This window comes from Ambystoma mexicanum, chromosome 9 (genome assembly GCF_040938575.1).
Source record: "Ambystoma mexicanum isolate Mex_15411 chromosome 9, UKY_AmexF1_1, whole genome shotgun sequence".
Classification (NCBI taxonomy): Eukaryota; Metazoa; Chordata; class Amphibia; order Caudata; family Ambystomatidae; genus Ambystoma; species Ambystoma mexicanum.
This window is the reverse complement of record NC_090931.1, coordinates 1375773109-1375917287: the sequence shown is the minus strand read 5'-3', so window position 1 is coordinate 1375917287 and position 144179 is coordinate 1375773109.

Below are 144179 nucleotides of genomic sequence, written 5' to 3'. Positions count from 1 at the left end.
TGTTCTGGGGCAAAATGATGGGCAGCGACAGCTTAATCCCCACATTCACCCCGTCTAATGATTCCACATGGGTCAAAACCCTCCACAAACCCCCCCGCCCGACTGCGCTTTGACTTGAGTCGAGGGGGAGTCGGTTGCAAGGGAGGTTTTGAACCCTGGCGCTGGTATGTCCACATTATCTTCTTCCAATTCTGTAGATGGCACAGTTCAGCATCTTCCTCTCTATCCGGTCAGATCGATCAGTTCTCCTCGCCGGTCCTGATGGGAAGATTGGGCGGTACCCCGGGGCCGTTGCGTCTCTGCTCCCGGTCTCCGGATCGTCCTTCTTGGTCATCCTTCATGGTTTCATCTCTCCTAGGATGATAAAGCAAAAGCGGCAATATCTACTCATAGACGATTTTTTTCTCCCACTGTTGAGATAGTGGGGCAGCATATGCATTTCATCATAATGAAATATTACATTCTTATTTTGAAAAAGACAGTATCACTAGAGACAGTTTCATGTAAATCACAATATTTTAGAGACTAGATGTGGTATGTTTTATGATTGGAACTGAATTAGTCTGATACAGTACCCGCTAGGATTCCAGAGGATTCCTCCAGTTGTTGCAGAGTGTGCCTGGGATGGCAACATTTCAACTGGTTTATGTGGACCCACTTGTCTTCCCCCTCTGCCGAACCGCCTTTGGGGATGCGGATCTTGTAGGCCACAGGGGAGATCTTATCGACGATCTCAAAGGGTCCCTTCCATGTAGGCAAACATTTGCGCTGCTTGGCCTGGTTCCTTTGGAAGTTGTATAGATAGACCCGGTCTCCCACCTGATATTCCTTCCTGGAAGTTTTCAGGTCATAATGGGTCTTCATGCTATCAGCCGATCTTTCTAGATTCCGCTGAGCATAAGCAAAAGCATGTTGGAGGTGTTTCCTTAAATTCTCTACATACTCATGAGTAGTGGAGGCATTTATCAGTGTCTGCTCTTGGGTCCTATAGAGCAAATGCTGAGGAAGCACCATCTTGCGCCCAGTCATCAACTCAAATGGTGACATTTTGGTTGCAGATGCAGGGGTAGATCTGATGGCCATTAGGACCAGAGGTAATCGGATATCCCAACTTGGCCCAGAATCTGCCACAAACTTCTTTAATATGCTCACAATTGTCCGGTTATATCTCTCTACTGCCCCAGAAGAAGCTGGTCTATAAGCAATATGCAGCTTTCTCTTGACCCCCAGTATCTCCCACATCTTTGTCATTACTTCGCTGGTGAAGTGGCTACCTCTGTCTGACTCAATCCTTTGAGGTAGACCAAAACGGGAAAAGATGTGGTTAATCATCAAGGCAGCTGCAGTTTCTGCCTTGCAATTTGGGGCTGGGAGACATTCCACCCACTTGGTAAACAAGCATGTCACGGTCAACATGTACTTATTCCCCCTAGCCGAGCGAATCACAGGGCCTACAAAGTCGATTTGTAAATCTGACCATGGCAGTGTCATCCCCCGCTTTTGTAAAGGTGCCCGGTGTGTGAGGGATGATGGCTGAAATTGTGCACACACAAGGCAACCCTTCAGGTACTGGTCGAGGTCCTGCCCCATGTGTGGCCAGTATGCAACCTCTCTTAAGATTTCCAATGTTGTGTGAAACCCCCTATGACCGGCCGTGGCCGCATCATGGGCGTGACTTAACATCAGGCTTCGGAATGAGGTAGGAACCACCCACTGATCGTGGCCAGCTTTGGATTTCCTTACCAACAAACCGTCTTGGATCCGGAACATTTTTGGACATTTCATCAACACTCTTAGGTCCTCTTTCCCAATGTAATCGGTATCCGTCAGGGGAAAGTTCTCAGGGTCCTCAAGGTGCTGGTAAAATTTACCAATTATTAGATCCCCCTTCTGAGCAGTAATCAAATCAGCATCAGGGGTCTCCTTACTCCATTGTGCCATTGAGAGGTCGTTGTGAGCATTTGTCTGGGACCTAGTGATGGCAGTGACCTGGATTTCCCCCAACAGGGACTCAATCTCAATTAGATCCCCTTGGATGGCCCCGGTTTTGGCCAGCTGATCAGCTAAGTCATTTCCAGTTTTGTCTGGTCCCTCTACTTTGGAATGACCCTTGATCTTCTTCCAATAGATGGTCATCCCATTCGAGGTGACCAGATCATCAATGTTTTGGATCAACTTCCCATGTTTCAAGGGTTTGTTGTTAGCACATAACATGCCTCTGGTTTTCCAATTAACCAGGTGCTCCACGAACCCGTTCCGTACATAATCCGAATCTGTGATTATGACCAGTTCGTGGAGTTGATGCTGGACAGCAGTGAGGATGGCCTGATGCACAGCCATCAATTCTGCCACCTGACTACTTCGGGGACCAATTTTGTATCCAGCGGAGGGTTCTGGGGACTCATTCACCCATGCATTCCCTATGCCGGCCACCAGTTCTTTCTCCCCGTTGTTGTCAACATGGTAAGAGCATCCATCCACATACACAGTGGGCATTCCCTCACACTTGTCTTCTTCAAAGACTTTGTGGGGGGAATTAAGGTATGCCTCCATGTTGTCCTTTATTTTTAGACTTTCGTCCTCGAGACAGTTTTCTCTGGCACAATCATGCAGGTCAGCCAGACCTTGCGCGAGGGGACTCTTCTTGTTTTGGCCATATCTGACCTCCACAGGAAAGCCTTGCATTGACAGAATCCAGGAAGTAATTCGGGAATTACTCACATTTCCGGCCCGGATTCTGTCACTTTGGAGATATTGCAGAGGCTGGTGTGGAGTCTCCACTATGATGTGTTCCCCCTGGATAAACGGGCGGTAATTCTTCAATGCCCACACCGTTGCCAGGAGTGCCTTCTCACAATCGTTGAATTTTTCCTCCACAGAGGATAAAGTTTTGCTCGCATAGGAGATTACTTTATTGACCTTGTCATGCTTTTGATATAATACTGCAGTCAAGCACGTATTAGAGAACCCCGTCTCCAGGAAGAACTCCTTGTTTCTGACAGGGTAAGCTAGGCAAGGCGCTTGTGAGAGGCTTCTTTTGAGTTGTCTTACTGCCTCGGCTTGTTCTGGACCCCATTCCCACTTGACCCCCCCCTTCAGGAGATGAATCAGGGGTCTGGTGATCTCTGCGTAGCCCTCAATGAACTTTCTGCTGTAATTAGTCAGTCCAAGGAGGCTCCTTAGTTCCCGCAGAGTTGTGGGGTCTTTCAGTTTCTGAAGTGCTTCCACTTTCTTTTCCTGGGGACAGAGACCCTGAGGAGTAATCTCATGCCCCAAGAAATTAACACGGGTTCGACACCACTGTGCTTTCTGAAAGGAAAGTTTTGCTCCGGCGGCCCTCAACTGTGTCAGAACATAACGGATCTCCGCTATGTGTTCCTCCACAGATGAACTTTTGATGAGGACATCATCTACATAAGCCAGGTTACCCCTTGCACCCAAGTCGGGCATGGCCTTGTGTAGAAAAATGTTGAATTCATTGCCGGAGTTGAGGTATCCGAAGGGAGTCCGGGTCCATGTGTACTGCTGGCCCCCAAAGGTAAAAGCCAGTTTGTATTGGTCCTCCCTACTGACAGGCACGGTCCAGTATCCATTGGTCAGGTCTATTGCAGTGAATACCTGTGACCCCTGGATCTGGGCCAGCCCTTGGTCAATGTAGGGCAGAGGCCATCGGGAAGTATGGACCCGTTTGTTGAGCTCCCTAAGGTCGGCGCAGAGTCTCCACTGGCCGTTTGGCTTCAATATTCCCAGCACCGGATTATTGAAGGTGCTGTGGACTGGACGGATTATTCCCCGGGACTCAAGGTTCTTAATTATTTCAGTAAGGGACTCCATTGATGCGAGAGGCAAGCGATATTGCTTCACAAACACAGGAGTCATGCCAGGGTCCGTGGGGATTGTTGTGGTGTGGATGTCGGTGCGACCACAGTCATATGAGTCTACCGCAAAGAGATCTTGGAAATCCAAGAAAACTTGTTTCAACTTTTGCTTTTGTTCCAGAGTCACACAGGCGTCAGCTAGGTTGACTCTCTCTTCCACCATCTGCCTGAAGCCTGGAAAGACTTCTGGTTTGGCTATCTCAGCGGCCTCCTCCAGCTGGGTGGAGAAGTCCCTGGTCAGAGTGCTGATTTGGACCGGAGGCTTCAGGTGGGGAAGGCAGCCCTCATGGACCTGGAAAATCACCTCATCCCTCCTGAAGTCACACGTCACATCTTCCTTACCATAGGGGCAGGAAGTGTACACCAGGAAGTTCCCCCCATGCCGGGTGAAAATCCTGTCTGGTGTTGTATTGTCCTCACTGTCACTGTCAACACAGTCCTTGGGGATTGGTCCTAACAGTTCATTTACAAGATCAATGGAGAAGTGTCGGTCATCAACCGCCATTCCAATAATGGTGCCTGCGGCTAGAGTAATACTCTTTAAGTCGCTGTTATCCACCTCTATTGGAATGGTGTCATGTTCTAGGTTGACTAATGGAGTTGGGTTTACCCCCAACCCTTGCTGTTGGAGAGAAGCATTTAGATGTATGTAAGCATCAGGGTTTTTCAACTCTTGTCCCCTTTTAACTTTCACTTCCAGGGAGAATTGTCGGGTCCTTTCTGGGATGGTGACTTCCTCTTTAACCTGAATTTCAACTGCATAAGGTAGCAATTGAGCTGACCTAAATGCTTTTTCTGGATCATCAAAGCCCATGGGATTATCCGCTAATCGGGACCAAGCTTTGAAGTTTATTAGGTCCAAACTAATGGCAAAGCGATTGAGAATGTCACTGCCTAAGTAAAAGGCGGCAGGGACGTCTCGCACGACCCAACAATTATGGACTATGCTCTTGTTGCCAATGGAGATTTTGAGCATACACCTGCTTGGCAGGAGATGTTTTGAATTGAGTGCTTCCAGGTCCATTTCCCATTTGTCTATCAGTTTGAAGGTGGGAATGGCTGGATCTTTTGGGAGTTGGCGGAACATGGCTTCGCTGATGAAGCTCTTACCGTTGTTCACACACACTCGAGCTAGAACGGAGTCCTTCCCATCATTTAACTGAACAGGAATGAACAACTGCTCTCCAATTTGCTGAATATCAGCCAGGCTTTGAGCTGATTTCACATCTTTCTGGACTATAGGAGTGGGAGTTTCAGATTGTGGATTGGTATAGAATTTCAGAGTGTTTCCTTCCAGCGTGGAATACCACTTTAGACTGGAAGGAAGGTTGATTTTCAGAAATAGAGAGGACCCCCCATCACCAGTCTGTTGTCCTACTGCTATTACTGTCACGTCTGGAATTTGGTTGTTCTGGAAGTGAAATTCTACTTCGTCAGATTTTTGTTCAACCATGTGGCATGTGCCGTTTAAACTAACATGGTTGACACTCTGTTTTAATTTTATTGGTCGGCTAGTCTGGGTCCAGAGGACCTTGTTTACGCAGTCTATTAGGGGTGACAACCTTCTCAGGAGGTCATTCCCTAGTAAGCAAGGGGTGCCCTCTGGGGTCACAACTATGACCGGGTGTTTCAACTTATGTCGCCCGATCTTAATGTCCAAGTCTGCAGTCCCCTCAACGGGAATTTCCTTCCCGTCAAAGTTCTGCAGTTGTCCAGGAAGAGAGGTGAGAGGAATTTGGTAATTCTCTCCCCTTCCTGCATTCAGTTCGTCAAAGGCCCTTCTGGACAGAAGGGTAGCTTGAGATCCAGTGTCCACCAGTGCCGAGATTGTACCCTGCCCCTGTACTTGTACCGGGGCATAATATCTTCCCTCCTTCTCCTCAAGGGGGCACAGATAATGTACATTTTTGGACAACTGGTGGGCTAATTTTCTGGTTTTGGACATCGCTAGCGAAGAGATTTGGGCAGAATTCTGTGGAGAGTCTTGGGAATCTGAAAGAAAAAGTTGGCAACTGGAGATCAGAGCCATTGTGGGTTCCCCTGGCTCTGGTTCTGGGCCGCCCCCCCCTTTTTGGAGGCAGTCCCCAGGATGGGTTTGAACCAGGGGATTTTCTTGCTGTTGGTTCTGGGATGAGATGGTGGGCGGCGGTAGCTCAGTCTCCACATCTCCCCAGTCTGGATTTGCATCCCTAGGGACCCATTTTTCTTTGGGAGGAGTTCCCCCCTCTCTGAAGGAGAAGATCCTTTTCCCAGGATCCTCTGAGGATCCCTCTCCCTCAAATTGGAAGATCTGTACCTCCTCCTCAAACTGAGTCTGTTTGGGTCTTTTGTTTCTCCTACCCCCCCTCTGCTCCTTTGGGGGCAGACTTTCAGGGGCAAGAGATTTTGTTTCCGGTTCCTGGGTTTCCAGGGGCTGTTTACAAGTGAGGAAGGAAGCTTCCTCCAAGGCTTTACACCCCCCTTCCCCTTGTGCCTCCTCCCTGGGAACCGGTGAGTTATCGGGGTGCTGCCCCCGTCATTGTTCTGGAGCACCAGGTCCAGAGTTGGGTGCGTTCTGCGCCGGCATGCTGATCTGAGGGTTCTGCTGCGCCCTCAGTATATGACCCATATCCCGCGCCATGTTTTGAACCTGGCGCTCTAACTGGGAAACCCGCTCAGGCTGATACGGGGCCCTGTTTTCTCCCCTGGGCTGATCCCGGGAAGGGTAGCTGTCCCTCCTCTGGTAATACCCCTGGTTGGGAAGATTTGGGTACCCCTCCACCCTTGGCCTCCCCTCTCCCGGATTCAGTGGTCTGGGCTCAGGGAATTGAGGAAAGAAGGATGGATGATTTTGGGGTTGGAAGTCGGGTGGATATCTGGGGAAAAAGTTCTGCCCAGAGTTTGGTAAATTTCTGCCCTCCGGTGGGAAGTTTGGAGGGAAGTTCCCTGGGTTAGGTGCCTGGCTGGATCCCCCCCCTTGGGCTGGAGGAGTCCACACATAACCCAGGATGGGTCTGTTACCTTTGTAGCGAGGACTTACATAGTCAGGAGAGCGAGGGACCCCATTTGTGGGGCTGCCTCCCTGGCTCCCTGTCTGTGACTGGCCCGAGGACCTTCTGGGCCTAGCATTATTCGGTGCAGGTAGGTTTTTAGGCCCCCCCATCTCCAAATCCAAAACGGGGGTGACCTTTACCTCTGCCACCTTGGCAGCAGCAGGGGTGCTGTTGGCTTTGGGGTTTTTCTGGGCATTGCTTTTATTTTCTATGGGCTTCTGCACCTCATAGATGCGGGTAGCCTGTTCAATGACCCAGTCTAAAGATCTTTTCTCGTGAAAATCCCTCACGAGCTGGGTCATGATATATTTGGGCAAGGCATGGAAAAACGTGTTGATAAATTCACGGCTATCCGTGCGCACCCTTCTTGTGGTCTGTGCAAAAGCCCGCTTTAACTCCTGCACAAATTCTTGTGGGGCCTGATCCTCCCCACATTGCAAATTGTAGGCTGCCTTGCGAGCCTCTTGAGGATTTCTGTGAACAGAGAAATGTTTCAGGATGGCCGCCTTATAGGTGGACCATCTTAAATGATTTTGGTCCTCCAGCCCCGCAAAGAAACTGGAGTATTCCGGGGAGAAGGTCCACTTTACATATTGAATGCAGCTTTGGCTGTCCTTCAAATGGAAAGTCTCCATCATTTGTTCAAACAACTCTAAGTGCTCCCAAACAGAATACTTAGAGTTCTTATGGTAAGGCGTGATGACGCTCCTGATCGCCTTAATCTGCTTTAAGGGGTCCTTAAGCAAGGCTCTTTTTGCCTTATTGGCCTTTTTGGTTCGGGTAACCCTTGTCCATTCTTCGTCGGACTCAGAGGCACTGCTCCCAGAGGTTCCCGTCTGTTCTTCCAGGTTTTCCCGGATTCTGCGAGCCTGGGAATGGCTGGCAGAATGTGGGGACCTGGTCTCCTGTGTCCTGCGCAGTTCAGAGGAGTCTTCAGATTCCTCCTTGCTGCCAGGATTTGATGGGTACCCCCTCCACTGACCTAACTGGGCAGAGGTTTTCAGGATGCCCTTAATGGGCCTACTCTCCTGGGGTTCCCCATTGAACTGTACTGTACTTGGGTGCCCATACCCGGATGCCCACCCCTCCATTCCTGGGTGGTACTGGCCTATGAGCCCCATGCTTCTGGCTGGATAGTAATCTGCCGTCCCTGTGGCCCTGTGCTCATGTGCGCCAGGGGACATGGGGGTGGCAGAGTCCAGGGACTGAGAGGTATGGGGGCCTCTGGTACTAGGGCTCCTGGGGTTATGCTCCGGAGTTTCCATTTCCCAGCGAACCTCATCTCTATCCGCCCCTGCTCCCTGTTGCAATGCAAGAGCCTGCATTTGTGCTTTCAGTTCCTCTGTTAAGGCCTTACTCGACTCTATCAGTCTCTCCTGCATCGCTACCTGCTGTTGGAGCCTATCATTGTGCTGGCAGAGAGCTTCATTTTCCCTCTGTGCTTCCTGGTTGGTCCTGGAGAACTGGGCCAGTCTTTGCTGCAGGAGGGTTACCTCCTGAGCTGTGTCCCTATTGGCCTGCTCCTTTCTTGCTAGAGCATCCTCCACCCTCCTGGTGTGCTCTAGCAAGTTCTGGTTTTCTTTTTGGAGGTCACCCAGTCCCTGGTGGGCCAGGTGATTTTCTTCCATTTTTCTTTTTAAATGGCAGACTTCCTGGCCTATGGCGTCTCTTTCCTGACTAAGAGCCTGCATTTGTGCCGCCAGGTCGTCCCTTTGCCGTTGAAAGGCACCAGCTTTCTGGCGCTCCTCATCAAACTCCGCCTGGGTATCCAGGTCTTTCAGAATTAGTTTGTTGCTCTCTGCCTTCACTCTATCTAGGTGGCCTTGCAGGGTGACTACCTGCTCAGCACATGCCCTATTGAAGTCTAGCTGTTGCTCCAGCTTTTTCTGGCTTTGCAGTAGGGAGTCCAAACCTTCTTGGTGTTCCTTCTGCAAGGCCAGAAATCTGGTATCCTGTTCTGACTTTTCCTTTTGCAGCACATCCATATCCTCCTTTATTTTAGTGATGTACTGTCTGCTGTCATTTTCTGACTCCTGGCTCCTCTGCAGCCTCTGCTCAGAAGAGACCAGGTCAGATTGGACCTTCTGTAATGCCATCTGTTGCCTATTTGCCAGATTTTGGCTTTCAGCACATCTATCCTGCATGTCTCCCATATATAGGTACAGGTATGCTGCTATCCTGGCGATCTTATTGTGTTCCTCTTTGGCTTTAGGAGCCATATATAGTTCACTCAGGGCCACATGTAAGGGACCCTGATCTCTATATATATCTGACCCTGTTTCAGTGACCTGTTGTGTGATGGCCTGCAACCACACATCCTGGCCCTGTTCGGTCCATTCACCTCTCACAAATAGCTTATGCAAGAGGTGCTCTCTGGCTATTTTCATGTCTACTAAGGTCGTCATTCTAGAGATTGGTCTCTGTCCTGACTTACAGAAGTTAGTATTTTATTTTTACAGAACAGAACTTTTCTTGGAGTGTCCCTTTTGAGGAATGCTTCACAGCGTAACACAGCGTGGTGATCCGACTGGATGTATGTATCTGGTCAGCTGGCACGCTGTATTAATCTGCACAAATGGTAAATCTAACCCAAATCCCGGACGAGCCCCCACTTTGTAAGAGGATTCAATTCAGCACTACCACTAAGTTAACGCCTAGTCTAGAATACTGAATGAAAACCCGTATTGATATATCTTTAGGTCCAGTTCATGCGTTCTGGATGACTACCCTTGTATAACACCCCTCTCTTGGAATCCCCCTGACCCCACTGAGCCAAGAAGTAGTTCTGTTTTGCAAGTTTAAAAGGTTTATTTGATAAATTAAAATATAGATATCACACTTTATAATAAATTAATAATTGAATATCACACTTAATCTGATATGGTAAATATTAACAACGGAGAATCTGGCACTAGCACACTTCTTTATAATGAATAATGAGTTGACATGAAATGGATAAGGTAGCACACTGGTAAATAGGAACAAAAGTATAATGTGGTAGAGGATGCTTTATGTAAGCTCAGGTGGATGCAATATTCAATGAATGCAGTACAGAAAATACGCAATATGATTTCAACCAAACAATGTAATCACTTTTCTCTGACTATTCACTCCCCCCCTCTTTATGCAATGCAAGGAAATGGGAGGAACGCACACAGTTCTCAAAGATGCAATCAATGTAATCAGTTCAATCCAGCAAGCGTTAGACAACAGAAAACAGATAGGAGTTTTGAAATCACAGGCCCAATTTACTTTGATATGTGCTGGCAATGAATGAGAAATATGCTGGAAACGCTTTTAATTCCCTTTTAAAGGTTCAGGATGAGTGGTATCTAGTTAATATTAGTCCAGGCTCACACTAGCAATGATGCAGGAATGATTAGCAGGTTAAACGAATTTCTGGCAATGGAATTCAGGCAGCAGCAGTTTTTTTACATGTGAAGAAATTGCAAATCGCGGCAAAATTCGCGGATGCGCCGAGCGCTATTACAGAGGAACCGCACGGACTATCTCTACCGTTTTTGGGTCCTAGGAAAGCCTGGGATCTCAGCTTCCAAATGAAAGTTATTGCAAGTCTCTAGCCCAAACGGTTGCGGAGATATGAGCAATTTAGTAAAGGTCGTTTTTGGTTTTGTAAATTTTAAACGCACACTTTTTCAAAATGACAAGTGACAAATTTTTTCAGCTAAAATGACAGGTGACAGCTAGGAGGCAGTTCTACTTAGGTTAAATAGATTGAATTAGATGAATTTAACTAAGAGATGTGTTCTGAGTTTTGCTGAGTACTCACAAGAGATTTTGAACCGGAAAGCGGCTTGGTCACGATCTGGTCAACAGTCTGGTCAGGTCTTTCCGGGTTCTGCTCACAGCGCCTGGTCTGGTCTCTGCTAGGCACAGCACTGCTTTCTCTCTGGTCTGGTCTCTGCTAGGCACAGCACTGCTTTCTCTCTGGTCTGGTCTCTTAGTACTGGATAGATTGATGAATTTGAAGTCTCTAGTTTGGCTTTCAGGAGGTTGATGAATTTGAAGTCTGGATCTCTGGATGTTGTATGGTCCGGCAGAGTGCGTTGCTGCAAATGGAATTTTTGGTCCCCTATGTGTCCTGACTCTCTGCTTTTATCTGTTTCTTGAGAGTGGGTGTGTGTTGCATCACTAGACTTGCCCCTCTCACTCGTCATTGGTCAGGCTTCCATTCCTCCGCTTGATTGGCGAACTGAACTGTGAGTCAGATTGATGTCATTTTATGATCTCTTGAAACAACCTCCCTTATCATCTGTGCACCCAAATCTATATATGATCAAAATACATACTTCAGAGTTACACAGTTGTTTGACATTACATATACATGGTGTGGCTGAATTTAGCCATGTCTATGTCCAAATCTGCTCATTCTAAGAGCTTGCATTCAAAGAGTGTACATAATTGACTTTTTAACTGCTTTTTCAATTTCTGACATGGACCCAACTTTACATACATGTGTGCAGGGGGTAGGGACATTAACTGATGAAGTTTCAGATTTTTAACATGCACACATTTATAGTAATATCCACTTTTCCGCTAAAACCCCCCTGAACATACCACCGGTTCCTACCACGTCTTAAACTGTGGGCAGAAAAATCACAAGAATTATGGTATCATTTATAAAATGTTCACATGTCCGCACCATGAGTTATTAATCTTTTTATAAAACCATATCCTTGCTGCAGGGGTGTGTCTTTTCAGGTCACATGGTACAGAAACCAGTCTTTCCAGTTTCTGCCAAGCCAGCTTGCTTCTCACAGGCAGTGCCCCTCCCAGCTTTTTCAGGAGGAAGCCACTTTTTACGACGTCTGTAATAAAAACCTTTGCCTGAGTGGAGAGGGCTTTGTTCACTCTCTGGCAGAGCACAGGAAATTCACTTATCAGATAGATGGCATATCCTTAGTGTGGACAGCAAAAGGAACATTGGCCTGGGAACATAGTTGTGACTCAAGTTTCACTCCTGAAGGGGTTATTGCTAGGCAAAATCAAGTTCCTTAAGCCAGACCTTCAGCTAACTGGCAGGTTTTGTTGTTGCTTTTTAACTTAACTTGTAATTTTACACATGCAGCTAGAATGCTGATTCTAAGTGCAAAACTATGACATTTCAACAGTTACAAAGGCATGGGACACCAAACATAGGTCACTCATTTAATCTAAACATTTTCGATTTTGGTGTCTTTAAATCCAGTGCAACTTAAACTGCTGCAATCATTTAGAGCGGCACAGCTCAGCCAGTCTTGTTATACATTGTTTTGTGCTCTTCATTTCTCAGATTTTGTAGGCACACAAAACTCCATTCTGCCAAATGTCTGCTGGTGTTCATTAAATATTTTGCTCATGTTGCAATGTTTGAAAATAGGCATTTTGACTTGCCTTCAGAAAAACACACAGCGGTTTTAAAACGCCGGCTTTTGGATAGTGGTGAGTACTGGTACTGCACCCATTTTTGGGATTTTCTTGGATTAATGCATTCTAAACAGGAATGGTTCTTACATGGTAGTAAATCCTTGCTTAACATTGTTTTGATGTGGCTCCTTACAGTAAGATGGTTATGTGGAACCCCACAAAAAAGGTTGAATCTTTAAAGTGGTCCAATGAGTCACGATTTCAGCAACTTTTTGACATCAGTAACAGTGGATTTTGTTAACAAAGACCTTTCTTTACACTGGTGGGTGGCAAGTTAGGTAACCATTTTGGTGTGCGCACGACTGCGCAGCTCTCCTGGATTCTGGGATGAAATGATGGGCGGCGACAGCACATCCCCATCTTTACCCACTCCAATGATTTATTTTTGTTCTGGGGCAAAATGATGGGCAGCGACAGCTTAATCCCCACATTCACCCCGTCTAATGATTCCACATGGGTCAAAACCCTCCACAGTGTATTTATAGCCAGTACCTTAGAGGTATCCAAGGCTCGCCCGCGACGAGATAGTGATGGAGATACCCCCGGACAAGTGTTCGGGGATATAGCCAAGTCAGTAGTCCCCTTCTGGGGACAAATAGCAAATTCAGAAAATATTAGGGGATTAGCGAGGGTATTGGAGAAAACGATCAACCGGACCACGGACATACTCTACAATATGACCTTAGAGCAAAAGGCGATAAGATTGATAGCACTGCAAAATCGAATGGCATTAGATGTCATTTTAGCTGAACGAGGTGGAGTATGTAAATTAGTGGGGTCCGCTTGCTGTGTTTTCGTACCAGATTCTTCACCAACAATATTTAAAGCAATTCAGAACTTGCACACTCTCAGTTCTGAAGTCCATATCCCTGTAGGAGACTGGAGCCTTAGTACCTGGTTTTGGGATTCTCTGCGATCTTGGGGGTGGAAGGTGCTTTCTGTCATTTTAGGTATTTTAGGGACTCTATTATTTCTTTGTTGTTGTTTTCAATGCCTCCCAAGTATATGCGGAATGATGGGGGGATGTTGTGCTCAGGTAATGAGTGCAATAGGGCGTGAAATATACACTCCGAAGACAGCATCTAAAGAGTTCATGTTGCAAGAAGTTCTTATGAATGACCTTATGGCTATTGATATTTCAGACAATGATGCGGAACCTATGTATGATAATGCCTTCAAGTATTTTCAAAAGTACTAGAAAAATATGTTTTAGCACTTGGCATAGGCCAAAAGGAGGGTCTGTGGAAATCGATATAATATCGTGACCCCAATCGCATTGTTTAAATGTATGTTGGCCTACGCCAAGCTGTCTAAAGAACATTGTGAACATAGGTTCCGCGGCAAGGTCTTGACCTTAATGTATCGTGCAAGCCGCCATCTTGGATTTAGCCGCCATTTTAGGTATTCTTGCAGTGTGGAAGTCACCCCGAACCACAAAATGGAGGCCGAATGACATTGCGAGTAAGACTTCGGCCATGGTGACCTCCGCACACGTGAATGAACAATATGTCCGCAGGCTACCTGTTAGGGTCATGAACTAAGACCCTGTCCTCTGTTCAACCTCTTGTAAATCTGTAACTGTATCAGCGGAACTGATCTAATAAATGTAAATTGTATGTTCGACCTGGCTACGAACCCTAGCCATGGTTCTAGGAATGGTTAACCTGCAAGAGGGCTGGCCAATGTGGTACAAATTGTATAAAAACCCGAGCATCCAGATATTCGGTCTCTCCCACTTGCGGTACGAAACCTTATCGTTGGAGGTTCGTATGTGAGTCAGAGAGCCGAATAGCTATTCGCATGTCAATTGACTTTGATAACTTGGTAACTTTGTATCTTTGAAATAAAGCGCTTTATATGGTCCTTTGTAACCTGTGTTGGTGTGTTTCCATTTTGGGCTTCCCGGCCTCATGTCAATATTTCTGTTTCCACACCCACCAGTCAGGGAAAGAAGACTCTCCAGCAGGAGTTCTCCTCTGTCGTCGGGAAGTAGTGAGTCAGTTCAGCAGGGCTCCACCGGAGGTGTCATCGTTGCAGGTCGGCTCAGCGTTACCCTCGTCAGATTCTTAGGTCCTGTGGCGATTTCTGAAGATCCAGTCCCAAAAGCCCTGCTTTCATGCAGAAAACCCCCATTCATTCAGCCTAGCTGTCAATCAAACCACGCTAAGTGGTGAGCGGGGTGGCTCACCACTTGGGCCAATCACACCAGAGTGCGACTTGAGTTGGCAAGGCAACTCAGTCCAGGGTGCCTAAACCCCGTCCCCCACCCCCTGTGGTACCCAGACAGAATGGCACCACTTTTGAGGGCCTCTGTACAGAAGCCCACCAAAAGTGGAACAAAGGGCTCAACCTTTGGTTTAGGAGTCACAGAGACGAACACAGACGCCATTTTAAAAACCGAGTTCTGGCAGAAAATACCAACCGATAGATTTATTTAAGATAAATAAACCGGTGGTATGTTAGAGATTAACGAGAAAAAGTATTAACCTCCAACAATGGGAAGAATCCCATAGTGTTATATTCGGGGTCGAATATAACAAGTAGTTTCCACTGCCACCAGCCAAAACTCGACGAGGAGGGACGGGACTGTGCCCCCTCGAATAACAGACCCAGGAGTAATCGAATTACCCCTACTAGTACGTTCACAATAGGATGGTTTGTACTAGTTCTGTTAGTAAATTTAGGTCTAGTAAAGCCAATGGTGACTTTACATGCCCGGGGAGACAGTAGTCAGTCCCCGGGTATGGAGTCTATGGTGGGGATCCTCTAGGATGCCCCAGTGTTACGGCACGGAGGGTGCGGTGTAACACACATAGAAAAACATATGAGACCCTATAGAGTAAAAGACCCCATAGCCCATAGAACACATTGACATTCAAAGGAATTACACACATTCATGTCCAAGAGTGGGAGAAAAAAAGTCTCACTCTTGGCAGGATGGGAAAAAACAAACTCCAGAAATCCACCAAAGCTGCTAGGGGACTCACTAGGTTAGGACATTCAGCCTAAACAGAGAATTCTCCCTAACACCTTCCTTTATTTCCTATAGATTCTGGTTTAACCCGAATCTATTTCCTACCTCCACACATGCAATATCCTTTTTGGACATCTCGGCTGGAGCTACACTATTCTTTTTTATTATCTTAGTGTTTCTAACTTTTCCAACATTACCCTTACTTCTGGCCCCTTTTTTTGTAATTACGTTTGCAACATATCTGTCTTTTTGGACCCTGTGAGTTGGTATTTGACCCTTTCTGAATTGGTTCTATATTATCAATGCCTTCTACCACTAGTTACTGCTCATTTAACGCTGATACCTCTATATCCAAGGTGTTCACCATACCACATTCTTCATCCACAATCATACATCACTCACTCAAATCACCTATGTCCTCATCCATCATTCCTACTTTCCTATAGTGTGTTCTTTGGTTGTTTCACTTCCTATTATAATATTTTCACCTATTATTTTGATATTATCTTCCACTGTGACCACCAGGCTCTTAATCTCTTGCTGTTCATTCATGAACTTATGCGAAATACCCATTGAGATATCCACAGTAGTTGTAATAGAGTCTAGTTTTCTCCCATATTATTGAGATATCAATTACACTTTCCGGGTCATTCTATGTATAAGCCCCATCATCATTTATCATGTTTTCTTGGGCAGATTTCCCCAGATCAGGCATTCCAGACAGATTAGTACTTATCACGTTATCCATATTCTCCAAGTTGTCATTACTTTTTTCCACTTGTGAGAGACCCACCCCTGCCGGGAGCCCCATCGATTGACACCTAAAATCATGGCATTGATTTAAAGTGGGTTATTGTCTATAATGGAACTGTTTTCCGTTAGCAAGGTTATTTCCTCATTCACATGTCCTTCAACAGTACCCTTTTTAGTTAAAAAGCTGCTGGACATGTTGGGCTGTTCCATAATTGACCTGTACTTTGTCCAGTTCTTTTTCTTTCCCATTCTTGCACCATTTTTCCCTTTCTGGGGAGTTTTAGTGGCTGATACCGGGCTAATAGGTGGGATACTACTATTACTCTTTTTATTTTTGAGTTCTGTGAGCAAAGATTGGGTCCCATCCTGGCAATGCTTAGATATAATTCTCTCTTTAAAAAACTAAATGTGGATGTTCAATAAGACTGGAGTTTACCAAACTAAGTAATTTACCCACCCACCTGCTCCCACCCACTTCAAATGTGTACCTGGTATCGTTAAGTCAAGGCACCAATTCACTTTTTTTAAATAGACCGATGTTGTGACGTGTTGCAGTATTTAGACTTCTGGCTATATTGGTCGATGTTACAATACCTCTCTCATGGTAAACCACCTACCCATTTACCCCGCGTTCAGCAGATTCCCCTGATTATACTAATACACACATTTAGCTGTGATCCACCTGCACAACCTGCAGACAACTGTAAATGCACTGTTATACCAGCGTTTACCTAACTATGCAATTTACCCACCCGCCCACTTCACCACCCTTCAACTGTGTACCTGGTATTGTTAAGACAATGCACCCATTTTTTTGTTTTTTTTAATAGGGCCGATGCTGTGTTGTGTTACAGTGTTTTGCTTAAAAACTGTGTTTCTCAATGTTACAATATTGCTCTCATGCTTAACCACCAGCCCCTTTACACAGAATTCAACGGATTCACCAGATTATACAAAAACACGCATTTTAGCTGCAAACCCCTTCTTGGTTTTCAACACTCAGAGCCCAAACTTATGGGTTACTAAAAAGGCAACCTTAGTTTACTAATTGTAGCATTCCAGGGCCCGCTTTCATTCACTAGGGGGAAATAAGAACAGTTATCTAAAACCACAATAAAACCTTTTACCTCGCACCCAAGGTCCCAGAGCCCCCGAATAGCGAACAGCTACTTTAAAGCTACTGCAAAAGTGTGTGCGCTAAAGCACGCACCTCCTTGTTTAAGTATGCCTTGTGGGAAAGGGGAGGGGCCCAGATACACTGGTTCCTAAAAAAGAAGAATAATTATAATTAGTCCTTTTAAAAGTAGATCATTGTAATACCAGACCCTATTATTTCTCTGTCCATATTATATACAGCTATCAGTCCAATAGAGATTGTTCATACCACGATGATTGCACAATGTGTTTAGGGTTTCCTGAGTGTTCTAACGCAGCTTCTTACAGCGGTACCAGCAAACAGTTACTTTAAAGCTACTCCAAAAGAGCAGAATTATGGATTTTACAGTCTGCTTGTTATGTGCTTACAAATCCCTATTTGTTGACTCTTGGTTCTCTCAAATGATTACATGATTCATGGTTGATTTTTCACCTCAGATTTTATTTTGCACATTTAGTTGAATTACCTTCATTCAGCAAATGATGTTCTTATTTGAAACAATTGACGATAGCATTTGTATGAGTTCTTATATATAGTGTCTCTTTGATCCCTGTAATTACTGGTGCACCCCAAATATGCTGGTTTCGTGCTCCCCGATACGTGTTTCCCTGTCGCCCTTGAGACGGTTCATCAGGGGTTGCAGTTCGCACTAGAGTAATTAAATGTTTGAGATTTCAATAATACTATGGTTCTTAGAGTCGGATGGCTTTTTGTATTTTAAATTTTGCTGAGGCTATTTTATCTAAAAGACAAATCAAAACGGGTCATTGATTGCCAATGTGTTGAACACCTAATTATTTGCTTGCTTGAGTACACTTAGAGTCGTTTGACTGTCTTCGGCTACGGTGGTTGCTAATTGTGTTGTAGCTTGCGATACGGTCTGATAGCTGCTACATTTTTGGTTTGTTTTTGTTAATTGATACTTAATTTCAATCTGTAGATTTTTTCTCTCTCTTACTCCCTCTGAATGGAAGTGTATATGTATCTTTAGTATGGCATTAGAAACCCTTAATTCTTTCCATCTACTATGTCATATATATGATTCTCTTTACTGGAGAGATTTCTACTGCTTTTAAAAAAAATAGTTTTAGTGATGTCTTACCTTGTTGTCTTTATTTCTGCCACATTGTATTTACTCTCGGTCTGATTGCCGTTAACCCACTTTACAGAGTCGTTTGTTTTGTACTACGGAATGATGTTGTGTGATACAATGCAGCAGAAATAAGTCATGCCTGACGCTCGTATTTCCGCCATCTTGTGTTGGGATTCATATTGTGGCTGTGAAAATTGTTTAGATTCATAATCCTTCAAATTTGTTTCTATCTATATTTAACTGACCCGGTTGGTTTCTTAATGTTTATTGTGTATTTATTTGAATCCTATATTATTTATTGGTTAAACATTTTTTTCTGAGGAGAGATTTATATTAGGGCGGAGGCTTCTTAATGTTTATATTTGGTGTGGTTGTGAGTTTTTTGTATAAGGTTTACACAGATACATATTTTTAACAGATGCATTTTCCACTTACTGCTATACATACACTGGGTATACATACACAAATTATCAATTATGTACAGAAAGACAATGCTTAATTTTGAGTATACATTTATACATATCAGAGGAAATTATGCATCTCCTGATCCATGTTCAGACCGGAGTGACACGTGTCCATGGAGCATAAACAGTATGCCTCCCGTCTTATGAGTAATGTTTCCATGTTGCCTCCTCTTAGTGGGGACAACAGTATCTCAATTCCATATCATTTCAGTTTTGTTATTTCTTGCTGGGAATGTGTTTCTTGAAAATGTGTTGCTATAGGTGATCTTGGGTTTTTACTGGGTAAAAGCCCTTATGTGTTCTCTGATACGTGTTTTAAGTTTTCTAATGGTGCTGCCTATATACAGTTAATGGCAGACACATTTGATTCCATATATAACATGTTTGCTATTACAGTTGATGAAATCTTGGATGGGTTGTTGTATACCATTTGGTTTGGTGATGCTTTGTTTTGCATTGATTGAATATTTACATATGTGGCATTGTCCACACTTGTAATTGGTGGTTGTAGCCACATCAATAGTTTGTCCTGCTATTTGGAGTTCTTTTGGTGAAAGAAGGATGGACTCAATATTTGTTTTAAGTTTTTACTCTTACAAAAGGTGACACTTGGTTGATTTTCCAAGATCCTGTGCATGTCTTGGTTGGTTTTCCAAGATCCTGTGCATGTCTTTGTCTGCTCGCAATATGCCAATTTTTATTGAGAATTCTTTTGATAATATGATTGTCTGTGCTAAACGTTATAAATCCTACATTATTTGATTGTTGTAGTTGCTCTGATTTGTCCTTATTTTGTAATACATCCACTCTTGATCGTCTTTTGTTTTTCATATATATATTTTGAAGATGTTTGGAACTGTACCCTCTTCGTTTGAATATTTCAATTGCTCTGGTTGCTTGTTTGTTGAATTAATCTTCGGTAGTGCAGTTTCTTTTTTACTTGTAACAGTTCTCAATATGGTATATTTAGTATTGTATGGTGCGGATGACTACTTGATGCATGTAATATACTATTAACAGCTGTCGGTTTGGTGTATAATGTAGTGTTTATAGTGTGGTCTTTGATGTATAGATGGAGATCCAGAAAATCGATTTCAGTTTTACTGCATTGTATGGTTAATTACAAATTGTACGTGTTTTTGTTCCGATGGTTGTATAGTCTAAAAGTTCATCTTCTGTACCGTTCCAGATCACTATAATATCATCAATATATCTGCCCAAGAAGGCAACCTTGTTGTGTGTTGAGAATGCCGGATGTTGCCATGTAGAGATTAGCATAAGTTGCACAAACTCAGCACCCATAGCTGTTCCATGAGTTTGTTTGTATAATTAATCATTGAAACAGAAGACTTTGTTGGTTTAAGGGAAATTGAGCATCTCTAGTATCATCTGGTTTTGTTTCTGGAAGGATACTGATCTCATTTTGAGAAAGTGGTTTATGGTGAGGATGCCTTTCTCATGTATTATGCTTGTATATAATGGTGCAACATCTAAAGTAACAAACCAATAGTTAGGTTCCCAGTATATTGTTTCTAATTGTTGTACTGTGTGTCTGGTATCTTTGATAAATGAGGATAGTGCTGCAGCTAATGGTTGTAGATGATGGTCAATATATTCCGAGATTCTCTCTGCAAATTAACCTATGCTATTGATGATTGGTCGACATTGTCGCAGTTCAATGTAGGGGTTATGGATTTTTGGTGTGAAGTATATGGTTGATAATATCTGGGCTGACATACACATATATAGATGTTCTTCTTCCATAAGGAGTCCTTTGTCTTTCCAATATGTACTTATTAGGTGCCAGTCCTTCTGTAGTTTGGTATATGATTTAGGATGAGTTTTTCATAGCACTTGGCATTGCTATTTTTACATAGTCTTCGGTTCTTAGCAAAACAATGTCTCATCCTTTATCTGCAACTTTAACGATTATATCATCGTTATGTTTGAATTGGTTTAAAGCTCTCTGTTGTGATGGGCTCAAATTGTGCTTGATTTTGGTAGTTGTTCCTTTGAGATATATTTGTCTTAAATCCAGTTGGGTTGCCTTGAAGAACATATCTATTGTGTTTTCAGCTCCTAATATTGGAACAAATTTGGATCTTGGTTTGAGGGCGGCTTCTTCTGAGAGTCCCATTTGGATGCCTTGCTCTTCTGCTCAAGATTCCATGATATACGGGTCATCTAATTCTGGTAAATTCAGAAGATTGACTGTATTTCCCTCATGTGTGACAGATCATTTTGAACTTGCTGTTGTGCTGGCTGGTTTTAATTTTGGTTTTGTATTTAGAAAGTACTTTCTGAGTTTGAGTTTTGAAAGCTGGCCTTCCCCACTCACATAATGAAATAACCAATAATGAGACTCCAATGGGAATGAGACCAGGACCAATTGCGAGTGAGGTAAAAGACAAGCCTTTATATAAAGTTAAAATGGGGCATGCAGAGGACTCTGCTAATTCGAGAGCGCTCTGCTCACGATACAGAAAATACACGTTATATTACAACAACACGTAATTGATGACGTGTGCTATAGGGGATACAGTGAATATTGCTCATTGGTCAAAGGGGACAAGTCAGTACACATTGTGTTGCTCCAGGATTGGTCAGCGCTGATCTTGTAACTTCTTGAAGAACACAGGGCAGCTGGGCTCATCAGGGAGGGAAGGGGTGCGGGGTCAGACGATTTCCATGCAGTAATATTTCTTACTCTCTCTAATCTAGCACATCTCATCATTCTAATCATACGAGATTTAGTAGAATAGATAAAATTTAGGCATAGCATATATATATATATCACATAGGCCTTTGACCAGGGCCACAGGGAGAGCGAAGATACATGGGTCCAGGTGCCTTATCTAACACAGCATTTCAGAATGCATGGGTAAAGTGCCTCTTGGATCAAAAACAAGTGTTTTACTTTTTGTTAGTACAAGAAGAATATATGGCCTCACGGGATTAGCACTATGGGGTGATCTGGGGTAATACATGGGCAGGGGTCTTGCAACTGTTACATCAAAGAAATGTGGTGTTTGGGGGCTTCATTACTTCTCTAGGAGGGGTCTGTTGGTGCAGAGGCAGATTTCTGGAGACATATTTTCTTTTCCAGGACCAGGATCCGGCCCGGTAACACACAGGGCAGTGATCTCAGAGGAAGAAGAGAGATACAGTGTTAGTTTGCTACTGTTCGTGCCCAGGCTTCTGTGAGAACAGAGCAGCCATGGAGCCAACAGAGGGGAGGAGGTGGGGGGAGACAGGCTGGCTGTGCGCAGAGAGGAAAGGGGGAGAGGTGCAGGCTCGAGTTCAGTGTGTATTCACAGCCTAGTAGAAAATGAAGTATGCAGGTAACACAATGGAGTGTCGTGGCTCATAGGCCATGCACAGTTATGTATCATTCAACGGCCACCTCACACCTTGGCCAAAGGTGCGCTGGTGATCATGGAATGAGCATATCATGTGCGTCATCCGGAATGAAGTGGGGCCTGGAAGACCCTTCCTCCCTTACAGTTTCCTACAGAAACGGTATAAATCAACATTTGTTTCAAAATAGTCGAAGGTATTTGTTGGACTGCATGTTAACCCTTTTTTAAGGACTGAAGTCAAATGTGGCGAGAGAACTAGTTTTGTTCGATTGATCACTAGGTTTTCTTTGCAGATATTGTGTTTTTCGATCTTGTTTGAATTCCTGTGTTTGTGTTTATTTGGTGTCCGCTGTTTTTTATATTGCCCCCTTCTGCCCCTCCTGTTCCTCCTTTGTTTAGGATATGTGTCGAAGTATAACCCCATTTTTGACTTGGACCAAAATGTTGACGTGTTTTCTTGAAATGTTTGAATTCTTCTAAAAATGTTGACAAGGTGGATTTGGTGGAGGGTAATTGCTTGTCCAATTGATTTGCTTCTGCCAATGTCTTTTCTATTCTTTCCTGATCTAGGTCGCTCACTGAGTCTTTTTCCGAAGATTATGAGGGTGTTTGTTGAGGTTGTGAGCCAGTAGGTTGTCGTGGTGTTATTGTTTTATGTACTTTTCTGCCCCGCAATTTGTTGAATGCGTACAATCTTTTAAATTTGTAATCTAATTCATCTCTAATGAATTGTCTTTGTTTCTTGATTTTTATTTCTTAAGTATAATGGTCTATGACGTCATCCAATATTTGGTAATTATTTATGCTTTTTCAGGTATATTTAATGATTCAATACTTTCTTTATTTGTGGTGATGTCCTTGATTCATTTGTCATGTTCTTTTTTTAGGATATTTCAAAAAGTGTGTCTGCTGCATACCTCCTTTGTGTTATTTGAGCCAAGGTCAGACTATATTTTTCAGGAGGGATGTAAGGTGATCACAGCAGCAACCCAAACAACTTAAGTACAATAGTCCAAACTAAAAGAATGTCCAAACAAGGTTCTGAAAAATATAGATTTTAAATTAAACAATAAAAAAAACAACTAACTAAAATTACAATCAAACCCAGAAAACTAACAACACTCTAGGTAGATGAGCAGCAGTGTGCAGGCATTCAATTGGCACAACGTCAGTGTTGAAGAAAATACATTGTAATTAAAAGGCAGAGAATGGGTGCTTAAAATGTTCCTGTGGTCCCACAGACAGACCAGGGCGACAAGGCCTTTTCAGAGTACCTTATTGTTTGTCTTTGGTGCTCAAAAATCTTTAAGCCAGGCTTTTCAGCATCAAACAAGCAGTGCAGTGACTTTTTGCACTAGGCAGGGTCTGAATCGTGGAGTGGCAGGGAAAGGTCACAATGATGTGGTGATGTTGAGCAGCTTTGTTGGCCTGCGGGTTAAGGACACTTGTAATGGCAGAAAGTGTTGATTCTGGAAGAATCTGTGACCTCGTAGGCAGCGACACAGAGATTTGCCTTTGGCAGCAATCGTGGCTTGACTGACTCAAGACAGCATCAGGACCATGCATCTGTGCTCTCATGACGCTGGTGAGGAGGCAATGTGACTTGTTGGGGATGCTAAAAGACTTGGCCGGTATCTGATGGGGACATGGGGCCTTGGTCTCAGCATCATGCAAACACAGAGATAAAGAGCCACTTGAGCATCAAGGCTAAGGATGGTTCTGGCAGATCCTAATCAGCAGCTTTCACAGTGCCTAAACTATGTTTCAGTAGATTGAAGATATAAGGCGTGGGAGGAGACACATCCTTGGTTCTGCAGTTGCACTGATTCCCAATCCGGTAGCTCCAGAACAAGGTGAGTTAATATGTTGCACTTCCAATGCAGGGAGCATGGCTGGCACTCACAGGGCTTCCTTCACCTCCAACGGCAGGTTTCTGGTTCCAGTGCAGCCACAATGAAACCTTAGTCCAACAGCAGTCACCCCCACTGTTCCCAGGGGATGGCTAGGGGACATATCTTCCCTTTGCCTTGGATGGATTCTGAGGCATAGGACATTTTATTGGACTACACTCCTAACAGTTTACTATAAATGTCTCCTTACTGTTCTTTGCAGAGTTCAGGATAGTTCAAGTAATAGGAAATGTCCTTCTCATTTTCAAAGGAAACGGCCAAAGGGGATTATGCCAAATCAAACCTGCTGTCCAATACACATTGGTTTAACATCACACCCAGAGTGCCTTGCGTACAGAAAATGGAAGGGACAGGGACAATGAAGAGAGACCTAACTGAAAGCAAAATGGTGGAGCTCATCTCCAGGCCTACTTTCCCTCTCTGGCTACTCTAACTGAATTCCTTCTCATGCCTGTTTGCTGCAAAGGCATTCCAGCAATCAGCACCCTGTTTCTAGAGTGGCTTTGTTATGTCAGTGCTGAAAATAAAGCACCTTTCTCAGGAGGCCTCTTGCGGGACGTTTCTATGTTCTGGAGGAAAGGTGTGTTTTTCTCTACTGTAGAATTCTAGGACACTACATCCCATCTATTGGTCCACAAGACAGCTTTGGAGACATTCAGCCTAGATGGCAATAAATATTGGTTCTGTCTAGGTTGGGCCCTCCTCACAGTATTGATACTGGTGTTATATCAAATAGGTGTGGCCTCACACCTATGTCCTCTTATCAGTCATCATGTCACAACCAGTCTTATATTTAGAGATTTAGCAGCCACCAGAGTTATTAAGGCAGACACAAATTGATAATTTACATCAGAGATGCACAAGTTAAATACCCCTGTCTGCATGGTGTGACTGTGTGTCCCAGTAGCTGTCAGGGATGCACAGTTGACTTTTGTTACTGCAGAGCTGGTGTGGTTATTGTCAGTAGACCAGTTGCAGCAATGTACCTAAGAGAAGTATGGGTTTGGTGTGGAGCATTTTGGAAGTGGTTGGTGTGAGTAGTAGACATCCCGTTCAGAAACAGATTTACTTGCATCGTTTTTAAAAGACAACAAAGCTAAGTCATTCACACCTAAGCTATGGTGGCATTCCGTCAAAATATGCGCTCACATAGTGAGTGAAGCTGAAGAAGACTTCACTCGCCAAAAATAGATAAGCATTTCAGAAAGCACCCAAACATCTAAAAGATAGGAAAAAAGCCAAAGCTACTGCACATATCAATCCTTGGTTCACCCCTGAACTCAGAACTATGTGTGCAACTAAAAGATCTGCTGAAAACAACTGGTTAAAGTCACCAACACTGGCAAACAAAAGCCTGACCCAGTCACTAGCTAATAACTATAAAAAGGAAATCATTAAAGCAAAAAAGCGATGTCTATAAACAAAGAATCTCGAACGACCAGTCCAATACCAGAGAACTATTCACCATTCTCCGGGAAATGGAATCTCCAGCACCTACCCCAGACCATACTATCAAAGATGAACAATGGTGTTCCCACATTCAAAATTCCTTAGCAGACAAAATCTCACTATTAGAATGAAAAATAGAACTAAAAAAATCTAAACTTAATCTCAACCCAACTCTCTTAACGATACCTCCCTCAATGGATCACCCTAAAGACAATACATTTACATTCACGCCACTCTCCACCTGAGATACCATTAATATTATCAAAAGCCTAAAACCTTCTAGATGCAAAGGTGACACCTGCCCTGTAACCTTGGTAAAAGAATGTGCGGTTGAACTTGCACCCTTTGTTGCTAGCCCTATCAATAACTCACTTGCCACCAATACAGTCCCGAAAGATCTAAAAACAGTTTGGGATCTACCTTTGCTTAAAAGAACTACATTAGACCTCAATATCCCTACTAATTTCAGCCCCATCACCACAGTACCTTTGTTGCTAAAAATGCTTGACCTTGCTGCCTATCTGCAGATTCAAAAATATTTGGAAGGTAACAATCTCCTTGGTCTAATACAATCAGATTTCAGACCAGGCCATGGTACAGAAACAGTCCTACTAGACTTGAAAACACATAAGTACCAATATAAAGACAACATTGACCTGTGTTGTCTCATTCTGCTAGATCGCTCTGCAGCTTTTGATCTGGTCAATCATGACATTCTGTGCCAACACCTCTAGACCACTGCCCATTTCTCTCCAGAATCCATCAAATGGATCAAATCATTTCTCACTAATTGGACTAATCCCCCATACCTGTGACCTGTGGTGTACCGCAAAGCTCTTGCGTGTCACCCGCCTTGAACAATGCATTTACTATGGCTCTTATTTGACAAACTTGACAAAATACAAATCACGTATACAAATTCTGCGAATGATGCTCAAATATCATACCCATTACTGGATGCTATGACACTGACTCCAAAAACTCAACAAAATCTACCTTGCAATCATTCTTAGATGGCTCTTAACGAATTGTGTCTTAATGACGATAATACCGAGCTGATTCTTATTGAAAAGAAAACTAAACTAAGCAACCTCCCCCAAGTGTACAAATCATTTAACATCGACGGAACACCATCACAGTCGCTAACAAAATAAAAACTCTGGGGGTCTATATCGACTCACCTTAAACAGACAGGTCAACTCCATTGTCTCCTCTGGGGCCTATATGGCCAAACTGATAAGAGCAACCAGACCCTTCCTCTCTGCAGAAAACACTATCACCCTAGCTAGAGCCTTGATACTCTTATAATTGATTACTGTAATTCACTATTGGCAGGAACCAGTATAAGAAATATCAAAACATTACAAATAGTGCAAACAACGCCATCAGGGCGGCCTTAAACATTCCTAGTAATGAACACATCTCAACCATCAGAAGGAAAATCCACTGGTTCCCTGTCCACGACAGGATCACATTTAAAATCCTTACGCTAACTAATAAATGTATCTTGAATAAGGCGCCAATATACCTTAGTAACATGATCTGCAAAACTCCATTTTACAGACCGACCAAATCATTTTACTCCAACCTGCTTATCACCCCTAAGTATAGAAGACAGAAAGCAGACGGTTCAAGCTTTCCGCTGATAGCACCCAAATTGTGGAACGCTCTCCCTACCCGGTAATATAGCTCAGCGGGTTTAGCGCTCGCTGCTGCGATCTGAGCGTGATGTGCAGGTCGCAGGTTCGAATCCTGGCAAGGCCAACTCTGCCTTTCATCCTTTGAGGTCGATAAATGAGTACCAATTTCAGTTGGATGATATTGCACATAAATATGTGCTCTGTAAAGCGCTTTGGATTAAGGCGCTATATAAATAACACATCATTATCAACTTAGAAATGACACTTCATTTAGAAAAAACCTAAAACCCCCTCACAGCAGACACCGAGTCTCTTTCTTGCTGACTGTCCTGCTGCCACTAGGACAAATACTTAGCAGATATAGCCACTGTAACCGCTGCTACTATGTTCTACCAAGTCAGCCTGTAAATGTTTAAATGTGCAACGAATTTGATGTATTGTATAAATGTAAATGCGTAACGTACCTGTAACCTTTACTGTGATAAGACATTTCCTTGAAGCATTGTAAACCACGTTCTTAAGTCTCAGCACCTAGTTGCCTTTGGGCTTTGCATGCTTTATAAATAAATAAATAAATAAATAAATAAATAAATAAATAAATAAATAAATAATGGCTGGCAATACTGTGGATTTAAAGATTTTTAATAGGATTATTAGAGCGTAAAGACATATTGGTGATGGAAAGAGAGCCCGCCAACATGGAGTTTCTGTTTTAAGGGGGGGTTGTAGAAAACAAACATAGCAAAATATAGTATTGTTTTGAGAGATGTGAATGAATAGGGTGGGGGAGCTAGACATATTGCAGACTGGAGCAGTTGTCATCGAATTAAGAACTATGTTAAATGTAGAACAACAGTTCATATTTAAAGGAATATTAGAGAGCAACTTATATTTCAGATATTGAGGAAGTTGAACTTTACTGTACCTATAGTGAAGGTGATGAATTGGAGAGATATGATATTGCTGTCAAAGCGAGCCCCAAGGTTGAGAGCTTTGGAGGATGGAGTGACAATGTTGATGGGAATGGAAATGCTAATGGAAGGCAAGGTGAAAAAAGGAGGGAGGTAAGTGGCGTTGGTCTAAGAGGAATTCAGAAAAAGGCTGCCAAATACTGCCTAGCTGAGGATAGCAGAAAGGCATGATGTTCTGGGTATAATCCTTGAATAGGTGGTTGCAGAAGCTAAAGGAAAAGATGAGCTTTCCCACAGAGAATATGTAGCTGATGAAGTGGCATTTCTCCATGATAGGAATCTGAGGCACACATACTGGGAGGGGAGTGCAGTGCTAGTTCTTCAGGTTCCAGGAGATGGAGAAAGCTCAACATGAGTGGTGTGATGCAATGCAGGTAAGCACAGGCCTGGGATATGGAGGTCAGAGAGGATTTAGCAGGAGAGACTGCTGTTCGATAGTTTCACAGGCAGAAGAGAGGTCTAGAATGATGAGGATAGATGACAGCATGGTGTGGTGTCTTCTAGTTAGAGATTTAGACATATGGCTTGGGTGACAATCATGTCTGTTGAGTGACAATAGTGGATTGAAGAGCAACACAGACCTAAGCATCACAGCATACACGTATGGTTTATTGAGGACTGATACAAGATACTGGGACTCATTTATCTGTGTAGTACACACCTGGTGGTAGCTATATAACCCCATTTGTGTTACCATTGATATGGTTACTGCTAGATTTAAAATACAACTTAATCAGGAGAATGTATGTACCTCCACCGCGGTGCTAGAGGGAAATCCTTCACTGTAAGGGCAAACACTAGATGAATTATGCCAGGAAGAATGAGCACCGCGGGGAACTGTTGCATACTCCCCATGGAGCCAACGGACTCCATAATTTGGAAATCACATTTCAATACTGTCCTTTATAATTAGTAAGTACCTTCACTGGAGCATCTAGTGTTATCAGTATTCGAGTTTGGCAGTAATTCTATAAGTCAGAATGAGGCAGATTGTGTTCTAGTACCGCAGTTTAGTGGGAAAGGCGGGAGACAGATCAAATGTAATAAGGATTATTTATGATGGGTGAGACTGTGGCTGTTCTGTAGCATGAATGGATGATTCCTGAATGGCGAAGAATTTTAAGGTTTAGAAGAGGGAAAGCAAGTGTGAGTAGCCATCGCCTTAACAGTGTGTGGAGCAAAATTATCCATCAGGGCACACATTGGGTTGACTCTTAAGGGACATGATTAAAATCCATCTGTTGATGTAGGGGAGAGGGAGCAAAGGGATGAGAGAGACTTCATGATGGGCTGGGTGAGGAATGAGGTGAGATTTGGGAGAGAGGATAGTTAAAGTTTCCTAGTTTAGTATTTCTTGGAAGAAAAAGAGGGCAAAGGCATGGGCACAGAGTATCAATGATGGTGGCCTGCATTGATTTGGATGTTAGTTCATTGGCTGTGAGGGTGGGATTGGTGAGAGGTAATCACATTGATGAAGTTGTTGGATTTTTCTTCAAGGGCGATAGCAAGAACACAGTCTTATACGAGGCCAAGCGTAGGGAACAGTGAACCTTGCACCAATATTGTAGATGGAATGCATGTTTGGTTCAGAGATGGCAAATCTCGGGAGAGATCCAAGGCTGGGGAGTTTAAATACACCTGTGCTCTTCAGCGACTTGACTCACCCAGCAGCTGGGCAACGAGCACCTATGACCTCTGAACCTACTCTGTGCCACTGGGGAGCAGGTGCTGCAGAGTAGGAGACTGGTGCAGTAGGGCACAGGTGCCAGTATGCTTTTGGCTTAGTGTTTTAAGGAAAGGGGGGTTTCTGTTAGCAAACTGCTCTTTCTAAAAATGGAACGTTTTAAAAGTGCCCTTTATAAAAATAAAAAAAAGGCACTGTACACCTGGCCACCCTCTGTCCCCTGGGCCCAGGTACCTGCTCACACTGCCATCCTCCTGCACTGCCTCCTGGACACCCCTTGCACTAGGGACTGTATCTGTCTCCATATAGCCCCCAGCCCACCCCAAGTTCTTCTTTTTCTGCACTTATCAGACTTACCCAGTCTGCTGCCGTAAACACAGCACTTGCCACTTGCTGGCTGCACTACCAATGTTTATTGCCAACATTATCTATATGTTTTTATTTATTATTATTTATTTGTTCTCATCCGCTCCACACTTTCCACTCTACCCCTTCCATTCACCTCCCCACGTTTCCCATGCGAGTTCTTAATGTCACTGGGCCTAGTAAGATCGTTGTTTTGTTCTTCCCTGTTTCCCATCCTTTGGCTTGTCGCGCTCTGAAACACTTGTGTATGAGCGCAATACAAATACAATATCATATCATATCATAACCACCCGTATCAGTTTACATTTAATAACAATAAAAAAAGTCAGGGATTCTACTCCGTTGCTGGTTGGCAATTCCTCACAGCACCTACTGCAGGGATCTGTATACAATCTAAACATCAAACTTTGAACTGCAGGTATGTCACAATCAGCCTTTTTATTCTCCTGATATTGATGTATTGGCAGTTATTGATCTGATAATTATAAAACCACTTATGTATAACCTTATAAAATTATGATGGCAAGCAGTATGAACGTTTTTTTTTATTTTTTTTTTTACATCAGGCAAATATCTACATTATATGTATAATAAAATGCAAAACGTTCTCTTCCATTTCAAAATGGTTGCTCAAGGTTCAACCCCTTCACAACCTGCCCGAGGCACTGTGCTGGCCTATATTTTATTTAAAGTATAAATTGGATTTTACATTTGTGACATCTGCAATGTTGGAAAAGGTTGGTAAAAATCCATGAATGCATAAGACATGGATGGGTTTAAAGAGCAAATAAAACTATGCTGCTTCTGGCGGTTTAACGCCAGAGCCATCATTCGATTTTAGAGGAAAGAAATCAGGTCAAAGGAGTTTAAATGAAATATAAAATGCTAATAAAAGCACACTGTATGCTGTGATTGCCTCATCATTCGGAAGAGGGCTGAGAGGCGTTTAACTTTAAACCACTGCAGGTCAAAAGCTATTGAAGGTCAGAAGTAATCAAAAAGACATCAATTCAAGCTTATATTTATTTTTTGGCAGTGAAGCCAAAATCAGTCACATGGTCTCGACCGAAGGAATTCAAACATATATTGAAAGCAAAAGGCCATTGAAATGGAATGTTAGGCAAAACGTTTGTGTGTTTGAATAGTTGTATCATTCCCTCATTCTAATGCACATTCTGTACAGATGCAGATACAGAGAGAGAGTGGGAGACAGAGAGGGAGAGAGAAGCACACTTAGAGAGTGAAAGAGCTAGAGAAAAAGAGAGAGTGATAAGGAGCGAGAGAAAGAGAAAAAGAAATAGTAAGCGAAAGAGCGAGAAAAATGGAGGCAAAGCCGAGAAGAGAGAAAGGGAAATGAAGCGAGAGAGAGGGAGAGAGAGAGGGGCAGAGGGAGAGCGATTGAGATGGAGGGAGAGCAAGAGTGGCAGAGTAATACAGAGAGAGAGAGAGAGAGAGAGAGAGCAATTGAGAGAGATCCAAGCATGGGAGAGGCCAGTGAGAGGAGTGTGAGAGTGCCAAGAGTGGGGAGTCCGAAGCTGCAATAGCGAGGAGTAGATACAGGGATGTCAATCACTCTGCTCCTCTCTTGATGGCTTCGAGGTGACTATTCCCTCTGTTGAGCCCACTTCCCCGGTGCTTGCATCTTTTCAGTGGCTCTCTTTCAAATCCGCCTTCTTTTCAATTTCCTCCATCTTGTTTTGAAATGTCATCATGGCTTGACTCCCTCCTTATTTCTCTTTCTAGATTTCTTTATATTCACTCTCCCGCTCTCTTCATTCACAATATTTTTTTCTCCTTACTGTTCCTCGCCCGCCATGTGCCAAATCTCGCTTTCGCTCCCTCTCTCTATTGGCTCCTAAACATTGGAACACACTCCGCCTTTCTCTTTATTCTCTCTCTCTTCATTTCCTCCCTTCAGAATCCACCTAAAAACTAATTTGCGTTCCTGCTGATTTGGTTGTTCATCTATTTCTGCTCGATTTGGGTCATTTCTTTTACTTGTGAAGTGCTTTGGCATGTAGCGCTACAAAAAAATAAAATAAAATAGAACATGCAGAAATACAAATATTGATGCAACATTAACAATAAACAATTAGCCCCACATCCTAAGAGGCACCCTATTCCTCGACTCAAGCACCCTAGAAGCATGAATTGTCCAGCTATACACTTGAAATACAGAAAGTATCCAAACACACTCTAAACCCTCTTCTTAAACTTCACACCACACCCTGACCGAAATGTCAACCATCTTCCCAAGATTACACCCACACAAACTGACAATGGCCCTCATTCTGAGAATGGCAGTCTGGAAATAAGGGTGCTGGTAGCAAGGTACCGCCACCCTTTCTGGACCGCCATACTACAAAGATGCCTTTAGGGGCCACGGATCCACCAGGAGGCCTGGCCTGCGGGTTTTCGGGCAACCCCACATTGGGCTCCATCCAACATTGCAAAACAACTCAATCTCCCTGAGATTTCACCCTGAAACACACACATCATCACACATTGCTTACTATGAGTGCACTTTTCTGCACAAAGACAATATTGCGCTTCTCCTGCTACCTCTCAAAGCACCAAGATTCCATGCACATGTCAGAGAAGTCATATTATGCAACACACAGGGCCTGATTAATGGAATTTTTAGCGCAGTGCAAAGTGACATTACATTGCCAACAAGCACCCTGATTCACACAGCAGTGCAGCGTGTATTTTTGCAGTGTAAAGTGACTTTGTCAGTGCAAAGTCAGTGCAAAGTTGGCTGATTATCTTCCTTAATTCTAAAAACAATGTTTCCAATGTAGAGAAATAAGATAACATATTTACAGTGGAGCAGCTATATTGTAATGAAAGTGTGAGAAATTCATTGCCTTCAGAATTAGAAAAATAGGTAAACGTATTCGGCCATTCTGATAGTACTGGTATCCCCCAATTATTTTGCGGCTGAAGATCCTGTGGCCGAAAATGCCATATTCCGACCTGCTCATTTCAACGCATTTATATGTTTGGGTTGGGTTAGGGTCATACATATTGTAAGAGGAGTATGAGGGAGCTGAAGGGGTTCTCCCCCACATATACGTGTGTTGAAATGTGCGAAAAAGAAAAAGAAAATTGTTATTTTCGGTCGCAGGATTTTTTTGTTGTTGAAAAAATCACATAGATCCATTGCCCTTAAATGACAAGGGCTGTAACATGACGTTCACCAGTGCAAACATATTGGGATTCAGGGAGATAGGTTTTCACAATTGATTGACAATGTGTTCTGACAAATACCATGATAAAAAAAGACAATGCTACATTTTTCCCTTGGAACATGAAACTTTGTGCAGAGTATACTTTTTGCTTAATAGCAGCTGGTGTCCAAACACTGTACATTCCTCGCTAATGTGTTTCTCATGGTCCATAATTCTGTCCTCAAAAACAACTCTGAATGGCACACAGCAATGGCAGTTGTGCATGTTTTTTGTTGTTTTTTGTATTGTTTATTTTTTTATTTCAACGTTGTTTTTAGTTGTTATACAACTTTTTCAACATAAAATATATTCTTGGGTGTTAACAATATTGGTTATGCTACAAATCAGCCATACAACATACATCATCAACATAAAACATATTTTCAGTTAACAGTTCAAATTGGTAGAAGGTTAAACAGGAGAATAAGACTAGAACAATTAATAATATTGGCATATATCATAAACATAAAACATAGCTATACAAATCAGCGCACATCAAAGTAACAATCTTTGAGAAAAAACGTTGTTTAGACTTTAAGATGGTAAATATCAAGGTTTTATAAATGCATTTTTTTAAAAAACATTATGGATGTTTATTTTTATAACAGGCAGGCGTGGCTATCCTTTTCAATGTCACCCTATTTCCTTTAAAGCAGATTCCACAAGAACAGAAAGAGGTCTGGTCACATAAGGGACATTCTTTACACAGGTTCCCACAATAGCATCATGTGGCAATTTGACAGCTACATCCATTCCTCATCCTGCCAGTAAAGAAGCAGAGATTATCAGGCCTTTGTCTCAGCTGCGAGATTTGATGCATCCGCTATAGTGAACGGTGGTTTTACCTCAAGTTCACAGGTCCGAATCCCATTAGACCACTCACCCCGCCACTTTCCGAGGTTTATAAAAAATGAATGCCTTTGAGTTGCGAACAATGCACTTCTTTCTTTCCGGGGCAAAGTCTCCTGGAGGTTCACGTGTGCTTGACAAAAACAGTAGTTCTAACACCCAGCAAATAAGCCAGTGTTTATCTACTTTCAATCAAAACTATATCCTGAACCTCTTTTGTTGAAATAGTGAATTATTTATTTTTAAGGAACACGTTTCCATTACATGAATTAGAGCCCCAATGTCAGAAAGCTGTGGATGAAAATACTTGTAACAATAACAATGTATATAAAAAGTGCACAATCACGCGTAGGTAAACATTAAACCGAAATTAGGAGGGGCACCTAACTAATGAAATCAGACATCATTTTTCATCAGGGTACAGTCAATATTTCTATTGACTGTGTTATTCCTATAATATTTTCAAAAAGGTACCTTTTCAGAGACATATATTCATCATTAATTGTAAAATCTTTAAAATCTTTAACCTGCTCATCACACCAACAAAATCCTTGTAAAGAAGTTTTGAAACAGTAGACAGTGTTTTACCTCTCTGCATAACTGTAGATTCCAGGTTTACGAAATGCCCAGTGCATAGTTTACCACTGCAGGGCATATAGATGCATTTCCAATGTTATCAAATCATAATGAACAGGCTGTCAGTCAACATTTTGAGGCACACAGCATTGTTACATTGAAGTGAATTATTTTGTGGATATTGATTTCAATGTTATTACTTGATGGCAAAGCGTTTTATTTTGTTACTTATTCTTTATTAGCAAATTTGGTTTTGACAATTAAGTCGCAAATCCAGACAATCATCCACAGCAAGTAGTTCAAATATTGATGAGGGTTTGTGAGTCCTATATGGATGTATAGACTGTGGGCCTCATTACGAGTCCGGCGGTAACCGAGGCGGCAAAACCGCCTGGTTACCGCCGGACTCGTATTACCATTCCGCCTCCGTGATTCCCGGAATTACCGGGGCATTACAACCCCGGTTTCCCGGGAATCACAGAGGCGTAACGGTGTTAATCCCCATTCCCATTGAGTCCTATGGGACTCAATGGGAATGGGGATCATGGAAACACCGGCAGCATCTTGTAATGCTGCCGGTGTTTCCTCGTCCGTCTGCAGGCGGGCGGTGTTACACCCGCCAGGTCAGACCTGGTGGGAACATCACCTCCCACCTGCAGGAGTTGTGATCTCCAGGCATGGAAACAACGGGGGCGTCGGGTTTACCGCCACCGTTGTTTCCATACCAGGTGATTTGTAATGAGGCCCTGTGTCTAGTAGTTCCGGGGTGTACAATATACCAATGCTTATCTGACTCTTGTCACAGTTTTTCTGGCGGTCAAAACCATAGGGTGGAATATTGTGTGGCCATTCGTATGACATTTATGCTCTGGAGCTTTCAATCCTGCTTATATTTAATCAGTTTCTTGCTCAGGAGCATGGCACTATTTTTCAGTGTGGTCAATCAGGTTTTCTGATTTGCTAATCTTTAGTTTTAGAGCAACAAACCTTGACACATAACTTAACAAATGAAAAGAATACATGAACAAAATACCGGACAACTACTAGTGAGTCTTGGAAACTACTGGTGGGTCTTGGATGGGTATAGTGGATATCTATCCATTCAGTCGTAAGATTATTTTTAGGTCTTAGGTAACGGTGATGTGACAAAGTGTTCATTTTCATTGGATGTCTTCAATGTGGTTCCTACCATCCATGAAATTGCCCCAAATGTCTGGGAATGTATGGGCATCATCTCATAGTCAATATATGATGTGTTCATATGACGCTAACTTGGACATTATGTCTAACCATGACTGGTATGTTGACATATAGGTGTTTTTTTTTTGTGGATATTGGAGGTCTTTCCTGTAGATAGCAGTCATTTTTTATTTATTTTAATTACAATGTGATTAGTTTAAAATAAACCTTTCGCGTACATTTACATACATTTAATATTACCATGACATACAATATATGCACAACAATCACATAGATAAATGCTAAGATTGCATGAGTAAAACTCCATAGTTTAAATCAATAAACCTAAAACCATTATCTTTTAATCATTCAATGAATTCACACTAAAAATTCAATTGATACATAATAAAAACTTTACAAGTTCTCCATTACAAAATTAAAAGTCTTTTTAATTCTGTATGTTTTATAAACGTAAAAACCTTCATGATCATCAAAAAAATAAAATGAGCCAATCATTACATTTCAAAAGATAAAAATGTTAAAAAAAAACTTAAAATGAATTAATTTCAATACCCATCATTTCAACTAATCTATTATATCATAATAGATTTTAAACATGTTTTTATCAGAGCTCACTTTCAGTGTAAAGAAAAAATGGTTCATCCATAAATACAGAATAATGACACATTATACAATACATAGAAAATAAAATAAAAATTACTTTATATTCGATTGTAAGGAGTTAAAAAAAAAGCCAATTCATCATTCGGGTTTTCAGATTTTAAGCACCTAGACCCAAGATTATCATCATTTAACCACTCAATGCTCAGAAACAATTTGCCCAGAATTGCTATTCTCTGAACACTTAAAGCAGTACAATAAAAGATGTTTTAGACTCTCCTGTTCACTCTCAATTTTACAAAATCTGCAGCTTGCGTCAGACTGACTAATGTGCCCTCTTTTGAGGAGAATTTCTCTAGTAGGCAAGATATTAAGTCTACATTTTAACATAAGGATGCTGAGTTATCGATTTGGGAATCCATTTAAATACGGGAGTACATACCCACTTTTTTATGTTCCTGGGTTAGATAGCCATAGTTGGGTAAGCATGAAATGGTTCTACCATGCCCACCCAATCATAAAAATAGAGGGCTTTATTAACCCAACCAGGGTGAGGAACACATCTTCCTGTTCCAGATTCAGTTAGCTCAGAAGTCTTTCACAACAATTCCTTAAAAGAGATGGATACTTTAATTTCACACCTTCTGAGGGATCAGCCACCAGTCAATTTTTCACTATACTATAGATTGATCCTTCCAGGAGATTCATAATTACCATATACAGAGCAAGAATTCTCCAACTGACTCTTATTCTTAAAGAGAGTACGCACAACTCATACCTGATTGCTGGGAGTGGGACTGATTTGCGGAGAGTTAGAACGCATCTCAAAGTGGCAGCTTCCAGAAGATCCAAAGTTTTAAACAAACCCTCATTCCACAGTTCTGAACCATAGATTATCTTTGGAACAGTCTTCCCCTCATAGAAGGAAATAGCAGGCCTTATAGAGAATCGTCAAACATCCCGTTAAACTTCACTAACTGATTCATATGACAATTTGTTTTTTGAATTAAATAAGTGTTCAGGCCCATTCCTGAGGGTTGTGCACTAATATAGAAGCCCAAATAGACGACACTTAAGGACCTTTTAATTCTGACAGTGGCCAGAAACCAACTCTCAACAGATTTTTTCCCTTCCCTCGACAATCTAAGGATTTTGGTCTTATTTGGATTAATTACAAGGTGATTACTGTTGCTAAACATCTCAAAAGTCGACAGCAGTCTCTGCAGACCTAACTTTGTATTGTCGAGGAGAAGGAAATCATATGCATAGGACATGCATATGACCTTTTCCTTTCCAGTCTAGGAGAAACAAACAAGATAGGGAGTAGGGATTCCTATATGTCTGATACATACACATTGGAAAGGCATGGGGCCAACACACACCTCTGTCTTAAACGAGACTTAGATATAATCCTCCGCAACATGTCCCCAGCCCGATTCAAACTTACACGAATACCTGAATGTTCATGAAACTTCATAATCAATTTCAATTGTCCCCCCCCCCTCTCCCCCCCGGCAGCCCTCAGCAGTGTAATTTCCAAGATAATCTATTCTGATCAACATGGTCGAAGGCTACCGAGAGATCTATTGAGACCACATATGTATGGTTGGCCTTATCCAGGCACAGTTCTGGATTGACCCCAGCATACAACCATTGATGTTTGTTGAGTGCCCTGTTCGAAAGCCTGTCTGAAATGTAAACTGAGGTTGCCCACTGTTGCAGGTGGTCTAATACTTACTGTCAGTATCCAGCAAGGATATAGGGTGATAGTTCTTAGGTTCACACCTTGCACCTCTCATATGAATAGGGAGGACCCAAGCAGTGTGCCAAGATAAGGGGAAGCTGCCAAGTAGAGTCATGCTCCTAAATAAGACTGAATGGATATTGGCCCAGATAAAAGTGCCAGCCTTTAGAGTATTATTTATGAGGCCGTTGGGACCTGGAGCACGAGACTGTTTGCTTGATCTCATCACTTTCCTAATATCCTCCACCTCTATAGGTATATACCCACTTGAAAACTCACAGCCTACTCTAGGTGTGGTGTATTTTTCTTCAAGAGCAAAATCAGGAGAGTTCAGTCTTTCAAAGTACTGAACCCAGGCTGATTCTGTGACTGCATATATCTCTGCAGTAATAGACGGGATGTCCTGCCCATTTACGAGAGCCCAAAAGGAGGAGACATCTCTCCTGATAACAATATTTATCAAAGACTCTGCATCAACATGTAACAATTTAAATTAAAAAAATGTATGGACATTCTTGTAATGCTGTTGTACCAGCCTAGAGTCTTTCTTACTTATTAATCTAGAACGACTAGAAATGTTTATCTTCCTCAAACTTTACCCCATCTCACATGTTTTAATGCCAAACTGTTCATTGTGGATATGTAAGTAAGTTGTGCCTAAATCCCTCCCATGAACAGAACCAATGGTTCTAATCATATCCATAACCATCATCAGAGAAGAGTCAAAGCATTCCAAACTAAAAACTCCCTGTTTCCACTCGATATTCGAACTACTCATAATGTTTGACAGCATGCTGTTCAAACAGTTGACATTAGCATAGGTCCAGCTAATGAGGTTTCCCCTACAATTGATCTTTACATTACTGGGACCTCCACTAAACACATTACACGGGGCTACCCTAAATGAGGCTCTTAAGAGCGAGTGGTCACTGCAGTTATTATTGGAGATAGAAAAATGATTGCAGGTCTGAAGCAATCTGTGGCCCACATATAAATATTCCAAAATAGATTTATATTTACCATACTGCCATGTTGTTTGCGCCGGAATGTCCCCCCTCCATTCAACAACTGACGGACTACTGAAGATGATGCAGCAAACCACTTCCTTCCAGTAATTGATGTATATGGCAGGGACTTCAAATCCACATCATAGTCCCAGATCTCCCCTTCCTCATCTGGTATGATGCAATTGGAATGTAGGTCTCCAACTAAGATGATATATCATTTACTCTTGCTTTTCTGCCAATCTAAGATAAACTTGCACAATGACATTAATAAAAGATTCCAAATGATCCACCCAATTGTGGTAATAGACATTAATCAAGAACAATCTAAACACACTTCCAAGCCCAGATATCTATCTGCTAACATACCATGAGCAAGTTTGGAAATGCAGGACAGTAATGAGGCCACCAAGAAGGCCACCCCCATGTTTGGCTGCTTGGTAAAGATCTTATAGCCATCCATTTCAGGTTTATCCAAGAGCCAAGTTCTTGCAGAAATATACAATTCAATTCCTTCATGAGAACCTCAGGATTACTAAATAGATGACTATTTCCTCTTGAATTCCAGGAAACCAATTTAATTTAATCTATTCCAACAGTCAGCCTAGGCTTGAATACAATAGTTAGAATCCCTTAACTGCCGTAATGCTGAGGTGACCCCCACCCAATCGACTTTTCTTTCAATGTGGTTTTCCTTGCAGCCACTCACATTTTGCTTCCCGTATCCACCATAATTCACTGAGACTATCAACTGACCTGTGCCCATTTTATCTCTCAGATCCCAATTGTCTATATCACATTGTTCAAGGGAGAAACACAATTTCTCCAACTTGAATTGTTCAGCTAAGACCAAGTTCATCACCAATCGAGAAGAAACCGATAAAATGTGCCTATTCATCTTTTTTTCTGTCAGGGATTGCCACCCTGTGTAAATCAGCAGATGACAGAGTAGCCAATGTACGTACCTCAGAAAAATTCAGGATAACCAATTGCAACATATTGACTGTCTTTTACAACATGCTAGTATCACTTCTTTTGATTGCATTACCATTTTGTTTGCTTTTATTATCCACTTCCAGTGCATTTACGATCCTCTACGATCCTAGCAAACTTCAACAGAATAAGTGGTTTGTCCATCAGGTCGTTTTTATAGCAACCAGTCTTAAGTGGATCCCCCTCGTTCGCAACAGTTCATGTTATCCCCCCTTCTACTGTGGTTAATATTAGACTCTAGACAGGTCCTCTCATCAGTCCTTGTTGAAGCATTCCACCTTCCTGACATCAGAATGCTGCTCATTTTCTTTAAACTTCCTTTGAGGTTGAACCATTCAAGGTGAGTTATTATTACCCCGGTCTGTATGGGGTAGAGCTCTATCAGTACCAACATTAGGTTTAATACAATCTGTTTGCGTCCCCAAAGTTATTCGACTTCCCACTTGGTGGCCCTCTTTATTTAAATCTGAGTTCTTTCCATATTGAACAGTGCATGTTAAAGAGACCTGATTCCTTTGTGCAGTTCACCCCAATAGGTTTGAATATTGGAATTCAGACTGCTAGATATAGGAAGAGTACTTGCCAGGGCAAACGCCTTCATTAATATGGTCCTCATTTGTTGTACCACTAATGTATCTGTCTGTATACCTATAGTTGAGATCGGTTTAATTCCACTTGTTCCAATATTGCACACCTTCCTCTTATTAGCATGACCATTCGGCTCAACATTTACCCCAGCCTCCTGGACATCCAACTTTGGTCTTTCTTCACAAGAATAAACAATATCATCATCATTTCCCAGTCCAACTGGGTGATTCAAACCTTTCTTACTCGTTTGTTTTCCTATCTTGAATGCTTCAATAATGGTTAAGTACCTTAAATATTTACAAGAGGATACGATCTTTTTCCTGCCAAATTTTAGATTATTTAATTTCTTTTGTTACGTCTTATTTAAAGCTGGTGTTACACAATCCTTTGTGGCCATGTTTGAATCATCCTTTTTGGCCCTGTTTGAATCCTCTGGCTTCTCATGTTTCATGGCCTCTTTTAAGGTTCTTTTGGACGATGAGATCGCTCCAATATAAACCAATATAATGGATTTCTCCAAGTCAGGCGAGACGTGTAGCTGTTGCCAACATTCCCTATTATTCATTCAACAAACTACTGCATTGTCCCCACACTGGGAGATTGCATTGCCTGTAGTATTTTCCCCTTCTATCGAGTTATCAATAGAAATTACTGGTACATTATGTACTGTTCTGGGCCCCCGCCTCGTTATCTAATAACTTAGGTGTTATGAGGCCGTAGAAGGCAAAATGACTGAAAACATCTTCTAAGTCCTCCAACTTCACAAAAATGGAATGTAGCAGCATTGCGCGTAGCCTTACCTCCTCCCAAACATTATCATACAGTGTTTCAAACAAGCTCCGGACCACAGTCAATGCTGACACAGTGGGGGAAGTAAGTCGAATACGCTCATCAACCTCTTTCAGGCTAAGATGAAGGACCCCGTCACGGAGATCAAAATGAATCTAATCTCCAACCGAGTTGTCATTTATAGAATTTACCAACACATTAAGTGGCTTAGAAGGTGAACCTATACATGAATGGTCACAGGCTTCTTGTATTACATTTGGAAAATCAGGGTATTCAGCAATAGAGTCAACGTGTTCGATCAGACTCAGATAAGTCATTTTGTTCATATGTTAGCGCTCCAATAATGCTACTGCTTTGTGAACAGTTCTTATCCCAGTACTTGTTCCAGTGAATGTATACACACCTGCTAGTTTCCACCCTGCTCTATGGGGTTAAATTAGAGCTGCTGTATTACTGCCAACTGCAGAGCTTACAGTTTGTTTATTTTTCCCCCCATGGTGAGCATTATTATTGGGCTGCTGATTAAGTTCTTATTTGGGGCAATTCCATCTTCTCCCAAATTGTGCATGAGGGCAGCCACAAGTTCTTCCTCTTGACCGTCCAATGTTCCGCCTTCATGCCTATTGCTAGAACATTTCACTGAGACTATCACTAAGTCCATGCTCCAGCTCATAGCCCTTCATAGAATTACTTGGCTCCTCAGGCCGGTCCGAACGGGCAAGTCCTTTTTTAACACATAGGCAAATAGGTTAAATGGCTAAAATGGCTAACATACAATACCACCAATACAAATAACACTTTAAAAACTACGTAGGTTAGATAATAATGGATAATAATAGCTTACACGAAATAAATCCACTGAAATGTAATTATATATCGCTGAAGTCTAAAGATCGTGTTCATATGTGAACTTCAAAACACCCATAACACTGAAGTGAGAAAGGACGAAAAAAGACAAGGGGCCTCATTACACGGTAGGTGGTAAACCATGGTGCTATTAGCGCCATGGTTCATGCCGGTAATTTACCGGTACCGCCTTGGAGGAAAGGGGAATTACCGCCCTATTCCAAGGTTGGGAAGGCAGTAATTCCTCCTTCCTCCATTGCCCTTCCCCATTCCCATTTGCAGCAATATGAGAACACCGGAACAATTCCTGTACGTTTTTAGAGACCACCAGCCAAACTCTGTACAGAACCAAGTTCAGTGTCTTATTGTGGGTATTAATACAGAGATTCCAAAAGTCACTGCTTCTTATTGAATCATAGTCCCGGACAGAGCTTCTTAGCAGATGCATATATAATCACCCCATACATTTGACTTTCAGTAAGGGCATGTCTAGCTGTTTCCATAATATTTTCAATTTTACAGAGTCTACAGTATCTCTTCGACTATGGGAATTTCAATTGGGAACCAATATTTACCATTACCTGTAAATGGTCTATACGTAATAATAGAAGAAATCTAAATATGGTTGAGGGACCTTGTACCCGTGGACTACAAATATGTTATCCCGATAATATCTTAGGCTTGCCAAGTGCCCATGATTACAATTCAAGTCCCACAGTTCCAGTTTCTTAACTAACTTCTTTGTTAATTCATTAAAGTTACTATTTCAATCAGACTTCCATCCAATAGTATCAAACAGTCTCTCGGTGGCATCCCCATATTCATCACTGGCTTTCTGTGCCATGGTCTTGCCCAATAAATCAAGCATAGGGCATTAGTCATGGCACAACTATAGAATATTCCTTGTTTTTTTTAGAATCAGTGCACGCATTGATATACGCCCCAATTCCAACCTCTGTGTTTCAACAGGCGTGACTTGTGCTAACCCCAGTGTATTCCTCTAAAATGTTCCCTCCAATAGCTTTAGCCAATCTAAATGTTTTAGGGTCAAAGCCTCACCACCATACAGTATATTACTACAGAAACACAGTTTATACATTGTTAGAGCTCCCTAAAGGGAATAGCGCACTGTTTGTTTAGCAAACATGGTAGATAACGCAGCTAGGTTTATAGCTTTCATTTTCCTTGTACTAATCATATCATCATATGCCTTACACAAGCTTTTGTCCACCCCTAGGTACTTGTAATTTTCCATGCACTCCAATGGTGCCTTGGGAGGACTCAAATTCGGTAGCCTAGTAGATTTATTTGAAAATTGCATCATCTTTGTTTTGTCCAGGGGCCTCATTACACGGTAGGTGATAAACCATGGTGCTATTAGCGCCATGGTTCATGCCGGTAATTTACCGGTACCGCCTTGGAGGAAAGGGGAATTACCGCCCTATTCCAAGGTTGGGAAGGCAGTAATTCCTCCTTCCTCCATTGCCCTTTCCCATTCCCATTTGCAGCAATATGAGAACACCGGAACAATTCCTGTACGTTTTTAGAGACCACCAGCCAAACTCTGTACTCCAATGGTGCCTTGGGAGGACTCAAATTCGGTAGCCTAGTAGATTTATTTGAAAATTGCATCATCTTTGTTTTGTCCAGATTAATTATCAAGGAGTTTTCCTTAGCGTGTACCCATAGTTTGTTTACAGTCCTGGCCATCCCAGAGAAAGTATTGTTGAATACGACTAAGTCATCAGTATTAGGCATGCAGACTACTGTGTTTTCTCCAACCCTCAGTGGACAATTGCCATCTCCTTTCAGATGCTAGAAATATCTTCCAGATATAAGTTAAATAACACAGGGGCCAATACACACCCCTGCTTTCCACCCTTATTTGTGGTTATTAAAGGGGTGCCCCCCAACCCCCGGCATTCAACTTCATTTGTACGTAGGTGTGTTCATGCAATTGTGGCATCATCCACAGCAAATACTCAGGGTAGTCATGCAACTTCAATTTTCGTTCACAATCTGTCCCGATCAACTGAGTCTTAAGCTGCCCTGAAGTTGACAAAGACAGCATGCAAGGCTGATCTCTACTCTTTGCCTTTTAAATCAAGGAGTCCTTCAGTCGTAAATTATGTGTGGTGGTAGAACCTGCTTTAAAACCTGTCTGAAATTGGTCAAGTAGCCATACAGAATTTGCCCAACCATGTAACTTATTTAAAAATAGTGAGGCAATCATTTTCCAGGTGACGTTTTACATAGATAATAGCCTGTAATTAGTGGGTAGGGAACATAGATTTGTTTTATAAATCAGAACCAAACGTTCATGCTGCCACGCCCTCTGAATAGATCCCTCTTTGCACATTCTGTAAAATAGAATTTCCAAAATTTTGGCCAAGATCTTCGGGTTATTTTTCAAGACTATATTTGACAGATCATTAGGACTAGGAGCTCTTGATCCTTTCAATCCAAAGATCTTTATTCCAATAGTATTACTATTGTGGTCAAGATCAAATGTCACCCTGCAGTGCCTCTCGTCTATGTGCAGAGTAGCTGCCAGTGGTTAAAGTTTGCTTGATTTAATCTCCACATGATACCCCACCAATTGGGTTAATTGCATTGCTTGTTTTAGGGGCATTTCACTCTGCCCAACAGTTTCCTTAGACTTTGATTATCAACCTCAATAGCATCCAACTATACCGGCCTGTACCAACCTGGTGTGCAGGGTGTCTTGACCCAAGACTTTGTATAACCACGGGAATAGCAAGGTCCTGTTGTAATGTCGGATGATGGAGGTAGGAATCCATTAAGGGAAGATCAGGGCTACACCCCCTCTGGGCTGGTTGGGACCTGGGGGCAGAGAGGATCTTGTAGCCATCAGGGAGGAGAGTTTCAAAGCTTGTGACAGAGCTGGCTGTGAAAAGTGTCTGTAAGACTGAGGACATCAAGGTCAAGTTCTTCCAGGAGGTGGCAGATGTCAGAGGAGTGTTTGACAGCTGAGCGAGAGTTGAGAATGGCAAGATGAAGAAGGTTACCAGCCTTAAAGACCTTCTGTGGAGGGGTAAAAATCAGAGGTATGCCGTGCAGAGGTGTGGAGGAGGCTTGAGATGGGGCAGGGGAGGAAGGAGAAGAGGGCAGGGTAGCCAAAGGAGGAGAGTAAGGGACAGCTGGAGATGAGAGGACATTGATGAGGATTGGGAACTGCCTATCAAAGAGGAGGAGATTGGCCTGAGGGCCATGCACCATGACAGTGCCATTTAGGTAGACATTAATGATGACTCTGGAGGAGTCAAAGAAATCCATAAGGACTTCCCAGCGTGTGCCACCATTAACGGGAGAGGAGGAGACAGGACAGAGAACAAAAATCATATGAGGGGTCCAGAGATCTGGCGAACTAATGAACAAGAAAAAGAGGATGTCAGTGAGGGTTTGTCTGGCAGAGGCGCTAGAATAGGTATCAGCGATGGGGAGACCTGGGTTGAAGGCCAAGATATCCTTTTTGATTTTCTTCTTACTAGACTGAATGAGAAGGGAAGAGTAGTTGATAGAGAAGCAGTTGGAGTAGATAGGAGAAACAGATAGCGCTATGGGCAGGTAGAGAGTGGAGGCAGTGGGAGAAATATGCAAATTCAGCAGTATGCAACAGTCACTGGGCTAGCAGGTTACAGGTGAGGACCAACGTAAAATGAAAATCACACCCAAACATTTAACTTACAAAAACATATACCCAAATAAACACACCCAAATTTGACTTTCTAAAACACACCCAAATTTGACATTCTCCAGCATGGGGTCTGGCATGGATTCACATGCTCATGAATATTCCCCGTCGTCAGGCTTACAGGTAAGTAACTTGTTCGTTCTAAAACAAATCTGAATTGGACTTTAAAAAAAAAAAAAAAAAATTGTCTTTCTAAAACACACCCGAATTTGACTTTCTAAAACACGCCCGAATTTGACTTTCTAAAACACACCCAAATTTGACTTTCTAAAACATGCCCGAATTTGACTTTCAAAACACACCCGAATTTGACTTTCAAAACACACCCGAATTTGACTTTAAAGGGCAAATGCTAAGGCACCATAGGCATAAGAAATGAAGTATGAGTTAGAGGAGAGTTCTGAAATGAGAGCATTAGAGAGCATAACAGGGAGACCAGTTAGAACAGGAAGAGGGGAGACAGAAGGTCAATGAAGAGATAAGAAAGGGTAAACAGAAGGAGGGAACTAACCTCATGGAGAGGGAAGTAAGAGTCAATATAGTCCAGTTTCATTAGCTGAGTGGGCTGGCAGCCCCAGGGAGGGTCAGGTTGCGGTAGGAAAATCACATAGTGTCCTGGTAGTGGACAAGGAAGCAGATAGGGGCCTTAAAAGTGGGCCTTTGAACAATAGGCCAGCTCCCGCCTCTAGGTCCCAGTGATAGGTAGATCAAAGAGAGGTATCCAATGGACAAGTATCTAGGGCAGGCAACTCAGGCTGCAGTAAAATCAGGCAGCAATCTTAGAAAGAGTTCCAACCTCGAAGGAATAGTAGACAAAAGCACACAGGTTGTGCAAATCAGGAGCACACACAGCTAGATGCTGAGTGGAAAACACATGCTTCAAACACTCGCTTTCCAAAAAGGCAGCTACATCATACATGTGCTAAATTCAAGAAGTTGCACAGACTTGACATTTTTTTCCTGCAAAAACAAAAAAATCACTTTTTCACTGTAAACAAAACATCAGAGGGGCCTGTGCCAGAGAATGATGGACACAAAGGCTAGCCAAAAAAATGAGGCGTCAGTGCTGGAACAAAGCAAGAGATTCCAAGAGAACAGCTGATCTCACTTACAAGTTGGTCCTTGAATGGAGTGTGAGGTATGCAGGCAGACAGAAATTAATCCTGATAGATATGACAGATATAACAAATATGACAGATATAATCCAAGCATGTCAAGGATACAGCTACATGATAGTGGTTGTCTGCCCATTCTCTTGGTGGACCGAGGCAGGGCCCTGATCACATGCTGATGCCCTTAGAGTGGCCACATTTCTAGTCAGGGAAGTTTCTGCAAGATAGGGCGTGTGTGAGGTCCTATTGTCTCAATACAGCCCTCACTTTGCCCCAGAACTATTCCAACACATCACAACCCTGCTAGGCATTAAGCATAAATTTGCCTGTGCATACCACCTGCAAGGAAATGGGGTGTGTGAATGCCTGAATGGACTCCTAAAGGAGTGCATAGCCAAGACTCAGCAAACCACCTAGAAAAATGTTTGCACTGTTTACCTCTTGCCTTGTTTGAATTGTGCAATAAGCCAGGGTCCGACCACCATATAAAACGCCATGAGGTGGTGACAGGATGGCACATATATCTTTGCCTTGCTCCTCCCACAAGAGCATGGAAAGACTGTGAGAATAATGCAGATGTGTCAGTACAGGAGATGTATGATTACATTACTTCTCTCGTTGCTAGTGCCTCTGTTATCTCTCGCCAGATACAGCGGATCCAGGGAGCCCAGAAGACGGTGGAGAGATCAACTACGATGACATACCACAAGACTGTCAACAAAAGCACCCTGTGAAAGTGGGAGATACTGTTCACCTGCATAATTTTATAAGGCGCTGGAATTTGTCCAGGTTCACTCGACCTCACGTGGTCGAGCAAGTGGCAGACTGCTCAATTAAGTTAGTAGGAAAAACTGTATGGGATCACCTTCGGGACATCAAACCCTACAAAGCAGTTGTCTCACCTGACAACATAATATCCGTGACCGACAGGGCCAATGTTCAGAACCTAAATGAATTACAAGTGCGTGCACACCTTACCCATTTAGGGTGACACGGACACCCATGATCACACGATCGAGCAACAGAAGTAGCAACTGGAATACTTGTACAGATTGACTAACAATACACTCTCTGTTTGTTATTTTACTTTCCACACACACAAGGCCTACAGAATGCCGTGGGGATGGTATTGTTGTTTTACCCCTTCCACCTATCACCCAGATGCTTTCTCTAACCAATTTGTCCATGATGTGATAAGACCCAGATGATTTAGTGCACGATCCCCTGCAGTATATTATCAGGTCTTTGTAGAGTATTTGGCCCAAACATACCTTCAACTTGAGTACGGTGAGCCCCCAGTCTAGGCCATATTGAGAGACCCCTCAGTAAGAAAGATCGGTATCACCAGTTTGCAAGGATCGTCCAGTGTAAGTGGAGATGAGGGGAACCATAAATGATATTATCATTATGTTGTGTCTATTGATTCCTAGTGGCTTGATGGGATTCATATTTTGGCAATTATATGTTATTACTGATACCACTGTACCCTCTACTAACATTCCCCCAACCCAAACAGGCGGGACGACCATGTCAGTTGGACGAGTGGACACTGCTGATAAGGTAGGGAGAGGTAAGCGCAGTGTTGACACAGACATGAAGGAAGTAGACATGTATATCACGGACACTTTTAGAGTGTCTAACAACATGTGGTACAAACATTAGACAAAGGTAGGTAAGGAAACCACAGGGGAGAGCTTTTATGTCTGCTTTTAATCCCCTACGCCATTAGTGCCTCTAGACCGTTCAAAGCAACTGAAATACCAGCAGCAAGGAAACTGTGCCTGATGTATCTCGCAATGGTGCAAACGGCAAGAAAATTCCAAGGGAAGACAGCAACATTGAGATGGATGTCCAAAGGAACATTGCCATATGAAAATAATTACATAAAGACTTTAGACATGATGAACAACTATTGGCAGCTAGATGAAGCCATAAAGTACATAACTGACAAACCTGATAAGGGAGAAACAAAGACTATCACATTGAAGGTATTGCCATGTCTGTGGACAAGAGTGAAAGAAGTAAGAGGAGAGCCTGGCTACTGGGAAAGGCCACAGATACTAGTTCATGGACGAGTACACACTAACGTTGGATGGCAGGATGGAGCGGTGGGAAGCAAGGCACTGACACTAGCCCAATCCTCAGTGAACAAGGTGCAGGAAGAAACCGACAAGCGCCTGAAGGAATGGGATGCTAGCGCAACATTCCTGCCATGGGTAGAAAACGAAGCTGGACCAATGCCGTTAATGCCACTGAAGATGCCAGCCCTGTGCTTTCAGAACAATGGTGATGTTGAAGTTGGTGAGAACGTTGGATGCAAAACAATTGAACAACTTGAAGTAATGAGAACTGGAACGGCAGTGCTGATGGATCACTACTGGGCTTGTGGATCAAATGTTTCTGAAAAGCTGCCACTTAATGGGGAGGAGTTTGCTCATTGGTACACACAAACATGCCTTTGTTGGATTTACGCAAGAAGGATGTAATGCTCAATGAATTCCCAAAAATGAACAAGAATAAGAGAAGGAAGAGATTGGTTGGCTCGACACCAACACCTCAGGTGGAGAAGGTGGAGAAGTGGGAAGGATTGAGCAGAGTGAAAAGAGGTGGGATTTACTTTTTGGAGGCATCAGAAGTGGCACTGGACTAGATCCCAACAGAGCACAGGCTGTTTTGCTGGACACAGATGTTATTTTCATCAATAATACTGGGAATACAGACATATATGAACACCAAGTAGTTACAGATCACTCATTGGGAGCTGATGGTAATGATTAATGCTACGTAGAATGGGTTCAACGCCATAAAAAAAGAGCTCAGAGCAATAAGATTGGTGGCACTCCAGAATAAATATGTTCTGGATCTCCTCACAGCTATGGAAGGAGGAGTTTCAGAAAATATAGGGAGTTTCTGATGCACATTTATACCAGCTAACAACAAAGATAACAGAACTCTCTCAGATGCAGTAGCACAATTGGCACAGATGTATGCAAAAATGGAAGATGACACATGAGGAATAGGGAAGGATAAGAGCTGGCTAGCATACATCTGGCCATGGATGCCATCATGGCTGTCAGACTGACTGAATGTGATAGCAGGAGCACTCGTGCTGGGAGCAGCATCAGTGTGTGGGATCAAGATCTGCATAGAAAGATGCAAGAAAACAGCAGAAGAGGCTATCGGAATGCAGATCCTAATGGCTGTGAACATAGGAGGGACGAAGGACAAGATTGTTGCAGAGCGAGACAAGCTCAGATCAAAGATTTTGCAGTGTGACCTATTTCCAGCAGGATACCTGAAGCTGGATAATCCTCATGACCCAAACTACTATGAAGGGAAGTGGGTTTGGTGCAACCCCGAAGGAGTGTGCTGTTATATGCACTGGTTTTTGACGACCATACAAACTATTATGGACAGGTTGGAGGAATAACAAAGATATGGCAGCCCAGAGCAAAAGGACTGTGATATAAGGATGTGGTCGACAGGTCGACCAGAGGGGGGATTGAAGTTTTCTCCCTCCTTACCCACCTATAAGATACATGGCACAGAAGAAGGCCAGGAGACACCGTGATCACCCATACTATTTTGGACCGATTCTGGGTGGGCCAAGTATTGACAAGTATGTCGAGAGGTACCCCCTCGGCCAGCCCTATTGCCAGGTGCAGACCAAATCTACCCCAGAGTGAATGAGGAGCCCCAGGCTGCAACCAAAGACACCTCAATTGACAGTATCGATTAAAGCGCCAAGAAGCCATATTGCTGACGTTGTTAGAAACACCACGACATAGCAGCATTAGACATGAAGCACACGTGCCATTCGCAATTTGGGACATAAACACACACTCGAATACATGAAGAACATGAGCGTACAGTTCTGTAAATAGAGGACAGATACATATACATATTGTCATTGCTTTTGTTATTTTTGCCATTAGCTAAACGCAACCATGCAGAAATTACAAGAAGCAAGAGATCCTGAGTAAAGCTTGCAGATGCTTACACGCAAATAACCTTATGGAACAGCAGGAGCACCTATTGGACCTGACATAACCAGGTGTGACTAGCCTATGGAAATATAGTATAGCATGAACACTGTAGAAACCACATTATGGTTTAGGAAACTTACAGCAGGCCAAAGGCCTTTCAGCAAGAGCTGGGCTGAGCTGAATTCAGGCCGAACAGAGAGCAGAACGTGTGAGACAGTACCCGCTGCCAAGAACACAAGATATGGATGACATTTAATTCCCTAATGACGGTAGCAGCAGCTGCAATAAATACAAATAATTCCTTATAATTGAGAGCTGCACATGTCCATATCATGGTCTCCGAACACGTGACCCGGCTAAGACAATGGACAGCAACCAGCATTGGGAAAGGGAGCCGATCTCCTGCCGCCAGAAAGAAGACCGCAAAAAAGATGTTACAATGTGAGACAAGAATTGCACAGAGTGAACAAGCATTCTCATAGACTAAGGTGGTACACATAATTTACAATGCAGACACATAGTCATTCTTATTATCTTGAAACGGTACACCAAGAGCTGAGAACCTTTGCAGATCCCAGGCCTGGGGACGTCAGCTCTAGCCAATCACAGTTTTGTATCCTAGGGTTGGGAACCAATGGGAAAGAACCAATGGTAAGACCCTCACACCGCAACATTGTTATGGATAGTGATTTGAGGATGGACCAGGCCAGCCACCTGAAATGCGAGGGCCAGTAAACCAACATGTATAGTGTCCACTATAGGTAGTCTATTACTCAGTACCCAATCCAGTAGTCTGGTAGGTTCTCTGGAGAAGGGCCCATGTTGTAGCATCAATCTGATGTAATTCGGGTACACAACTCGCCTGGGAGCCAGGAGAAGTTGATATGTCCATGGGATTCTTCTGTCCCTGTACTGATCCCTGTTGGTTTTTGCTGTAATAAACCGCAGTTTGCACTTGCCGTTTGACTTAGTCCTCCATTTGTCCTGCGGAAGGTGTTGGACTTTCAGACAGTGTGCAAACTCCAAGTGGCCATTTGGCATACCTGGGAGTTTGTCCCAACAATAACACAACAGTGTATTTGTGTAAATGTGTTTTCACTGTCTAAATGTTTGATGAAATAAAAGTCTTTAGTCTCTAGAACTCTATTGTATTTGTTGTAACTGTCATGATGCCTACCCCCGGGGACCCAGACCAAGTCCAGCAACCCCGGAAGCAGGCATCAAGTTATTCTAAGCAAGCCCAACAACCCCTGCTAGGGGCTATTTGGGTGCAGTCCTGGCGCCTATGGCGCCAGGCTCATATGGAGAGTCCGTCCTGGCACCATAGGCGCCAGGCTCAAAGATTAAAACTTACCTGATGCAGACCATGCAGCAAACTCACCTGATGCAGACCATACTGCAAGAGCTCCAAGCCAAAAGAGGCTTGGAAGGGACTACTTTACATAGGGACTATTTTTTTACTCTGGTGGGGCTGGGGAGGAATACTTACCTGGAACTACTTTGGAGGCTATTTAAACCACGCCCGAAGAGCAGCACACACTTCGCGTTATTCTGCATCCAGCAGGGAATCTCAGAGTCAATATTGTTCTGGAACTCACCAATTCCTTCGAGCCAGTGAAGCAACTGGTTATCAACGCGCCCCTGCGCTCAATGCAGGATGGAGAGCTCACCTTTCCAAACCATCAGGTGAGACTATAAGAGGGGACATCAAAGGTGATCAGTGGGAAGAACAGCGGGAGTGGGGGAGGGTTAACGCTCAACTCCACGGGTGGTTAATTCCCTTTTTCCATTTGCAGAAGAATATTCCTACGGGCCAAGCAAGCGAAGCTAGGTGGGCCAGTCCAGTCCGTCATCTCGGCACTACGCGTCACATTGGTGGAGGCCGCAGCTGTCCAGTTCAGATCGATGCCCCTGTGGGATCCAGGTGAGCGTAACAGTAACACCCAGAAGAGGTCAGAACGATTCAAGAATGTCTTCCGATTTCCCATCCTCAAATGTCTGAGCTTAGTGATGTGCTCATAGAATTGTACTCTGGATTCTTGATTAACAAATTAGATGCAACCTTGCCTCCATCAACATCCTCAAAGCATTCCAGTAGACTTTCGTTTCGTTCTGGCGTGAAGAATCTCTCCCCAGCAACACAGTTACTCTCAGCTGTAGACTCTTCAGACACCATATTAATCCCTGTATCAGTTCGATTGGTAGGCGTCTGTATCTTCTATTTGAGTACCCAGATAGTCAATGTTCCCTTATTTTTAAATGACCTTTTTTTCCTGTGAGTCTGTGCCATCCTGAAGGCTTTATTTATAACTGAGATGTTGTCAGTACTCTACAAAGACTCAGACTTGTTCGTGTTTGCTTTCTTTTGCTCTTTAATCCTGTCCTTTTGTTAATTCAGTGGTTTTCATTTGTGTCGCTTCTTCCTTGTTAAAACAACTTTGAAGAGGTGCTTATACACAAGATATCTGTGTCCGTCTGTGCCAAATTGATGGTCTAAGTTCCTTCAGGATGTGTTAAATTATGTTGTACAAGTTATTAGTTTCTTATCCCCCAGGTCGTGAAGCAACCTTCTCCCTAGTACTCATAGCAATCTGGTGTTCTGCATTTACAGTGCTATTTCCCAATGCCTAGATATCCTCATTCATTTTCCCACAGAGTTTCAAAAGAATATTCACAGCAAATTGTAATGTAGACATGATTGTTCAAATCTCGGTAACAAATCACTTCAGTTGCCATAACTGTAATTCTGCTTGCTCTCTGAATAAAGGTTTGTTGATGGACAGAGTATTTGGTTGGGTCTAGGTGTAGGTAGTTTAGATGCATCTTCTGAAATGTGTACAGTTTTAGTAGTTCCCTCAAAGCATTCAATTGCCACCACTAAAGCTACAGTTCTTTGCAGCAGGTAGCACAACACGAGTAGCGAGTTGGTATCTACTATGGAGAATGTTGAATGCTCATGTTCCATGCTACTTGCGAGGGTAGGCTTCACATCATTGCTTTCCACTATGTTATTATGTGATGGTTTATCAAGAGTTAATGTCTGCACTTCAGCAGAAAGAAACGACGTGATAGTCCCCCAATGTTCTTTATCCTGAGGAGCCCCTGGTAGTGTTTGTGATGGGAGAAGGGTATATAACTTCTTGTCGTGCCTACCCTTTTCTTTAGCACCAACAGTTGATGATTTTCCCCGTGCATGCTATAGTAGTTACCTTTCCCCTTTGCCTTTCCTGGCATATTTTGGGTTTATATCACAGGAGGGTGGGGGTAGGAGGTATGGGGTGGGAGTGCGGAGTTACATAAGACCCAGTTGATTCTCCTTATTGTAATTACACTAAGCAATAGCAGCAACAGCGTTAGTAGATAGTCCTCAGCCAGTTAAATTCAAGTTGCCAGCGTTCACGGCATAGAAAACAAAGAACGTAAAGCTCACATGTCTTTGTATTGTTCGATCACCAGTACCAAGATGTAAAGTGTGTTGAATAATTATTTTTGTATTTATTTATTTAGCAATTTATATAGCGCACCAAGCCTGGGGCATCTAGGTGCAAATGTCTGATGCCCGCAAATATGCCAGAGCAAGGGCTGTATGATCAGATGTACCTATGGACTAATAGCAACCTCCAGAACCTCTAGGACAGGCAGACTTCACTGGCTGCTGGTACTGTCAATCACTTTGCTAGCTCAAACAGGAAGATAAAAAAACAACTGTGTGATGTATTTGATTCCCCCGCCACATCCCGTAATATGCTGCATAAGCACTGGTTTCTGAATTAAAGCCACAGCTCTCCATCTCACTCAAGGGACCACAGTGGCCCACCCACACTAATCTGGCAACAATATTACAAAAAAGATGGCTCACTCACCCGCTGATAAAGATACAACACCGTCCAACAATCTGGACTGGCTCACAACTCGGAAAGGTTCACAGCAGATCTGGAGAGAGCTGGAATGACAACAGCAATTTTCCCAAAAGCTACCAATCCTTGAAACTTGAGCCGTCAAACTGCCAAACTGCTTGTAAACTGCCCCCTTCACCATGCACGCTCCATGCCTGGTTAGGCTCTTTCAAGGCAAGGTCCACCTCGATTAATGAATACTGTAGAAATACTCTTCAGGAATCACCAAAAACATTAACAGACACGCCCAAACTGCTAGCACATTGCCCAACACCACCATAGCACTTATTCTCTTGATCTATTCCAGTGTATATGTGCAAGTGATCTATCTTGTAGATCATGTAGTAGCATTACGCCTGCTTCTTGCTCGATTGTTTTTCCACTTGCGGTGTCGATTTGATTCTGTTTTTAGGATCAGTATGCCATTAACTTTGGGTATGACTCCAATAGGAGTATACCGAAATTCAGCTACTAGGCCGAATGCTGGCTGAAAATGAGATATTTGTCTTCAGGCAAATACGTAATTAAAGTTCTCTCTAGGACAAATAGTTGCCCTGAAAAATGCATTAAATACTGCTTTGACTGTGCCTGGAACTTTTCAGGCATGCCATTTTAATCCTTATACACATACCACTGCCGCTTTTATGATATACTACTGACAGCGCAGAGGTGTTAAAGTGTAAACAAAGTTGCACCCCTTCATGTGCTAGAAAGACAGATTTTTATTCTGGTGGTTTGCTTGGGAGGGGTGAGCTGAAGAAAACCTCTTAATATTTTGAATGTGCATTGAAATGTCTCTGGTTTACCTAGGATTTTGTGATTGAAAATCTTTGAGCTGGCACTGTTGTCTAGAAAGTCGCTAGTGGAAAATTGTATTTTCGTTAGGGGTGTATTGATTTGCTCTTGACCTGTGTGAGTAATCTGAAAGGTACAGATTGCAAACCCACCAATTCACAATCCATTTAATATATTGGATTTATATAACTGTTGCAGATATCCCAGGAAGTTCCAAACCCAGAGTAATATAGCTCAGGAGGTAGTGTGCCTGCAGCAAAGAACTGTATTTAGCCTTCTGGCCACGATTATGAAGTAAGTAGGATGGTTCAGTGGGAAGTGTGCCTGCAGCAGAGATGTACTTGCAGTATTGAAACATAGGTTACAATTCCAGATGTGCTTGTAATATTGAAACATAAGGTACCATTCCTTCTGTCACTAAAGAATGTGGCTATCCAATAAATTGCGAGTTTTACAAAATTATATTTTTTACCAAACTGCCTACTCTGCAACAGTAGAAATATTCCTCCCAACATTAGAGCGTTAAACAAAGAGTAATGTATGTGTAGTAAAATGAGGAAATACAAGCTTACAATTTAGAAACTTTGGACCAAATAGATGTACACACTATGTAAATAAGCAAAATAACCATGCACATTCAAATTAAAGATCTGAAAATGAGCAATGCCCCTTTCCTAAAGGATCATCCGAGAACCATTGAGGACTCAGAATTCCCTGTTCCATGCTCCAAAAACCACACACACCACCCACAATACAAAGGAAAATACTATGTATAAATGAAAAGAGATTTTTCAAATGTCTCATCCCCCACCGTACCATACGTAGAATGCATAGGTTTTGCATTGCAAAGGTTTGTATTCAGTAGCACGTCAGCAGTCGATAGGGTGCTAATTGATGTAATCACTCCTTTTGTGTTTCAGTGCCTTACTGGAGCCAGAAGGCTAAAGATAGGCAGGCCCAAAAGGAACATTTGAAAGTATGAGTAAACACGCTGCTGGCATGTCGAGCACAGTGATTGCACAGTGATTGCATACATGCATCTAATCTTTTGGGCTAGTCTTAGTTACATTGTGCCTTGCACTTCATGCAACACCTATTAATGTAGAAAAATAAAAACTGTGCTACTATTGAACTGTTTTTCTGATAATGTACTTCTTGTGTACTTACAATTATTTATTAAAAAGTCAACTATTCAGCCCAGTATTTGTCCGACTAATCATCCAACCATCAGGTATTTGGTCCGAATACTTAAATCTACTATTTGGTACACCCCTAGGCCAAAGGATATGTAATACATGTGTTGTTGTGTTCTTGCATCACCCGCATTTGTCTTCTAAAAATAGTCCCTCTCTGTGCAGTTTGTACAGTGACCAATGCCACTCATGGACTATCTTAAATTACAAAATGTTGCTCTTAAACCAGTCATGTGGTATCTCAGTGTATTGTCACATTGTGTGTCTGCGAATGTCAATGGTAGTAGATTGTCTTATTCGAGTCTAAGCACTGATGAAATGTTATCATCGAAGATAGATGTCAGGAGTATGTTTCATGTCTTGAATACAATGGGCTGTCACATGTCCATGTCTGTAGGAATTTTGCTATCAGGGAGTTAATGCCTGTGTTTGTTTGATCTGAGAGATTTTTCAGTGCATACCTTCAACCCAATCTATTTACATCTTTCATTGTTGAGTATGTGTTTTTGTTATAGGGAGGCAAATGTTACCATTATGTTATCTCAACAAGCATGACCTGTACTATTAATACCTGATGCTAACCACGTGTTAATCTAAACATTTGCCTGCCTATTTGCAGTTTCCATTTATTCTGACGGGCACCATTATGTGCAGCTGTGAGTCTATTTGCAAAGGCTTATGTGTTGCTTTCCAGCTTCTAAATGTGGCATTGATGATTGGATGTGTAGTTAGAGCTGGAGGAAAATGCTGACAGACTCATGATTGGGCGGACCCTTAAACGCGGCGGCAATAGGGTTATTGTCGGATTTAAGGGTTAGCACCCAACTCGTCATCACTATCGAGGTCAAATATTACAATTGTTCTATGTCACCAAGCATGACCTGTGCTATTCATACCCGATGCTACCCAAGTGTTAAATCTAAACATTTCACTCCATATTTACAGTTTCTATTTATCCTGATGGGGGCCTTTAAGTGAAAGTGTGAGTCTATTTGGTACAGTTTATGTGTTGCTTCCCATCTTCTAAATGTGGCATTCATAATTGGAAGTGTAAGAATGATGTTTTGTATCCATATAGTAGTTCATACTGAGAGAATGTGTTCATGGCCCTCATTTCAAGTGTTAGCCGGTCCAGTTCTTGATCCTGTTCTGTGAGAGCATGCAGCATATTTAATAGGTGGTGTGTCAAGTTATATAATTCAACATGCGTAAGTTTCAAGCTTAGGCCTTGCAAATAGCTTTCCCCATAAGAATCTTTTGATCTTCAGTTTGTCAACTTGGAAGAATTTCTTTGTGGGCCACAGCAGTGTCAGACTGAAGAAGTAGTTACATTTAGTGATGATTGTCATTCAAACAATGTGCAATTCAGCCCACAGTAACACTGTCGTTTTTGCCATCTATCTATATCTGCTGGGATGGTATTCCATAAGTGTTGTATGTTTTGGATTTTCTTTTTGTTCAGGTAGTTTGATATGTGTATCCACAGATAGTGGAATTCTGGTGGCATCCATTTAAAGTCGTATCTATGTATATCTGCTGCTTTCAGAATCAAGTAGATTGGGAATGCTTTGCTTTTGGACAAGTTGATTTTTTAGCCGGATAGATATGTGAAGTGGATTATCGGTTTCATGATAGTGAGAAGAGATGGCTGCATATTGGATAGGGTAAGGAGAATGTTGTCGGGAAATACCTTTAGCTTTTTTAGCCACAGCATATGTTTGAGTGCCTTCTATATCTGGGTTGGATCGGATTGCTAGGGATACTGGTTCAAGCGCCACGATGAATATGGGACACACCTGTTTGAGTCTTCTACCTGATAGGGATGGAGTTTTTAGTGTGTTAATTACACAGTATTCTCGCAGATGGGTTCTGACAGATTATAGGCATTTTGTGGATGTATGAAGGGCCTAGTCTAACCCATTGTAGTGTGTCAAATATATATTTCCACTCCACCTTATCAAATAGCTTTTCTGTGTCTAGCTGTGAGGCAATTTTAGGGATCTTGGACACTTTTTCTACCCATGGTTTGTGGAAGAGATCTCTCATATTGGCAGTAAGCCAGCGATTAGGGATGAAGTCCACTTGCAAGGGGTTTATTATCGATGGTATATGTTCTTTAAGCAGCATCTACGAAATGTTGGCATATATTTGAATTTTGAGTTTTATCAGAGATATGCAATAAAAGTCAGCACATGTTGTGTGGTCCCGTCCAGGCTTAGGGATGACACCTATTAGGGCTTTGTTGTTTTCCTCTGGGAAAGTGCCATATTTGTCTGCTTCCCCCAAATAATTTTACTAACAGTGTGGTGATGTAGTTGATGTGTATCTTATATAATGATTTATTTTGATTTACTTATGCCACAGCTGGACATAATTAACTGTATCTGGATGCAAATCACAATCAAACTTCAAACTTTACCGCAAGAGAAGCAAATTAGTTCCTATTAACAAAGCCTTAAGTTTATTTGAAAAGGTGGTTCGTTAGTGTGTTCCGGAATTGTGTCAGCGTTTTCAGATTTCTAATAATCCAAGGAATAGAATTCCAAATTTTGATCCTTAGACTGAGAATCGTCTGTCTCCTCTGGTAACATAATGGGAAGGGCGAATAACAAGCCATACCCACAAACTACCGACCCATAACCACCGTTCCCTTTCTCCTAAAAATTCTGGACAAGGTTGCTTATGTACAAATACAGAAGCACCTGGAAGAACACAACCTCCTAGGATCTAGACAGTCTGGGTTCCGGCCCCAACACGTGACCGAAACCGCTCTCATTGACTTGAAAGCCCAGATCAATTCGCTCAGAGACAATGGACAAGCTGCCTTACTCCTTCTCCTTAACCTATCTACAGCTTTCTATCTGGTCGATCACCCTGTCCTATGTTCACACCTCCACACTGCAGCTCACTTCTCAACGGAGGCCATCATGTGGATCACATCCTTCCTTAACGGTAGGACCATGAGGGTCTTCTCTCCCACGGCGGCAGCAGACCCCATACCCATCACCTGCGGTGTCCCTCAGGGCTCCTGTGTCTCCCCAACACTATACAACATATTTACCAAGCCCCTTTTCGATGATTTGGATCATCTCGGTATCACATACACTAATTATGCAGATGATACTCAGATCCTCCTTCCGCTTTCTGGAGATTATGGAAAGGATTTGGCCTTGTTAAATAGGGTGTACCTCATCATCCAGGCATGGATGGCCACTCATGGACTATGCCTGGATGATGATAAAACAGAACTCATTATTCTAGGTACCACACTCAACATAAAGAAACTTGGTCCGGCCTACAATTCCTTCATGATTGACGGAAACAACATCAAAGTTGGACAGGAGGTCAAAACATTGGGATTCTATCTAGACTCCAGTTTTACCTTCAAAAGACAAGTGAGCTCCCTTGCATCATCCATGGCTTATACATGCAAATTAATCCACAGAGCTAAACCCTTCCTGTCGGATTCCAGCTGCCTGACACTCGCCAGAGCTCTTATTCTGTCTAGCCTTGACTACTGCAATGCCCTATACCTGGGATCTACTAAGGTTACCACCAGTAAACTGCAAACCCTTCAGAACAATGCTCTAAGAGCATCTCTGGGCATTTCCAGAAGGGAACAGATTACAAATCTTAGCCAACAGAACAATTGGCTAGCCACTAAAGATAAAATTCTATTAAAAACGGCATCACTCACTCATAAGTCTCTGAATAATGCCGCCCAAACTTACCTGATCAACAGATTCCACCAACAGTCCTCATTAAGACCCACCAGAAATGCATACAAAAACTGTTTATCAGTTCCCCACTACAAGTGGGCCACAATAGGGGACAACAGCTTCCTAGTAAAAGCTGCTTTGTTGTGGAATTCCTTGCCTCCAAACCTTAGAATTGACATGCCCTAGCAGATCTTCCGATCACTGGTAGTCTCATGGTTGAAACATGAGACCCACTAAGACTATGAAGTGCCCAGCGCCACTCGCACAAACTGTAACCGCGTGTGCCTTCCTGCTTACCTGCTTGTGTGCCTTCCTGCTCACCTGCATATAATGGCCTGCAGGCCTACTACCGATTTGTATATAACATTGGTGTATTTTATTCCTGTATTATGTATATTCTTTGTACTGTAACCACGTTTCGAAAATTCTTGTAAAGGCTGCGCCCTGATACCCCCGGGTACGCTCGCGCATTATAAATAATAAAAACAAACAAACAAACATGTCAGTTGAAAGAGAGGGGTTGGTTACATCAGATATATTTGTTTGGTAGCTAGGTGCAAGTCCATGTAAACATTTCGAAAATATGCACAGCATCTTGAAGTCGAATCTCTGTTTCACTGGGAGCCAATGTGGGCATTGATGCAGCGCTGAGATGGGTTTAGGGAATTCTGATGGGAAGCCATCTTCTCCTGGTGATTTTCCACAAGACATTGTATTGCTTGTCTGGTTTCTGTTTTTGTTATAGATGCTTCTAGTGCTAGCCTGTTAGAGAAGTCTAATGTTGATATGTGAAGGAGGGCAAGGAAGTCCTTCCTTGCTTTATGGTTACTGCTCACCGTGGGTCCATATAGAGTTGTATAGAATTTAGCAAATTAGTTGGTTATTGGATTATGGTACATTATGCTAGTTTTCCATGTTGTTTTAAACAGTGGAATTATCTGTTTCGCTTGCTTTACTCTCCTTGATGTTACCTTGTGTACGCCCTGCATTCATTTGAGTCTAAAGAGGGCTACTTCTGCTTTTTTAACAAATTAATTATTTTCAGCAGGATTTCACATTAGTACGTTTAAAAAAAAAAAAACGTTTTATTGAACATTTAACAAACATTACAAACCAAAATTGCAGTGGATACAATAACGTTTGACATATACATTATTCAGCCATGTTAACTGTTTCCTTCTTCCCACCCCCCGTTCCGATCCTACAACTCCTAATGTTCAGTTCCTGCATATTGTGGTGAGGTTTCCCCTTCCGTTATATCCAAGGGGTCTTGAATTGACCCAAATAGTTCCGCTATGAGTAGTCTCCAGGTCATCAGATTTTCTGTTTCCTCCTCCCCCCCAGTGCTGCTAGCTTCCTGCCATACCATGGTTTCAGCCTCCACCCATTTCTGCAGGTCTTTCCACCACAACTCCAATCGTGGTTTGTGGCATGCCTTCCACCCCATAGTGATCCTCCGCTTTGCAAGCGCATATGCCAGATCTTTCAGTGGCCTAGGGAATCCTCCTAACAGGCAGGCCCACACAGTGTCAACCATGAGCCTGATACCCATTGCTTCCAATTTGTGTGCAACCTCACCCCAAAAGCACTCAATAATTGGGCATGCCCAGAATATGTGTACCGCAAATCTTCGCCCCATAACAAACTCGAATTTTGTTCTCAAACTGTTGGATAAGGTAGCCACACAACAACTCCAACTCTTTGTTGAGAACCAGGAGATTCTGCATCAGCAACAATCCGGCTTTAGAGCATCCCATAGCACTGAAACAGCTATGCTAGATCTGCAGAATCAGATGCTGACGATGTTGGATGATAACAAATTGGGGATGCTGATGCTTTTAGACCTTAGTGCAGCGTTTGATTTGGTGGATCACCGCCTTCTCATTAAGGCGCTTAGAGAGAACGTTGGTTGCTCGGAGGGAGCCATTGATTGGCTCCTATCCTTTCTTTCCAACCGCCAAGCGAGAGTACACTGGGGTAGCAGTTTCTCCGACTCATGTGACATCATATTCGGAGTACCTCAAGGTGCTAGCTTATCCCCAATGCTTTTCAACATATATATGCGCACTTTGTGCAGCCTTTTGGTGAAAGCCGGAGTGTCATTTACTAACTACGCAGATGACACCCAACTCATATTGGAGTTGGGGGGTAGGAACCATGCCACAGACAGTGAAGTGCTCACCAAGGTTTACAAGTTAATTGACGACTGGATGAAGGCAAACTGGATGTGCCTGAACAACTCTAAAACCGAATTGATGCTGTTTGGCTCCAGTCGTCAGTTGGAAAAACTAGGGGCCGAGTACAACTCTTTTCAAATCAAAAACGCCATTATCCAGGTGGTTCCCAAGGTAAAGACTCTGGGCATGATGGTCGATTCAGTCGTCGACTCTCACGCCCAGACTAACTTCCTCCAAAAAAACTCTGCATACTATCTCAGGCTGATGAAAGCAATTAAACCACTGCTCAATGAAGCAAACAGGGCAACGATAGCCAGAGCCATTATTCTCTCACGGCTCGACTACGGGAACGCCCTGTTGCTGGGGGCCGCATCCAAGGATCTATCTAGTTGTCAGGTTATCCAGAACAACGCGGTCAGATTAGTGGAAAATCTGAAAAGGAGAGACCATGTTACTGAAGAGAGGCTTGCTCTGCACTGGCTCAGAGTAGAAGACCGTATTAAGTTTAAAGCTCTCTGCCTGGTTCACAAATGCCTCTATGGCATAGCGCCTACCTACTTGAAAACACACATAATACCCCACAACCCCATCAGAAACCTACGCTCGGGTGGAAAATGCCTCCTGCATGTGCCCAAGTTTAAGCTAAAAACAGGGCTTGGCAGATCCTTTCTTGTGCTGGCTCCTAAACTGTGGAACAGCGTCCCTGAATCACTTAGGTCTGAAGTTAATCATTCTGCATTTAGGAAGAGGCTGAAGACACACCTCTTCAGATGAGTTCCTGGGCGTGAGTCTGCCATCAGGGACCCCGGCACACAATAGCCAGCTGGACCCATTTTCCGTATCATACGTGTTGTCAGTCTTGTAGTCTGGTAGTACCAGTGTTCTATGTACAGCGCCCTGATGCCCTCGGGCTCCCGGTGCTATATAAAAACAAAATACATACATACATACATGCCCGCATTCTCTTCATCGCACTTAGGGCATGCCTGCCGTTCCATATTTTTAAACTTGGCCATCTTTGGGGTGTCAAGTACGCCCTATGCATAATATACAATTGCATCTGTTGGAGACGTGCGTTTCTCGACACTTTCTTGTGATACCCCTGAACTCGTACCCACATCCCATCCTCCATTGGAGTACCCACTTCCTCCTCCCATTCTAGTCTCAATTGCACCACCTCCTTTCCCACTCTGGACATCATCATCTCATATATCGTAGATATTTCATGTCCCCCTTCTGCTATATCATATATTGTATCCATAGTAACATCTGGCTATTCCTCAAGCACCAATTCAGACCACGTTCTCTTAAACTTCCGCACCAGTCTATGATACATGATATACTGACCGGTGTGCAACCCAGTTTCTGCCCCCAGCACCTCAAAGTCTGTTATGGCCTCTTCTTGCCAGATGTCTCCCAATGTCACTATCCCAGCCGGCTCCCATTGATTTCTGATTGTCATCCTAAGTTGCTCATCCCCACCTGCCAGTGCAACTAACGGTGCCTGAGGGGAGCACGGGCATGGGTTCCCCATCAGTTGGCACGCCCTACGCCACATCTTCCAACCTAGCACCAACATCTTGGGGCGCCCATCCATAACAGCCTTGGGCAACCACATTATCTCTCTTAGGTAAAATGGGGCACAGTCCCTTTGGAACAACCTGGTTTCGGTGGTCGCATCCTCCGAGAGCCACTTAGCCACATATTGCAGCTGACTCGCAACATAATAGACTTCATACTTAGGCAATTTTATACCCCCCTTCTCGTAAGAATTCTGTAGCTTCAGAGGGCCTCTCGGTTTCGTGTACCTTGCCACAGGAAGTCCCGACACATACTAGCCAATCTACTAAAAAACTTCTTTGATATGAAATATGGGATATTCCCAAAGTAGTGCCGAAGCCTAGGTAAGACCACCATCTTCAACATTGCGCTACGTCCCATCATTGCAAGGGGCAGTTTCACCCAGAACCGCATGCAGTGTTCAATTCTCATGATAGCTACTTCTGTGTTGCGCTTGTGTTCTTCCTCCACCACGTGGTAGATATCTATTCCTAGGTAACAAAATGTACTGGGAGCCCACGGTACCTGTAGCACCAGTAGATGTTCTAGGGGGATCCCTTTATACCCACCCAACGGGAACATACTAGACTTCTGGGGGTTCACCACTATGCAAGACATTCTCGCATATCTTCCCATCACCTCCAGAACATATTGGAGGTTCTCCTCCGGGTACCACAAATACAGTAGTATATCGTCTGCGTACAATGATATCAGGTGTCGTTCTTCACCCATAGGGATGCCTATCGTGTCATATTGTTGCCTTAAATAGATCGCTAGGGGTTCTAGAGCCAATATGTAGAGCACAGGGGACCATGGGCAGCCCTGTCTGGTTCCTCTGCGGAGTTCCCACCTATCCGATAGCACTGACCCTGTTTTAACCCTGGCCAGCGGTTCACTATATAACATTTTGGCCCACCGTAGGTATCCCGGACCCATCCCATAGCCCGCTAGGGCTGCCATCAGCCACGGCCATTTGACCGAGTCAAAGGCCTTTATTGCATCCAGCGACACCACCGCCAGTTCATCTTCGCTCTCGTTTCCACATTCAATGACTCTATGGAGCCTTCTGAGGTTATGAGATATGTTTCTATTAGGGACATAGCCCGTCTGATCCGGGTGTATCAATTTACCTATAACTTTCCTCAGTCTATTTGCCAGGATAGCAGTCAGAATTTTACTATCTTGATTCAACATCGACAGGGGTCTATAAGAACTGCAGCAATGCCCTGGCTTATTAGGCTTGGGGAGCGGTATTATAATCGCTTCTCTAAGTGACTCTGGCAGTCTGCCTCGCTCATGCGCCTTGTTCAGCATGTCTAACAGCGGGGGGAGCACCTCATCTTTAAATGCTTTATAGAACTCACTCGGGAGTCCATCAGCCCCCGGGGTTTTATTAGTCAGCAACTGCCTTACCACCTCTCCCAGCTCCTCCAATGTAATCGGTGCATCCATCTCCTCCCTTTCCTCTACACTAATCTGTGGCAATCCTATGTCCTCCAGTGTTTCTTCTATCATCTCGCGATCGTCCTCCCCGTCATCTCCATACAACAGCCCATAATGTTTAGCAAACTCCCGATTTACTCCCTGCTGGGTGTCCAACAACTCCCCATCTTCCTTTTCTATCAATCTGATTGGGGGTCTAGGGGTTTCGCTCTTATATAGCCATGCCAGAAGCCTTCCTGGTTTGTCACCTCCCGCATGTTGCCTCTCTATATACTTCTTGTAGCTAAGGTTACACAATCTTTCCCAATGACATATGCACTTTTGCTGCAGTCTCAGTATTAGGTCACTATCTTGGTCATCATTGTTTCCTCCCCTCAGTGCCTCTTCCAATTCTCTTTCAGCTTCCTGTAGTTCCGCTAGGATCCCTCCCTGCAATCCTTTAGATTTCGCTATGGCCACTCCTCTCATCACAACTTTAAAGGCCTCCCACAACGTGCCCGCTGAATCTACACTGCCCGTATTAGTCTCAAAATAACTAATGATTTCTTCCCTCATGTCCTCCCTAAACATGGGGGCTCTGAGCGCCTCTGCCCTGAGGTGCCACGTCAGAATTCTCGCCCTCGGGGGACACCATTGCCAGCGAAGGACTAGGGGCGAGTGGCCCGAGAGGACCCTTGCTTTATATTCAATTTGCGTGATTTCAGTCAGGATCTCTGGAGTGGTGAAGACATAGTCCAGCCTCGTGTGAAGTTGCTGCGGGGCAGAGTAATGCGAAATCATGTCTCTTCTGCGGATGGTGCACCCTCCATACATCCGCTAACCCAAAATCATTCAAAAGCATCTGTAACGCCTTAGCCGATGGGGCAGGGGTATCCGGCTTCCCGTCTGACCTATCCACCTTAGGGTTTAATACACAATTAAAGTCCCCTCCCCAAATCACAGCACCCCCTGCACACATGCTCAGATTGCAACATAGCGTTTTGAAATAACCGCAGTATTTTGGTTCGGGCATAAGTGTTTACCACACTTATTTCCCTGTTTTCCACCAATCCCTTCAACACAACCATCCTCCCATCTGTCTCCACCAGCATCTGCAGTAGCTGAAACGGGACATGTGGCGCTACCCAGATGATCACACCCCTGGCATAAGCCGAATATGGAGAACCCACCATCGTCCCCTTCCATTTCCTCTTATCTTGTGTCAGGTGGGTCTCTTGCAGCAAAGCAATATATATTTTCTGCCTTCGTAAGTATAGCATCACCTTATTCCTCTTCAGATAACTATCAAGCCCCCTAACGTTCCAAGTAATTATTCTAAGGTCCCCCATGGCATAACAGAGTCCCTCTCCCCCCCCACCCATGCAGGCCAAATACAACCACTCAACTCTTCTATATAGGCTCGTCTTCCAATATAAACCCCCTGAACTATATACACAACAAACTCTCCCACTTCCCTCCCTCCCACCTCCCTACCCTTACCCAACAACGCCCTCCTCAACTGTTGCCCAACTCCATCCCTGGATCTCAGGCACCCCCACATCTAGCCCTTTCTAGCAAAAGCCTATACTCGAAGCTCAGTAGGGTGAAGTTTCCCTAATGGCCACTTAACTACTAATTCTAAGGGGTAGGTTGCTTACATCCCTTTTCTCCTATTTCCAATTTCACTACGCTTAATGTTAGTGCAACCCAGCTCACACATACATTTTATTCACTATATTCCAGTCCAGCTAAGGCGTTAGGTCCAAAGGCTGCAGAGTGTTAATCAAATCTCCTTTTCCGCCAAGACAGGACCCCCCCTCCCACTTATCCCTTCAGTGTCCATGACACAGCCTCCTTACTTGTCGTACTCCTGACGATTTCGTTCCGCCTCCTGCTCCGGACAGCCCTGCAAATCCAATCATGACACCGCCTACTCTGGGGTGTCAAAGAAAAGCGCTCTGCTCTTGTGCAAAACCTTTAGTTTCACCGGGTACAGAAGCATATACTTGATACCAGCTGTGCGCAGCCTCCTCTTGACAGCCATGTAGTTATACCTCTGCCTCTGCACCAGCATCGTGTAATCAGGGTATGACGTGATGTTGGTGGACGCTCTCTCCTTCCTTACGAAAATACTCCAGGATATTTTCCCTGTCTTTATAATTCAAAATCCTCCCAATTATTGGCCTGGGAGGGGCCCCAGGTCGCGGTTTCCTCATCAGGGCCCGATGCGCTCGCTCAACTGTGAACCCTTGTGAGAGCTTGTCTGCCCCAATCTCCTGAAGGATCATGTTCTCCACATAATCCGTGGGGTCTTGGCCCTCTTCTCCCTCCGGCAGGCCGACCACCCTTATGTTGTTCCTTCTCGCCCTTCCTTCTGCTTCTTCCACTCTTTTGCATTGTTTGCGCTGACGTCTGTGTTGATCTTCACCGCGCTTTCTTTCTGCCAGCGCCCTAGCGTCTTGTCGTAGCAGGGTGACTTCACTTCCCACCGGATCTATTTTGTTCTCTTGGGCCGTCCGCAGGTCCGCCATCGCTGTACCCCATTTTGTACTCAATTCTGTTATGGCCGCTAGGACCTGATGGTTATCTCTTTCTGTGGCGCCTTCTGCGGGCGTTGCCACTGCGCTTTCTGCCGGTGTTGTGGGAGTCCGCTGCGCTTTCGCAAAGTTCTCCATTGTGGGTTGTTTATTCTTGGTTCTCGCCACTATTACTGACATTGCACCGTCCTTCTTGTGTGTCCGGTTCAAGCTGTTCAGTGTTGTTGTGGCACTCCCAGGTCTGCCCGGTGCTGGGGCGTCCGCCTCAGCTGGCTGCGCCGTGCTATGGCACGTGGAATTGCATTTTGAGTGGACTATGTCCTTCCACGTATATTCTCTGTCTGCAATTGTCGGTGCGCCTTTGAAACGTTTCTGAGGGTCAATCAGATCGCCCCATCCGCCACTACCACAGTGACTCAGGCCCCAAGAAGTCTAGTACTTCTTGTCCAGTCTAAAGGTAGCTTCTCCTGGGTATATGCACTTGGCCTGGTCAGTTACTGCTTCTTGTCCTATGGTCCTCTAGCAACCCTTTGGGCCAATTCAGTTGCCAACCCCCATTTTCAGTTTTGCTGCTAGTGTCGCACACTACGTTGAGCCGCTTCTCCTGCCATATTCTCTCACATCCTCATGGGTCCCCATCAGTCCAGTCATGCTGCCATTTTGCATTGGTTTCACTAGCTCCCCATCCCTCAGCAAAGTACCGGCTCCGTCAGGCGCCTGGGTCAGTCAGTCCAGAAGCGCTCATTTGTTAACACACATTTTTGCTTTTACCTTCTTTTCGTTATTGGATTGCCTGGGCACATGCAATTTTGCAGAGTTTTAGGTGTGCTCCTTTGATGTTGTGTTACACGCTCTTACTCAGTAGCCATCAGTTCATCTTCATTAACCCCACTGTGCATTATCAAGGGGTACAATAGCGCATTACTTCCCAGGCTGCTTTCAAGCAGCTGGGTCAATTTTGTGCAACTGTGTTCTGCTTTATTTCGTGCCGGACGTCCCCAGATCGCAGTCCCAAGATACGCGCACTGCGCTTCCCGCGGCTTGCTCGTGTGCCCATGAGCACTTGCCAGCCTACAATTATCCTGTGTGACGGCAGCCCGTCTGCGTGCCAGTCAGCCCTGTAGAGTCGGATAATTCTCCGGGGATCCAGACACAGTGTTCGTAGCATGCAGCACCAGTCCCGGGCACTCCCGACCCGCTCCACCGGCTACGCCGGGTATTTGTTGCAAAGGCGGCCCTTTGTTCTGCGGGGCCCGGCCGTCACTTCTGCTTGCAATGCCGTACTAAATTCGTGCAATCTTCCGTTCCCGATCCTGTGCGCTCTAGCCAACGAGCACGGCTATGTCGGGTCGTCGGGGCTCTTCATACCCCGTGAAAGGATTTCAGCAGACACTCGCATTCTATGCGCCCCTTCAGTTCACTGAGGTCCTCAGCTGTGTTGGCAAAGGACTCCCGTTCTCCACAGCTGCCCGAACTGAACAGTGTGTTATTCTGCGTATTGCTCTAGCGATCCGCTACTGTAGCTATCTGCTGGAGACATCTACTCCATTACAGGGATGCGCCCCTCGGGATCTCTTTGTTCTCGGCTGCCGCCATTTTGAAGTCCCTCTCGCGGCTGGCTCCGAAATACAATGTATCCCTCTGTCCGTTCCACAGCTTCGTACGTGCAGTCAGCTTGCTCATACTCTGCCCAGTGCCTTCCCACACCTTTCCATGTGTTTTGAAGCTGCTGTTGATTAAAAGAAATATGCGTTTTCTGTCGGATCAGGTCGCCGGATCTCAGAGCTCACAGGGATCACAGCCTATTCCATGGCTGCCAAGCCACACACCCCACATTAGTAAGTTCTTGCAGTATATGTGGTGTGTGTTTTTAAAAATATTTCTGCATTATGCTTTTTATTTCCTCTTCTACTTTCCTCTACATCTCTAAAGATCTCCTTCATAGTGAGATGCATTTTATATCATATACCTGCTCATGTAAGCATTCACATAGGGTCAGAGAACAACTGTGTTGGAAACTGATTTGCTGTTCATTTCTAAATAGTTCCTGATTGTGTTCTACAGGTTGCCTTTCTGATTTGGGGTCTTGTATATGCTAACATTCATGTGGCATCTTATCATGTATAGACTTATGATGTTTAATTTGTTAAATATAAAATGCCATATACACATGAATCGTGCAAAATTATGCAGAGATCGAATGTAACCTTGAAGTGGTAATATTAACGTATCAAATGTCTTATATGTAGATTGTGCAAAATTGTGCAAACATCTTCAGCTTGTTACCATGCTTTGTCAAACTTCCTAACACTGGTCAGTCCAAATACATATCTAATTCAATTTAGCTAGGTGCCTTAATAAGGCATAATGACATTCCCAACATCGAGCAATACTATACTATGCTCCCAGTAACAAAGATACTAATGGAACATCATTTCTCCAATGTCCTAACCCAGAGCATAACAATTGTTACAGTTTGCAAAATACTTATACCCATCAGGCACCAATGTTATAAATACTCTGATTCAATATGTTCTATATTGTGCCCAGATTTCCCCACAGACAGTTAGTACCATCGCTGGAGGGTACTGAATGATCTTAGTATATGTCCATTGCTTTCTAATTCCTCCTTTACTTTGCATAATCTGCAATATAGATTGCCCAACACCACGCCACTCCATGACGCACATAGAGAGTGGGAAGTTTGCACATTCTTAAAAGTAGAAAACATCTTCTGAATTGCGGCAATGGCAATTGCATCACATAGTTCTGCTCGGTGAGGTACTTGTACTCTATTCTGGAGAACGTTTTGCACATTTCCCAGATCCGCTATATGTTGGTGAGAGCATAACCAATCAAACACATTTTCTTTAATGATGAATTCTCCTTTAAGAGTGTAAAAAACCCTTCACGAGTCCGGGACAAATCCTATTTCCTTGAAGTATGTCTCATTGGTTTTCCTAAACATTGTGGGCGTTTTGTGCCTGCTGTTTTTAAGAAGAATTTACTTCATGCCAGGAGTGGGCACAATTAATTTTTCATAGATTGAATATACAGAAGACCCTTTTTAACGAGGAGATTTGTGTGTAATAATGTAAAACCGAGCTCAAGCCGTATGGCTTCTAATGGTATTCCCTGAGACACACCAAGCACTCTCCTCGATAATGTCCCCTCCAGCTTTTGCAGTCAGACCTTGTGCTTGATGAAACTAGTTTCCAGGCCATACATCTCAGTGGTCATGAAGCTTTGCTTATTTACCAGTAAAATGCCCTTTAGGCTGTACCATGCAGTTTTGGTCACAACATTCTAAAATTGCAACAATTTGATTGTTGGCTTTTCTAGTTTTGGTATCTATGCGCTCGTGATACTGTCTACCGTAATCGTGTGTCCCATGCAGGTGTAACAGCCCACTTGTTGGATACATCCCATTGTGATATTAATTGTTGGACGTTTTCTAGCACCAACACCCTTTAACGTTGTTTTATTTAAATGCATTTGCAGATTTGATTTGATTTGATTTAATTTGATTTATTTATAAAGTGTTGAATTTGGCCCAGAGCATTTAGGGCGCCACGCAACAAAGTACAAACAATATCACGAATCGCAAAATATTGAAAAATCTCTTAAAACCCTTAGAAAAGCAACATTAAAGTTGATTCACTCATGAGCAAATATCATCCAGAAAAATTCTGACATTTGAAATGAGAGCGCACTTCTGCATGGCCTTACCACAGCTCACGAAGAAGGTTACTCTGCACACAGCCAAAAACAACAGCACCAACTTCATAAGCTTGGACGATAGCCTACTACGGTTAACAGTGTAAATGCTGTTGAGAAATCTACGTATAACATATATAGAGGAGGATTGTTCTTTGTTAGGGAGAATTCTCTGTTTAGGCTGAATTTCCTAACCTAGTGAGTCCCCCAGCAGCTTTGTTGGATTTCTGGAGTTTGTGTTTTTCATCCTGCCAAAAGTGAGATACTTTTCCTCCCACTCTTGGACATGATTATGGTTGATGTCTTTGAATGTCAATGTGTTCTATGGGCTATGGGGTCTTTTACTCCATAGGGCCTCATGTGTTTTGCTATGTGTGTTACACCGCACCCTCCGTGCCGTAACAATGGGGTGTCCTAGAGGATCCCCACCATAGACTCCATACCCTGGGACTGACTACTGTCTCCGAGGGCATGTAAAGTCACCATTGGCTTTACTAGACCTTAATTTACTAACAGAACTAGTACAAACCTTCCTATTGTGGACGTACTGGTAGGGGTAATTTGATTACCCCTGGGTCTGTTGTTCGAGGGGGCACTGTCCCATCCCCCCTCATCGAGTTTTGGCTGGTGGCAGTGGATACTACTTCTTATTTTCGACCGCAAATATATTCCTATGGGATTCGTCCCATTGTTCGAGGATAATACTTTTTCACATTAGTCTCTTACATACCGCCGGTTTATTTGTCTTAAATAAATCTACCGGTTGGTATTTTCTGCCAGAACTCGGTTTTTAAAATGGCGTATGTGTTCGCCTCTGTAACTCCGAACCAAAGGTTGAGCCCTTTGTTCCACTTTTGGCGGGCTTCTGCACAGAAGCCCTCCAGAGTGGTGCCATTCTGTCTGGGTACCACAGGGGGTGTGGGAGGGAGTTTAGGCACCCTGGACTGAGTTGCCTTGCAAACTCAAGTCGCACTCTGGTGTGATTGGCCCGAGTGGTGAGCCGCCCCGCTCACAATTTAGCATGTTTGATTGACGGCTAGGCTGAATGAATGGGGGTTTTCTGCATAAAAGCAGGGCTTTTGGGACTGGAACTTCAGAAGTCGCCACAGGACCTAAGAATCCGACGAGGGTAAAGTTGAGCCGACCTGCAACGACGACACCTCCGGTGGAGCCCTGCTGAACTGACTCACCACTTCCCAACGACAGAGGAGATCTCACTGCTGGAGAGTCTTCTTCCCCTGACTGGTGGGAACAACCAGTCCCTTGCTTTTTCTTTGCTTCCAGGATGTCCAGTGGTCGATTTGCCCGTGCTGAGCACCCCGGCAACCGGATAGCCACTAACCACTGTACCGCGACCAAAAGGTGGTGCCTTGTGACTGAGCACTCCGTGGCTGGTCTCTTCCTTGGTGGTGCAACAATCCTCAACTTTCCTCGACGACGAGATCATCTCATCTTCTGGCAAAGCCCCGACTTGCATCCACCACCAGGAACAACTGCCCCTGCCAGAGCTGTCTCTTCACTCTCAAGGTACTGTGTCCGCCTGGCTTCCCTTGAAATGGTTAGCGTAAGGTGTCTTAAATCCTTACCTTTCCATTGGGTCGCCTCCAGACCTTCTTAAACTTTTGTTCTAAACTGGTCCAACCTTTCTGTGACATTTTGCTACAAAGACTTGAAGTGCATTTCCACTGTGGTACTTTTGGGACATACCGCCTCGCCTCTCTCCGAGTGGGCCTGGCCTCTGAACTTTGCGATCTACAGTAGACCCGGCCTTACTTGCCTTGCAATTGTTCGTAAAAGTATTTGTACCGAGTTGATTTCATAACCTGCCTTATTTTTCTCTCCCGTCCTAACAAATACTAGAGTGCCATCTAGGTTAAAGCATACACCTCTGTCTGCAAATAAGTGGTGCCATTGAACCTAGACTTGTCGAACTATTGTTAGGGGGATTGATCTTTTTCTTATAGTAATTGTGATTGAAGTTGTTTGCCGTATTAGTGCCCGAGTGTTTTTCATAGATGTGTTGTTATAAATAAATAACTATATATCTTTACACCAAAGCCTTGTTCCGTGTTTGCTTGTTCTACTGTGTAAATTGCCCTATTGTGTACATTCCACATACTGCCTAACTCTTCTTGAGGGAAGTCTGACTGCTCAGTCACAGCTACCAAGTGAATCTGTGTGGTACAGACTGCTACCAAGTGGGTTTACTGCCAAACACCTGTAGTCCTAAATCTTTTGCAGTGGTCCCAGAGGGAACTGCACAGGTTTCCGCCTAACACTGGTGTACAACTTTGTGATTTACAGTAGACCCTGCCTTGCTTGCCTTGCATTTGTTTCGTAAAAGTGTTGGTACTGAGTTGGTTTCATACCCTGCCTTTTTCTCTCCCTTTCTAACGAATACTAGAGTGCCATCTAGGTTAAAGCATTCACCTCTGCCTGCAAATAAGTGGTGCCGTTGAACCTAGACTTGTCGAAATATTGTTATGGGATGGATATATACTTATAGTAGCTGTGATTGAAGTTGTTTGCCATATTAGTGCCAGTGTGTTTTTCATAGATGTGTTTTTAAATAAATAATTATATATCTTTACACCCAAGCTCTGATCAGTGTCTGCTTGTTCTACTGTGTAAATTGCCCTATCTTGTATACTCCAAATACGGCCTAACTCGTCTTGAGAGAAGTCTGACTGCTCAGCCACAGCTACCAGGTCAATCTGGGTGGTGCAGACTGCAACCAATTGGGTTTACTGCTAACTCCTGTAGACTTAAACTGTTTGCAGTTGTCCCAGAGGGAACTGCACATGTTTCTGCATAACATTCTTTACTCTGGCATCTTGTATCAGGGTCCTCACATCTACACTGTTATGAGATGTGGAGGATCCTACTCCGAGGCCACTTTTAAATTCAATCAGTATGCAGTTAGTAAGTGCCCATAATGCAAACTCTTTCAAAACAAAGGTAGCACAAAGATTGCTGGGAATGTTTAGTAAAGCAGGGGATGTCTAATAAAGCAAGTACTCGGTAGTTGTTGAGGTCATTATAAGATCTGTTTTTTGTTCCCTTTATCAATATTGTTTTTTTTTCCAGAAATCCTGGAAGGGTTTTAGTGGGCATGACTATATCACTATACCAGCAGAATCATCCAAAATCACCCAAAATTCAGGGTCTTCCTTTAAGTTAAGGTTTGCCAGGTCATCTGTCTTGGAGCACGAGAGGATTTGAAATTTGAAATAGTCTCCACTATACTTTATCTTTCAAGTGTGTTAATAGCATATCCAGTCTCTAAGTGCTTTAAACTTTCCAGCTTTTATAAACAAGATATGGGTGTGCTCCTTTCCCTTTCCATGGCACTAGAGCAATAGGGCAAGGGAAGAGATATATAATAGTTCAGGTTATTCCCAGATATGGCAAGAACCTTGCAGAGGCACCACTCTAAGACGACTGCCTATTCTGCTTTAACTTTTGTTTTATCTCTGATGTGTTCATGTCCTCTTTCTATTTTACTTAGAATTGGGCGAGACCCTATTGTTTTATTAATTACATTAATATTGTAGCTCAATATGTATTGGATTAGTACCATAGGTTTATGCCAGGTGCTCTCCCACTTCACTTAATTTGCAGTGCCACTGGTGCCTTCACCTTCTGGTTCTAGATTTCAGAGTGTGGTCTGCTCTTTTCTGTCCTTTTTTCCAAGAGTGCTGCTGCAGTGACACCTTGAAGCTGCTGTGCTGCCTCGCTGGATACACTGCCTCAGGGATCATTCACAATCAAACGAATGCTGTTGGGGGCCAGGTCTGCAAACATCTCCAGTGAACCACTGACAATTCAGGAACCCTCCTCGGGTGACTCATTCTGCTGTATACATCAGCAGATGTGCAATTTCTCTTCCTCCCATGACATCACATGATTCAATGCTATCAGCCAAGAGTTTGGGAACTAAATGTAGGTCCTTCAGCATGTATAATTCATCAATGGTCTCCTGTTCTGCCAAAGATAATAACAATTGGGTATTGCCTATGTCTGTGATGGTAAGAGCAATCTCTACCACCCTCTCCCACATTTTAACTGGTCAAAATTGTTTGCGTTGCTTTTTTTTTTAAAGTTTGAGCTTCTTAGTCAATTTGTAGAAATCTACCTGTGTGTTTATTCAATCGCTTTAGTCTTTGGACCGATGTACATTGTCGAGAAACATTTATTTTTTAATTTTTGTAATGTCTTTTTATCCATATTACGGCTGCACTCAGTGTGGTGCATGATGTGACAATGATGCTAATTCATATTCCACAAGAGTGCAAGATCTAGGAAGGTAGTGAGAGCTCTTTGTGTGTCAAACCACAGCTACACAACGTGGATCCGAGGTTTATTTATGTACATTTATCATGACATCAGGCACTCAGCGCCTGATGTCATGGCGAGTATGTAAATGTTTTTTAAAAAATGTCAGGTGCTTCAAGCTTCGCAGACCTCTTCAGTATATACTTCGAAGTTTGCTGGGATACACAGCTCGGAATGTATGTAAGTTTGGTGCCTTATAGCGAAGGATGGCTGAATTTCTTTTCTTGGATTAGCTTTAGAGTTCAAGAAGTACAATGGTTAAAAACGTTTCATTTTTCAATACAGCAGAGTTGGGATTGATCCCTTTTACTATTGCTTTAAAACTTTACATTAGATGAAGATTTTGAAAATGGAATGATCACTGCTTTATGTATATTGAGGTATGTGATTTCAATAGTTCACCTTAAGCAGAGTGAAGGCGTGGTTCCCCAAAATATGACTAAAAGCAAACACATTTTTTGTTTTCTGGATGAAAGATAGTGATTGGAACATTGGGTTTATGTGATACACCTTTGTGTATTTCTGGTTATAGGTAAACGTTTGAGCTTTGGACAAGCAACTGCGCCAACATGGCGCAGGTGATGTCAGATTGTGATATAGAACAAAGGGTAATATGTTATACATCTCTTATTGTTGGCCATAAATACTTATTGGTCTATGGGTTTTCATTTGATGGTTGAATCATGGATAGGGGGCCGACTACTTGTGTGCTTTTTTGGTGGTCACATGTCATATGTCAAATTAGCAATGGTGCAGGAGTGCCGCTCTGAATAGGTGGAGGTACACTTTCACACACTTGAACAATATCAATTGTTACTCAAATTAGCAAGATGCCAATACGTGTGTTCTTCTTTTCTCTTCCCCCTTCCCTGTTCCCGCCTGTGGATCTTGTTTTTGTTTTTATTTTAATATGGCTCCCACTATTGGGTTTGTTGTTTTATGCATATTCAATATGTTGTCATTATTTCTTATCAAATGTATATTCTTGTTGCATTAACAGCCCTGAAGAAGGCCTTGTGTAGGAGGTTGAAACACGTATTGGCTGTACAGCTTGTTTCAATACTGAAACTACAGTAGTCAATGTGACTGTGATAGATTATGGTTTTGAATTTTGAGGAGGTGTAGCACAATTTGTCCGGTCAATACTAACAGTCACCTTTTTTTAACCTTGGGCTTAGGTTACCCCATACTGACCCCAATATTAACTGAACCACAGTATCAGAAGGAGGTAAAGTTGTAGATTTCAGTGAGAAGAGTTACTTATTATGGCAGATAGATTGACAGGTTTGTTTCCCACTCTTGTAGTTTTAAAAATTCAAACATAGTCCTACAAAAAGCTTCATAGGAAGTAATATCATAGACCCCCTCATCTCAGAATTCAACTCATTGATTCCTCTTAAAGAACACCTTAGAAAGATCACACACAATATGTTAAGAGCAAGGCACATTGCCTCACGAATAAACTTGCACACTAAAACAATCAGACACAACAACTCATATATCTGGTTAAATTGAGAAGGAAATGCATGGGACTTATACAAAGGACAAACTCCAATGGTTTACATCTACATAAAGACAAAAGCACAGAAACACTAAATAAGGCTTCCGAAAGCATAACCTAAAATCTACTTTCATTAATTTAAAAAAAAAGATCATTGAGGAAGTTGATTCTTAAGGATCCTCTTTTCTAACATCAAACAGTGAAGACACAGGGCCTAATTACGAATCAGGCGGTAACTCTGCTGGTGCTACTGGCGGATTGCCGCCGGCTTGTAATATTTTACTGGTGCCTGACTTCCCGGTGCCACCGGGAGATTACAAGTCCGGCGGCCTGTGAAGTCAGGTTCCAGTAAAATGTAAGTCCCAATTCCCACAGAGTTCCATAGGATTCTTTGGGAGTGGGGACTCGGGAGCGTCAGCACGGTTCTTAATGGTGCCAGTGCTTCCATGAAGGGTCTGCCTAATGTGGCCATTGCACCCGGCAGGGTCAGACCTGTTGGGACATGTCAGATGCCATCACTGGTGATAGCATATGACAAATCAGTTCGGACAACACCTATGACCTTCTCAGTGACCTTACTGGTCAGTACCAGCCAGTACCAACTAGTACACTCCCATTGAAGTACTGCATAATGTTATGTCCCCCATAATGTCATTGTGTACATCATTGTGAATTTCTTCTCTTATAATATGTGTGTGTTCTTGGATTTTTCAGCAAGAATATGTTGAGTTAAGCTGATCATGACTTCCCATATCCGCTCATTTTCAAGGGTTTGGTTGTGTTAAATCTGCACGACATAACTGCACCTTAACTAAGGTTTGATCAATGAATTTCAAGGGTTTTGTTATACCATATATATTTTATTTTTTTACGGCTGAGAGAATTCAAAGGGTGTCTCACTATCTAGACCCCAGGGACCTCTTGCTAAAATGGCCAGGGCACGGCTATCGCCTTTGGATCCAGACCCTGGGGGTGGAGAAGTGCGGGCGGATCACCTTGGTGAGGGGTCCTCTGGGAGTGAGGGTTGAGACATCTGATGGCAAGACGCAGTATCCCCCTCTTCACAACACACCCATACCCAATACTTCCTCCACCTTTAATGGTTGTTGTAAGTCTTGTCCCGTTGCCCCTCCCCATTTCCAAAAGGTAACCACATCAAAGGGAGGCATAGCAGAACAAACAAAACACCCTATATCTCTCAACAACAAAGTCTGTCCCCTTCCTCTAATGATACATCTCGAAAAAACTGCAACTCCCACAATTCCTACCTCCACTCTAGTAGTCCCATTTACCAAACCACTGGGAACTATGAAGATTACACATAGAAACCAATACACCAGTGATTCCTAGGGGCAGTCGCCATGTTGTGCCGGTAATTAGGCCAGGCAAGTTCAGGCCTCCCTTTACAATCATTCCAACCTTAAACCTGTTAACTCTTCCATTAAGTTTAAAAGGTGGAACACACAGAACACTTGAGCGAGCTGGTTATGCTGGATGGTGTACAAAGGCTGAGAGGAGAGAATTCAAGCTGGAGAGACCATGGAAGGCCTGGAGGAAGAAAGACTGCATTACTGCTGTGCCTGTGAGTACCGGGGAGGCTGCAGTGTTGAGAGGGAATTCTAACTCCTGGGAGCCAATCCAGGGGCAGCTGAGGGTTACTTGGCAGTGCCCACACTTCTACTAAGGGCAAAACAGGAAATCCCAGGCCTTTTAAGGGCAGGTGGCGAGACCCTGACCTCAACAAGTTAACCCCTTTACCTCCTCCAGCTCCAAAAACACTGGAATGCTGTATAGGGGAGCTGACAAAGTGGGAGCGAAATAAGAAAAGTGCATTCTGGGACATGAAATCCAAAGACTTTAAAACTTTGCAAATCAAGATGAATCCGAGCATGACTGAGGGAGACCTGTGTCTGAAACCTTAAGTAGGGGTCCAAGCCCAGCTGAGATAGACCCCTGAGAGGACAGAGCAAAAGAGAACAGTGTCTCCAACATTGCATTTGAAAGATACCAGCAGCCCTCCTGGGTGAACGGCCAATTGGGGAGGTGAAGCCGCAGCTCTGGTAATGTCCTTGGCTCCCAAATGAATGATACAAACAAATAAACCAACATAGCTGGTGAGTTGAAGTGAGCAAGTGACAAATAATAGCGATACAGTATAACAGAGTGGTCCGGCATAGCGACAGTGCCCAGTTGAAAGTCTCTGTTGAGCGAGTACTGAAGTGGGCCTAAAGGATATGAACTGTGTTTGGTTTCAAGGCAAGAGAAGCCTAAGGAAAGTGAATGTTTATGTTTATGTATGCTTATATCGTTCGGGTAGGCCGCAGGCATCAGGACGCATAGAGATCAGAAAGATCAAAACATCATAAAAACCATACTATCAGTACTAAGGTGGGACTAACTGGCTAGGCTCGGATGGAGTGATTTAATGGAACAAATAAGTTTTCAGTAGTTTATTGTGGTAGTATTCCTCCAACCTGAGAGTGGCGGCCAGCTTGTTCCAAAGTTGTGCTGCCCGCACTGGAAAAGATCTAACTAGGCCGGTGGCATGATTAGCGTGGGGTACATTAAGTAAGCCTGAATCGGCTGATCTTAATAGTCTGCGGTGAATGTAGATTGAAAAGTGTTTTTTGAAATAACTCAGAGCATTACTGAACAATCACCTGTGGACTATTGTCATAGATTTATATATGACTCTGTCGTCAATTTTAAGCCAATGTAAGGATGTTCTTCCTGTCTTATGTGTTCTCTGTTTTTAATTCCTTTTACTATGCAAACTGTGTCATTTTCCATTAATTGGCACCTCTCTATTTCGCTCTTGGTGGCTCCAAGCAACAGGGCATTGCCGTAGTCTAGTCATGACAGTATGATCGCTCTGGCGATAGTATCTATATTTTCCTCATTGATTAGTGGTCTAATAGCCCTCAATAGGCATACATGGTATCCTTTACTTTTGTGCAGGTAATTAACCTGAACCTCTGACCCAACAGAGGCTTCGACCATCATCCCGAGTGTTTTAACTTGAGTCATTACTGGAATCTTCGCTTCTTTAATATTAAAAGTTTTATATTCCTCCATGGAGTGATCGCCTTTTAGTTCAAATATTAGTTGTGTATCATCGGCGTAATTCGTAAAGAACATGCGAATGTTTTCCAATAAGTCACAGAGGCTTCTCATGTAGAGGTAAAACAATAAAGGGAATAAGCTTGCTCCCTGAGGAACTCCAAAGATAATAGGGGCCGCCTCGGAGAATCTCTCCCCCCAATGTGCTCTGGCTCGCTAATTCTTCAGAAAGGAAGACAACCATGTCAGTGCCACTGGGGAGCAACCAGTTATTTTATCCAGTTCTTGTTGTAGTAGCTGATGGTCCACTAGGTCAAATGCTGCACTGAGATTGAGTAACATTAAAATCACAGTTTTGCCTTTGTCTACTAATTCCAGCATATGATTCTGTAAATCTAACATGGCAGTTTCGGTACTATGGGCCTCTCTAAAGCCTTCGGCCGTGGTCCCTTTACTTGTTTCCCCAATAGCTGTCTTCCAGTACCACTAGTCATGGCCTACAGCCATGGCCACTCTACATATTGCTCCAATAAGTTTCATAAACAGGACCAATGGGTTTCTTTTGGGCACACAAGACATGGCCAATGGCCACGGCTTTCAGTCATGTTCACTTTCCATATTGCATCCCTTGAAATGTACCCTAATTTCGGCCATGGACAGTGGACAGAGCCTTCGGGTGTGTCCAATACCCACATTGTTCCATTTGTTTCCTTAAAGTAACCCAACACCTATATCCGTTGACCACACCCATTACCTCCCACCTCTTTGTTACTGTATAATTCCACTTTGTTTGCAGTAGCTTTTTTTTTTTTAACTCTCTCTTGTTTAAATACATGTTTTGCCCCCTTGATATGCGCAGTTATAATTGCAATGTACTGCAAATTATCCTGGTTATCTGTAAACGCACACAGAGAACCTTGGTTATTTTCATGCAGCGCACTTTCATTCCTGATCCCAGTTTCTACTATAACCACGGTCATCCCCAGTATAACCCTGGTTATGCAAAAATTTTTGAATTCGGAATTAAGTCCCCATCCTCCTCCCACTCCACAATTTCTCATGGCATCCTCTTTCCCCCTCTCCGCCTCTAACCTGATGTCAATGCATCCTTTTTCCTCCAACAAATCAAATGTGTTCCACTTTTCATTATCGGCTAACCCTGTTTATACCCGTTATAGCCTCAGTATCCCTCGCATTGAACGTGAGAAAATGGTGGCTTTTTCATTTCTGAAAAGCCTCTCTGCTGCAAAGCACCATGTTAGATATAGTTAGAATTTTAGGATAAGGGTGCTCTCTTTTCTTTTCTCTATTAAATATGTTAACAATTACCGGACAAAATAACCCCAGACCCCTGCCAGAAATCATGTCAATGTTTCATGCCCATTTTTTTAGTACCTGCACGAATGGTCTAATTCGGTCCAGCGTTTTTTTGTCTGTGTGCTGCACAGAGATTTTGAATGGGAGTAGACCGAAAACAGTGTTTTTAGCTATCATAATAACATTTTCATTTTCTAATTAATCTTTCCCAAAATGTCAGATCTAGGGGCAGATGGGGGGGTGACAAACTTGTTTTTTACCAAATTTTAACCAAATCTTTCATGCATGTCAAATGTTTTTAGCAATTACATTTTCATGTTTCCTATGGAAGTTGATACTCAAAGTAACTATTGTGCAGCAACCGTATTAGCGGCCATGTATTTATGGTTAAGTTGCTCAACTCATAGAGAGAGCCCTTTTTGGGCGGCTTATAACTTTGCTCTCCCTGGACGAATCCTCATCAACCTTTGCAAAAAATAAGTATATGACCCTCTCGGAATGATTCTATGAAGTTTGATGCGGTTTCAAGTATGTGGATGCTGTGTGTTATGAGATATTTAAAACTAAGAAAACAAATGGCATTCAGGACTGTGGACTGTCTCCCATGCATACAGTAACCAGGACCGAAACTGCTTAGTTTCAAAGTGAGGAAGGATCCAGCCCCCTCAGACCATGGAGCCTAATATGTGAGGCAAAGTTACAAGACCCATTCCTCAATATGAAGCTAATCAGTACTGTGTGTATATTCATGAGTGCCAGCTTTTCATTTTCACTATAGGTGCGGAAAATACCTCGGCATACGTTATTCTTACAGGCAGTAATGTTTCTCTCATTTCAGTGCTGCTTGAATGTGGTTAGTTGGGTTGTACGATGTATTACAACAGCCACCAAGAGACCAGCCATAAAACAAGGGACTTCGAGCATGGGACAGGACATTTTGGCACGGCCAGTTAGGCGCATGCCGTTAGGGCGTGACTGTTTCACTGCAGGTCCCACTTGGGCGCACCCAGTTAGACGCTTCCATTTTGTACCTCTCGACGCAATGATGTTTTGGCGCAAGAGGTCGCAATTGGCATGAACCTGCAGGCACAGTGCATTTTGTGATATGGAATAAACGTGAAAAACATGTATTTACTGCAACATTACAAAACAGAATGAAACATGTATTACACTGTCTCTGGGCAACATTATAAAACTGAAAAAGTAAAAGCACATTTGTGCTGAACGCTGCCATCGAGAAGCCTGGCCTACAGTAGTTAGAGACAGAGCAATTAACCATTATGCTACAATGATATTATTGTTTACAATTGGACATATTAAATTGTAGGCTAAGTTTGAAAGGTGTGTAGTGTGGAACACTAAGCCTGTGTGTGGTTGAATGCTGGTCCTTGAACTCTGGCAGACCTGCGTTCAAGACTTTTATTAAAATTTAAAGCAGTATATTTTGGCAACAAATAAAGATGCAGGAGAAATCATGAATACAGTCAAGTTACATCTCTTGTAAATATTGTTATATGCCACACGTCCCTTGTTATTTGGAAGATTATCATTCAGATTTCCTTTTTGTTTTGCATTTTGGGACTTATAATACAGGGCACTTGATGGACAAAACAAGATTACAAGTCAGAAAATATAACAACAAAAAAACAAGAACTGGATGAGCCTCTTCCGAATTACATGGAGACATGCACACACACACACCCACACACACTGACACTGAAAAATTACACTTGATGTGTCACAATGCTCACATACACACACATGTGCACACGTGTGTGCACGCACTAACACTCGCCTTCACGGAGCAAATCGCTCACACACTTCACACCATGTAAACACATACATTATATGAACACCCTCTCAGATGACATGCGCATATTCCCTCTTACACTGCACATACATTCAAAAAGAGGACTACACCAGCTCTAATATTATAAAACAGAAAAAAATTAAATAGAAACAAATCAAATTTATGCTGAACAATGCCATTGGAGAACTCTGGCATGCAGGACTTCAAGACAACAACACTTACCCATTATGCTACAATGATGTTATTGTTTAGATTCTCACAAGTTTCATACCTGGCCTTTTATCTTTGAACATATTAAATTATAGGGTAAGTATGAAATGTATGCCCCATGAAGCACCAATCCATTGTGGCATAGTGGTTAAAAGCGAGGCCATCAACTTTGGCCATCAACTTTGGCAGAACAGCGTTCACGGCTGTATGTTTTTGATTTATTTATTTAACTAATTTAATTTAATTAGAAGAAAAGCATCACAACTGGGTGGTGGTGAGGTTTGTAGCAGTGTAGTCCTGAGGGCATGAGGGTGTTTAGAAATGGCTCCAATGTCAGCCACGTCCAAACATCCCTCGCACCAAAATAACAGCACCAGAATGGCTTTTGCGCCAAAAAGTGTATGCCAAAATGGCCACTGCAGCTGTATGGCCGCGCCAAACCGGTGTGCAGCAAAATGACGGCAACTAAAAGGGGCGCACCATTGGAGAGCACTGCTTAACCAAAGTATGTGGTCCATGGCAAATAATGTAATATCACTGCGCATTGCCTAAAAATATTGTGAATTCTAAAAGCCTGAAATCCAAAACCATGGCTAGTGGTCTGCTACTGTTTTAAAATGGACTTTGGGCTAAGACCATACTAGTGGTATGGAAGCATACTAAATATCTATGGAATAACAAAACCCTTCAAATTCAAGGAAAAATCCTTAGTTGCAGGGACGTTAAGGTGAGCAATACTTTGTAACACAAACTTGGAAATTCAAGGACACCACTTTAGCTGCAAGGACGTTAAGTTGAGAACTTAACACAACAAAACTCCCGAAATTCAGCAAAAGCCACCTTAACGGTGCGCCCCCCTGTTGCCCAGCCTATGACCACAATGATGACATCACAGATCACATCACTAATGACATCACAGATAATATGCTGTATGAGAACACTGATGACATTACACATAACCTTACTGATGCCATTACTGGTGAGAACACTAATTTCATTGAATATAACTGATTACATCAATACTGGAATTAGACATAACATCATGTATAAGTTAGCTCATGAAATGTTTGATTACCTTAATAACAATTTAGGCCGTGGACTTGACATGAGAAAGGCTGGGGTCACTGGCCAGCACCAAAGGCCATAGTTAGTTGTCGGTTAGTGTTCAGCAATACCAATGTGCATGGTTAAAAGCCATGCCTAGTAGCCCATCACTGTTTTTTTTTAAATATACAGTGGGCAACTTTGAAAGCTGGAGTAGGTGGCCATGGCTAGAGGCCATAGCTAGTGTCCATTAATATGTTAGAATATACAGTCAGCACAGCCAAAGTTCATGGCCACTGGCTAGTATTGTGTTGAAGACCATGGGTAGTGTCTGGTTAGTGTATATAATAAACGGTGGGCATGGCCGAAGTCTATAACTATTGGCTGGTTAGTGTTGTATAATAAATACACAGTGGGCACAGCCAAAGGCCATCGCTTATTGCATTTTATTAGATGTACAAACTGCTCAATGTCAAAGGCAATGGCATGTTGCCCATTTATATGTTAGAATATATGGTGGGCACAGCCAACAGTTGTAGCCACTGGCCTTTATTGTGCTAAAGTCCATGGCTAGTGGCTGACCAGTGTACATAATATTCAGTGGACACGGTTGAGAGCTGTATCCACTGGCAAAGGCCAAAATCTATTGTTGGTAGCCTGTTAGTGTTTTACAATATTCAGTGCACACGGGTGAAAGTTGTGACCACTGTGCAAACCTGAAGGCCATGACTAGTACCCAGTCATGTGTTAAAATATATTCGGTCATGCACACTGACCATGGCTGAAGGCCATGCGTAATGGCAGTTACTGTTGTAATGTAATTAGTGATGTCATCAGTGATGTGATCTGTGATGTCATCATTGTGTTCATAGGCTGCACAACAGGAGGCACATAGTTGAGGTGGCTTTATCTGAGTTTCAGGGGTTTTGTAGCATTAAGTTCTCACCTTAATGTCCCTGCAAATAACGTTTATAAAAAATACAAAAAAAACGTTACTTGCATAGATGTTCCGGTGAGTACTTAAGGCAAAACAACCCCTGAAATTCAGCTAAAGCTACCTTTACTGATGACATCACTGATGAGATCACTGGTGACATCACTGATGACATCATTTATGACACCGCTGATGACTTCACTGATGACATCAATGATTATTTAACTAATGGCATCAAACATATATCTCTCTCTAGGTATTTGCCCATATGTAGACCATTCTTATGTTTCTAGAGACGTGATGGTAGCATTTTAGAATAATTCATAGCAATGAGTACATTGTTTAAAACAGTAAACAGCACCACATGCATCATATCATCATATGAGCGACACTATTCTTTTTTAAGGGAACTGCATTGTTCCTCAATTGCATGTAACATAATGTTTCTTGACATCACAGTGGAATACCTCGCTTACGCATGTCTAAAATCAAATTACATATTAGTACCATATAAAACATGCATTTATCATGCACATTCAAATAAAATCTTTATAGTTGGCCCACATCTATTGGCTCTGCTCAGTTATTGCATATATTGAAAACAGATTGTCTGTCTTACTTTACACATGAAGTTTTTTTCTGATATGATTCAACACAGCAACAAAAATAGAACTCTTCCACTGGGCCAAATGTAATCAGCATTTCATTCTAACCTTGATTTGCCTCCACCAAAAATCTGCATACATACATGCCTGCAGCATACTAATGAAATTATTGAATCACACATTACATCAGGTCATCTTTGCTTATGATCTGTACAGAATATTGAGTTGGTAAAGAACATCTGAGGGAAATCTGCTGCTAGTTATGTCTCCCAAATGACCTACCTGGTGTCTGTAAATACAATTCCTATTCTAGTGCTTGTCAGATTCACCCAGGGGTGTTTTTTGTAACTGATTGATTGGGTTCATACATATCTTTTCAATTATTAATAGAAAATAATTTGAAATCCAATACTTAATTTCATAACGTGGAATTCATTGAAGTGTAAGGTACACATTTGACTCCTACACAAATCATAACATTTGCCAGGTCAGAGCATACATGTCATTCATGTGGACAGGCGGTGGCATATGCTAACAAGTGTTTCGATCTTGCAGCAAGTTTCTTAAGGGCTTTACTATATTATTATCCTGTGGTGCTGAATGCATGAGAGTTTAGTGGATCTAAGTCTCTGGTATTTCTTGATTTCTACTGATATCTCATTTGACTGTAGATAATGTATTTATTTATTTATTTATTTATTTATTTATTTATTGTTTGCTTGTTAGGCACTCATACAATAAGAAATACTGTTTCAAAGGGCCCACAGGAGTGGGAAGTGCATTCAAATACATCAAAAACACCATACTTAAGAGCAGTGGGGGAAAAAGGAAAAAGGATGAACCTACTATGCCTTGTGAGTATTCAGAAAGGGCAAGTGCAGTAAGGAAGATGACAGGGGGGTAGTGTTGGAGAGTCTGAGCTCATGGGTGAACCACAGATGAAGTGCTAGGAGTGTTGAGTGCTACGCTGCCTTTAGCCTTACGGGGAGTACGTGCGAGCCTCCAGTGCAGAGGGTGTACATGCAAGTACAGAGGATGAACAGGAGCCAGGCCAACTGGGTGCGGGATCTCAAGGCTCCCAGGATGCATAAGGGCCCAGGACACCAATCACAGCAAGTACGGGATTAGCAGGAGAGAGAGGAAAGGAAGGATGAGGAAAAGTGGAGAGTTTTAAGGAGCTTCCGGAATTTAAGAAGATCCTGCTCAAGGCACAGAACGAGAGGGAGGCTCTTCCATAGGAGGTAGCAAGCTGAGGAAACCAAATGGCCAGAAGAGTGTATTGGTCTAGAGGGAGAGTATTTAGTAAGATAACATTGAAGATAGTGTTGTCCCTGGGCCCAGATCGTCTTGTGGATGATGCAGAGGGATTTGAATTTACTCCGTGCGCAACCGGGTGCCAGTGCAGAGAGATGCGGTCCCTGGGCTTAAGGCAAAGGATACGTTTTGCTTCCTTTCGTTTTGATTCTGGATTAATTTGAGGGGTCGCAATGTGGACGATGGTAGATTCAGGAGGAGGCTGTTGCAATTGTCAAACCTAGAGATAACCAGGGCTTGAGTCACATTGAGCCTCTCGGGGAAAGTGAGAAAAGTGATAATTCCTTTGAGAAGGAAGAGCTGAAAGTGGGAGGCAGGAGAGAGAAGAGTCGAAGATGACGCCGAGGTTTCTGGCTTCAGAAGAGGGCGCAGGGGGAGAGCCCAAAGTGGAAGGCCAGAGTGAAGGGAAGAAGGAGGGAGCTGGGGTCCTGATGCGAAGGATCTCACTTTTACAGGCATTGAGGTAGAGATTGTTGGTGGTGCACTAGGACTGGGTGGTAGATAGGCAGTCTGGAATGATGGAGGGTGCAAAAGAATTGGTGGGATGTTTGAAAAAAGAGCTTTGCGTCATCGGTATAACACTGGAAGTTGGAAGAGAAGGAAGAGATGTAATGTGAAAGCAGAGTAAGGTAGATGTTAAAGAGCCAGGGGGAGAATAAAGAACCCTGGGGGATACCACATGTGGAGAGGGAGATAGGAAAGGAGAAGGTGCCCAGGATGCCTTGTGAGGAGCGGTCAGTAAGGAACCATGTCAGCCAGTCCAGTACCCGTTCCGAGATACCAAGGGTATCGTGGAGTCTTTGTATGAGGATGGAATGGTGGACTTTGTCAAAGGCAGAGGAAAAATAAAGAAGGATAAGGCCACATGGGGAGTTGGAGTCCAGAGATGCAAGCAGTTCTTCACGGGTGTTCAGAAGATCAGTTTCTGTGCCTCTAAAGCCTCTGAATCCAGATTGATGGTTGTGGAGACCACAAACAAGTTCAGTGTGTGGGTTGAGTTGGGGCAGAACCACCTGTGTGATATTTTAGGGATTCAAATGTGTGTGCTTCTCTGCTTGCCTTATTTGAAGCATGCAAGCCTGTTGTCACATATGGATCTGACTGAATGTGTTTTGCGTACAACAAACTGGAAAGCCTACATGTCATCTAAGCACCCAAGCTCAGTTATATCTTTATGTATGCATGTAAACATTATTTGAATGTCAAAGTTCATACCCAAATTGCGTAGGCTAGAAAGCAAAACAATGATTACATGAGGCCTAGGGTGGTTGCCCAGAGAGAAATAATGATGTCATGTGAGAAATACAGTCAACCAATGTATGTTAACACTAGGGTTGCAGTTCTGCATGAACATATATTTTTTCCATTGGATGTATGTGTTGTCACAGCTGAAAACAAGCATCGTTGGGTAAACAATATTTGTTTTCATCCACTAAACACTCCTCCCAACGTATTTTAGGACTGGTTGAATAATTTAAATACACTCTAGTCCTAGAATCCGTGGAGGCAGTGTTTGATAGTGGCTGAAAAAAAATATTGTTTACCCAACAATGTAGTTTTGATGAGGTGTCTGTTTATAAAAGATGTAAGACCTGATGGCGTAGACGCACATGCTGGATTTGTGTTGAGGTGAGACAAGAATAAAGCATGGGGGTCTAGAAAAAGATAGGCAATTAAGCTAAGTGAGACATCTGCATTAAAATTATTGGGGTGTGGTCCAACTGGGAGGAACCAATGGATAGGTTCATGCAATTATAGCATTAGCAGCAACGTTTTGGATGGAGGAGAGTATGCTGGTAGTAATGAAATGTAATGTAAAATGTTATTTTATAGCACCCTTCAGGCAATGTGTTTGCCTCAATATGCATGGATCTGTAAGAAAAGAGGGACGTGGAATTGTTAGTGGGATGGAGGGAACGGCAGAAGCAAAACATGTGGTGTTGATGGTTGTACAGTGCAAGTACCTAAATATTAAGTGACACTCTGCTTCTATGTGTTTGATGGAGAAACTTAGGAATAGGTTTATCTGGAGAGGTGAGCCAAACATTGGTTACATTAAATTGCTAATTGTATTGGTTAGCCACTAATAGGGAGAGGGTTACAGAGCTAACACATTAAGTTTTATTATAACATAATTATTGTTCATTTGCAACTTATAGGCTTGTCGTAGCCATGTGCTGGAGATTTCTGTGCATAGTGCAATGTGATTGGAGAACAATTAGGTGCAGATGTAGATGGGCAGGGATGTTGGATGATAACCTCTGGTGAGATGAGTACTGCAGTCAACTGGATACTTGTGGTTGTATTCATGTATTTATTAGGTTCTCTTTCAGATATGGGGGTCTAACAAAGATGAGTTATTTTTCCAATACACTATGTCAGATAGATTGTAGTGGATTTCTTGTATGATAAAAGATATTTGTGAACTGCCTTCCATTAGGCTGATATTAACATGAGGGTTATGTGGCCCTTGTCAGCAATTCGCATTGTGCTGTCGATTGAGTAGATTTTGGGGCTCATCTTGTGCTGCAATTTAAATAGATCGTTTTTAGTTGATTCCTTAAGTCAGGTGGTCTTCTGTGTGCCGTAATTCTGGCAGTAAGTTCCAGTCTGCGTTTGAGAGGAACCTGTTTTTATTAGATTTGTTTTGTTATAACTTGCTGTAAACTAAGATTTTAGCCTACTAAATCATGTGCTATTCTTTAAATCATATTTAGCCAGCTGCATCAGTTACTGTTCAACTTTAACAGGGCTTTGCTTTCCTGCATGCGCTGTTTGGGGAGTAAACTACATCTCCCAGCAGCCTTGTAGTTTCCAGTTGCTTCATTTCCTTAAACCCGGCGCGAACGCGCCGGCGCGAAGGAGTCAAGCCGGTCTGTGCCTGTCTGGCCGGACTATAAAGTCCATTTGTGCCTCCACTCACCTCAAGTATCATTTAGTTTTAAAGCGCCATCATTACTTTGCCGTATTTCGTTTTTATTTGAATTTTAAGGAACCTGTTGTTATAAGATTTGTTTTGTTATAACTTTCTGGAAACTAAGATTTTAGCCTACTAAATTAGGTACTAGTCTTTAAATCATATTTAGCCAGCTGCATCAGTTACTGTTCAACTTTAACAGGGCTTTGCTTTCCTGCACGCACTGTTTGGGGAGTAAACTACATCTCCCAGCAGCCTTGTAGTTTCCAGTTGCTTCATCTCCTTAAACCCGGCGCGAACGCGCCGATGTGAAGGAGGCAAGCCGGTCTGTGCCGGTCTGGCCGGACTATAAAGTCCATTTGTGCCTCCACTCACCTCAAGTATGATTTAGTTTTAAAGCGCTGTCATTACTTTGCCGTATTTCGTTTTTATTTCAATTTTAACAAACCTGTTGCTATTAGATTTGTTTTGTTATAACTTGCTGTAAACTAAGATTTTAGCCTACTAAATTACGTGCTAGTCTTTAAATCATATTTAGATCAACAGTGGGGGCTTTTCTGTCGTATAACATTTTTAGGGCCTATTATTTGACTTAAGTAGGCCTGGGTTATTTTTATTATGTCAGGAAAGTTACACAAACACTATAAATGTGAGAATGTACCAAAGGGAGTTTCAGACACAAATAGATAGTAATTTTACAGCTTTTTTTAAAATGTATTTTGCTGCTGGATGCAATTGGTAATCCTGCATCAGTAGTTTTTTTAATAAAAGAAAAAAAGGGGAAAAGAAGGGGAAAACATTTGTTGAAAGAACACAATCAGAAAATGCACAAAGGGTTCATTTCAAAAATACAGAGTTTGTAAGGAGATTAATTATTAATCTTAACTTTTCCTTAAGCATCTGTTTATGACAAGGTAAATTTTCAAAACACGACAAAATAGTGTTTAAGAAGAAACACTGTGAAACCACCACCTTAGTGACAAGTGATTAGCATGTAATCTATACATGACAACCAAGACACAGGCACTTAATGGGAAAGCTCTTGGGTAGGTGTAGCCAGGCTGGAGGGTGACCTAACAAGTGGTCGACGTCTAGATATTGATCTAAAAAGAAGTAGGGACCAGAAGGAATTTAGAGGTGCTGGTCGATGAGACGTTTCGGCTGGATGCCTTCATCTTGGGCCTGGGGTAGGTCTCCCTTGGGGGCTGCAGGACTCCCTTGGTCTGGAATAGCTGTGGCCTACTGTGATGCCAAATGATTTACTTTTCTGTTTTCCGGCTGTAGGTGACTTTATGCGTTGTGACTGAGCGGTGAGGCACAGGAAAAAACGTGCGGGGTTCCGGTGAGATGACTGCTCACGAGCACATGGAACAGCACGTAATGTAGGCTGGATGGGTATTAGTTACCATGATTGCCTAACATGAACCTTGAAAATGAAGATATAGGCTCACTGCATGCTGGCGAGTGTAATCGCGTTTCGAGGCTGCGACTGGAGCACTGTGTTGAGGCTGGGGAGTAATATTTAGCCAGCTGCATCAGTTACTGTTCAACTTTAAAAGGGCTTTGCTTTCCTGCACGCGCTGTTTGGGGAGTAAACTACATCTCCCAGCAGCCTTGTAGTTTCCAGTTGCTTCATCTCCTTAAACCCGGCGTGAATGTGCCGGCGCGAAGGAGGCAAGCCGGTCTGTGCCTGTCCGTGGCCGGACGTGTCAGCGTTTTGGGATAAGATTTTGCTCTTTTAATCATGGGAACACCTCCCACACCCCCAACACCACCACCATTAACCCACTATGCCTGCAAGACCTTTCATAGCTTGATACTGCCCCCTGCGCACCACCTTCGAATTCACTTTGCATATCCTCAGAAAATCAGCATTTAGAATCTCCTACTATAGTGTCACAGCCAGATATTCCTTCAATTAGTAACAAAGGAGGGGATCATACCATTTCCCATCCCGTTGGCTCCTTGAATTGTATGCTGCTCCATACAAGATCTCTGGTCAAGCATGCCCATGAAGTTTCCTCTTATATTGATGAAAACAATTTTGATATTTGCGCCATTACTGAAACATGGGGTACTGCGGCATCAGGACCTTCACTACAGCTTGCTATCCCAGAAGGGTACTGTATGATTAGGCAGGACAGAGAGTCGGGGAGGGGGGTGGGGTAGCCTGCATTCTAAGGAAATCATTATTAGCCTGGAAAATCAAGGGACATCAAGGAATAGATTTTCTTCATATAAAAATAGGGATGAATTCAAAAACCACAGTGAATATGGTCCTTATTTATCGGCCACCTTCATGTTTAGACAAATTCAACACTGAACTTGCAAGCTATCTTCTCCCGTTATTGAAACCCAATTCCCGCTTCATAGTGCTTGGCGATTTCAATTACTGGCTGGGTCACCCTGATGACCAGACCACATCTGAATTTGCGCAATCATTTACAGTTCTAGGCTTTACACAAACAGTTCAAGCCCCTACCCATAACCTGGGACATACCCTGGACTGGGTAGCGGTCATTAACAGTCCTTATCATGACGTATCAGTATCTCCCTTTCCATGGTCGGATCACGATGCCGTTCACTTTTCGATCACTGTACCTTTCGTCACTAAAGTCCAGTCAGTCCGCTCGGAACCAATCTCATATCGCAATACCAAATCCTTAGCTTTGGATAAAATAGAAGCCCTCACTTCTCAGACCCTACACATTCTAGAGACAGACGATATTGACGTTCTCGCAAAGAAAATGCGCTCTAATCTTAAACTAGTGGCTGACTCTCTCGCGCCCATGAAAGCCAAAAAGAAACCACCAGAAAGTAAATTAACTAATGCATGGTTTTCGTCTGAACTTCAATGCCTTAAAGCTTCTTCCCTCAAACTATTTTATATCTGGAAAACTAATCAATCATTCATAGCATTATCCAACTATAAAGAAGCTGCCAACGACTATAAAAGAGCTATCACGCAAGCCAAGAAATCTTATTTGGACTCCAGAATCCTGCAGGCAACCTCAAATTCCAAAGAACTATTTAAAATTTTGAAAAAACAAGAGGCTGTTGCAGAACATGTAATATCTATGATCACCAAAAAAGACGATTGGTGCTTTGGACATCCAGAATGCCATGGCAAATAAATTGGATGGTATCAGGGAATCCATAGCCACAAAAAGAAAGTGTCTCTGACACACAGGGCACCCATTTAGTCAGTAATACCTTTACTAGGGATCCAGATATCCCTATTTTTGACTTTGCACCTATATCAGAGGAGGACTAGCTTCCATCATTAACAAACTTAAAGCAACTAACTGCACAGGGGATCCATGTGCTTCTACTATCATCAAAACATGTCCCCCAACTCTGGTACAGGCCATATGCAAATGTGTCAATGCCTGACTGTGGAATTGTACGGTCCCAGACGATATGATGCAAGCTTGGGTTACCCCTTTACTGAAAAAACCCAACTTGGATCAAAACGTACCTACTAACTATAGGCCGATAACTAACACCCCGTTCCTACTAAAGATATTGGACCGGGTCGCCTATACTCAAATAGCTCAACATCTTAACTCCCACCCCATCCTCAATCCTTTCCAGTCAGGGTTCAGACAAAGCTTTGGCACCGAGACCTCGTTATTGGATCTCAAGTGACAACTGCTCCAAAGAATGGATACCCAGAAGGTCTCTCTCCTTATCTCTCTGGACCATTCTGCAGCGTTCAACCTGGTCGACCATGCCATACTCGTAGATAGGCTCATGTCTGTAGCCAATTGTTCGTGGGACGCTACCAATTGGTTGCTCATTTTTCTATCTAATAGATCCAGTAGGGTATGCGCTAACAATGCTAAAGCACCAGCAATCCAGATACTTTTTGGAGTGTCACAAGGAGCCAGCTTGTCGCCGTGAATTTATAATATCTTCATGACTCCTTTCTTTGCCCACCTTGTCCAGGAGGGCATACTTTTTTCTAATTATGCAGATGACACTCAATGTGTCATTCCTCTTACGGGCCAGCATGATCAGGACGAAAGAGAACTCAACCATATATTCACCATTATTGAACAATGGATGATGCTGAATATTCTCACACTTAACCGTGGAAAGACAGAACTTATGGTTGTGGGATCTGATAGCATTATAGCCAAATTAGATCCAGCCTTCAAACAGTTTCAGCTGGGAGACACTTTAATCCCCACTCTCCCCAAGGTAAAGATTCTGGGAGTGGTTCTGGACCAATCGCTCAACATGAAGTCTTATGTGGCCAGTACTGTGTCCTCTGCTACCTACTACCTTAAACTGCTGTCCCACCTGCGACCATTTATTTCTCAGCCTAATGCAGAGTCCATCGCTCGTGCTATTATAGGATCAAACTGGATTACTGCTGCAGTCTATTAGCAGGTTCTAGTAAAAAAAAAACATTAACCGTCTCCAGTTGGTTCAAAATGGAGCGGTTAGAGTGGTATCTGGCCTTGCATTCAGGGCACATGTATCTGAGGCACGGCGAGCATTGCATTGGCTGCCCGTGGATTCACGAATATCCTTCAGACTTATGGTCATTCCCTTTAAATACCTCAAGGGCAATATGCCCACCTACCTACAAAGGTACATAGGAATAAAACCCTGTCTTAGAAATCTTCGCTTCAATAATCAAAACCTGCTTCACCAGCCTAAAGTGAAAAGTAAGAAAGCACAATGGGGCGACTTTGCTTTCGCGGCGCCGGCTCTCTGGAACACCCTGCCAGATCAATTGAGAAACTCGGCAGCACTGAGTAACTTCAAGAAGGGCCTTAAAACCTTCCTTTTCAAATAGTAGCCTTTGAACCTTTTGGTACCATTCCTACAGATCCCCGGTTTCTTCAAGTCTTTTTTTTGTCTTGTCTGTGCCCTCACACCCATGGGTTTATGGTTGCGCATTATAAATGTAATAAAGTAAAGTAAAAAGTAAAGGAGGGAGAAGGAAAATCCTCCATGTGATTACCATTTGAAGCTTGACACTGTTATTAGTGCATTATTGCCAGTTTGTTGATAACACCCTTGATGGCATGTATAGTGGGAATTCTCTTGTGATGGAGTCAAGGCTTCTGCTGTGGAAGGGATGTGTTTCTTTCATTTTAGTTTCAGGGACATTCTGGCTGCCACATCCTGTACTCTTTGCAGTCTGTTGAATAGGCCCTCTGGGAGTTCATGGCAGAGGCTGCTTTCTTATCTTGATAAGACAAGTAATCACAGGGAATGAGTAAAGGAGTAACGGAGAGATAAATGAGGCAAAAGGACAAGCAGGAAAGGGTCATGCTATGGGAGAGGAGGTGATGTCCGACTGCATATTCATTTGATTAAGAAATCAGCACAGATGGGAAGAATATCTTAATTAAATTGTTGTCATTTTGAGAATTTGAGTTTGCTTTGTGGCATCTCTGGATGTGTGTCTTACCTATCATGAAAATGCAGTGCCTAGTTGTTAGGCGAGTTTTCCTAAATTCCCACTTGGATGTAAGACTTTAGTAAGCTATTCCAGTGGTTTGTAGATCCCCAACTCTTAGTATCAGTCTGTACTACTCAGAGACCTTGGCAGAGTGGCAGAGCAGTCAATCTTATTTTAAGAGGAAGTTGTGAGCTGTAGGTAAGTACACTGAACACATGTAGTAATGCACATCAAAGAAACACACAAACATGTATATTAAAATATAGATGTATTATGTTTACACAAGAGTCATTGTTTAATACTTAGCACAATAAACCAACACACATAGGCATACTTTTCAATACTTTGAAAAGGCAATTTCTTAGTTGGTAGTTGCTGAACGCTTACAATTGTAACAGGAGTTAGACAGGTCTACCGTACTATCGGTAATAATGCACACCAACAAAGTAATACAGAAATTGCATGTAGTCAGAATACAGATATAAGATACTGATTTTTGGGAAGGAAAACAGTTTAGTGTTATCCTGGCAGAGCTTTAGGTTCTAGAGGCAATTTCCCTGAACAGCAAGTCTTTTAAAATCTTGAACGCAACCCTAGCTAAAAGGCAGTTCGGAGAGGCTTAAAGTCTTGAAAAGCAGCAGAATTCAAAGGTTCCTGTGGGTACTTTCTAGTCTCTAGGAAAAAAAGATCAAAGAAGACTTAACCAACATTGCAGACCCTGTTAAAGTACTCGCTAAAAGGGACACAAGCAGTGGCTTGAGTCGGAGGTAAGAGTGGGTTGCCCTGGACAACTTTACGTGCACTCCAATGCTCTGGAGCGACTTTCTGGAATAAGGTAAGCAATACATTTTCTCCCACAGTACCTTAGGTTTGGAGAAAATGTTTGTGGTGAATTCTTTGCAATGTTGCAGCTTTGGAGCCGTTTTCAGGACGTCTTGGTCTGATGATGAAAAGCAGGACAATGAACAAGATCTCTCAGCAGCAGTGTCGAGGGAGGACCTCTGGTACGGCTTTCATCAACTTCTTTGGTCACTCTGTGGTTTCTGTGCCTTTTCTGCAGCACTAACAAAGGACATAATTCGACCAGTCAATATTCTTTGATTCCTGCAGTCCCACAATCTGATGAGGGTGTCTGGATGAGTTAGATGGAGTCTATGGAGTATTTGTAAGGGATCAGGAAAGACGTGGACAAATTAAGCCTTTCCACGATGATGTGCTCAAAATGGACAGCAGATCTCCTGGTATTGGGGTTCCACAACTCTGGAAACTCACAGGAGCTCAGGAGATGGATCAAAACAAAGGTCTTCTTGGGTCTGGTTGTTCCCACCAGTCAAAGGAAAGGATTTGTCCTCTTTATAGTTCCTCTGTCACACAGAAAACAGTGGCAGGACAGCAGTGGTAACTTCATGGCATTGCGAAGGATCTGCAGGTGTCTCTGGTCCTCTTCATCTTCGGTTACTTCAGGTTTCAGTGGTCGACTTGCATTTCACACCAGGAGTCTCACCTTTTGTACAGTTCTAGCAATCACTCCTCTGCAATCTTCCTCAGAAGTTAAAAGAAAGGGGCATTTGGCTGTCCACTCCAGACAGCCAGACTCCCAGTGTGAGCTAGTCACATTCAGGCATTCTGGCCGACAAACTCCTACCCCACTTCCTGCCTGCCCAGACACTCCAGAGCCTAGACAGGGGCACCCAAGGGTTCACACCAAAGGCAAAACAAACACACACAGGCCTCCCCCTCCCAAAATGGTAGAGGAAGGGCTGACAAAGACCAACCCCGCTATTAATGGCACCAAAAAGAAGGGAGGCCCCAAGTTAGCCCCCATTGTGCACTACGGATGCAATGGACATAGGCTGTGGTAGAACAATGACACAATACTTGGCAGAACACGTCTACTGCCAACAGCCATAACTAGGAGAATTTCTATGTGATTAAATAGTCACAGGAGGAGAGCGAAGGGGGATGCTAGGCATCCCCTTGGCACTCCGCATAAGGTGGTGTGTGCCAATCATTTAGATCATAACTATCCTTAAGAGCTGTAGTTACTCTAGGGTAAAGAAAAGAGTCTCAAAGGAGGACACTAATGGTCCCCAGCAACAGTGCCCATAATGAGCTCTGTGCTGAAATAGTAAAATACAGATGTCTTTTAGACTTATGGAGGAAACTAGACTGCATAGGATAGGTACAATACAAGAATAGAGTTCCAAAAGACAGAGCCCATAAGAATGAATGAGTGGAAAAAGGCTTCACTCATTCAGGATTTCAAAAAAATGTCCAGAAGTCCAGCAAAAAGTGCTGGGGGTCTCACTAGAAGAGGCTATGAAGCATACAAATGATGCATTTGCTTAACACTAGTGCATGCTGGTTGGTTACACGGTGGCTACGGGTGGATGGAGGACAACATTTAAGAAGGCAACAAAGTTACATCATAAAGTCCCAGAGAACCCCCTAAACAATACCTCCTATGAATTTGAAAAGGAAGGTTTTAAGGGCTCTGCAGAAGTGGTACAGCCACTCAAGAGCTCTCACATCTCGAGGAAGAGGTTCCACAATCTGGGACCAAAGACGACAAATATTGTATCACTCCTTGAAACGCGAGAAGAAGGGGAAAAGTCTAACTACTAAACAAAATTTTGTGACTTCAGTGCGTTCGTGTTGGCAGGATACACTATGAACAGCTTTATTTTTGTAAATTCGTTGCTTGAGCTTTCTATAGAGGAAAAGGCTAGGGCACAGAAGAACAGGCAAGGGCACATAGCCTCTGCAGGCTAAACATGCAGGTTAATGTATGATCAGATTACTCATATCTTAAATCTTACTATTTGTTCTTGTTAAGGTTATGTTTATCAGGATAGAGCCAGACCTGTATCACATAATACACATTTCCCTAGATTCATTTTCACATTGTATATGTTTCAGGTTATTTGAATGCACTTCTCAAAACAATATTTGCATGAAGTATGCAAGTGAAAATGAGCTCTTGTTTGCTTTAGTTTCAGCTAATCCTTGTTGCAACAAGACATCTAGTGTGCCAAAACTGCTGTAATGAGGGTGCGAAAATGGGGAGATGGATATGAGAGGGTATGCGCAGGATGTTAATGTCGTTAGCAATAAGAACGACTATGTTGGAATGTTGACATTCCTATCCTATTCAACCAATGTGGGATATTCTGTCATGAAGCATCATTCACAAAACTTTATTTGTTTTTGCAGAGATCTTTATCTTTATATATATAGCTGAAGGTATGCATGTGTGTATGTGTGTCCGGACATACAAATCCACAACGTTGAACCCACGTCTACCAAACTTTGCATGGATTCCTCATTTGTCTGGGGCAAGATCGTAGTCTATGTTGGATGCAAAAATCATATATGCAAAAAAATAAATGTATGTGTGTGAACTACTCTGTAGACACCCTCATTTACTGATGCTGACCCCGATTCAGTAGGTACTAGAAGGAGGAAACATTTGGAAAAGTGAAGCTAAATGTTTGATATGTTGGTTATTGCTTTACAATGTATTACTACTGTATACAGTTCCGAAATGTTTATTAAAGCATGTTTAAAGTGAATTATAAAAGATTGTAATTTATTTGTTTCACGCCACTCCAAATATGGGAAATGGCAAGGTTACAGTTTACTTAAGTTCATTTACGAGAAGAGAGTACAACCAGCCAATTTTTCTTGCCCATTTTCTCAAATTTGCTGAAGCCATTAAGTGACTAAACATGCCACACAAAAACGAACATCACTTGGAAAAGCTCCATCTGATGCAAAGAGAAAAACAATATCAAGGGCTTTTGAAACACAACAACAAATAGCAGCATGACTTGCTGACCAGAGGACAAGAGCAACTTTATCTAGGGCAAATGAGATGCCAAAGCAAACTGAAGCAAGATTTGCTAACATGAGGACACAAGCAACATCCTCCAGGGCACATGAGACACCAGAGCAAACTGAACCAAGACTTGCCGACAAGAGGACAAGAGCAACATCCTCCAGGGCACATGAGACACCAGAGCAAACTCAAGCAAGACTTGCTGTAGAGAGGACAAGAGCAACATCCTCCAGGGCACATGAGACACCACTCGATCAGGACACAGGCAACGCCGGGTACCCCAGCTAGTTATTTATATTGCATACCCTGAAATCAAGTGCTATTCCAGCATCTATACAGATGCACATACACACACACATGCACACCTACATGCATATTTTATGCTCCGTGTGGATCGTGCAGCAGTCCATCCAGGTGGGGGCATTGCTATAATCTATCAAGCACCCACAATAGTCACCCTGCACCTCCGATTCACTACATGAAATTGGAAGCCCTTCTAGCTCGTATTATTGTTTCTTCTTCTTTCACCCTTCATATTTCAACTGTTTACCGCCCCCCTGGGACGGGCCCTCTTTTCTCTAACCAATTTCTTGATTTTGCCATCAGTTTGAATCTAAAGCTCCCCAATATTTTGATTGTGGGTGATTTTAATTTCAAATGCAACCACCCCCTCTCATTAGTGGTAACCCAACGTGTTGAGGCCATGGGTGATTTGGCCCAACCCATCTATTGTGGAACACCTTGGATTTGAAAGTCAGATCAGTGGCCACTGTTTTTCCTTCTTTCCCTATCTTATGGTCTGACCATTCCTTGGTCGTGTTCCTAGTTCAAACACAGACCCCTCGAGTGGCCCTTGGCTCTCGACAGGTTTTAAAGAATAACTGGCATAGGGTAGCTAAGGAGGACATTATAGCAAATTTTCAAGCTGAATGTAATGCTGCCGACTTGGTGGATCATTCCTTTGTAACACAGACGTTCATTGTAGCCGCTGATTCCCTGGCTCTGCTTAAGCTGCAGAGGGCTGCCTGGTATAGTGACGAACTTAAACCTTTGCACTTGAAAAATCATCAAATGGAACATAAGTGGCATTCTTCCTACTCACTGGAAGTTAAGATGTAATTTAGGCATAGGTATAATAGCTACCATCAAGCGATCCATCTTGCAAAATCTGCCTTCTACGCGCACAAGGTAGAGTGCGTACTGAATCAACCTAAGGAGCTTTTCTCCCTGGTGCGCTCATTTTCCTCTAGAACCGACACCCTGGCTAGCATAATTCCTTCATAAGCAGTGTGTGACTCCTTCTTTGATTTGTTTGTCAAAAGGATTGGGGAAAAACGCAAGAAGATTGTATCAACTGGACCAGCCAATTTTTCTTGCCCATTTTCTCAAATTTGCTGAAGCCATTAAGTGACTAAACATGCCACACAAAAACGAACATCACTTGGAAAAGCTCCATCTGATGCAAAGAGAAAAACAATATCAAGGGCTTTTGAAACACAACAACAAATAGCAGCATGACTTGCTGACCAGAGGACAAGAGCAACTTTATCTAGGGCAAATGAGATGCCAAAGCAAACTGAAGCAAGATTTGCTAACATGAGGACACAAGCAACATCCTCCAGGGCACATGAGACACCAGAGCAAACTGAAGCAAGACTTGCCGACAAGAGGACAAGAGCAACATCCTCCAGGGCACATGAGACACCAGAGCAAACTCAAGCAAGACTTGCTGTAGAGAGGACAAGAGCAACATCCTCCAGGGCACATGAGACACCACTCGATCAGGACACAGGCAACGCCGGGTACCCCAGCTAGTTATTTATATTGCATACCCTGAAATCAAGTGCTATTCCAGCATCTATACAGATGCACATACACACACACATGCACACCTACATGCATATTTTATGCTCCGTGTGGATCGTGCAGCAGTCCATCCAGGTGGGGGCATTGCTATAATCTATCAAGCACCCACAATAGTCACCCTGCACCTCCGATTCACTACATGAAATTGGAAGCCCTTCTAGCTCGTATTATTGTTTCTTCTTCTTTCACCCTTCATATTTCAACTGTTTACCGCCCCCCTGGGATGGGCCCTCTTTTCTCTAACCAATTTCTTGATTTTGCCATCAGTTTGAATCTAAAGCTCCCCAATATTTTGATTGTGGGTGATTTTAATTTCAAATGCAACCACCCCCTCTCATTAGTGGTAACCCAACGTGTTGAGGCCATGGGTGATTTGGCCCAACCCATCTATTGTGGAACACCTTGGATTTGAAAGTCAGATCAGTGGCCACTGTTTTTCCTTCTTTCCCTATGTTATGGTCTGACCATTCCTTGGTCGTGTTCCTAGTTCAAACACAGACCCCTCGAGTGGCCCTTGGCTCTCGACAGGTTTTAAAGCATAACTGGCATAGGGTAGCTAAGGAGGACATTATAGCAAATATTCAAGCTGAATGTAATGCTGCCGACTTGGTGGATCATTCCTTTGTAACACAGACGTTCATTGTAGCCGCTGATTCCCTGGCTCTGCTTAAGCTGCAGAGGGCTGCCTGGTATAATGACGAACTTAAACCTTTGCACTTGAAAAATCATCAAATGGAACATAAGTGGCATTCTTCCTACTCACTGGAAGTTAAGATGTAATTTAGGCATAGGTATAATAGCTACCATCAAGCGATCCATCTTGCAAAATCTGCCTTCTACACGCACAAGGTAGAGTGCGTACTGAATCAACCTAAGGAGCTTTTCTCCCTGGTGCGCTCATTTTCCTCTAGAACCGACACCCTGGCTAGCATAATTCCTTCATAAGCAGTGTGTGACTCCTTCTTTGATTTGTTTGTCAAAAGGATTGGTGAAAAACGCAAGAAGATTGTATCAACTGGACTGCGCATAGCTTCTCATGGTCCATCAGCTTTACCAGTGGCCTGTGCGGAATCACAGTCTACTTTTCCTTCTTTTTCATCTGATAATTTCATAAAACCACGGGTCTTAAATTGGCCTCCCTTTCAGATGACATTCCTCTAGGAATCCTTCAGGAAATCATGACTCAAATCTCCCTCTGGGTGTCTCAAGCTGTCAATCTGTCCTGTTCATCTGGGATAATCCCTCGAGAACTAAAAAAGTCTCATATCGTCCCTCTGTTAAAGAAACCATCTCTTTATCCCACTGTTCTTGTTAACTTTCGTCCCATCTCTCTTCTCTCTTTTCTCTTTTCTATGAAACTCTTAGAATCGTGAACACTTTACATTTCTGGATCCCTTTCAATTGGGATTCTGGCCTGCTCGTCTCAGTCCAGGATCACCTGATCCGAATGGCAGAAAAGGGGTGGGGGTAGGTGAATTAGTCTGTAAAGATCTATCAGCAGCTTTTGATACTACAGTGGAACACCCTACTCTGCTGCACCACCTCTCCCTGGCTGGCCTGTCTGGTCAAGTTATTTCCTGGTTTTTATCTATTTTGAAGGATAGGACACAGATCCTTGCCCTTTATTTGTTCCTCTTGCAAACAAGAACACTTTACTGTGGTGTCTCTCAGGGCTCTGCCTTATCCCCTGCCTTATTCAACATTTATATCCAGCCTCTTTTGCTGCTCATCCACTCCCCCAACTTCCACTGCTAATCCTATGCTGATGACACCCAATTTATTGTCCGGATTGACCTTGCCCCGCTGGACACAGCGACTCAGCATTGGGGTAACCTGGCAGCAGTAGGTAGTTGGATGAGTAGCAACTGGTTTAAGTTAAATGGGGACAAGCCAGAGGTGTTGGTGGTGGGTCCCTCTTCTGTTCCTCGTTTTGCTCCCCCAGTGCCTTCTTTCTTTTGGTCGTCTGCCTGGTAGCCCTTGGAGCTTGGCCCTGTCTGTCACCTGTTTCTCAGTTAAAACATCTCAGGTTCATGTTCTCTCAGTCCTTGTTTGCCGCATCTCAGGTAAGTTCTATCTGAAAAACTGGCTACTTCCAATTAAGGGTTCTTCAAAAAGTATTGCCATTCCTTCCTACTCATCTGTACCCTCTTGTGGTTTCCTCTCTTGTTCTGAACCCCTTAGATGTTTGCAATTCTCTGTTTCTGGACCAACCACCTTACATTCTTCATCTCCTACAGTCATTGGAACATCTTGTGCCCCGGATTGCTACAGATTTTCCTTATGGCTCTCACATTTCTCCTATACTACGTGCATTTCACTGGTGCTAGTCCAAATGCAGATTACTTTCAAATCCCTTTATATCATCCAGCTGTCTTTCTATGACTTCCGAGAAGAGTACCTGCAGGAGAATAGTCAACCTTATGTGCCTGTCTGCTCTCTTTGTTCGCATGATTCTCGTCTTCTTGTAATTTCCTGATTCTGACTGGTTTGGATGTGTGGTCCCTTATTTTCCATCACAGTGTCCAAGTTATCAAGTTATGGACATCCCTCCCCTTCTGTCTTTGTGCTATGGAAGACCATCTTAGTTTCTGTTGACTTCTGAAAACCCCCCTATTTTGGGCTGGCTCTGATCCTGTTGTATCGTTCAGGGCCATGATGCTTCTGGCAAAGTGCACTTTATCAAAACCAATAACATAACATACACACACACATCTGCACTGACCCCAGCACCATATAGTACAAACATATCACCCCAGCACTGCAGACACACAAACATACAGACAAACACACACACAGACTTTCAGGCCGATTCATGGAATTAATGTGCGCTGAAATTTTCGGCGCAAGCGTGCGAAAGCGTGCGAATCGCAGCGCAAGTGCGAAAATCGCATCGAAACCCGCGCACAGCAATTCATGGAAGTCCGTGTGCGTGTAAATACCAGGATGTACACCAAAATTCTGCGTGGCGCACGCTGGCGCATACGTCTCTAAACAGCGTGCGCTACGCGCTCAGCGCACACAACAAAAGTAGGTGGAACAGTGGGCCTGACACGTGGAATGGAGAACAATGCGGGAAATAGTGGGCATCATGGGGGAAGTACAGGAGGAAAATGCGCGGAACGCCCACACGCACGTTCAAAACACGTATTCATGGAATCTAACGGGGCTAATGCGAGCACCAAAGAAGACGCGCTAATCCGGAAACACGTACGCCAGCAGATAGCAGGCGTACGTGGACCCGCGCAGCATAAAAGTGTGCGCAAACAACAAACAAGCTCAGACGCCAGGATGAATATACCGTTCCTAGCAGCAGTGGTCGTGGGATATCGCAGGAGGAGCAGGAGGATAATCAGGACGAGAATTTTCACACCCAGAACCAGCCTTTTTGGGATGCCTGATGACCAGGTGTATGGGAGGTACAGGTTTCCACCTCACATAATACTCGACCTGGTCATTGAGTGGGAGGATGACCTCACATCACCCACCCTGTGCTCCCAAGCACTCAGCCCCCACGAGAAGGTCCTCAATGTACTGCACTTCTTGGCCACTGGATCATTTCAGCGGACAACTGCTATAGTGGGGGGGTGTCACAGGCCACGCAGTCACGCTGCCTACACCAGGTGTTGGCCATCATGACTGCACACCCATCAGTCCGCAGGCACATATACCTACCCAGAACACCTGCAGAAAGGCAGGCTGCCGTCCAGGATTTTTACGGGGTGGCACAATTCCCCAAAGTGCTAGGTGCCATTGATTGCACCCATGTGGCTCCACGTCCCCCCAGGGCATCTGAGCACATCTACAGAAACCGCAAGCACTGGCATTCCATCAACGTCCAGGTAGTATGTGATGCCAAGGGAATCATCACCTCAGTATATGCCAACTATCCAGGGTCCACCCATGACAGTTTCATTTACAGAATGTCAACCCTAAACCGGGACCTAGAAGCTGTGTGGCATGGCGATACATGGCTGCAGGGTGAGTATAAATGCCTCTGCACATGCATGCTTGTCACATACTGAGTAATGTCACAACCCCACTAATGATACCCATCATCACCTCCCCAGAGGACAGTGCCTACCCTCTGAGCATCCATATGATGATGCCAATTCAGAACCCCACCATGCCACCTGAGGTAAGATACAACAAAGCCCATATTGCAACCTGGGGCTTTCGCTCCCTTGACCGTTCTGATGGGCAGCTACTATACGCTCCCCCAGTAGTGTGCAGGATCATAGTGGCAGCATGTGTCCTGCACAACGTTGCAACAGCCGGGGCCTGCCGGTGGACATGGTGGTGCCCCCACATGCACACCCACTGTGCATGGGAGGGGAAAGGGCATGTGGTGAGGCAGCCCGTACGCAGCTGGTGGCTAATTACTTCACCTAAAATCACACCCCTGCGGAGTGCACACAGCCCTGGCACATACCAGCTGACAACCAATGATGATGACATAAGGAACAGTCAACTGTCACTACCATACCAGCTATAGATTGGTCACCTGGAAGTGCTACATTGTGTGCATCCCTACCTACTTAAAGACAACCAATGATGTGTGATAAAAAGACACACATATTCATGCTGCATGCATGACTACCCCCTTGCAAAATACAACATGAAACTAGTGCCATGTCACCAAACCCCTCCCCATCTCAGCTACCCAACACACCATGGCATGTCATGCAATGTGAAAGCAACCAAATGAATGCACAACACATGACACAAGTGTCACAAAGTGCACTGTCCAAAATGGAAACAGGCCACAGAAAATATGCTCCTAGTAATCAATAAGAAACATCACACATGAACAAATACTTACCAGCAACACAATACAGACACACATGATGAAACAGTGGCAAAATATGACAGTACAATATCAAAGTAGTGCAAGTCTTACAACCTGAATACGCCAGCACATCGACCCCTTCCAACTGTACAGTGTTACTGCCACACAAATGTCTCAGTGTACTGCATACCAAATGAACTCCATCTGCAAAGTAGACAGCCTTGTGAAGACATGAGGAAGGAACCTGCAAATTATATGGAAGACATGGATGCACAAGCACATATCAATACACCATGCAGTGTACAAAACAACAACAATATCCACTAGGAATGTCTACACAGTATTGACTACAGACTGCCCACACAGCTCATGGGAGCCCAACGTCACTGTGTAATTCACTGTCACTTGGTCACACCCTTTTTAAGCCCATGGAAGCAGGAGGGGTGTGTGTATCACGAACCCAAGCATCTAACCCAAGCTCAGGACAAGCCTGCATGTGCCCAGCAGGAATACAGTGGATGCCCACGGGAGCCACACAAGGCAACACACTGTAAAAAAATAAAATAATAATCAAGAATGGCCATGTGGGGGCGAGGGTGGGTGGGGGAGACCACCCAGGAGGTTCGAGGACAGGGTGCACACCAACACCCACCTGCGTGGATGTTGCGTAAAAAAAAAATACCTCCTTGGGCTCATGGCCTGCACGGCTATGCCATTGTGGGAGAACTGCTGTCGCTCTCCTCACCCTCTGCCGCTGCATCAGGAGGTGGTGGCACTATGGGAGGCAGCCCACGCAAAGCCCTGGTATGGTCCTCCATGGCAGCAAGCATGCGGGTCTGGAAGGTCTCATTCTGGAGGATTAATGTGCAGAGATCCCCATGCAGCACCTCACGGGTTGCCTGCATTTCTGCACGCATGGCCTCGCGTGATGCCCGGATCTCCTCACGTGTTGCCTGCATCTCAGCTGAGAGCGAACGTGTGAGCTGCTCCAGCTGCTGTTCTGCCCTAAAATTAGTGGAAGCCTCAAGGTCAACCAGAGTCTGCCTGAGGGTATGTAGTTCTTCCTTCAGGGCTTTCCTGTGGGCCTGGGACTCTATTGATATCGATTGGCACAGAGTCTCCAGTGCTGCCCGTCGGTCCCTGTTGGACACCAACATGTCTTCTCTGTGTGATTGGCAAATGGAGTCTGTACCCTGCTTTTGTTGCTCCATCTGTCTTTCAGGGGGCAGAATGGAAGTGGCCACCCTCTCCATTGCCGGAGCCATCATTTCTACTGATGCTGCCTGTCGGGTTGCAATACCGTACATGGAGTTTTCCCATACAGTATTGCCTGGTGGCGCACGGCCACCGCGTCGACGGGCACCACACCTGTTTGGGGCAAGGCGATCTGCACCTTGCTGTGCCGGCACTGCCTGAGGCTGCAGGACTGCATTCCCCCTCAGATCTGCTGGCCCAGGAACAGGATCAGATGCTGTGGAGTGTGACCCTGCATCCGTAACCACCAAAGGTGGACCTACCAACACTGACATCCCCATAGAGGGTTCTACCCTTGGTCCGGGTGGGTTGGACAGAACAGAATCCCTGCCAGAAACACTTACCTGCGACTGCACATAAGTCTCATCATCCGACTCAGCACCTGAATAGAGGTCTGGGGAGGTGCACCCAGAGGCACCCCTGGACAGTGTGGTCTGCAGTAACATTGTGCTTTCACCCACGACCACACCACGTCCCCCACTGGTGCCCGGTCGTGCCTGAAAGTCCTCCTGGGTCTGCACCATCTCCTCAACCTCAATAGCACCAAGTGCGTCATCATCTGCGAAAACATGAAAGACAACAAATGGAAACAGGCATGAGCACCATACCACACCCATAGGCCGTGACAAGCCAGAGATCCAGTACATGAATTACACATGTCCCAATTGACTATAACCCTGCCATGCATGCACTGTCAGAGTAGGAAGTGGAGTCAAAAAGGCAGACACTGGGGAGAGCAATATGGATATGCAACACATTTGCAGCATTTTGAGTAGCACTGGCCTCACACATCAGGCTGCGAGTGGCATGTCCAATACACATACATGACACATGCCACCACACAGATGTCATGTAGCATAGCCACGGTAAATTACAAAACTACAGCAATATGGCAGTGGATGAGTAATGTCACACATCCATGTCACATCAACATGATGCGAACATTGATGCTGTATAGTGTTGCAAAATATGCACGTGCCACATACTGAAACACATCCAGTATCCAATAACACAGTCATTGTGGACTGATCAATGGTTGGTCCCTTTGACATCACAGGAAACACCTGTCATCTTCCACATGCAAACAGGACCTTATGAAAATGTTCTGCAGGCCAAGACTCCATCAGCCTGAATGGTCTAATAATTAACATAACCATGTGAAAATAGTGCCCCAGTGTGGGCTGTGAACAATGACCGAAACATAGCACATATGTCGCAATAGTGCAGAAAAATGTCTAGCAAAAAGGGGAGAGTGGAAACAATCAGCTTGAATGAACACTTACAAAATGTGAACTATGTAGTTGCAAGATGACAGTTCAAGGTAAAGTGCACTAATGTGTGCCTAATTGGCAACTGTGGGCAGAAGGGATACAGTCATACCCAAATCTAAGGCACGTGAATGTATGGGAGGAAGTAAATGGGTGACCCATAACACTCAGGAGTACACACCCTCACCTGGCACTGAATCAGAACCCGTCACCCAAACAACATACACATGGATTACACACACACACATGGCCACTCACCGGACAATGCTTCGTAATCAGGTAGATCTCCCCCACCTTGGATCTGTTCCTCTGTGACGAAGGTCCCAGCAACAGACCCATGTTAAGTGAGTTTGTTGTCCTCTTGTGGAGACCCACCGCCAGTCACCAGAATAGCGGCATGATTTGAGGCCAGCTTGTTCTTTGCTCTGCGTTTCAGGTCATTCCACCGCTTGTAGCAATAATCAGCTGTGCACCTCACAAATCCAAGGGCACTTATGCAGTCCGTGATGGTCTGCCAGTGTGCCTTACGTTGACCAGGTGTGGTCTTGCACCCTGCAGTCACCAACATTTCGGCGCTATGTGCCGACACATAGGTCACAAGTGCATCAAGTTCCGGGTCATTAAAGCTAGGCTTCCTTGACGTGCCGGAGTGTGTAGCCGTGTCTGAGGTCTCTGTCTATTGTGACAGAGCACCCTTCTTCCTCTTCTTCAAAGGTGGAGCGGAGCCTGAGTGGCTTACGCCGCTCTGGTCAGTAGGGGCAGAAGCACAGGTGGACTGGGTACTGGGAGTGTGCAAATGCACAATGACCATAGGTCTTGGTGTAGGCATTGGTTGCAGGGTGATATTGGCAGGGGGAACGTCAGTTTGATGGACCTTGACCGACACTGTCCTGGCTGGGAGAGTCAGAGCTGGGGCGGATGGAGCTGCAGCTGCCCCTGCAGCCTCCCCACCCTGCCTACTTGGGGCAGCAGATGACATAGCTGCCCCAGATCCACATGGCTTGGTGACAACAACTTGCACCGCCACACGTGGCCTAGACTTGCTGACCTGGAAGTCAGCCTGGGAGTCATCCTGTGCCAGGTCAGGTGCCACAATGGGCTGGTCCAACAAGGGCTGAGCTGGGATGGTGTCAGCCACGTTTCCCTCAACCATGGGGGGGCATGGTTGTCCCTGATTGGTCCTCCACACATGGGGGTATAGGGGCACCGTGCAAATCCCGGCCACGTCCCCTACTGCACCCACCGCGGCCACCTTTTGAAGGTCAGCCACCTTTGCCTCCCTTACCACTTGGTCGCCACCCAACCATGGCACTGATGTTGCTGTGCGTATGGGAGTTGCAGTAAACAATTGTCCTGGGCAATTGGGGGTCAAAGGGGTAGGGTACTAGATGGAATTCGTACCCTAGTGCTCTAACAAGGCTGTCTGTTACCCCTGGGGGAAGATGACGGGTCACGCAACGCACAGGCAGCCCAAAATCAAAAAATAACGTGCACGCAACTCCTCATAGACCACGTGCATGAAAAAATGAACCCGTACTACGCTGTGGCACCCAGAAACACAAAAATAAGAGTATGCATAATACACGCAGCCTACATTGACCTCTGAAGGGGTACGCGACACATGGGGCAAGCACAGTTGTTAAATACGTGCGCGACTCACCGTCTGCCTGGAAAAATAACGTGAAAAATACGCACGTGTCCGCGTTGGCAACACCCCCGCCAAAAGAAGAATTGTACGCTGTCTGAGGAGACAGGGCAAAAGAAGAAGTGAACACTGTTTGAGGAAACAGGCCCAACAGAAAATCAGAAAAAAGCTGTCAGAGGTAACAGGGAGTACGAACTAGAAACGCTGTGAAGTAATCGCGTGTGAACTGACAAGAAGTACAGATTTCACCCACTCGCTCTCCACGAAAAGCACGTACAAGGAAATGGTGTCCTACACATAGCTTTTAAACCGGGCCACACGTACACATTGCATACGCGTGTACGCGGGCCCTTTCCTCCAATTACACGCAATGACACTCGGACGTGCAGTTTTTCCACGTGTGCTCTGTCATCACATGCTATGAGGGAAACGCCCGCGCGCGTAATGTAACTTACACGCTTACACGCTAAGGGCCTTTGGTCCAATGAAATCACGCATACGTGTGCTGACGCGCTTACGCGCTAAGGCCCTTTCCTCGAATTACACGCTGACGTGCAATTTTTTCACGTGCCAAATCACTCCGTATCAAGCTGGCCACGCGAAAACACACGGAAGACCACGCTCCTGCCCTGAAGGCCGAATTTCTGCCCCCCAGAGCCCCGAGCACACTCCCACCTGCCATCTGCTGCTGCCTGACTGCCTGCTGCCCACGTGCCCTGCCATTTGCTGCCTGCACGTCAGCCAGGGGTGCAGTTGCTGTGACCACCCCTGGTGGAACCGAAGACTCCCGACTGGGATTCCATCGCTCCACAGCCCAGCCCCAGGACCCAGTTGCCCACCCACTCCTGCCTCTGGGGTTGTGAAACTTCCCGCGCACCCCAGGAATACACGTACCCCACTCGCACAGGGCCAATCGCGTGTGATACTTCCCACGCACCCCAGGAATGCATGTACCCCACTCACACAGGGCCAATCGCGTGTGAAACTTCCTGTGCAGCCCAGAAATGCACATACCCCACTCTCACAGGGCCCTTTCGCGTGTGAAACTTCCTGTGCACCCCAGGAATACACATACCCCATTCGCACAGGGCCCCTTCGCGTGTAAAACTTCCCGCGAACCCCAGTAATACACGTTCCCCGCTTGCTGTGTGCTGTGTGGCGGCCCTGTATACTGGTCCAGGTTTATCGCAGCCCTTTGCGCTGGCTTGGGGATTTTGATGACTTTTCCTTGCACGAGGGGCATTCTTGGGGGAGTAACTGGCGCTGCTGCAGGGTCGCTGTGCCACTGTGCGCCACGTCTGGTTTTGGTAGCTAAAATCCATGAATACGCTGTGCGCAGAAATGGATTTTAGCGCACGCTGCTGGCGCAGAGATTTACACGCCTGCGCCACTTGTGCGCTGAATTCCATGAATAACCCCCTTTATCTCATCTCCACATCACACACAAACATTTGTGCACATATGCACACACACAAAATGTGCACCAAACACACACACAGACAGCTTCTGCACTACACACTCACACACACACACACGCATACCCACATGTCACCACAACACTAAACACTCTCCATTGGGGAGTGGTGAAGATTCCCCAAGTGAAAGAGCAATCCAGGATTCAAAGCATGTATTTGCGCCCCCACTGGACAATGTAAATTCTGCACATTTTGTGATACGTGATACGTCCAATTACGTCCAATTACCATAATTGGCATATGCATATTCGGGCTCATCACCTGATTTCCTGCTTGGATGAGGTACTATGGACCTTCCCGAGCCCCACTGGCCAATACACATACAATCCTTGATAAAATAAACACGATGATTGCTTTGTGTTAACATTTACAGATATGTTGAGGGCCATTATGTGCTTTACAAGGCCATAAAGACTCAGAGAGTCGTGTCAATCACGGTACCCTGGTGCTGTTACTTGGGCCCTGTCATTACAGGTAGGAGCCCACCCTCTGTACTATGCATGTGGGATGTAGCTCATCACATCTCCACCATGGGGATTTGATTAATGTGTGGCGGCAGACAAGGAAGTCAGGGATGTGTGGAACTGCACCATCTATTGCAGTGCAGCTCCCACACAGGGATTTGATGAACGCATCTCGGAAGACTCCTGAGAGCAAAAAGGGAAAAAAATCCCTGAAACGTTCTACTTTCCTTCAGAAGAAACACATAAAGAAATGTAGCTACCTGCGATCATTATCACTGCAGAAAGTAGAAACGTATACCAAATTGCAAAAGAAACGTCATTAGAAGTGCCTGCTCCTACTCACCACACACAGCACTCAACACCAAAAGCTTCACATATAGACACTGTCCCTAGCACTGCACACTGTGACTATAGCACTATATGATATGATATGATATGGCATTTGTAACGCGCCTATACACAAGTGTTTCAAGGCGCGACGAGGCAGGGAGGGGGGAATGTAAGAGGATTCAATCCAGCACTACAGCTAAGTCAATGCCTAGTCTGGGATACTGAATGGAAACCGTTATTGATATATCTTTATGTCCAGTTCATGCGTTCTGGATGACTACCCCTATATAACACCCCTCTCTTGGAATCCCCCTGACCCCACTGAGCCAAGAAGTAGTTCTGTTTTGCAAGTTAAAAGGTTTATTTGAGAATTTAAACAATATAGATATATATCACACTTTATGATAAATTAATAATTGGATATCACACTTAATCTGATCAGTAATCAATAATGGATAGTCTGGCACTAGCACACTTCTTTATAATCAATGATGAGTGGTTATAGGATGGACAAGATAGCAACAATACTTTTATGGTTTCAAATGGATGCAATGTGGAATGAAATGCAGTACAGAAAATAACTTGATAGGATTTCAGCAAAAGACAATGTAATCACTTTCTTGGACAATTCACCCCCCCCCTTTAATGCAATGCAAGGAAATGGAAGGGAGGCACACAGTTCTCAGAAATGCAATCAAATGTGATTCAGTTCACCCCAGCAAGCTTACACTACAGAAGTTTGAAACACAGGCCCAAAATGCTTTTATATGTGCTGGCAATTAAGTGAAAAATATGCTAAATTGCTTTTAATTCCCTCTAGAGGTTCAGGGTGAGTGGTATCTAGTTAATATTAGTCCAGGCTCACTCTTGCAATGATTCAGGGATGGTTCTTAAGAGGCAAACGAATTTTTAGCAAGGAAGCTGCTGTTTTCACACGTGGAGAAATTTGCAAATTGCAGCAAAACTGTAGGGAGTAGGAATGCGGTTCTAGGTTCGTTGAAAAGGTAAGATTCTAAGCTTTCAGAGGAAAGTTAAACCAAGTTCCTAGCCCAAACGGTTACGTAGTTATGAACGATTAAATAAAGGTAGTTTTTTCGGATTTGAAATGTTAAAAGTTCAAAGCGACAGGTTACAGCTTGCAAGACAGGTGACAGCTTTGCAAATGACAGGTGACAGTTAGGAGGCAGTTCTACTTAGATTAAAATAGCTTGGATTAGATTATTTTAACTAAGAGATTGGTTCTGCACAGTTCTACTAGGTACTCACAATATATTTTAAAATAGAATGGGCCTCGCCACGGATCTGTTCAGGTTTTGGACTCCGGTTCAGCTCTCTGGTTCTGATCAGGTCTGTGGGTCCGGATACAGCGGTCTCCGGTTCAGCTGGTCTGGTCTGGGTCTCTGAAGGTGGATAGATTGAAGTCTCTATGTTGGCTCTCTGGAAGTTTGATGGAGGTAAAGTATGGATTTTTCCGGCAGATCGTCCCGCAGCAGATGGAAATGAATGTCCCTATCTGTCCTGACTGTCTGCTTTTATCTGTTTTTAAAATGGGTGGAGAGGCTAGCTTATTAGACCCTACCCCTCTCCACTTGTCATTGGCCACTTCCTCTTCTTCCCCTTGATTGGGGGATTGAAATGAAGTGTCATCATGATGAGGTCTGTTTATAATACAGAGAACCCACCCCTGTCAACTTTACACACAATCTATATTTGACCTAAAAACAATATTTGCACAGGTACACATTTGTTTAAAATTACATGCACCCATCACATATCACAGGAAGTATGCCCTGTCCAAATCTGCTCTTCCTGGGGGCTTGCATTCAGAAATGGCAACATTTGCACTTTTTAACTGATTTTGCAATTTCGGACATTAACCCAAATTTACACACATGTGCGCAAGGAGTATGGACATTAATTGATGAAGTGTCAGATTTTTAACATGCATACATTTTAAGTAATACCCTCTTAACTGCTAGCTTGCCCCCAGATCATACCACCGGTTCTAAAAACCTCTTAAAATGTGGGCAGAAAAATCACAAGAATTATGGTATCATTTATAAAATGTTCACAAGTCTGCTCTATGAATGATCCATCTTTTTAGAGTTATGTTCTGGTCCCAAAGGGGTGTGGTTTCCCCCCAGCACAAGGTTGAATTTCTGGTTTTTCCAGTTCTGCCAAGCCAGCTTGCTCTCACAGGCAGTGCCCCTCCCCTTTCCTTCCAGGAGGAAGCTACATTTACGACTCCCACCAATAAAACATTTGCCTGAGTCAGGACAGGGCTTTGTTCAATTTCCTGCAGAGCCCAGGTAATTCAATCAGAGAAGTGTCGTATCCCTTTTGGTGGGAACAGCAAAAGGCAGCTAGGCCTGGGAACACAGCTGTTGTGCAAGTCTCAACTCCTGTCGGGGGTAGCTGGTGGGCAGAATTCAGTTCCTTAAGCCAGGCCCCAGCTAAAATGTCACTTTTTGTTCCCCAGTTTAAGTCAAGACAATTTTTACATATGCAGCTAGAATGCTGATTCTAAGTTTAAAACTATGACATTTAAACAATTGCAACCTATGTGACACTCAAAGTAGGTCACTCATTTCTTTTAAACATTTAGATTTTTAGTGTCTTTCAGTCCAAATTTACTTAAATTGCTGAAATCCAGTCACTTCAGAATATAACTTTACATTGTATCCACCTCTCAGTAAGTCTTTCTTTGGCCTGCTTTGGGTTCATTTATTCAGTTTTACAAAAAAAAAAAAAGTCTGGTGTTGTTTTAAAAAGCCGGCTTTTGATAGTGGTGAGTACTGGTAATGCACCCATTTTTGGGATTTAAGAAATGAATTCCCCACAATTCTAGGTTGCTTTTGGCAATCAGCATTGCCATTCCCAATGGTTTCAGGCTACTGTGTGGGTAGTCCAATGGGGTTTTTAGGCAGTGCCCTTCTGTGCCCATAACATCGGCAAAAATGGGTGGCAGCCTATTCTTCATGCATTTCCCTGGGCATTTTCTGGGAAGCTCTGGCCATCATGATGTTTTCAATGCCAGTACTGCACAGTTTTTGAGGTAGAGCTCGGATGCATGGGTAAAAACATCCCACAAGCCCCCCTCTTGCGATGGCCATTCTGTTTCACTGATGGGACTCGCAAGACCTGGGATGTTTCCTCATCTTCTTCCAATAGATGGCACAGTTCAGCATCTTTTCGTCCATACAGTACTGATCGATCGGTTCTCCTCGCCGGTCCTGATGGGAATATTGGGCGGTACCCTGGGCCCCTTGCATCTCTGCTCCCGGTCTCCGGATCGTCCTCCTTGGCCCGTCTCCAGCTTTTCTTTCTCCTAGGACGACAAAGGAAGAGCGGCAATACCTATTCATGGACATTTCTCCCCCACCATTGATATAGTGGGGTGGAATATAAATTTATAGTCAAAACATATGAACATGCACATTTCTTTTTGCATTCAAAAACAAAAACACCCACATTGAGAAACTCAGAATTTGATAGGCGATATGTAGGATCTTATAAGTTAGAACTGAATTAATCTGAGACAGTACCCTCTAGGATTCCAGAGGATTCCTCCAGTTGTTGCAGAGTGTGCCTGGGATGGCAACTCTTTAGCTGATTTATATGTACCCACTTGTCTTCCCCCTCTGCCAAACCGCCTTTGGGGATGCGGATCTTATAGGCCACAGGGGAGATCTTGTCTATAATCTCAAAGGGTCCCTTCCATGTAGGCAAAAATGTTCGCTGTTTGGCCTGGTTTCTTTGGAAGTTGTATAAATAGACCCGGTCCCCCACCTGATATTCCTTCCTGGAAGTTTTCAGGTCATAGTGGGTCTTCATGCTATCAGCTGATCTTTCTAGATTCCACTGAGCATAAGCAAAAGAATGTTGAAGGTGTTTCCTTAAATTCTCCACATACTCATGAGTTGTGGAGGCATTTATCAGTGTCTGCTCTTGGGTCCTGTAGAGCAAATGCTGAGGAAGCACCATCTTGCGCCCAGTCATCAACTCAAATGGTGACATTTTGGTTGCAGATGAAGGGGTAGATCTGATGGCCATTAGGACCAGAGGTAATCGGATATCCCAACTTGGCCCAGAATCTGCCACAAACTTCTTTAATATGCTCACAATGGTTCGGTTATATCTCTCTACTGCCCCAGAAGAAGCTGGCCGGTAAGCAATATGCAACTTCCTTTTGACCCCCAGTATCTCCCACATCTTTGTCATCACTTCACTGGTGAAGTGGCTACCTCTGTCTGACTCAATCCTTTGAGGTAGGCCGAAACGGGAAAAGATGTGGTTAATCATCAGGGCAGCTGCAGTTTCTGCCTTGCAATTTGGGGCTGGGAGACATTCCACCCACTTGGTAAACAAGCATGTAACGGTCAACATGTACTTGTTTCCTCTAGACGAGCGAATCACAGGGCCTACAAAGTCGATTTGCAAATCTGACCATGGCAGTGTCATCCCCCGCTTTTGGAGAGGCACGCGGTGCATGAGGGATGATGGCTGAAATTGTGCACACACAAGACACCCCTTCAAGTATTGGTCGAGGTCCTGCCCCATGTGTGGCCAGTATGCAACCTCTCTTAAGATTTCCAATGTTGTGTGAAACCCCCTATGACCGGCGGTGGCCGCATCATGGGCGTGACTTAACATCAGGCTTCGGAATGAGGTAGGAACCACCCACTGATCGTGGCCAGCTTTGGATTTCCTTACCAGCAAACCGTCTTGGATTCGGAACATTTTTGGACATTTCATCAACACTCTTAGGTCCTCTTTCCCAATATAATCGGTATCCGTCAGGGGAAAGTTCTCAGGGTCCTCAAGGTGTTGGTAAAACTTACCAATAATTGGATCCCCCTTCTGAGCGGTAATCAAATCAACATCAGGGGTCTCCTTACTCCATTGTGCAATTGACAGGTTGTTGTGAGCATTTGTCTGGGACCTAGTGATAACAGTGACCTGGATTTCCCCCAACAGGGACTCAATCTCAATTAGATCCCCTTGGGTGGCCCCGGTTTTGGCCAGCTGATCAGCTAAGTCATTTCCAGTTTTGTCTGGTCCCTCTATTTTGGAATGACCCTTGATCTTCTTCCAATAGATGGTCATTCCTTTCGAGGTGACCAGATCATCAATGTTTTAGATCAACTTCCCATGTTTCAAGGGTTTGTTGTTAGCACATAACATGACTCTGGTTTTCCAATTAACCAGGTGCTCCACGAACCCGTTCCGTACATAATCCGAATCTGTGATTATGACCAGTTCGTGGAGTTGATGCTGGACAGCAGTGAGGATGGCCTGATGCACAGCCATCAATTCTGCCACCTGACTACTTCGGGAACCAATTTTGTATCCAGCGGAGGGTTCTGGGGACTCATTCACCCATGCATTCCCTACGCCGGCCACCAGTTCTTTCTCCCCGTTGTTGTCAACATGGTAAGAGCATCCATCCACATAGACAGTGGGCATTCCCTCACACTTGTCTTCTTCAAAGACTTTGTGTGGGGAATTAAGGTATGCCTCCATGTTGTCCTTGATTTTTAGACTTTCGTCCTCGAGACAGTTTTCTCTGGCACAATCATGCAAGTCAGCCAGACCTTGCGCGAGGGGACTCTTCTTGTTTTGGCCATATCTGACCTCCACAGGAAAGCCTTGCATTGACAGAATCCAGGAAGTAATTCGGGAATTACTCACATTTCCGGCCCGGATTCTGTCACTTTGGAGATATTGCAGAATCTGGTGTGGAGTCTCCACTATGATGTGTTCCCCCTGGATAAATGGGCGGTAATTCTTCAATGCCCACACCGTTGCCAGGAGTGCCTTCTCACAATCGTTGAATTTTTCCTCCACAGAGGATAAAGTTTTGCTCGCATAGGAGATTACTTTATTACTCCAGGAAGAACTCCTTGTTTATGACAGGTTAAGCTAGGCAAGGCGCTTGTGAGAGGCTTCTTTTGAGTTGTTTTACCGCCTCGGCTTGTTCTGGACCCCATTCCCACTTGACCCCCCCCTTCAGGAGATGAATCAGGGGTCTGGTGATCTCTGCCTAGCCCTCAATGAACTTTCTGCTGTAATTAGTCAGTCCAAGGAGGCTCCTTAGTTCCCGCAGAGTTGTGGGGTCTTTCAGTTTCTGAAATGCTTCCACTTTCTTTTCCTGGGGACAGAGACCCTGAGGAGTAATCTCATGCCCCAAGAAATTAACACGGGTTCTACACCACTGTGCTTTCTGAAAGGAAAGTTTTGCTCCGGCGGCCCCTCAACTGCGTCAGAACATAACGGATCTCCACTATGTGTTCCTCAACAGTTGAGCTTTTGATGAGGACATCATCTCCATAAGCCAGGTTACCCCTCGCACCCAGGTCGGGCATGGCCTTATGTAGGAAAATATTGAACTCATTACCGGAGTTAAGGTATCCGAAGGGAGTCCGGGTCCATGTGTACTGCTGGCCCCCAAAGGTAAAAGCCAGTTTGTATTGGATCTCCTCATCCCTCCTAAAGTCACAAGTCACATCTTCCTTACCATAAGGGCAAGAAGTGTACACCAGGAAGTTCCCCCCATGCCGGGTAAAATTCCTGTCTGGTGTTGTATTGTCCTCACTGTCACTGTCAACGCAGTCCTTGGGGATTGGCCCTAACAGTTCATTACCTAAATCAATGGAAAAATGTCGGTCATCAACCGCCATTCCAATAATGGTGCCTGCGGCTAGAGTAACACTCTTTAAGTCGCTATTATCCACCTCTATTAGAATGGTGTCATGTTCTATGTTGACTAATGGTGTTGGGTTTACCCCCAACCCTTGCTGTTGGAGAGAAGCATTTAGATGTATTTAAGCATCAGGGTTTTGCAAATATTGTCCTCTTTTAGCTTTCACTTCCAGGGAGAATTGTCGGGTCCTTTCTGGGATGGTGATTTCCTCTTTGATCTGAATTTCAACTGCATAAGGTAGCAATTGAGCTGACCTAAATGCTTTTTCTGGATCATCAAAGCCCATGGGATTATCCGCTAATCGGGACCAAGCTTTGAAGTTTATTAGGTCCAAACTAATGGCGAAGCGATTGAGAATGTCACTGCCTAAGTAAAAGGCGGCAGGGACGTCTCGCACGACCCAACAATTGTGGACTATGCTCTTGTTGCCAATGGAGATTTTGAGCATACACCTGCTTGGCAGGAAGTGTTTGGAATTAGGTGCTTCCAGGTCCATTTCCCATTTGTCTATCAGTTTGAAGGTGGGAATGGCTGGATCTTTTGGGAGTTGGCGAAACATGGCTTCGCTGATGAAGCTCTTACCATTGTTCACGCACACTCGAGCGAGAACAGAGTCCTTCCCATCATTTAACTGAACAGGGATGAACAACTGCTCTCCAATTTGCTGAATATCAGCCAGGCTCTGAGCTGATTTCACATCTTTCTGGACTATAGGAGTGGGAGTTTCTGATTGTGGATTAGTAAAGAATTTCAGGGTGTTTCCTTCCAGTGTGGAATACCACCTTAAACTGGAATGAAGGTTGATTTTCAGAAATAGAGAGGACCCCCCATCACCAGTCTGTTGTCCTACTGCTATTACTGTCACGTCTGGAATTTGGTTGTTCTGGAAGTGAAATTCTACTTGGTCAGATTTCTGTTCAACCATGTGGCAGGTGCCGTTTAAACTAACATGGTTAACACTCTGTTTTAATTTTATTGGTCGGCTAGTCTGGGTCCAGAGGACCTTGTTTACGCAATCTATTAGGGGTGACAACCTTCTCAGGAGGTCATTCCCCAGTAAACAAGGGGTGCCCTCTGGAGTCACTACTATGACCGGGTGTTTCACCTTGTGTCGCCCGATCTTAATGTCCAAGTCTGCAGTCCCCTCAACGGGAATTTCCTTCCCGTCAAAGTTCTGCAGTTGTCCAGGAAGAGAGGTGAGAGGAATTTGGTAATTCTCTCCCCTTCCTGCATTCAGTTCATCAAAGGCCCTTCTGGACAGAAGGGTAGCTTGAGATCCCGTGTCCACCAGCGCCAAAATTGTACCCTGCCCCTGTACTTGTACCGGGGCATAGTATCTTCCCTCCTTCTCCTCAAGGGGGCACAGATAATGCACATTTTTGGACAACTGGTGGGCTAACTTTCTGGTTTTGGACATCGCTAGCGAAGAGATTTGGGCAGAATTCTGTGGAGAGCCTTGGGAATCTGAAAGAAAAAGTTGGCAACTGGAGATCAGAGCCATTGTGGGTTCCCCTGGCTCCGGTTCTGGGCCGCCCCCCCCCCTTTTTGGAGGCAGTCATCAGGATGGGTTTGAACCAGGGGATTTTGGTATTGTGGGTTCTGGGATGAGATGATGGGCGGCGGTAGCTCAGTCTCCATATCTCCCCAGTCTGGATTGGAATCCCTTGGTGCCCATTTTTCCTTGGGAGGAGTTCCCCCATCTCTGAAGGAGAAGATCCTTTTCCCAGGATCTTCTGAGGATCCCTCTCCCTCAAATTGGAAGATCTGTACCTCCTCCACAAACTGAGTCTGTTTGGGTCTTTTGTTTCTCCTACCCCCGCTCTGCTCCTTAGGAGGCAGACTTTCAGGGGCAAGAGATTTTGTTTCCGGGTTCCTGGGTTTCCAGGGGCTGTTTACAAGTGAGGAAGGAAGCTTCCTCCAAGGCTTTACACACCCCTTCCCCTTGTGCCTCCTCCCTGGGAACCGGTGTGTTATCGGGGTGCTGCCCCTGTCATTGTTCTGGAGCACCAGGTCCAGAGTTGGGTGCGTTCTGCGCCGGCATGCCGATCTGAGGGTTCTGCTGAGCCCTCAGTATGTGACCCATATCCCGCGCCATGTTTTGAACCTGGCGCTCTAACTGGGAAACCCGCTCAGGCTGATACGGGGCCCTGTTTTCTCCCCTGGGCTGATCCCGGGAAGGGTAGCTATCCCTTCTTTGGTAGTACCCCTGGTTGGGAAGATTTGGATACCCCTCCACCCTTGGACTCCCCTCTCCCGGATTCGGTTGTCTGGGCTCAGGGAATTGGGGAAAGAAGGGTGGAGGATTTTGGGGCTGGAAGTTGGGTGGATACCTGGGGAAGAAGTTCTGCCCAGGGTTTGGTGAGTTTCTGCCCTCCTGTGAGAAGTTGGGAGGGAAGTTCTCTGGGTTAGGTGCTTGGCTGGATCCCCCCCCTTGGGCTGGAGGAGTCCACACATAACCCAGCATGGGTCTGTTTCCCTTGTAACGGGGGCTTACATAATCAGGAGAGCGAGGGACCCCATTTGTGGGGCTGCCTCCCTGGCTCCCTGTCTGTGACTGGCCCGAGGACCTTCTGGGCCTAGCATTATTAGGTGCAGGTAGGTTTTTAGGCCCCCCCATCTCCAAATCTAAAACGGGGGTGACCTTTACCTCTGCCACCTTGGCAGCAGCAGGGGTGTTGTTGGCTTTGGGGTTTTTGGGCGCATTATTTTTATTTTCGATTAGCTTCTGCACCTCATAGATCCGGGTCGCCTGTTCAATGACCCAGTCTAAAGATCTTTTCTCGTGAAAATCCCTCACGAGCTGGGTCATTATGTATTTGGGCAAGGCATGGAAAAACGTATTAATAAATTCTCTGCTATCCGTGCGCACCCTTCTTGTGGTCTGTGCAAAAGCACGCTTTAACTCCTGCACAAATTCTTGTGGGGCCTGATCCTCCCCACATTGTAAATTGTAGGCTGCCTTGCGAGCCTCTTGAGAATTTCTATGAGTAGAAATTTTTTTCAAGATGGCCGCCTTATAGGTGGACCATCTTAAATGATTTTGGTCCTGCAGCCCCGCAAAGAAACTGGAGTTTTCCGGGGAGAAGGTCCACTTTACATATTGAATACAGCTTTGGCTGTCCTTCAAATGGAAAGTCTCCATCATTTGCTCAAACAACTCTAAGTGCTCCCGAACAGAATACTTGGCGTTCTTATGATAAGGCGTGATGACGCTCCTGATTGCCTTAATCTGCTTTAAGGGGTCCTTAAGCAAGGCCCTTTTTGTCTTATTGGCCCTTTTGGTCCGGGTAACCCTGGTCCATTCATCTTCTGACTCAGAGGCACTGCTCCCAGAGGTTCTCGTCTGTTCTTCCAGGTTTTCCCGGATTCTGCGAGCCTGGGAATGGCTGGCAGAATGTGGGGACCTGGTCTCCTGTGTCCTGTACCGCTCAGAGGAGTCTTCAGATCCCTCCTTGCTGCCAGGATTTGATGGGTGCCCCCCCACTGACCTAACTGGGCAGAGGTTTTCAGGATGCCCTTAATGGGCCTACTCTCCTGGGGTTCCCCATTAAATTGCACTGTGCTTGGGTGCCCATAGCCGGGTGCCCGCCCGTCTATTCCTGGGAGGTACTGGCCTATGAGCCCCATGCTTCTGGCTGGATAGTAATCTGCCATCCCTGTGGCCCGGTGCTCAAGTGCGCCCGGGGACATGGGGGTGGCAGAGCCCAGGGACTGAGAGAGATAAAGGCCTCTGGTTCTAGGGCTCCTGAGGTTATGCCCAGGAGTTTCCCTTTCCCAGCGAACTTGGTCTCTATCCGCCCCTGCACCCTGTTGCAATGCAAGAGCCTGCGCCTTAAGTTCCTCAGTTAAGGCCTTACTAGACTCTATCAGTCTCTGCTGCATTGCTACCTGTTGTTGGAGCCTATCATTGTGCTGACAGAGAGCCTCATTCTCTCTCTGTGCCTCCTGATTGGTCCTGGAGCACTGGGCCAGTCTTTGTTGCAGGAGGGTTACCTCCTGAGCTGTGTCCCTATTGGCCTGCTCCTTTCTTGCCAGAGCATCCTCCACCCTCCTGGTGTGTTCTAACCAGTTCTGGTGTTCTTTTTGGAGATCACCCAGCCCCTGGAGGGCCAAGTGGTTTTCTTCTGTTTTTCTTTTTAAATGGCAGACTTCCTGGCCTAAAGCGTCTCTTTCCTGACTAAGAGCCTGCATTTGTGCCGCCAGGTCGTCCCTCTGCCTTTGAAAGGCACCAGCTTTCTGGCGTTCTTCATCAAACTCTGCCTGGGTGTCCAGGTCTTTCAAAATCAGCTTGTTGCTCTCTGCCTTCACTCTATCTAGATGACTTTGCAGGGTGGCTACCTGCTCCGTGCATGCCCTGTTAAAGTCTAATTGTTGCTCCAGATTTTTCTGGCTCTGCAGTAGGGAGTCCAAACCTTCTTGGTACTCCTTCTGCAAGGCCAGAAATCTGGTATCCTGGTCAGCCTTTTCCTGTTGCAGGATGTCCATATCCTTCTTTATTTTAATGATGTGCTGTCTACTCTCATTTTCTGACTCCTGGCTCCCCTGCAGCCTCTGCTCAGAAGAGACCAGGTCAGATTGGACCTTCTCTAACGACATCTGTCGCTTATTCGCCAGATCTTGGCTTTCAGTACATTTATCCTGCATGCCTCCCATTTATAGGTACAGGTACGCCGCTATCCTAACCATCTTGTCTTGTTCATCCTTAGCTTTAGGAGCCATGTATAGTTCACTCAGGGCCACATGTAAGGGACCCTGATCTCTCCATATATCTGACCCTGTTTCCGTGACCTGTTGCGTGATGGCCTGCAACCAGACCATGCGGTCCTGGTGAGTCCACTCACCTCTCACAAATAACTTATGTCAGAAGTGCTCTCTGGCTATTTTCATGTCTACTAAGGTCGTCATTCTAGAGATTGGTCTCTGTCCTGACTTACAGCAGTTTGTATTTTATTTTTGCAAAACAGACCTTTTCCTTAGAGCGTTCCTTTGAGGAGTGCTTTACAGTGTAACACAGCGTGGTGATCCGACCGGATATGTGTATCTGGTCAGCTGGCATGCTGTATTAATCTGCACAAATGGTAAATCTAACCCAGACTATCCCGGCTCGAGCCCCCAATTTGTAAGAGAATTCAATCCAGCACTACAGCTAAGTCAATGCCTAGTCTGGGATACTGAATGGAAACCCTTATTGATATATCTTTATGTCCAGTTCATGCGTTCTGGATGACTACCCCTATATAACACCCCTCTCTTGGAATCCCCCTGACCCCACTGAGCCAAGAAGTAGTTCTGTTTTGCAAGTTAAAAGGTTTATTTGAGAATTTAAACAATATAGATATATATCACACTTTATAATAAATTAATAATTGGATATCACACTTAATCTGATCAGTAATCAATAATGGATATTCTGGCACTATCACACTTCTTTATAATCAATGATGAGTGGTTATAGGATGGACAAGATAGCAACAATACTTTTATGGTTTCAAATGGATGCAATGTGGAATGAAATGCAGTAAAGAAAATAACTTGATAGGATTTCAGCAAAAGACAATGTAATCACTTTCTTGGACAACCCCTCCCCCCCTTTTATGCAATGCAAGGAAATGGAAGGGAGGCACACAGTTCTCAGAAATGCAATCAAATGTGATTCAGTTCACCCCAGCAAGCTTAGACTATAGAAGTTTGAAACACAGGCCCAAAATGCTTTTATATGTGCTGGCAATGAAGTGAAAAATATGCTAAATTGCTTTTAATTCCCTCTAGAGGTTCAGGGTGAGTGGTATCTAGTTAATATTAGTCCAGGCTCACTCTTGCAATGATTCAGGGATGGTTCTTAAGAGGCAAACAAATTTTTAGCAAGGAAGCTGCTGTTTTCACACGTGGAGAAATTTGCAAATCGCGGCAAATTCGCGAGTGCTTCTTTCGCGATTGCGGCAAAACTGTAGAGAGTAGGAATGCGCTTCTAGGTTCGTTGAAAAGGTAAGATTCTAAGATTTCAGAGGAAAGTTAAACCAAGTTCCTAGCCCAAATGGTTACGGAGTTATGAACGATTAAATAAAGGTAGTTTTTTCGGATTTGAAATGTTAAAAGTTCAAAGCGACAGGTTACAGCTTGCAAGACAGGTGACAGCTTTGCAAATGACAGGTGACAGTTAGGAGGCAGTTCTACTTAGATTAAAATAGCTTGGATTAGATTATTTTAACTAAGAGATTGGTTCTGCACAGTTCTACTAGGTACTCACAATATATTTTAAAATAGAATGGGCCTCGCCACGGATCTGGTCAGGTTTTGGACTCCGGTTCAGCTCTCTGGTTCTGATCAGGTCTGTGGGTCCGGATACAGCGGTCTCCGGTTCAGCTGGTCTGGTCTGGGTCTCTGAAGGTGGATAGATTGAAGTCTCTATGTTGGCTCTCTGGGGGTTTGATGGAGGTAAAGTATGGATTTTTCCGGCAGAGCGTCCCGCAGCAGATGGAAATGAATGTCCCTATCTGTCCTGACTGTCTGCTTTTATCTGTTTTTAAAATGGGTGGAGAGGCTAGCTTACTAGACCCTACCCCTCTCCACTTGTCATTGGCCACTTCCTCTTCTTCCCCTTGATTGGGGGATTGAAATGAAGTGTCATCATGATGAGGTCTGTTTATAATACAGAGAACCCACCCCTGTCAACTTTACACACAATCTATATTTGACCTAAAACCATATTTGCACAGGTACACATTTGTTTAAAATTACATGCACCCATCACATATCACAGGAGGTATGCCCTGTCCAAATCTGCTCTTCCTGGGGGCTTGCATTCAGAAATGGCAACATTTGCACTTTTTAACTGATTTTGCAATTTCGTACATTAACCCAAATTTACACACATGTGCGCAAGGAGTATGGACATTAATTGATGAAGTGTCAGATTTTTAACATGCATACATTTTAAGTAATACCCTCTTAACTGCTAGCTTGCCTCCAGATCATACCACCGGTTCTAAAAACCTCTTAAAATGTGGGCAGAAAAATCACAAGAATTATGGTATCATTTATAAAATGTTCACAAGTCCGCTCTATGAATGATCCATCTTTTTAGAGTTATGTTCTGGCCCCAAAGGGGTGTGTTTTCCCCCCAGCACAAGGTTGAATTTCTGGTTTTTCCAGTTCTGCCAAGCCAGCTTGCTCTCACAGGCAGTGCCCCTCCCCTTTCCTTCCAGGAGGAAGCTACAATTACGACTCCCACCAATAAAACATTTGCCTGAGTCAGGACAGGGCTTTGTTCAATTTCCTGCAGAGCCCAGGTAATTCAATCAGAGAAGTGTCATATCCCTTTTGGTGGGAACAGCAAAAGGCAGCTAGGCCTGGGAACACAGCTGTTGTGCAAGTCTCAACTCCTGTCGGGGGTAGCTGGTGTGCAGAATTCAGTTCCTTAAGCAGGCCCCAGCTAAAATGTCACTTTTTGTTCCCCACTTTAAGTCAAGACAATTTTTACATATGCAGCTAGAATGCTGATTCTAAGTTTAAAACTATGACATTTAAACAATTGCAACCTATGTGACACTCAAAGTAGGTCACTCATTTCTTTTAAACATTTAGATTTTTAATGTCTTTCAGTCCAAATTTACTTAAACTGCTGAAATCCACAGCTCAGCCAGTCTTGTTATAACCTTCAAGTCACTTCAGAATATAACTTTACATTGTATCCACCTCTCAGTAAGTCTTTCTTTGGCCTGCTTTGGGTTCATTTATTCAGTTTTACAAAAAAAAAAAAAGTCTGGTGTTGTTTTAAAAAGCCGGCTTTTGGATAGTGGTGAGTACAGGTAATGCACCCATTTTTGGGATTTAAGAAATGAATTCCCCACAATTCTAGGTTGCTTTTGGCAATCAGCATTGCCATTCCCAATGGTTTCAGGCTACTGTGTGGGTAGTCCAATGGGGTTTTTAGGCAGTGCCCTTCTGTGCCCATAACATCGGCAAAAATGGGTGGCAGCCTATTCTTCATGCATTTCCCTGGGCATTTTCTGGGAAGCTCTGGCCATCATGATGTTTTCAATGCCAGTACTGCACAGTTTTTGAGGTAGGGCTCGGATGCATGGGTAAAAACATCCCACAGGAACAAGGGGAAGACAGAGAACGATCCTACTAGGCCAGGTGTCATTCATACCGCGCAAGTGCAGGGGTAGGGGGAAGGGAAAAAGTGCAAGGGGAAGGGGGGGGAGTGCAGTACAAATAAGTAGAATAGAAATAAAATATTAAATAAATAGGGCCAGCTGGTGGCAAGTGCAAGGTAAGTGCAGACAAGTGCTGGGGGGGGGGGGCTGTATTGATACAGAGACAGTCCCGCAGTGCAGGGGTTGCCAGGGAGGCAGTGCAAGTGAAGAGTGACTGGGCCCAGGACCGAGGTCGGTGAGAGTGGCCCAGTTGCAGAATCAGTGCAGTGTTGGTGAAGAATTTAGCAGGGGAGAGGGAGAGAGAAAGCAGAAGTGAAGAGGAAGGTTTTGAGGTGCTTCCGGAACCAGAGATGGTTCTCCTCAAGTTTCAGGGAGGCAGGAAGGCTGTTCTAGAGGGAGGCCCCTGCCGCGGAGAGAGATCTACCCCCAGCTCGTTGCTTCGAGAAGCGGCTGACCCTTAGGGAGTTGGAGACGGATGAGCGTAGGGCTCGGGAAGGAAGATATTTAGGAAGAGAGAGTTGAAGGTATTTAGGCCCCAGGCCCCAGAAGGCCTTGTGGACAATGCAGAGGGTTTTGAACTTAATCCTCGCAGCCACTGGGAGCCAGTGTAGAGATTTCAGTCCTGGAGAGATACTGTCCCTGGGCTTGAGGCCAAGGATATCTCCAGCACTGTGTATACTCTGCCCTAGCACCACACACATACATACAGTCAGGATGGAATCTTGGATCAGTTCTTTCTGGGCATAACAAGAATTGAAGTTGATGGGCTAACTTTGTCAATAGGAAGGTGGCCTTACCATACTTCCTGGGAAACATGGAATCTCACACTGTTGCTGTAACTGGCACAATAGTATGTGGGAGGAAGCAAAATCGTACATGGCATTGATGTCCTCATTTAGGTATAATGGAATGTGCCAGGGCTATACAACTGAACATAGCTAATTGTGGCTATTCTTATCAAACTGGATATGATATAATCTGTAACTGATAATGCTTATCCGCCATAATGGAAAGTGGAACTGGTCTGCTAACTATACATATCCTTGACAATCTTTTCACCATCTTGGAGACGGGTGGCAATTGCTTGAATACTTTTGCTTTGAGAACAATAATTGCCAATAGTTGGAGCCCTTGGATTTTTCATGCTAAAAACATTGAACTGTTTACATACCTGGACATTTGCATTATTAGCTGGAATATCATAAGAATGCCTGACATATGAGAACCAGAACATATGACATCACTAAATGCTGATAATAAACCCAGAGAGGCGTGGGCTTTACTAGGCCAGGTAATGCACTGGGGTGAGTCAAGGTTAGCCTCGGTGCATTACCTGCCCCAATAAAGCCTCAGGCCGGAGGGACGAATTGCTATTAGCTAGTAGTTTTGCATTCAAGTTTTTGCTGTTTCTCACCTTGAAAAAAAAATACAATGCAAGATGGCCAACATCGTTTAGGGTGAACGGAACTACACAAGGTCCCTTCTCTCCTCCCATGGTGGCCATTGCTGCGATGGAGATACGCAGGGAACACTTGAGTGTTTCTGGCACCGGCGGGGGGCAAAGGCGCACAAGGTAAGTGAGTAGTGGGTGTGGGTCATGGAAATTGCAGTTTGTGGAGGGGAAGTGAGGGGAAGGCTAAGTGGGGTGGCACACTTAACTGATTCCCGGCTATAAATATGGCGGCATCCCGCTTCCGGGGAGACTCAAAGCGGGCTGTTTACCATGTGGCAAAAGCCCCCATTTTGAGCCTGTGATTGGCTAGGAGGCCCCGCACCCTCCACTGGTTACTATATCTGCAAATGTTTGCAATAGCTTTCACACAATATGATACCAATGTCAGAGTATCAGACAGAACTGTTGGCTCTGCCAATGTTTGTTTAGGAGTATTTGCTCATAGAGCTCACCTTACTGAGGACAGTTTTAATGGTTTTGCTTGATAGCTGTTTTTACAATTGGTGTCTGTACATGGTCCCGCTGTGTGTTCTTGCAAACAGCAAACAGTAGGATTTACAAGTGGGAAACTTCATTTGGTGATCATTTAAACTATCCAGACTTTACAGAAATGAAAAAAATACATATCTCTTTGCCAGCTTCAGACTCTATAAATTCAGGTGAGTGCATCCCCCTTCCTTCCAAAATGATTGTTTTTCCAAGGAGGTCACTCTGTACTGCATTTCTGTAAAAGCACTTTGCTTCTCACAGAAGCTCTTAAATTATGTGCATTCAGTGGGTGCCATGGTTTTTCTTGTATAGAGCAGAGAACTTCAGTTCCTCAGCTAAATGAAAGGCCACCCATAGGAGCATGCTTTTCTTCTTCTTTTCTTTTCTGAAGCACCCAGGTTTGATTTGTCGAGAGGAAATGGTTCAGAAAATATGCGTGTGAGAAATAAATACTCTGTGCATTATCATGCAGTTCAGTAGGTGTCTGGTATAAATAATGTATATATTTGTCAGGACATTTTAAAGTAGTGACGACAATTCTATGAACAGGTTTATTATTTATTTAATGTGTTATAGTTAACGTTACGCATACCGTCTCAATATATTAATCATTTATACAGACAATACATATACACATATAATATCAAACCTTTACCTTGAAACACTTGTTTATAGGCGCGCTATAAATGTCATTTAATATCATACCCAAAATCAACATTTCATTTCATAACATTTCACATTATTCAGATCAAATTTCATTATCACATTCAACCTAATCCTATAAAGTCATAAGCGCAGGATCTTCCTTCTAGTATTCAGACGAGTCCTCCAGAATGCAGTGCTTTTAATTGTCTCGAAATCATGAACCTGTGTACCCAGATGGCTCATAATAAATGGCCCTAAACAGGAACATTCAGTCAGTACATGCCTAGCGGTTTCCAATGACCCCACCTTCATAAATATGCGACAATGGGCCTCACTATGACTCTGGCGGTAGTCATTATTTTTCTGGCACCTGGGAACAGGCAATTACCGGGGCATTACAGTCCCGGTGGACCCGGAAATTGCCCATTCCTGGGCGCCAGAAAAAATGCTCCCCATTCCAATTTGGGCCACATAGGGCTCAATGGGAATGGGGAGGCTGGATGCACCGGCACCATTCTAAATGGTGCTGGTGCATCCGACATGCATCCAACATGGTCTGCTCGCGGGTGCCGGTCCGCCCACCAGGTCAGACCCTGCGAGCACGGAATCACAGAGCGCAGGTCTGGGATGGAAGGAGGAACGGACCTAGCAAATGCAAGGGCAGTTCAAAGTGAGTTACCTGGAAGAAAGGGACAGATGAAACAGGAAGGGACACTGACGAAAAGGAGAGGTAACGATAACAATGGCTGACAACACGGAGCAGTAGTGTTGAGACGCACAGAGCCGCGGGGGCGTGTCTATTTTCTAGAAGGCAGCGCATCATGCGTAAACGCTAGAGAGCAGCGTTCCTGTGTGGGCAGCCATGTTGGAAGGACTACTGATCCGATGTTATGGTGCGTTATGGAACATGAAGTCTCAAAGGGGCGGAAGCGGCAATTCATGACAGCATGCCCCCTCTTAAACCTAGATCCACCGGGTTTACCTGGATGGGTTAGATGGAATTTCCACAACAAAAGGGGGGGGTTCATGTCGGAGACAGGTTCCCAGGTTCGTTCGCTGGGGGGGTATACTTTCCATTCCACTAAGTACTGGAGTCGACCCCGTCTGTATCTAGAACCGCATATCCTGGAGACCTCAAATTCAATCTGATTATTGATTAGCACAGGGTTAGGTTGAAGAGTTGATCTGGTGGACGGTACATAAGGTTTCAGAAGAGAAGTGTGGAAAACAGGATGCATCTTCTTCCAAGATTCTGGTAGCTGCAGTCGAAAGGTCACTGGGTTGATGACTTCCTTAACGGGGAAAGGCCCGTAATACTTGGGAGCCAGTTTATTTGTCCGTAGGTGTCGAAGTAAGAGTCTCGAGGATAACCAGACCTTGTCACCGATTCCATATAGAGGGCTGGGTCTTCTCTTGGCATCAGCATATTTTTTGACGTCCGTCCTGGCCTTTTCCAAGTTATCCTTGGCATCCTTATGTGCATTCACCAGACGTTCTATCCAGGAATCTACCAAAGGAACCGGGGCAGGATGTGGTAGGATAGTTGGTAGAACTGATGGATGGAACCCTGGCTGCAAAAGAAGGGGCTGGTCTTGATAGCTGAGTGATCCGAGTTATTGTAAGCGAATTCAGCTACCGGAATCAAAATTGACCAATCATCTTGGACCTTGGCTGCAAAACATCGTAGGTATTGTTCTAGGGTCTGATTTACTCGTTCGGTTATTCCATTGGTCTGAGGATAGTATCCTGAAGACAAGGCACACTAGATGCCCAAAATTTGACACAGATGTTTCCAAAATGTGGAGATGTACTGAGGCCCACGGTCGGAGATGATCTTAGAAGGGAGTCCATGAAGCCTGAATATGTGCTTTAAGAATATTCCTGCCAATTCAAGTGCCGACGGTAACTTGTACAACAGGGTGAAGTGTGCCATATGGATGAATAGATCAATGGTAAAGATTATGGTAGTATAACCTCTGGATGGAGGTAGGTCCACGATGAAGTCTGTGGGTATTATTTCCCAAGGACGCACCAGCAACGTGGGTTGGTGGAGAAGCACTGCAGGTTTTCTGTTATCACACTTATTTTGACTGCAAAGAGAGCAGGCTTTGATGTATGCCTTTACTCCATCGATCATCCTCGGCCACCAGAAATGCCTCTGAATGAAGCGGAGAGTGGCTGTAATGCCTCTATGCCCGGAATGAAAAGTATCATGACAAAGTGTTATAATCTTGGTTCTCAGTCTTCGTGTGGGTATCACAATCTCTTATCCTGGAAGGTAACCATCCTTTGTGACCAGGTTGCATTGGTTGGTCTTGGTGTAATCCTGCCAACGATCAGAAGATGGTGTTTCGATACGAATATCCTCCAACAAGGAATTGGCCTGGGCTGCGACAACGGTATCAGGAAACATCTTCGGAAAGTCACAAACTTCAACAGGCTCATAATCGGGATGCCTGGACAAGGTGTCTGCGATTATGTTGTTGGTACCAGGAAAGTGCTGTATGTGGAACTGGTGCTGGCCAAAAAAAAGGCCCACTAAGCCTGACGACTGTTACTGCATTCCAATGACTGCAGAATTTGCAGGTTTCTGTGATTGGTTCGCACCTGAACAGGATGTTTGGCACCCAGGAGTAAATGACGCCAGTCCGTAAAGGCCTGTCGAATGGCTAGTAGTTCCTTCTCCAGGACTCAGTAATGGGTCTCGCTGGGAGTCAAAGATCGGGATAGATAGGCAATGGGATGTTCCATCTTCTCTTCGAATTCTTGTTTTAGAACTGCCCCGATGGCATAGTCTGAGGCGTCCGTTTCTACTAGGAAGGGTTTATTTATGTCAGGTTGAGCCAGGATGGGAGCTTGACTAAATCTTTGTTTTAACTCCTGAAAGGCTGTTTCTTGAGCAATAGACCAAAGGAATGGTGTGTCTTTCTTCAACAGGGCGACAATGGGATGCACAATGTCAGAAAATGTGGGGATAAGTTTCCTGTAAAAATGTGCCAGTCCCAGGAAGGATTGGATCTGTTTTACTGTAGTAGGTTCTGGCCAAGAAAGAATAGAGGCAACCTTGCCAGGATCCATTCCAATTCCTTTTTCCTTTGGAAATCAGTATGAAGCCAAGTTAATGAACGGTTCGGACATGAAAGAGGCATTTTTCAGGTTTGGCCAGGAGCTTGTTTTCTCTTAGTCGCTGTAGAACTGCACTTACATGTTCTTGATGTACTTGGGGGTCGTTGGACCAGATCAGTATTTCGTCCAGATACACTATGACAAAAAGAAACAGCATATCTGAGAAGACTCTGTCCATGATGAAGCGATGAAAAACCACAGGGGTGTTGGCGAGGCCGAAGGGCATGACCAGGTACTCAAAATGACCAGAAGGTGTTCTGAAGGCGGTTTTCCAATTATCCCCTTCCTTAATCTGAATAAGATGATAGGCACCCCATAGATTGAGCTTGGTAAAGATTACAGCACCTCGAAGAGCCTCCAATATGTCAAATATAAGGGGTAGAGGAAAACAATCCTTAAGGGTGCACTGGTTAAGACCTCGGTAGTCCAAGCAAGGTCAGAGTTCCTTAGTATCTTTCTTTGGCACATAGAACAATGAGGCACTGGCAGGGGATTTTAAAGGACAAATGTTTCCATTGGCGAGATTGGTGTCCAGCTATTCTCGTAGGGCTCTTTTCTCAGGTTCAGATAGCAGAAACATTCTGCCGAAGGGATTCACTGCCGAGTCCTCAGTGTCAATAGCACAGTCCTCAGGTCGATGGGGTGGTAATGATTGAGCAATGGCTGTTGAAAATACATCAGAATAGGATTGATAAATCTCCGGTACTTGAGTAATGTTGGAAACACACGGGGTGGTTGCTCGGGAGCCTGGGAGTCCTTTGGGGGGTCCTGCACCAAGTCTTGAGACAAACAATGGGTCAAGCAGATATCCAAACCTAGAAATAGGAATCTAGCTGCCCAGTTGATGTACGGGTTGTATTTCTGGAGCCAGGGCATGCCTAGAACCATGGGGTAATGTGCTGCTTTTATGATATCGAAACAGAGTGTTTCTTGATGGTTGTTTATCAAGAGCAATAATTCCTTGTTTTGGTGGGTAATGGGTCTGGAAGATAATGGTTTCCTGTCGATCCCTTCGGCAGCTTGAATCACTCTTTTGGTTTCTCGAGGAATGTTGTACTTTAGGGCCCATTCATGGTCTATAAATACACCCATGGCACCGCAATTCACGAGAGCCAGGATGGGAAAGGTGTCCTTTTTGGTGGATGACAAGAATGTTTGTAGAACCATCAAAGTATTCTGGCGAGGACAATTCAAGGAAGGAACAGAAGTGGAGCAGACATCTTTCTCCCGAAGCTGTGCCCCGCTCAAGTTCGGGAGCTGGCGTTTCCCGAACGTCAGGGTGGTGCTATTGGGAAATTCCTAATAAGATGTTTATCGTAGGCACAATACATGCAGAGTGCTGCATTGATTTTACGGGTCCTTTCCTGCAGAGAGATTGGACCCCGGAAGGAGCCCAATTGCATAGGTTCTGGATCTGAAGAGCGCTGAGTCTGTGTTTCCTTGAGGCTACAGTATTCCTCGGTTGATTTTGGGGTTGTGGTTTTTGTTTTTCTTTTCTCTGCCTTTCTCCCCTGGATTCGGAAGTCGATCTGTAGTGACAAATCCATCAAGGCCTGAAAGTAACTTTGACGGCCACTCTGGCTAGCTCGTCCTTGATTTCATCTTTCAAGCCTCTCCGAAACAGGGTGAAACTAGCCTCCTGGGACCAGTCGCCCTCCTTGGCCAATTGTTTGAAACAAGTCACATTAGTAAGCATATCTTGATTTCCCTGTTGGAACTCCAGAAGTCTCTCCTGGGTGCTGTAAACGAGTTCCGGCCGATAAAACATGGTTTTGAAGGCTTCTATGAATCCATCGTAATTGTCCAGGAGTGAGTCTCCTGAGTTCACCAAGGGAGTTGCCCATGCTAAGGCATTGCCAGAAAAGTGTGAGATTATAAACCCTACCTTAGCACTGGGCGTGGAAAAATAGTAGGGTTTAAACGTGAAATGTACCAGACAGGAGTCGAGGAAGGAACGCAGGAATTTGGAGGAACCATCATACTTGTCCACTATACCCCCTACCAGGGCACTTTCTTTGAATGCCGAATCCCAGGACAACATGAGTTGCTTTAGTGCTGCGTTTTCAGCCTTGAGGTTTTGCACCTCAGTAGTTAATTCTTGCATTCCTCTCATGAGGTCCTGGACTGCAGCATCCATGTTAGGCTCAATATCAGGTTCTGGGCCTCTCAAACTGTCACACTCTGCCCTTTTTCTCACCTGTTTGTCTCTGGTTGGTGTCTTCTTGGGAAATGTTTCCTTCTTCCTGGAAGTTTGGGACTTATACAGGTAAGGGCGTGTATCCTCTGGGTGTGGGTCCAGTGTGAGGATCGCTGGCTGTCTGCCTCAGGAAGCAGGTTGAATTCAGTATCCAGTATCCAGGAAGGGAGGACTGGCGGCAGAATCCAGGAAAAAATTAGGAGCAGGGTCTCAGTGTTCAGAGCGTGAAAGGGGGAAACCCTGCGAGCACGGAATCACAGAGCGTGGGTCCGGGATGAAAGGAGGAACGGACCTAGGAAATACAAGGGCAGTTCAAAGAGTGTTACCTGGAAGGAAGGGGCAAAAAAAACAGGAAGGGGCACTGACGAACAGGAGAGGTAATGATAACAATCGCTGACAACACAGAGCAGTGGCGTTGAGATGCGCAGAGCTGCAGGGGCGTGCCTATTTTCTAGAAGGCAGCGCGTCATGCGTAAACGCTAGAGAGCGGCGATCCTGTGTGGGTGGCCATGTTGGAAGGACTATTGATCCAATGTTACGGTGCGTTATGGACCATGAAGTCCAAAAGGGGCAGAAGTGACACCATATACTCCTGTATCTCTTGAGTTCAATGCTGCCAGCATCCTCTGCCAACTTGCACTTCTACCACCAGCGCACCCAGTTCCTATAATTATTTTAAATGTTTCTGATTGTTATGGTAAGATCATAGGGATCACTTCCATAATTCATTATCCAACGTACTTCACCCCGTATTTGCCTCTTTGTGTTCCTTATGGCCTTATCATATTTTACAGTTGGGTGATCATGACGTATAACACATGAGGTTTTATGTATTGCCAACCAACTAGAGAACTGCTGAAACCAGCTCTCAATGTTATCCATATCCATCCACTTTAATTTAGTATATAAATATCTCCCTCTGGCTTTTATCCTTCTTATGGCCCTTGCAAAAATGTTGATGACCAAAAAATGTGATTGCCAGCATGGATCAAATCTGCTGAGCTGATTTTATCATGTGTGTTTACTAATACACCAAATTTAGAGAGAGATAGTTACAGTTGAATGGCCACTAAAACCATTTGACATCACAATAATCTAATGTTGCTTTAATTTTACCTGAGGGCCACGTAAGGTTCCCAGGACAAACCCCCTTCATCGCCCATTCATCATACATAGTTCAATTTCACACATTTCTACCTTGCACATTTGATTTTGGGGTCTAGAAACACTTGTGTAAAGGCGCATTATAACTACAAATCATATCATATCATATCTAGTACCAAATCATATATTGCCTCATAATACTTTTAGATTCAATATTAGCTAATTTCACAGTTTCATATGTAGACACACAGTGAGCATTGAAAAATCACTGCCCATCATAACAATGTCATTTTCGTCACCATTGGTCTACCCCAAAAGTAGATCATATTATAACCAGCATTCACCTCTTTGATCCTACATCAATTCCACTAATCTCTACTGCTAAATCTATATGCAGCTAAACAATGCCTCACAGTTGACCCATGTCACCATACAGTCTTCACATCTCCCCTTTGTATGCAAGTCTTTGGAAGGTAAGCTAGACATCAATATATAAATTTGACATCATCCACGGTTCCTGCAAAATAATAATTTGATTGCAAAGCAATAATTTAAGAGATTCATCAGATCCCAAGACATGCTCAGAACCTTGAGAGTTCCAGGGCATAAGGTCAAGGCTTCAGTGTTCCTTGCTTGCATAGGATTGAAGAGATTCAACCAGCTATGTCAGAACGTGCTGCACTTCTTCCAATATTGGCCCCTGCCCACCATTATTTATCTTTGCACCACAGAAATTCTGATTCAGGTTGATTTAATTACAGTCACTTCCTCTCATATTTGGATCCGGAATCTCTGGATCAACAGTTGCAAAAATTGCATGCTTATGTTCCTTATCATTCCTGCTGACTCATAACTTTTACAATGTATCACATTTGGTGACATTTGGATTGATATATTTCAACAGTTCTTTAAATCATCTATTAAAGCACCCACAACTGTGGAATTTGTATCATAATACCCAATAAGGCAGACCGATTCAACCATTTATTCCTCACTTTTTGTTTGAGTTTTTTTTTGTAGTAAGTCTATTTCCCAAAAGCTTAGCTCTATGTGGGACCAGCTTTCCAGTGTCCACAGGTGTTAGTACCAGAGTGGCAGTTACTCTAAATATATCAGAGGTAGAACTATATTCAGCAGCACTTGTATTGGTCATTGATATATATATATTTCATTGGCTGTAGTTTTATCTGGATTAACCAGCCAGCTGGTCAGTGCCCCAGCATTCTTTGATTGGTGTCGATTTTTCCTTGCAATCCTCTTTCTAGCTCTCTTAGTGGTTGTTTCTGCACTTCTATAATTTGTATGTTCACTCATTCTTTATTGTTATGGAGTCTCTCATGCAATGCCAATCGTTCTTGCCTACGGGTTAGATAGATTCCACATAAGTCAGTAGAATCATGCTTACCAACCACCTGTAACGCTGGTTCTGATATATTATTAGCAATCATCCCAGGCCTGTTTACCATGCCTTTATGAACCAAGTCCACTTCAATATTGATGGTGCATGGTTGATGAGTATGTTGATTTAGAATCGATTTTACTGTAGTATCCTCATGTATTTTTCACAAGGTTTTAGGAGGATTTTCATAGCAAACTTTATTGTGACCATGAAAAAATGTAGTTCTACATAGCACTGAGTTCCTGCATTATCACCTTCCCTGGAAACGATAACATCTATCTGGTGAAATAGATTTGGAGATGCAGATAGCCTGTCTGGATATTAAAACACAGGTGACTCCCCACTCTCAATTATTGCTACTATTATTACTGGTGCCACACATTGGACTACTGGTTTTTCCACTGCTGCTGCAATACTTCCTTGTAGAGAGTAACATAAGCATAACAAAGAATTATTGTCTATACTATCAAAATTGGAACTTCCCCCCATTGATTGCCCATTATCAACAGTTCCATTAATACAAGTAGTATCCATATTGTTTGTTTCAAAGACTTGTATTTAGAGAAGAGGATTCGACTTAAAGGAAGGATTTTATTTTACCTGTTGCACCCTTGTTCTTTTGAATATTGGTCTCACTCTGTTCGGGCTGTGCATCCAAGGGAGATTGCTTTTTTAAAGCTGCCGTGGTCTGCTTTCTGTTACACAAATTGTATCTTGTCACCTTTCCTTTGCCTTTACTCGGCACTGTCATATGACTCTCAGCAATACGATCACCCAGCCCACAATACACTTGTGAGGGTTTATCACGAGCCCCAGGTTCAATATAAGTCTGGCCACTTCCTGCTTACCGCAGATAGTGAGACAGCACTCGTCCGAAACACTCTCTCTGAATGCGCAAGCCGAATGTGCATCCTTCAATTCTTTTAGTCTTCTGGTGCTTGGCAGCGGGCCTTAGTAATCCTCCAATGAATTGAATAAGGCTTGTGTTTCCAACCAATCAATTCAATGAGTCTCATTAGACTCCACCAGTGCTCTGTAAAATGCTCACTGCACAGTTAATTATATCGCCAAACATTTTAAAACACACAGTGGGGGTCAGCGAGTGTAACAGCGAGACAGCACTCACCCGCAGCACTCTCTCCGAATGAACAGATTTGGTAATGCCAGTCACAAGAAGATTGACTTTTAAGTGTACTGAATGCATAGATTTGATTTCTGAGAAACTTGGTTTATACTTCATTTCTGAGGGCAAGCTAGACTCGTGACAGAGAGGGTTCCTGTTACCTCTAACAACAAGATCAGCATCATTGCGAGGTCACCGGTAACCCGCCAGTGCTACCGGCGGGTGGCCGCTCACCTCCTTACACCATTTCCGCTGCCTGCAATCCCGGCACCACTGGGATATTACATGTCCCAGCAGCCCGGGGTGTCAGGTGGCAGTAACTGTAAGTCCCCATTGCCATGCAGTCCTGGAGGACTCCACGGGAATGGGGACACAGAAGCACCGGCATTGTTGCTAACAGTGCCGGTGCTTCTGGGAAAACCATGCATACCGGAGCCGGTGCTCCGAGCAGGTCAGACCAGCTCGGAGTGCAGGTCCCTGCAGGCATTTTCGTAGTCTGGTGGTACGGAAAGGGTGCTGGTACATTGCTACTGGCCCCCTTATTTCCAGACCGCCAGACTTGTAATGAGGCCTGATGAGTCTTTACAAATTTGACACTGTAGTTTTTACTTTTTGAATGTATTTAATTCTCAAATTCCCTCTTGGCGAGGTGTTACATTATCCCCACATGGCTATTTGCATGCTATTTCTATAATTTGTACCCAACGGGGGGGGGTGGCAGCCTCTCAGCCAATTAAGAAGCTCGGAACGGGGGCATTACCAGCAGTAATCCCCCGCTCTGAGCCGCCTCACTACTGGAGGCCACCATCTCCCCCTGCCAGGTGAACTAGGTAAGTGTGGTCCTCCCCCTTCACAGAATTCCCTCCCCACTCCACACCCCCACTTACCTTTTTTCAGTCCATTTCTGGAGCGAACCAATCTGTCCCCAGCGCATCCGCTCCCAATCTACAACAGGCATCATGGAAAGGAAGAAGGGACTACGTGTAGGCCCTTTTCCCGTTTCCATGCAGGCATTTTTTTGTTTACTTATTTAAATGGCCGCCATGGAAAGGGCAAAGGGACTTTGTTTTGCCTTCTCCCGGCAGCCAAAAATGTTTGTTTCTGTTCTGAAACGCCAGTGCGTAATGCCCCCCTGCTCGGGCTTATTGCTTAATTTGATGTCCTAGTACATTGCTGACCTACCACGATGTCTAAATTACTGCCGCAAAATAGAATACCGTCATGTATGCTGTCCGCCAGTTCTTGCCTTCGTCCTGAGGAGGGACTATTTTCCTGTGCGAAACGAGGACCTCAAAACTTTTGAGTCGACATGGTCAGAAGCTCCCTTTCTCTCTTTTGTTTCTTCTGGTGTTGCGTTGTTTTAATGTTGGATTCCTTGCATGGGTGCATTATTGTTTGATTGAATTTCTTCATTGGAACATGTTTCACTAGAGTGTGCATAACAACTGGTTGATGTTCATTTGCAATGGGTGCCATGCCACTCTTTGTTGTACCTCTTGCATGTTCCCTTTCCAGCCTTTGGGTCGCTCTTCCCTCTTTTCCTACTACTCAGGTCGCTTACACACTTTCCTGCTTTCGGGTCGCGTGCACCCTCTCTTTGCTTTCTCTCACTTTTACTTTCACTTTTCCACTCTGTCAGATCACTCGCACCCTCTTTCCTTTTTTGGGTCACTTACACCCTCTCTTGGCTTTCTCTCACTTTCTCACTTTCAGTCTGTTGGGTCGCTCGCACCCTTTTCACTCTCCTCTTATCTCTCTTTACTTCCGCGCTGCTAGAACTTACTTCTTTATGCTTTTCTTTCTCTTGTGTTCTGCTTTCTTTACTTTCTTTCTTTCTTTCTGCTTTCCTCACTTTTGTGCTGCTTACAAATCTTGTTTGTTTCCATTCCTGCTCCAGCTACCCACACGCTCCAGAGTTTCTATCTTCACTTTCACAAAATTCACAGAGAAGCGCAGCGCTTTTGAGCGGTCTCCTCTGGATACACTTGGTCGAAGTCAAGGTCTCACCAACTGCCCCTCAGATACCGTGGGGACCGGCACACATCCCAAGGGAATGAACATTTCTCTGGGCTTGGCGATCAGGTCACAGTCTGCCTCACTCCGGCTCTCGGGAGACATGGCTCTATAGCCATGCTGCAGCCTCTCAAACACACCGGGCCAGCATCCCGGCACGCCGCTCTTCTCCAGACTCTTCAGGCCTCTCCCACTGTAGCTCCCTGCTCCTTGGCTCACCTGGTCCCAGCAGCATATACAGCTCACTCATACTCTTGGGCAGAACCACACCTTTTATACTGGTGCAGAGACAAGAGAAGTCAGGTGTTCATATTCAGAATAAAGTGCCTGACCTAGCCTGACTCTATTAGTGGGACAATTCAAAGGTGTTACACAGCAGTCCTCACTCTGTATTCCTGTGTTGTTTCTGTGGTAATCCTCATTACTACCGATCACCTCTTCCTCATCCCAGTACTTATTTGAAATGGGGAGGATGAGATGAGGTGTGATTGAAATACCCCATTAAGGCTGAGGGAGAGTGGGTTGGTGAATAATTGGGAAAGGGGGAATACCATGTCTCGCCCTTGGGAACCTTCCTCCCAACCCCCAGGGACCCTCCACTCAGTTGATCTTCCCTCACTTGTCCACCCTCAGGTTCGGGATGCAAAAGTGATGGCCCTTCCCAGGCCACCTGCATTGAAGATCCCGGTGGAGTAGGTGGGAGAATACTGTCATGTTTCTCACAATATGTTTTCATTAATATGTAAATAACTGATTAAAAAAAAAACTTGAAAATGCCCACCCATGTGTGAAGAGCAGCAACAATTACAGAACATCTGTGAAGGATATGTGGTTGAGTCAAAGCATATATAGAATGCTGGTCCATAAATCAAAACTGCCAGGAAGGCGTATGATGCTGCAAAGTGCAAACTAATACAGTGCTGATACAGATGTGCTCAAAAACATATATAACATGCAGTTGAAAGGATCGAAAATAACAAGGAAAGCTAATTACTAGGTATGAAAATACAAACATGAAAATGTGCAAAATTGGCATCCTAGGTCCTCCTTAATTAATGAAGGTCCTGATGTAAGTCAAGGCCAAGATGCATGTTGAACCTATATAAATAATTGATATTCAGAAAAGGTACTGGTATGGTACTGATAACATAATTATCCTGTTAGGGCAATGTCAAAGGTGCTGGTGATAAACAATCAATATAATTATGGTAGAAAGTAGCCTGGGTGACTTCCCCATGCTAACATGAATATGTCCTCCATGTCATAAAGAACCAATGCACAAATAAATTACAGGGTTATCATTATATGGTAGGGAATTCAAAAGCTCATAAGGTAGTGTACTTCTTAATTATACAAATTACACGTGATCTTTTTTACAAGGCAACATTTTTTTTGGTTACCAGACTATGTCTTAGTTGCGTATTTATAATGCTCTTAATACTTAGAGATGTCTAAGTGCGGACCCGGGGTATCAAACCTGTGCTGCTTTGTGTCGTCTTGTTTCCAAGACAAGCACCTTGTCGCTGAGCTATCCTCCTGGGACATTCAATTCATGCTCCATGTTCAGACCTGTTGTTACACATCAATAATTCCAGATTAATCTTGCTTCTTGTTCTTGGAACGGTAGTTACCGGTCAAGCCTCTAGTGTGACACGGGACCATTTGAAGTCCCACAAATTGAATGTCTTTTTATTGGCCATCTGATATTTTTCTTGACAGTGGGTGGAAAATGGGTAGCTTGCATCTTGGGAACCGGATATATGCAAGTGTTCTCTAATTCTAGTTAGTACTTCCCTGATTGTGCTCCCTATATACATAATTTGGCACACACATATATTCACATAAACAACAAATTCAGAGTGACAATTAAATTGTTTGTTGTCAAAACTGCTGGACCCATTAAATATCACCATATTGGTGTATTTGGCAAAGGAGAACATGAAACATGTGCCACATTTGTGAAATCCATGTA